Source organism: Stigmatopora argus, chromosome 15 (assembly GCF_051989625.1).
Source record: "Stigmatopora argus isolate UIUO_Sarg chromosome 15, RoL_Sarg_1.0, whole genome shotgun sequence".
Lineage (NCBI taxonomy): Eukaryota > Metazoa > Chordata > Actinopteri > Syngnathiformes > Syngnathidae > Stigmatopora > Stigmatopora argus.
Window position 1 is genome coordinate 17,023,315 of NC_135401.1, and position 144,179 is coordinate 17,167,493.

Consider the following 144,179-nt stretch of genomic DNA (forward strand, 5'->3'; position numbering starts at 1 on the left):
GAATAATTTACTTGAATTGGACCATTTTACACTATGTCCATTGTAGATTTGTGTCTCTGACAGTTCGTTTGGTTTCAGGGGACATTTTCAGTTTTTATGGCCAAAATGTGCTTTTCAGAGGCTGAAAAGCATGTTTTGGCCGAGTATGATAATTTACATTAAAACTTAATTTCTATCACTTCGAATGATGCCAAATGAATAACTTACTTGAATTGGACCATTTTACACTATGTCCATTGTAGATTTGTGTCTCTGACAGTTCGTTTGGTTTCAGGGGACATATTCAGTTTTATGGCCAAAATGTGCTTTTCAGGGGCTGAAAATGTTTTGGCCGAGTATGATAATTTTCATTAAAACTTGATTTCTATCACTTCGAATGATGCCAAATGAATAACTTACTTGAATTGGACCATTTTACACTATGTCCATTGTAGATTTGTGTCTCTGACAGTTCGTTTGGTTGCAGGGGACATATTCAGTTTTTATGGCCAAAATGTGCTTTTCAGGGGCTGAAAAGCATGTTTTGGCCGAGTTTGATAATTTTCATTAAAACTTGATTTCTATCACTTCGATTGATGCCAAATGAATAACTTACTTGAATTGGACCATTTTACACTATGTCCATTGTAGATTTGTGTCTCCGACAGTTCGTTTGGTTGCAGGGGACATTTTCAGTTTTTATGGCCAAAATGTGCTTTTCAGAGGCTGAAAAGCTTGTTTTGGCCGAGTATGATAATTTTCATTAAAACTTGATTTCTATCACTTCGAATGATGCCAAATGAATAACTTACTTGAATTGGACCATTTTACACTATGTCCATTGTAGATTTGTGTCTCCGACAGTTCGTTTGGTTGCAGGGGACATTTTCAGTTTTTATGGCCAAAATGTGCTTTTCAGAGGCTGAAAAGCATGTTTTGGCCGAGTTTGATAATTATCATTAAAACTTGATTTCTATCACTTCGATTGATTCTAAATGAATAACTTACTTGAATTGGACCATTTTACACTATGTCCATTGTAGATTTGTGTCTCCGACAGTTCGTTTGGTTGCAGGGGACATATTCAGTTTTTATGGCCAAAATGTGCTTTTCAGAGGCTGAAAAGCATGTTTTGGCCGAGTATGATAATTTTCATTAAAACTTGATTTCTATCCATTCGAATGATGCCAAATGAATAACTTACTTGAATTGGACCATTTTACACTATGTCCATTGTAGATTTGTGTCTCTGACAGTTCGTTTGGTTGCAGGGGACATATTCAGTTTTTATGGCCAAAATGTGCGTTTCAGGGGCTGAAAAGCATGTTTTGGCCGAGTATGATAATTTTCATTAAAACTTGATTTCTATCACTTCGAATGATGCCAAATGAATAACTTACTTGAATTGGACCATTTTACACTATGTCCATTGTAGATTTGTGTCTCTGACAGTTCGTTTGGTTGCAGGGGACATATTCAGTTTTTATGGCCAAAATGTGCTTTTCAGAGGCTGAAAAGCATGTTTTGGCCGAGTATGATAATTTTCATTAAAACTTGATTTCTATCACTTCGAATGATGCCAAATGAATAACTTACTTGAATTGGACCATTTTACACTATGTCCATTGTAGATTTGTGTATCCGACAGTTCGTTTGGTTGCAGGGGACATTTTCAGTTTTTATGGCCAAAATGTGCTTTTCAGAGGCTGAAAAGCATGTTTTGGCCGAGTATGATAATTTTCATTAAAACTTGATTTCTATCACTTCGGATGATGCCAAATGAATAATTTACTTGAATTGGACCATTTTACACTATGTCCATTGTAGATTTGTGTCTCTGACAGTTCGTTTGGTTGCAGGGGACATATTCAGTTTTCATGGCCAAAATGTGCTTTTCAGGGCCTGAAAAGCATGTTTTGGCCGAGTATGATAATTTTCATTAAAACTTGATTTCCATCACTTCGAATGATGCCAAATGAATAACTTACTTGAATTGGACCATTTTACACTATGTCCATTGTAGATTTGTGTCTCCGACAGTTTGTTTGGTTGCAGGGGACATTTTCAGTTTTTATGGCCAAAATGTGCTTTTCAGAGGCTGAAAAGCATGTTTTTGCCGAGTATGATAATTTACATTAAAACTTAATTTCTATCACTTCGAATGATGCCAAATGAATAACTTACTTGAATTGGACCATTTTACACTATGTCCATTGTAGATTTGTGTCTCTGACAGTTCGTTTGGTTTCAGGGGACATATTCAGTTTTTATGGCCAAAATGTGCTTTTCAGGGGCTGAAAATGTTTTGGCCGAGTATGATAATTTTCATTAAAACTTGATTTCTATCACTTCGAATGATGCCAAATGAATAACTTACTTGAATTGGACCATTTTACACTATGTCCATTGTAGATTTGTGTCTCCGACAGTTCGTTTGGTTGCAGGGGACATTTTCAGTTTTTATGGCCAAAATGTGCTTTTCAGAGGCTGAAAAGCATGTTTTGGCCGAGTTTGATAATTATCATTAAAACTTGATTTCTATCACTTCGATTGATTCCAAATGAATAACTTACTTGAATTGGACCATTTTACACTATGTCCATTGTAGATTTGTGTCTCCGACAGTTCGTTTGGTTGCAGGGGACATATTCAGTTTTTATGGCCAAAATGTGCTTTTCAGAGGCTGAAAAGCATGTTTTGGCCGAGTATGATAATTTTCATTAAAACTTGATTTCTATCCATTCGAATGATGCCAAATGAATAACTTACTTGAATTGGACCATTTTACACTATGTCCATTGTAGATTTGTGTCTCTGACAGTTCGTTTGGTTGCAGGGGACATATTCAGTTTTCATGGCCAAAATGTGCTTTTCAGGGGCTGAAAAGCACGTTTTGGCAGAGTATGATAATTTTCATTAAAACTTGATTTCTATCCATTCGAATGATGCCAAATGAATAACTTACTTGAATTGGACCATTTTACACTATGTCCATTGTAGATTTGTGTCTCCCACAGTTCGTTTGGTTGCAGGGGACATTTTCAGTTTTTATGGCCAAAATGTGCTTTTCAGAGGCTGAAAAGCATGTTTTGGCCGAGTATGATAATTTTCATTAAAACTTGATTTCTATCCCTTCGAATGATGCCAAATGAATAATTTACTTGAATTGGACCATTTTACACTATTTCCATTGTAGATTTCTGTCTCTGACAGTTCGTTTGGTTGCAGGGGACATATTCAGTTTTTATGGCCAAAATGTGCTTTTCAGGGGCTGAAAAGCACGTTTTGGCCGAGTTTGATAATTTTCATAAAAACTTGATTTCTATCACTTCGATTGATGCCAAATGAATAACTTACTTGAATTGGACCATTTTACACTATGTCCATTGTAGATTTGTGTCTCCCACAGTTCGTTTGGTTGCAGGGGACATTTTCAGTTTTTATGGCCAAAATGTGCTTTTCAGAGGCTGAAAAGCATGTTTTGGCCGAGTATGATAATTTTCATTAAAACTTGATTTCTATCACTTCGAATGATGCCAAATGAATAATTTACTTGAATTGGACCATTTTACACTATGTCCATTGTAGATTTGTGTCTCTGACAGTTCATTTGGTTGCAGGGGACATATTCAGTTTTTATGGCCAAAATGTGCTTTTCAGGGGCTGAAAAGCACGTTTTGGCAGAATATGATAATTTTCATTAAAACTTGATTTCTATCCATTCGAATGATGCCAAATGAATAACTTACTTGAATTGGACCATTTTACACTATGTCAATTGTAGATTTGTGTCTCCGACAGTTCGTTTGGTTGCAGGGGACATTTTCAGTTTTTATGGCCAAAATGTGCTTTTCAGGGCTGAAAAGCATGTTTTGGCCGAGTATGATGATTTTCATTAAAACTTAATTTCTATCACTTCAAATGATGCCAAATGAATAACTTACTTGAATTGGACAATTTTACACTATGTCCATTGTAGATATGTGTCTCCGACAGTTCGTTTGGTTGCAGGGGACATTTTCAGTTTTTATGGCCAAAATGTGCTTTTCAGAGGCTGAAAAGCATGTTTTGGCAGAGTATGATAATTTTCATTAAAACTTAATTTCTATCACTTCGAATGATGCCAAATGAATAACTTACTTGAATTGGACCATTTTACACTATGTCCATTGTAGATTTGTGTCTCTGACAGTTCGTTTGGTTGCAGGGGACATATTCAGTTTTTATGGCCAAAATGTGCTTTTCAGGGGCTGAAAAGCATGTTTTGGCCGAGTTTGATAATTTTCATTAAAACTTGATTTCTATCACTTCGATTGATGCCAAATGAATAACTTAATTGAATTGGACCATTTTACACTATGTCCATTGTAGATTTGTGTCTCCGACAGTTCGTTTGGTTGCAGGGGACATTTTCAGTTTTTATGGCCAAAATGTGCTTTTCAGAGGCTGAAAAGCATGTTTTGGCCGAGTATGATAATTTTCATTAAAACTTGATTTCTATCACTTCGAATGATGCCAAATGAATAATTTACTTGAATTGGACCATTTTACACTATGTCCATTGTAGATTTGTGTCTCCGACAGTTCGTTTGGTTGCAGGGGACATATTCAGTTTTTATGGCCAAAATGTGCTTTTCAGAGGCTGAAAAGCATGTTTTGGCCGAGTATGATAATTTTCATTAAAACTTGATTTCTATCCATTCGAATGATGCCAAATGAATAACTTACTTGAATTGGACCATTTTACACTATGTCCATTGTAGATTTGTGTCTCTGACAGTTCGTTTGGTTGCAGGGGACATATTCAGTTTTTATGGCCAAAATGTGCTTTTCAGAGGCTGAAAAGCATGTTTTGGCCGAGTATGATAATTTTCATTAAAACTTGATTTCTATCACTTCGGATGATGCCAAATGAATAATTTACTTGAATTGGACCATTTTACACTATGTCCATTGTAGATTTGTGTCTCTGACAGTTCGTTTGGTTGCAGGGGACATATTCAGTTTTCATGGCCAAAATGTGCTTTTCAGGGGCTGAAAAGCACGTTTTGGCAGAGTATGATAATTTTCATTAAAACTTGATTTCTATCCATTCGAATGATGCCAAATGAATAACTTACTTGAATTGGACCATTTTACACTATGTCCATTGTAGATTTGTGTCTCCCACAGTTCCTTTGGTTGCAGGGGACATTTTCAGTTTTTATGGCCAAAATGTGCTTTTCAGAGGCTGAAAAGCATGTTTTGGCCGAGTATGATAATTTTCATTAAAACTTGATTTCTAACCCTTCGAATGATGCCAAATGAATAATTTACTTGAATTGGACCATTTTACACTATGTCCATTGTAGATTTCTGTCTCTGACAGTTCGTTTGGTTGCAGGGGACATATTCAGTTTTTATGGCCAAAATGTGCTTTTCAGGGGCTGAAAAGCACGTTTTGGCCGAGTTTGATAATTTTCATTAAAACTTGATTTCTATCACTTCGATTGATGCCAAATGAATAACTTACTTGAATTGGACCATTTTACACTATGTCCATTGTAGATTTGTGTCTCCCACAGTTCGTTTGGTTGCAGGGGACATTTTCAGTTTTTATGGCCAAAATGTGCTTTTCAGAGGCTGAAAAGCATGTTTTGGCCGAGTATGATAATTTTCATTAAAACTTGATTTCTATCACTTCGAATGATGCCAAATGAATAATTTACTTGAATTTGACCATTTTACACTATGTCCATTGTAGATTTGTGTCTCTGACAGTTCATTTGGTTGCAGGGGACATATTCAGTTTTTATGGCCAAAATGTGCTTTTCAGGGGCTGAAAAGCACGTTTTGGCAGAATATGATAATTTTCATTAAAACTTGATTTCTATCCATTCAAATGATGCCAAATGAATAACTTACTTGAATTGGACCATTTTACACTATGTCAATTGTAGATTTGTGTCTCCGACAGTTTGTTTGGTTGCAGGGGACATTTTCAGTTTTTATGGCCAAAATGTGCTTTTCAGGGGCTGAAAAGCATTTTCATTAAAACTTAATTTCTATCACTTCGAATGATGCCAAATGAATAACTTACTTGAATTGGACAATTTTACACTATGTCCATTGTAGATTTGTGTCTCCGAAAGTTCGTTTGGTTGCAGGGGACATTTTCAGTTTTTATGGCCAAAATGTGCTTTTCAGAGGCTGAAAAGCATGTTTTGGCCGAGTATGATAATTTTCATTAAAACTTGATTTCTATCCATTCGAATGATGCCAAATGAATAACTTACTTGAATTGGACCATTTTACACTATGTCCATTGTAGATTTGTGTCTCTGACAGTTCGTTTGGTTGCAGGGGACATATTCAGTTTTTATGGCCAAAATGTGCTTTTCAGAGGCTGAAAAGCATGTTTTGGCCGAGTATGATAATTTTCATTAAAACTTTTATTTCTATCACTTCGAATGATGCCAAATGAATAACTTACTTGAATTGGACCATTTTACACTATGTCCATTGTAGATTTGTGTCTCCGACAGTTCGTTTGGTTGCAGGGGACATTTTCAGTTTTTATGGCCAAAATGTGCTTTTCAGAGGCTGAAAAGCATGTTTTGGCCGAGTATGATAATTTTCATTAAAACTTGATTTCTATCACTTCGGATGATGCCAAATGAATAATTTACTTGAATTGGACCATTTTACACTATGTCCATTGTAGATTTCTGTCTCTGACAGTTCGTTTGGTTGCAGGGGACATATTCAGTTTTTATGGCCAAAATGTGCTTTTCAGGGGCTGAAAAGCACGTTTTGGCCGAGTTTGATAATTTTCATTAAAACTTGATTTCTATCACTTCGATTGATGCCAAATGAATAACTTACTTGAATTGGACCATTTTACACTATGTCCATTGTAGATTTGTGTCTCCCACAGTTCGTTTGGTTGCAGGGGACATTTTCAGTTTTTATGGCCAAAATGTGCTTTTCAGAGGCTGAAAAGCATGTTTTGGCCGAGTATGATAATTTTCATTAAAACTTGATTTCTATCACTTCGAATGATGCTAAATGAATAATTTACTTGAATTTGACCATTTTACACTATGTCCATTGTAGATTTGTGTCTCTGACAGTTCATTTGGTTGCAGGGGACATATTCAGTTTTTATGGCCAAAATGTGCTTTTCAGGGGCTGAAAAGCACGTTTTGGCAGAATATGATAATTTTCATTAAAACTTGATTTCTATCCATTCGAATGATGCCAAATGAATAACTTACTTGAATTGGACCATTTTACACTATGTCAATTGTAGATTTGTGTCTCCGACAGTTCGTTTGGTTGCAGGGGACATTTTCAGTTTTTATGGCCAAAATGTGCTTTTCAGGGGCTGAAAAGCATTTTCATTAAAACTTAATTTCTATCACTTCGAATGATGCCAAATGAATAACTTACTTGAATTGGACAATTTTACACTATGTCCATTGTAGATTTGTGTCTCCGACAGTTCGTTTGGTTGCAGGGGACATTTTCAGTTTTTATGGCCAAAATGTGCTTTTCAGGGGCTGAAAAGCATGTTTTGGCCGAGTTTGATAATTTTCATTAAAACTTGATTTCTATCACTTCGATTGATGCCAAATGAATAACTTAATTGAATTGGACCATTTTACACTATGTCCATTGTAGATTTGTGTCTCCGACAGTTCGTTTGGTTGCAGGGGACATTTTCAGTTTTTATGGCCAAAATGTGCTTTTCAGAGGCTGAAAAGCATGTTTTGGCCGAGTATGATAATTTTCATTAAAACTTGATTTCTATCACTTCGAATGATAGCAAATGAATAACTTACTTGAATTGGACCATTTTACACTATGTCCATTGTAGATTTGTGTCTCCGACAGTTTGTTTGGTTGCAGGGGACATTTTCAGTTTTTATGGCCAAAATGTGCTTTTCAGAGGCTGAAAAGCATGTTTTGGCCGAGTATGATAATTTACATTAAAACTTAATTTATATCACTTCGAATGATGCCAAATGAATAACTTACTTGAATTGGACCATTTTACACTATGTCCATTGTAGATTTGTGTCTCTGACAGTTCGTTTGGTTTCAGGGGACATTTTCAGTTTTTATGGCCAAAATGTGCTTTTCAGAGGCTGAAAAGCATGTTTTGGCCGAGTATGATAATTTACATTAAAACTTAATTTCTATCACTTCGAATGATGCCAAATGAATAACTTACTTGAATTGGACCATTTTACACTATGTCCATTGTAGATTTGTGTCTCTGACAGTTCGTTTGGTTTCAGGGGACATATTCAGTTTTTATGGCCAAAATGTGCTTTTCAGGGGCTGAAAATGTTTTGGCCGAGTATGATAATTTTCATTAAAACTTGATTTCTATCACTTCGAATGATGCCAAATGAATAACTTACTTGAATTGGACCATTTTACACTATGTCCATTGTAGATTTGTGTCTCTGACAGTTCGTTTGGTTGCAGGGGACATATTCAGTTTTTATGGCCAAAATGTGCTTTTCAGGGGCTGAAAAGCATGTTTTGGCCGAGTTTGATAATTTTCATTAAAACTTGATTTCTATCACTTCGATTGATGCCAAATGAATAACTTACTTGAATTGGACCATTTTACACTATGTCCATTGTAGATTTGTGTCTCCGACAGTTCGTTTGGTTGCAGGGGACATTTTCAGTTTTTATGGCCAAAATGTGCTTTTCAGAGGCTGAAAAGCATGTTTTGGCCGAGTATGATAATTTTCATTAAAACTTGATTTCTATCACTTCGAATGATGCCAAATGAATAACTTACTTGAATTGGACCATTTTACACTATGTCCATTGTAGATTTGTGTCTCTGACAGTTCGTTTGGTTGCAGGGGACATATTCAGTTTTTATGGCCAAAATGTGCTTTTCAGGGGCTGAAAAGCATGTTTTGGCCGAGTTTGATAATTTTCATTAAAACTTGATTTCTATCACTTCGATTGATGCCAAATGAATAACTTACTTGAATTGGACCATTTTACACTATGTCCATTGTAGATTTGTGTCTCCGACAGTTCGTTTGGTTGCAGGGGACATTTTCAGTTTTTATGGCCAAAATGTGCTTTTCAGAGGCTGAAAAGCATGTTTTGGCCGAGTATGATAATTTTCATTAAAACTTGATTTCTATCACTTCGAATGATGCCAAATGAATAACTTACTTGAATTGGACCATTTTACACTATGTCCATTGTAGATTTGTGTCTCCGACAGTTCGTTTGGTTGCAGGGGACATTTTCAGTTTTTATGGCCAAAATGTGCTTTTCAGAGGCTGAAAAGCATGTTTTGGCGGAGTTTGATAATTATCATTAAAACTTGATTTCTATCACTTCGATTGATTCCAAATGAATAACTTACTTGAATTGGACCATTTTACACTATGTCCATTGTAGATTTGTGTCTCCGACAGTTCGTTTGGTTGCAGGGGACATATTCAGTTTTTATGGCCAAAATGTGCTTTTCAGAGGCTGAAAAGCATGTTTTGGCCGAGTATGATAATTTTCATTAAAACTTGATTTCTATCCATTCGAATGATGCCAAATGAATAACTTACTTGAATTGGACCATTTTACACTATGTCCATTGTAGATTTGTGTCTCTGACAGTTCGTTTGGTTGCAGGGGACATATTCAGTTTTTATGGCCAAAATGTGCTTTTCAGAGGCTGAAAAGCATGTTTTGGCCGAGTATGATAATTTTCATTAAAACTTGATTTCTATCACTTCGGATGATGCCAAATGAATAATTTACTTGAATTGGACCATTTTACACTATGTCCATTGTAGATTTGTGTCTCTGACAGTTCGTTTGGTTGCAGGGGACATATTCAGTTTTCATGGCCAAAATGTGCTTTTCAGGGGCTGAAAAGCACGTTTTGGCAGAGTATGATAATTTTCATTAAAACTTGATTTCTATCCATTCGAATGATGCCAAATGAATAACTTACTTGAATTGGACCATTTTACACTATGTCCATTGTAGATTTGTGTCTCCCACAGTTCCTTTGGTTGCAGGGGACATTTTCAGTTTTTATGGCCAAAATGTGCTTTTCAGAGGCTGAAAAGCATGTTTTGGCCGAGTATGATAATTTTCATTAAAACTTGATTTCTTACCCTTCGAATGATGCCAAATGAATAATTTACTTGAATTGGACCATTTTACACTATGTCCATTGTAGATTTCTGTCTCTGACAGTTCGTTTGGTTGCAGGGGACATATTCAGTTTTTATGGCCAAAATGTGCTTTTCAGGGGCTGAAAAGCACGTTTTGGCCGAGTTTGATAATTTTCATTAAAACTTGATTTCTATCACTTCGATTGATGCCAAATGAATAACTTACTTGAATTGGACCATTTTACACTATGTCCATTGTAGATTTGTGTCTCCCACAGTTCGTTTGGTTGCAGGGGACATTTTCAGTTTTTATGGCCAAAATGTGCTTTTCAGAGGCTGAAAAGCATGTTTTGGCCGAGTATGATAATTTTCATTAAAACTTGATTTCTATCACTTCGAATGATGCCAAATGAATAATTTACTTGAATTTGACCATTTTACACTATGTCCATTGTAGATTTGTTTCTCTGACAGTTCATTTGGTTGCAGGGGACATATTCAGTTTTTATGGCCAAAATGTGCTTTTCAGGGGCTGAAAAGCACGTTTTGGCAGAATATGATAATTTTCATTAAAACTTGATTTCTATCCATTCGAATGATGCCAAATGAATAACTTACTTGAATTGGACCATTTTACACTATGTCAATTGTAGATTTGTGTCTCCAACAGTTTGTTTGGTTGCAGGGGACATTTTCAGTTTTTATGGCCAAAATGTGCTTTTCAGGGGCTGAAAAGCATTTTCATTAAAACTTAATTTCTATCACTTCGAATGATGCCAAATGAATAACTTACTTGAATTGGACAATTTTACACTATGTCCATTGTAGATTTGTGTCTCCGAAAGTTCGTTTGGTTGCAGGGGACATTTTCAGTTTTTATGGCCAAAATGTGCTTTTCAGAGGCTGAAAAGCATGTTTTGGCCGAGTATGATAATTTTCATTAAAACTTGATTTCTATCCATTCGAATGATGCCAAATGAATAACTTACTTGAATTGGACCATTTTACACTATGTCCATTGTAGATTTGTGTCTCTGACAGTTCGTTTGGTTGCAGGGGACATATTCAGTTTTTATGGCCAAAATGTGCTTTTCAGAGGCTGAAAAGCATGTTTTGGCCGAGTATGATAATTTTCATTAAAACTTGATTTCTATCACTTCGAATGATGCCAAATGAATAACTTACTTGAATTGGACCATTTTACACTATGTCCATTGTAGATTTGTGTCTCCGACAGTTCGTTTGGTTGCAGGGGACATTTTCAGTTTTTATGGCCAAAATGTGCTTTTCAGAGGCTGAAAAGCATGTTTTGGCCGAGTATGATAATTTTCATTAAAACTTGATTTCTTACCCTTCGAATGATGCCAAATGAATAATTTACTTGAATTGGACCATTTTACACTATGTCCATTGTAGATTTCTGTCTCTGACAGTTCGTTTGGTTGCAGGGGACATATTCAGTTTTTATGGCCAAAATGTGCTTTTCAGGGGCTGAAAAGCACGTTTTGGCCGAGTTTGATAATTTTCATTAAAACTTGATTTCTATCACTTCGATTGATGCCAAATGAATAACTTACTTGAATTGGACCATTTTACACTATGTCCATTGTAGATTTGTGTCTCCCACAGTTCGTTTGGTTGCAGGGGACATTTTCAGTTTTTATGGCCAAAATGTGCTTTTCAGAGGCTGAAAAGCATGTTTTGGCCGAGTATGATAATTTTCATTAAAACTTGATTTCTATCACTTCGAATGATGCCAAATGAATAATTTACTTGAATTTGACCATTTTACACTATGTCCATTGTAGATTTGTGTCTCTGACAGTTCATTTGGTTGCAGGGGACATATTCAGTTTTTATGGCCAAAATGTGCTTTTCAGGGGCTGAAAAGCACGTTTTGGCAGAATATGATAATTTTCATTAAAACTTGATTTCTATCCATTCGAATGATGCCAAATGAATAACTTACTTGAATTGGACCATTTTACACTATGTCAATTGTAGATTTGTGTCTCCAACAGTTTGTTTGGTTGCAGGGGACATTTTCAGTTTTTATGGCCAAAATGTGCTTTTCAGGGGCTGAAAAGCATTTTCATTAAAACTTAATTTCTATCACTTCGAATGATGCCAAATGAATAACTTACTTGAATTGGACAATTTTACACTATGTCCATTGTAGATTTGTGTCTCCGAAAGTTCGTTTGGTTGCAGGGGACATTTTCAGTTTTTATGGCCAAAATGTGCTTTTCAGAGGCTGAAAAGCATGTTTTGGCCGAGTATGATAATTTTCATTAAAACTTGATTTCTATCCATTCGAATGATGCCAAATGAATAACTTACTTGAATTGGACCATTTTACACTATGTCCATTGTAGATTTGTGTCTCTGACAGTTCGTTTGGTTGCAGGGGACATATTCAGTTTTTATGGCCAAAATGTGCTTTTCAGAGGCTGAAAAGCATGTTTTGGCCGAGTATGATAATTTTCATTAAAACTTGATTTCTATCACTTCGAATGATGCCAAATGAATAACTTACTTGAATTGGACCATTTTACACTATGTCCATTGTAGATTTGTGTCTCCGACAGTTCGTTTGGTTGCAGGGGACATTTTCAGTTTTTATGGCCAAAATGTGCTTTTCAGAGGCTGAAAAGCATGTTTTGGCCGAGTATGATAATTTTCATTAAAACTTGATTTCTATCCATTCGAATGATGCCAAATGAATAACTTACTTGAATTGGACCATTTTACACTATGTCCATTGTAGATTTGTGTCTCCCACAGTTCGTTTGGTTGCAGGGGACATTTTCAGTTTTTATGGCCAAAATGTGCTTTTCAGAGGCTGAAAGGCATGTTTTGGCCGAGTATGATAATTTTCATTAAAACTTGATTTCTATCCCTTCGAATGATGCCAAATGAATAATTTACTTGAATTGGACCATTTTACACTATGTCCATTGTAGATTTCTGTCTCTGACAGTTCGTTTGGTTGCAGGGGACATATTCAGTTTTTATGGCCAAAATCTGCTTTTCAGGGGCTGAAAAGCACGTTTTGGCCGAGTTTGATAATTTTCATTAAAACTTGATTTCTATCACTTAGATTGATGCCAAATGAATAACTTACTTGAATTGGACCATTTTACACTATGTCCATTGTAGATTTGTGTCTCCCACAGTTCGTTTGGTTGCAGGGGACATTTTCAGTTTTTATGGCCAAAATGTGCTTTTCAGAGGCTGAAAAGCATGTTTTGGCCGAGTATGATAATTTTCATTAAAACTTGATTTCTATCACTTCGAATGATGCTAAATGAATAATTTACTTGAATTTGACCATTTTACACTATGTCCATTGTAGATTTGTGTCTCTGACAGTTCATTTGGTTGCAGGGGACATATTCAGTTTTTATGGCCAAAATGTGCTTTTCAGGGGCTGAAAAGCACGTTTTGGCAGAATATGATAATTTTCATTAAAACTTGATTTCTATCCATTCGAATGATGCCAAATGAATAACTTACTTGAATTGGACCATTTTACACTATGTCAATTGTAGATTTGTGTCTCCGACAGTTCGTTTGGTTGCAGGGGACATTTTCAGTTTTTATGGCCAAAATGTGCTTTTCAGGGGCTGAAAAGCATTTTCATTAAAACTTAATTTCTATCACTTCGAATGATGCCAAATGAATAACTTACTTGAATTGGACAATTTTACACTATGTCCATTGTAGATTTGTGTCTCCGACAGTTCGTTTGGTTGCAGGGGACATTTTCAGTTTTTATGGCCAAAATGTGCTTTTCAGAGGCTGAAAAGCATGTTTTGGCAGAGTATGATAATTTTCATTAAAACTTAATTTCTATCACTTCGAATGATGCCAAATGAATAAATTACTTGAATTGGACCATTTTACACTATGTCCATTGTAGATTTGTGTCTCTGACAGTTCGTTTGGTTGCAGGGGACATATTCAGTTTTTATGGCCAAAATGTGCTTTTCAGGGGCTGAAAAGCATGTTTTGGCCGAGTTTGATAATTTTCATTAAAACTTGATTTCTATCACTTCGATTGATGCCAAATGAATAACTTACTTGAATTGGACCATTTTACACTATGTCCATTGTAGATTTGTGTCTCCGACAGTTCGTTTGGTTGCAGGGGACATTTTCAGTTTTTATGGCCAAAATGTGCTTTTCAGAGGCTGAAAAGCATGTTTTGGCCGAGTATGATAATTTTCATTAAAACTTGATTTCTATCACTTCGAATGATGCCAAATGAATAACTTACTTGAATTGGACCATTTTACACTATGTCCATTGTAGATTTGTGTCTCTGACAGTTCGTTTGGTTGCAGGGGACATATTCAGTTTTTATGGCCAAAATGTGCTTTTCAGGGGCTGAAAAGCATGTTTTGGCCGAGTTTGATAATTTTCATTAAAACTTGATTTCTATCACTTCGATTGATTCCAAATGAATAACTTACTTGAATTGGACCATTTTACACTATGTCCATTGTAGATTTGTGTCTCCGACAGTTCGTTTGGTTGCAGGGGACATTTTCAGTTTTTATGGCCAAAATGTGCTTTTCAGAGGCTGAAAAGCATGTTTTGGCCGAGTATGATAATTTTCATTAAAACTTGATTTCTATCACTTCGAATGATGCCAAATGAATAACTTACTTGAATTGGACCATTTTACACTATGTCCATTGTAGATTTGTGTCTCCGACAGTTCGTTTGGTTGCAGGGGACATATTCAGTTTTTATGGCCAAAATGTGCTTTTCAGAGGCTGAAAAGCATGTTTTGGCCGAGTATGATAATTTTCATTAAAACTTGATTTCTATCCATTCGAATGATGCCAAATGAATAACTTACTTGAATTGGACCATTTTACACTATGTCCATTGTAGATTTGTGTCTCTGACAGTTCGTTTGGTTGCAGGGGACATATTCAGTTTTTATGGCCAAAATGTGCTTTTCAGAGGCTGAAAAGCATGTTTTGGCCGAGTATGATAATTTTCATTAAAACTTGATTTCTATCACTTCGGATGATGCCAAATGAATAATTTACTTGAATTGGACCATTTTACACTATGTCCATTGTAGATTTGTGTCTCTGACAGTTCGTTTGGTTGCAGGGGACATATTCAGTTTTCATGGCCAAAATGTGCTTTTCAGGGGCTGAAAAGCACGTTTTGGCAGAGTATGATAATTTTCATTAAAACTTGATTTCTATCCATTCGAATGATGCCAAATGAATAACTTACTTGAATTGGACCATTTTACACTATGTCCATTGTAGATTTGTGTCTCCCACAGTTCCTTTGGTTGCAGGGGACATTTTCAGTTTTTATGGCCAAAATGTGCTTTTCAGAGGCTGAAAAGCATGTTTTGGCCGAGTATGATAATTTTCATTAAAACTTGATTTCTAACCCTTCGAATGATGCCAAATGAATAATTTACTTGAATTGGACCATTTTACACTATGTCCATTGTAGATTTCTGTCTCTGACAGTTCGTTTGGTTGCAGGGGACATATTCAGTTTTTATGGCCAAAATGTGCTTTTCAGGGGCTGAAAAGCACGTTTTGGCCGAGTTTGATAATTTTCATTAAAACTTGATTTCTATCACTTCGATTGATGCCAAATGAATAACTTACTTGAATTGGACCATTTTACACTATGTCCATTGTAGATTTGTGTCTCCCACAGTTCGTTTGGTTGCAGGGGACATTTTCAGTTTTTATGGCCAAAATGTGCTTTTCAGAGGCTGAAAAGCATGTTTTGGCCGAGTATGATAATTTTCATTAAAACTTGATTTCTATCACTTCGAATGATGCCAAATGAATAATTTACTTGAATTTGACCATTTTACACTATGTCCATTGTAGATTTGTGTCTCTGACAGTTCATTTGGTTGCAGGGGACATATTCAGTTTTTATGGCCAAAATGTGCTTTTCAGGGGCTGAAAAGCACGTTTTGGCAGAATATGATAATTTTCATTAAAACTTGATTTCTATCCATTCGAATGATGCCAAATGAATAACTTACTTGAATTGGACCATTTTACACTATGTCAATTGTAGATTTGTGTCTCCAACAGTTTGTTTGGTTGCAGGGGACATTTTCAGTTTTTATGGCCAAAATGTGCTTTTCAGGGGCTGAAAAGCATTTTCATTAAAACTTAATTTCTATCACTTCGAATGATGCCAAATGAATAACTTACTTGAATTGGACAATTTTACACTATGTCCATTGTAGATTTGTGTCTCCGAAAGTTCGTTTGGTTGCAGGGGACATTTTCAGTTTTTATGGCCAAAATGTGCTTTTCAGAGGCTGAAAAGCATGTTTTGGCCGAGTATGATAATTTTCATTAAAACTTGATTTCTATCCATTCGAATGATGCCAAATGAATAACTTACTTGAATTGGACCATTTTACACTATGTCCATTGTAGATTTGTGTCTCTGACAGTTCGTTTGGTTGCAGGGGACATATTCAGTTTTTATGGCCAAAATGTGCTTTTCAGAGGCTGAAAAGCATGTTTTGGCCGAGTATGATAATTTTCATTAAAACTTGATTTCTATCACTTCGAATGATGCCAAATGAATAACTTACTTGAATTGGACCATTTTACACTATGTCCATTGTAGATTTGTGTCTCCGACAGTTCGTTTGGTTGCAGGGGACATTTTCAGTTTTTATGGCCAAAATGTGCTTTTCAGAGGCTGAAAAGCATGTTTTGGCCGAGTATGATAATTTTCATTAAAACTTGATTTCTATCACTTCGGATGATGCCAAATGAATAATTTACTTGAATTGGACCATTTTACACTATGTCCATTGTAGATTTGTGTCTCTGACAGTTCGTTTGGTTGCAGGGGACATATTCAGTTTTCATGGCCAAAATGTGCTTTTCAGGGGCTGAAAAGCACGTTTTGGCAGAGTATGATAATTTTCATTAAAACTTGATTTCTATCCATTCGAATGATGCCAAATGAATAACTTACTTGAATTGGACCATTTTACACTATGTCCATTGTAGATTTGTGTCTCCCACAGTTCGTTTGGTTGCAGGGGACATTTTCAGTTTTTATGGCCAAAATGTGCTTTTCAGAGGCTGAAAAGCATGTTTTGGCCGAGTATGATAATTTTCATTAAAACTTGATTTCTATCCCTTCGAATGATGCCAAATGAATAATTTACTTGAATTGGACCATTTTACACTATGTCCATTGTAGATTTCTGTCTCTGACAGTTCGTTTGGTTGCAGGGGACATATTCAGTTTTTATGGCCAAAATCTGCTTTTCAGGGGCTGAAAAGCACGTTTTGGCAGAGTATGATAATTTTCATTAAAACTTGATTTCTATCCATTCGAATGATGCCAAATGAATAACTTACTTGAATTGGACCATTTTACACTATGTCCATTGTAGATTTGTGTCTCCGACAGTTCGTTTGGTTGCAGGGGACATTTTCAGTTTTTATGGCCAAAATGTGCTTTTCAAAGGCTGAAAAGCATGTTTTGGCCGAGTATGATAATTTTCATTAAAACTTGATTTCTATCACTTCGAATGATGCCAAATGAATAACTTACTTGAAATGGACCATTTTACACTATGTCCATTGTATATTTGTGTCTCCGACAGTTTGTTTGGTTGCAGGGGACATTTTCAGTTTTTATGGCCAAAATGTGCTTTTCAGAGGCTGAAAAGCATGTTTTGGCCGAGTATGATAATTTACATTAAAACTTAATTTCTATCACTTCGAATGATGCCAAATGAATAACTTACTTGAATTGGACCATTTTACACTATGTCCATTGTAGATTTGTGTCTCTGACAGTTCGTTTGGTTTCAGGGGACATATTCAGTTTTTATGGCCAAAATGTGCTTTTCAGGGGCTGAAAAGCATGTTTTGGCCGAGTATGATAATTTTCATTAAAACTTGATTTCTATCACTTCGAATGATGCCAAATGAATAACTTACTTGAATTGGACCATTTTACACTATGTCCATTGTAGATTTGTGTCTCCGACAGTTCGTTTGGTTGCAGGGGACATTTTCAGTTTTTATGGCCAAAATGTGCTTTTCAGAGGCTGAAAAGCATGTTTTGGCCGAGTATGATAATTTTCATTAAAACTTGATTTCTATCACTTCGAATGATGCCAAATGAATAACTTACTTGAATTGGACCATTTTACACTATGTCCATTGTAGATTTGTGTCTCCGACAGTTCGTTTGGTTGCAGGGGACATTTTCAGTTTTTATGGCCAAAATGTGCTTTTCAGAGGCTGAAAAGCATGTTTTGGCCGCGTTTGATAATTATCATTAAAACTTGATTTCTATCACTTCGATTGATTCCAAATGAATAACTTACTTGAATTGGACCATTTTACACTATGTCCATTGTAGATTTGTGTCTCCGACAGTTCGTTTGGTTGCAGGGGACATTTTCAGTTTTTATGGCCAAAATGTGCTTTTCAGAGGCTGAAAAGCATGTTTTGGCCGAGTTTGATAATTTTCATTAAAACTTGATTTCTATCACTTCGATTGATTCCAAATGAATAACTTACTTGAATTGGACCATTTTACACTATGTTCATTGTAGATTTGTGTCTCCGACAGTTCGTTTGGTTGCAGGGGACATATTCAGTTTTTAAGGCCAAAATGTGCTTTTCAGGGGCTGAAAAGCATGTTTTGGCCGAGTATGATATTTTTCATTAAAACTTGATTTCTATCCATTCGAATGATGCCAAATGAATAACTTACTTGAATTGGACCATTTTACACTATGTCCATTGTAGATTTGTGTCTCCGACAGTTTGTTTGGTTGCAGGGGACATTTTCAGTTTTTATGGCCAAAATGTGCTTTTCAGAAGCTGAAAAGCATGTTTTGGCAGAGTATGATAATTTTCATTAAAACTTAATTTCTATCACTTCGAATGATGCCAAATGAATAACTTACTTGAATTGGACCATTTTACACTATGTCCATTGAAGATTTGTGTCTCTGACAGTTCGTTTGGTTGCAGGGGACATATTCAGTTTTTATGGCCAAAATGTGCTTTTCAGGGGCTGAAAAGCATGTTTTGGCCGAGTTTGATAATTTTCATTAAAACTTGATTTCTATCACTTCGATTGATGCCAAATGAATAACTTACTTGAATTGGACCATTTTACACTATGTCCATTATAGATTTGTGTCTCCGACAGTTCGTTTGGTTGCAGGGGACATCTACAGTTTTTATGGCCAAAATGTGCTTTTCAGGGGCTGAAAAGCATGTTTTGGCCGAGTATGATAATTTTCATTAAAACTTGATTTCTATCCATTCGAATGATGCCAAATGAATAACTTACTTGAATTGGACCATTTTACACTATGTCCATTGTAGATTTGTGTCTCTGACAGTTCGTTTGGTTGCAGGGGACATATTCAGTTTTTATGGCCAAAATGTGCTTTTCAGGGGCTGAAAAGCATGTTTTGGCCGAGTATGATAATTTTCATTAAAACTTGATTTCTATCACTTCGAATGATGCCAAATGAATAACTTACTTGAATTGGACCATTTTACACTATGCCCATTGTAGATTTGTGTCTCCGACAGTTCGTTTGGTTGCAGGGGACATTTTCAGTTTTTATGGCCAAAATGTGCTTTTCAGGGGCTGAAAAGCATGTTTTGGCCGAGTTTGATCATTTTCATTAAAACTTGATTTCTATCACTTCGATTGATGCCAAATGAATAACTTACTTGAATTGGACCATTTTACACTATGTCCATTATAGATTTGTGTCTCCGACAGTTCGTTTGGTTGCAGGGGACATCTACAGTTTTTATGGCCAAAATGTGCTTTTCAGGGGCTGAAAAGCATGTTTTGGCCGAGTATGATGATTTTCATTAAAACTTAATTTCTATCACTTCGAATGATGCCAAATGAAAAACTTACTTGAATTGGACCATTTTACACTATGTCCATTGTAGATTTGTGTCTCCGACAGTTCGTTTGGTTGCAGGGGACATTTTCAGTTTTTATGGCCAAAATGTGCTTTTCAGAGGCTGAAAAGCATGTTTTGGCCGAGTATGATAATTTTCATTAAAACTTGATTTCTATCACTTCGAATGATGCCAAATGAATAACTTACTTGAAATGGACCATTTTACACTATGTCCATTGTAGATTTGTGTCTCCGACAGTTTGTTTGGTTGCAGGGGACATTTTCAGTTTTTATGGCCAAAATGTGCTTTTCAGGGGCTGAAAAGCATGTTTTGGCCGAGTATGATAATTTTCATGAAAACTTGATTTCTATCACTTCGAATGATGCCAAATGAATAACTTACTTGAATTGGACCATTTTACATTATGTCCATTGTAGATTTGTTTCTCCGACAGTTCGTTTGGTTGCAGGGGACATTTTCAGTTTTTATGGCCAAAATGTGCTTTTCAGAGGCTGAAAAGCATGTTTTGGCCGAGTATGATAATTTTCATTAAAACTTGATTTCTATCACTTCGAATGATGCCAAATGAATAACTTACTTGAATTGGACCATTTTACACTATGTCCATTGTAGATTTGTGTCTCCGACAGTTCGTTTGGTTGCAGGGGACATTTTCAGTTTTTATGGCCAAAATGTGCTTTTCAGAGGCTGAAAAGCATGTTTTGGCCGCGTTTGATAATTATCATTAAAACTTGATTTCTATCACTTCGATTGATTCCAAATGAATAACTTACTTGAATTGGACCATTTTACACTATGTCCATTGTAGATTTGTGTCTCCGACAGTTTGTTTGGTTGCAGGGGACATTTTCAGTTTTTATGGCCAAAATGTGCTTTTCAGAAGCTGAAAAGCATGTTTTGGCAGAGTATGATAATTTTCATTAAAACTTAATTTCTATCACTTCGAATGATGCCAAATGAATAACTTACTTGAATTGGACCATTTTACACTATGTCCATTGAAGATTTGTGTCTCTGACAGTTCGTTTGGTTGCAGGGGACATATTCAGTTTTTATGGCCAAAATGTGCTTTTCAGGGGCTGAAAAGCATGTTTTGGCCGAGTTTGATAATTTTCATTAAAACTTGATTTCTATCACTTCGATTGATGCCAAATGAATAACTTACTTGAATTGGACCATTTTACACTATGTCCATTATAGATTTGTGTCTCCGACAGTTCGTTTGGTTGCAGGGGACATCTACAGTTTTTATGGCCAAAATGTGCTTTTCAGGGGCTGAAAAGCATGTTTTGGCCGAGTATGATAATTTTCATTAAAACTTGATTTCTATCCATTCGAATGATGCCAAATGAATAACTTACTTGAATTGGACCATTTTACACTATGTCCATTGTAGATTTGTGTCTCTGACAGTTCGTTTGGTTGCAGGGGACATATTCAGTTTTTATGGCCAAAATGTGCTTTTCAGGGGCTGAAAAGCATGTTTTGGCCGAGTATGATGATTTTCATTAAAACTTAATTTCTATCACTTCGAATGATGCCAAATGAAAAACTTACTTGAATTGGACCATTTTACACTATGTCCATTGTAGATTTGTGTCTCCGACAGTTTGTTTGGTTGCAGGGGACATTTTCAGTTTTTATGGCCAAAATGTGCTTTTCAGAGGCTGAAAAGCATGTTTTGGCCGAGTTTGATGATTTTCATTAAAACTTAATTTCTATCACTTCGAATGATGCCAAATGAATAACTTACTTGAATTGGACCATTTTACACTATGTCCATTGTAGATTTGTGTCTCTGACAGTTCGTTTGGTTGCAGGGGACATTTTCAGTTTTTATGGCCAAAATGTGCTTTTCAGAGGCTGAAAAGCATGTTTTGGCCGAGTATGATGATTTTCATTAAAACTTAATTTCTATCACTTCGAATGATGCCAAATGAATAACTTACTTGAATTGGACCATTTTACACTATGTCCATTGTAGATTTGTGTCTCTGACAGTTCGTTTGGTTGCAGGGGACATATTCAGTTTTCATGGCCAAAATGTGCTTTTCAGGGGCTGAAAAGCACGTTTTGGCAGAGTATGATAATTTTCATTAAAACTTGATTTCTATCCATTCGAATGATGCCAAATGAATAACTTACTTGAATTGGACCATTTTACACTATGTCCATTGTAGATTTGTGTCTCCGACAGTTCGTTTGGTTGCAGGGGACATTTTCAGTTTTTATGGCCAAAATGTGCTTTTCAGAGGCTGAAAAGCATGTTTTGGCCGAGTATGATAATTTTCATTAAAACTTGATTTCTATCACTTCGAATGATGCCAAATGAATAACTTACTTGAAATGGACCATTTTACACTATGTCCATTGTAGATTTGTGTCTCCGACAGTTCGTTTGGTTGCAGGGGACATTTTCAGTTTTTATGGCCAAAATGTGCTTTTCAGAGGCTGAAAAGCATGTTTTGGCCGAGTATGATAATTTTCATTAAAACTTGATTTCTATCACTTCGAATGATGCCAAATGAATAACTTACTTGAATTGGACCATTTTACACTATGTCCATTGTAGATTTGTGTCTCCGACAGTTCGTTTGGTTGCAGGGGACATTTTCAGTTTTTATGGCCAAAATGTGCTTTTCAGAGGCTGAAAAGCATGTTTTGGCCGCGTTTGATAATTATCATTAAAACTTGATTTCTATCACTTCGATTGATTCCAAATGAATAACTTACTTGAATTGGACCATTTTACACTATGTCCATTGTAGATTTGTGTCTCCGACAGTTCGTTTGGTTGCAGGGGACATTTTCAGTTTTTATGGCCAAAATGTGCTTTTCAGAGGCTGAAAAGCATGTTTTGGCCGAGTTTGATAATTTTCATTAAAACTTGATTTCTATCACTTCGATTGATTCCAAATGAATAACTTACTTGAATTGGACCATTTTACACTATGTTCATTGTAGATTTGTGTCTCCGACAGTTCGTTTGGTTGCAGGGGACATATTCAGTTTTTAAGGCCAAAATGTGCTTTTCAGGGGCTGAAAAGCATGTTTTGGCCGAGTATGATATTTTTCATTAAAACTTGATTTCTATCCATTCGAATGATGCCAAATGAATAACTTACTTGAATTGGACCATTTTACACTATGTCCATTGTAGATTTGTGTCTCCAACAGTTCGTTTGGTTGCAGGGGACATTTTCAGTTTTTATGGCCAAAATGTGCTTTTCAGAAGCTGAAAAGCATGTTTTGGCAGAGTATGATAATTTTCATTAAAACTTAATTTCTATCACTTCGAATGATGCCAAATGAATAACTTACTTGAATTGGACCATTTTACACTATGTCCATTGAAGATTTGTGTCTCTGACAGTTCGTTTGGTTGCAGGGGACATATTCAGTTTTTATGGCCAAAATGTGCTTTTCAGGGGCTGAAAAGCATGTTTTGGCCGAGTTTGATAATTTTCATTAAAACTTGATTTCTATCACTTCGATTGATGCCAAATGAATAACTTACTTGAATTGGACCATTTTACACTATGTCCATTATAGATTTGTGTCTCCGACAGATCGTTTGGTTGCAGGGGACATCTACAGTTTTTATGGCCAAAATGTGCTTTTCAGGGGCTGAAAAGCATGTTTTGGCCGAGTATGATAATTTTCATTAAAACTTGATTTCTATCCATTCGAATGATGCCAAATGAATAACTTACTTGAATTGGACCATTTTACACTATGTCCATTGTAGATTTGTGTCTCTGACAGTTCGTTTGGTTGCAGGGGACATATTCAGTTTTTATGGCCAAAATGTGCTTTTCAGGGGCTGAAAAGCATGTTTTGGCCGAGTATGATAATTTTCATTAAAACTTGATTTCTATCACTTCGAATGATGCCAAATGAATAACTTACTTGAATTGGACCATTTTACACTATGCCCATTGTAGATTTGTGTCTCCGACAGTTCGTTTGGTTGCAGGGGACATTTTCAGTTTTTATGGCCAAAATGTGCTTTTCAGGGGCTGAAAAGCATGTTTTGGCCGAGTATGATGATTTTCATTAAAACTTAATTTCTATCACTTCGAATGATGCCAAATGAAAAACTTACTTGAATTGGACCATTTTACACTATGTCCATTGTAGATTTGTGTCTCCGACAGTTTGTTTGGTTGCAGGGGACATTTTCAGTTTTTATGGCCAAAATGTGCTTTTCAGAGGCTGAAAAGCATGTTTTGGCCGAGTATGATGATTTTCATTAAAACTTAATTTCTATCACTTCGAATGATGCCAAATGAATAACTTACTTGAATTGGACCATTTTACACTATGTCCATTGTAGATTTGTGTCTCTGACAGTTCGTTTGGTTGCAGGGGACATATTCAGTTTTTATGGCCAAAATGTGCTTTTCAGGGGCTGAAAAGCATGTTTTGGCCGAGTTTGATAATTTTCATTAAAACTTGATTTCTATCACTTCGATTGATGCCAAATGAATAACTTACTTGAATTGGACCATTTTACACTATGTCCATTGTAGATTTGTGTCTCCGACAGTTCGTTTGGTTGCAGGGGACATTTTCAGTTTTTATGGCCAAAATGTGCTTTTCAGAGGCTGAAAAGCATGTTTTGGCCGAGTATGATAATTTTCATTAAAACTTGATTTCTATCACTTCGAATGATGCCAAATGAATAACTTACTTGAATTGGACCATTTTACACTATGTCCATTGTAGATTTGTGTCTCTGACAGTTCGTTTGGTTGCAGGGGACATATTCAGTTTTCATGGCCAAAATGTGCTTTTCAGGGGCTGAAAAGCACGTTTTGGCAGAGTATGATAATTTTCATTAAAACTTGATTTCTATCCATTCGAATGATGCCAAATGAATAACTTACTTGAATTGGACCATTTTACACTATGTCCATTGTAGATTTGTGTCTCCGACAGTTCGTTTGGTTGCAGGGGACATTTTCAGTTTTTATGGCCAAAATGTGCTTTTCAGAGGCTGAAAAGCATGTTTTGGCCGAGTATGATAATTTTCATTAAAACTTGATTTCTATCACTTCGAATGATGCCAAATGAATAACTTACTTGAAATGGACCATTTTACACTATGTCCATTGTAGATTTGTGTCTCCGACAGTTTGTTTGGTTGCAGGGGACATTTTCAGTTTTTATGGCCAAAATGTGCTTTTCAGAGGCTGAAAAGCATGTTTTGGCCGAGTATGATAATTTACATTAAAACTTAATTTCTATTACTTCGAATGATGCCAAATGAATAACTTACTTGAATTGGACCATTTTACACTATGTCCATTGTAGATTTGTGTCTCTGACAGTTCGTTTGGTTTCAGGGGACATATTCAGTTTTTATGGCCAAAATGTGCTTTTCAGGGGCTGAAAAGCATGTTTTGGCCGAGTATGATAATTTTCATTAAAACTTGATTTCTATCACTTCGAATGATGCCAAATGAATAACTTACTTGAATTGGACCATTTTACACTATGTCCATTGTAGATTTGTGTCTCCGACAGTTCGTTTGGTTGCAGGGGACATTTTCAGTTTTTATGGCCAAAATGTGCTTTTCAGAGGCTGAAAAGCATGTTTTGGCCGAGTATGATAATTTTCATTAAAACTTGATTTCTATCACTTCGAATGATGCCAAATGAATAACTTACTTGAATTGGACCATTTTACACTATGTCCATTGTAGATTTGTGTCTCCGACAGTTCGTTTGGTTGCAGGGGACATTTTCAGTTTTTATGGCCAAAATGTGCTTTTCAGAGGCTGAAAAGCATGTTTTGGCCGCGTTTGATAATTATCATTAAAACTTGATTTCTATCACTTCGATTGATTCCAAATGAATAACTTACTTGAATTGGACCATTTTACACTATGTCCATTGTAGATTTGTGTCTCCGACAGTTCGTTTGGTTGCAGGGGACATTTTCAGTTTTTATGGCCAAAATGTGCTTTTCAGAGGCTGAAAAGCATGTTTTGGCCGAGTTTGATAATTTTCATTAAAACTTGATTTCTATCACTTCGATTGATTCCAAATGAATAACTTACTTGAATTGGACCATTTTACACTATGTTCATTGTAGATTTGTGTCTCCGACAGTTCGTTTGGTTGCAGGGGACATATTCAGTTTTTAAGGCCAAAATGTGCTTTTCAGGGGCTGAAAAGCATGTTTTGGCCGAGTATGATATTTTTCATTAAAACTTGATTTCTATCCATTCGAATGATGCCAAATGAATAACTTACTTGAATTGGACCATTTTACACTATGTCCATTGTAGATTTGTGTCTCCGACAGTTCGTTTGGTTGCAGGGGACATTTTCAGTTTTTATGGCCAAAATGTGCTTTTCAGAAGCTGAAAAGCATGTTTTGGCAGAGTATGATAATTTTCATTAAAACTTAATTTCTATCACTTCGAATGATGCCAAATGAATAACTTACTTGAATTGGACCATTTTACACTATGTCCATTGAAGATTTGTGTCTCTGACAGTTCGTTTGGTTGCAGGGGACATATTCAGTTTTTATGGCCAAAATGTGCTTTTCAGGGGCTGAAAAGCATGTTTTGGCCGAGTTTGATAATTTTCATTAAAACTTGATTTCTATCACTTCGATTGATGCCAAATGAATAACTTACTTGAATTGGACCATTTTACACTATGTCCATTATAGATTTGTGTCTCCGACAGATCGTTTGGTTGCAGGGGACATCTACAGTTTTTATGGCCAAAATGTGCTTTTCAGGGGCTGAAAAGCATGTTTTGGCCGAGTATGATAATTTTCATTAAAACTTGATTTCTATCCATTCGAATGATGCCAAATGAATAACTTACTTGAATTGGACCATTTTACACTATGTCCATTGTAGATTTGTGTCTCTGACAGTTCGTTTGGTTGCAGGGGACATATTCAGTTTTTATGGCCAAAATGTGCTTTTCAGGGGCTGAAAAGCATGTTTTGGCCGAGTATGATAATTTTCATTAAAACTTGATTTCTATCACTTCGAATGATGCCAAATGAATAACTTACTTGAATTGGACCATTTTACACTATGCCCATTGTAGATTTGTGTCTCCGACAGTTCGTTTGGTTGCAGGGGACATTTTCAGTTTTTATGGCCAAAATGTGCTTTTCAGGGGCTGAAAAGCATGTTTTGGCCGAGTATGATGATTTTCATTAAAACTTAATTTCTATCACTTCGAATGATGCCAAATGAAAAACTTACTTGAATTGGACCATTTTACACTATGTCCATTGTAGATTTGTGTCTCCGACAGTTTGTTTGGTTGCAGGGGACATTTTCAGTTTTTATGGCCAAAATGTGCTTTTCAGAGGCTGAAAAGCATGTTTTGGCCGAGTATGATGATTTTCATTAACACTTAATTTCTATCACTTCGAATGATGCCAAATGAATAACTTACTTGAATTGGACCATTTTACACTATGTCCATTGTAGATTTGTGTCTCTGACAGTTCGTTTGGTTGCAGGGGACATATTCAGTTTTTATGGCCAAAATGTGCTTTTCAGGGGCTGAAAAGCATGTTTTGGCCGAGTTTGATAATTTTCATTAAAACTTGATTTCTATCACTTCGATTGATGCCAAATGAATAACTTACTTGAATTGGACCATTTTACACTATGTCCATTGTAGATTTGTGTCTCCGACAGTTCTTTTGGTTGCAGGGGACATTTTCAGTTTTTATGGCCAAAATGTGCTTTTCAGAGGCTGAAAAGCATGTTTTGGCCGAGTATGATAATTTACATTAAAACTTAATTTCTATCACTTCGAATGATGCCAAATGAATAACTTACTTGAATTGGACCATTTTACACTATGTCCATTGTAGATTTGTGTCTCTGACAGTTCGTTTGGTTTCAGGGGACATATTCAGTTTTTATGGCCAAAATGTGCTTTTCAGGGGCTGAAAAGCATGTTTTGGCCGAGTATGATAATTTTCATTAAAACTTGATTTCTATCACTTCGAATGATGCCAAATGAATAACTTACTTGAATTGGACCATTTTACACTATGTCCATTGTAGATTTGTGTCTCCGACAGTTCGTTTGGTTGCAGGGGACATTTTCAGTTTTTATGGCCAAAATGTGCTTTTCAGAGGCTGAAAAGCATGTTTTGGCCGAGTATGATAATTTTCATTAAAACTTGATTTCTATCACTTCGAATGATGCCAAATGAATAACTTACTTGAATTGGACCATTTTACACTATGTCCATTGTAGATTTGTGTCTCCGACAGTTCGTTTGGTTGCAGGGGACATTTTCAGTTTTTATGGCCAAAATGTGCTTTTCAGAGGCTGAAAAGCATGTTTTGGCCGAGTTTGATAATTTTCATTAAAACTTGATTTCTATCACTTCGAATGATGCCAAATGAATAACTTACTTGAATTGGACCATTTTACACTATGCCCATTGTAGATTTGTGTCTCCGACAGTTCGTTTGGTTGCAGGGGACATTTTCAGTTTTTATGGCCAAAATGTGCTTTTCAGGGGCTGAAAAGCATGTTTTGGCCGAGTATGATGATTTTCATTAAAACTTAATTTCTATCACTTCGAATGATGCCAAATGAAAAACTTACTTGAATTGGACCATTTTACACTATGTCCATTGTAGATTTGTGTCTCCGACAGTTTGTTTGGTTGCAGGGGACATTTTCAGTTTTTATGGCCAAAATGTGCTTTTCAGAGGCTGAAAAGCATGTTTTGGCCGAGTATGATGATTTTCATTAACACTTAATTTCTATCACTTCGAATGATGCCAAATGAATAACTTACTTGAATTGGACCATTTTACACTATGTCCATTGTAGATTTGTGTCTCTGACAGTTCGTTTGGTTGCAGGGGACATATTCAGTTTTTATGGCCAAAATGTGCTTTTCAGGGGCTGAAAAGCATGTTTTGGCCGAGTTTGATAATTTTCATTAAAACTTGATTTCTATCACTTCGATTGATGCCAAATGAATAACTTACTTGAATTGGACCATTTTACACTATGTCCATTGTAGATTTGTGTCTCCGACAGTTCTTTTGGTTGCAGGGGACATTTTCAGTTTTTATGGCCAAAATGTGCTTTTCAGAGGCTGAAAAGCATGTTTTGGCCGAGTATGATAATTTTCATTAAAACTTGATTTCTATCACTTCGGATGATGCCAAATGAATAATTTACTTGAATTGGACCATTTTACACTATGTACATTGTAGATTTGTGTCTCTGACAGTTCATTTGGTTGCAGGGGACATATTCAGTTTTTATGGCCAAAATGTGCTTTTCAGGGGCTGAAAAGCACGTTTTGGCAGAATATGATAATTTTCATTAAAACTTGATTTCTATCCATTCGAATGATGCCAAATGAATAACTTACTTGAATTGGACCATTTTACACTATGTCAATTGTAGATTTGTGTCTCCGACAGTTTGTTTGGTTGCAGGGGACATATTCAGTTTTTATGGCCAAAATGTGCTTTTCAGAGGCTGAAAAGCATGTTTTGGCCGAGTATGATAATTTTCATTAAAACTTGATTTCTATCACTTCGGATGATGCCAAATGAATAATTTACTTGAATTGGACCATTTTACACTATGTCCATTGTAGATTTGTGTCTCTGACAGTTCGTTTGGTTGCAGGGGACATATTCAGTTTTCATGGCCAAAATGTGCTTTTCAGGGGCTGAAAAGCACGTTTTGGCAGAGTATGATAATTTTCATTAAAACTTGATTTCTATCCATTCGAATGATGCCAAATGAATAACTTACTTGAATTGGACCATTTTACACTATGTCCATTGTAGATTTGTGTCTCCGACAGTTTGTTTGGTTGCAGGGGACATTTTCAGTTTTTATGGCCAAAATGTGCTTTTCAGAGGCTGAAAAGCATGTTTTGGCCGAGTATGATAATTTACATTAAAACTTAATTTCTATCACTTCGAATGATGCCAAATGAATAACTTACTTGAATTGGACCATTTTACACTATGTCCATTGTAGATTTGTGTCTCTGACAGTTCGTTTGGTTTCAGGGGACATATTCAGTTTTTATGGCCAAAATGTGCTTTTCAGGGGCTGAAAAGCATGTTTTGGCCGAGTATGATAATTTTCATTAAAACTTGATTTCTATCACTTCGAATGATGCCAAATGAATAACTTACTTGAATTGGACCATTTTACACTATGTCCATTGTAGATTTGTGTCTCCGACAGTTCGTTTGGTTGCAGGGGACATTTTCAGTTTTTATGGCCAAAATGTGCTTTTCAGAGGCTGAAAAGCATGTTTTGGCCGAGTATGATAATTTTCATTAAAACTTGATTTCTATCACTTCGAATGATGCCAAATGAATAACTTACTTGAATTGGACCATTTTACACTATGTCCATTGTAGATTTGTGTCTCCGACAGTTCGTTTGGTTGCAGGGGACATTTTCAGTTTTTATGGCCAAAATGTGCTTTTCAGAGGCTGAAAAGCATGTTTTGGCCGAGTTTGATAATTTTCATTAAAACTTGATTTCTATCACTTCGATTGATTCCAAATGAATAACTTACTTGAATTGGACCATTTTACACTATGTTCATTGTAGATTTGTGTCTCCGACAGTTCGTTTGGTTGCAGGGGACATATTCAGTTTTTAAGGCCAAAATGTGCTTTTCAGGGGCTGAAAAGCATGTTTTGGCCGAGTATGATATTTTTCATTAAAACTTGATTTCTATCCATTCGAATGATGCCAAATGAATAACTTACTTGAATTGGACCATTTTACACTATGTCCATTGTAGATTTGTGTCTCCGACAGTTCGTTTGGTTGCAGGGGACATTTTCAGTTTTTATGGCCAAAATGTGCTTTTCAGAAGCTGAAAAGCATGTTTTGGCAGAGTATGATAATTTTCATTAAAACTTAATTTCTATCACTTCGATTGATGCCAAATGAATAACTTACTTGAATTGGACCATTTTACACTATGTCCATTGTAGATTTGTGTCTCCGACAGTTCGTTTGGTTGCAGGGGACATATTCAGTTTTTATGGCCAAAATGTGCTTTTCAGGGGCTGAAAAGCATGTTTTGGCCGAGTATGATAATTTTCATTAAAACTTGATTTCTATCACTTCGAATGATGCCAAATGAATAACTTACTTGAATTGGACCATTTTACACTATGCCCATTGTAGATTTGTGTCTCCGACAGTTCGTTTGGTTGCAGGGGACATTTTCAGTTTTTATGGCCAAAATGTGCTTTTCAGGGGCTGAAAAGCATGTTTTGGCCGAGTATGATGATTTTCATTAAAACTTAATTTCTATCACTTCGAATGATGCCAAATGAAAAACTTACTTGAATTGGACCATTTTACACTATGTCCATTGTAGATTTGTGTCTCCGACAGTTTGTTTGGTTGCAGGGGACATTTTCAGTTTTTATGGCCAAAATGTGCTTTTCAGAGGCTGAAAAGCATGTTTTGGCCGAGTATGATGATTTTCATTAAAACTTAATTTCTATCACTTCGAATGATGCCAAATGAATAACTTACTTGAATTGGACCATTTTACACTATGTCCATTGTAGATTTGTGTCTCTGACAGTTCGTTTGGTTGCAGGGGACATTTTCAGTTTTTATGGCCAAAATGTGCTTTTCAGAGGCTGAAAAGCATGTTTTGGCCGAGTATGATGATTTTCATTAAAACTTAATTTCTATCACTTCGAATGATGCCAAATGAATAACGTACTTGAATTGGACCATTTTACACTATGTCCATTGTAGATTTGTGTCTCTGACAGTTCGTTTGGTTGCAGGGGACATATTCAGTTTTTATGGCCAAAATGTGCTTTTCAGGGGCTGAAAAGCATGTTTTGGCCGAGTATGATAATTTTCATTAAAACTTGATTTCTATCACTTCGAATGATGCCAAATGAATAACTTACTTGAATTGGACCATTTTACACTATGCCCATTGTAGATTTGTGTCTCCGACAGTTCGTTTGGTTGCAGGGGACATTTTCAGTTTTTATGGCCAAAATGTGCTTTTCAGGGGCTGAAAAGCATGTTTTGGCCGAGTATGATGATTTTCATTAAAACTTAATTTCTATCACTTCGAATGATGCCAAATGAAAAACTTACTTGAATTGGACCATTTTACACTATGTCCATTGTAGATTTGTGTCTCCGACAGTTTGTTTGGTTGCAGGGGACATTTTCAGTTTTTATGGCCAAAATGTGCTTTTCAGAGGCTGAAAAGCATGTTTTGGCCGAGTATGATGATTTTCATTAAAACTTAATTTCTATCACTTCGAATGATGCCAAATGAATAACTTACTTGAATTGGACCATTTTACACTATGTCCATTGTAGATTTGTGTCTCTGACAGTTCGTTTGGTTGCAGGGGACATTTTGAGTTTTTATGGCCAAAATGTGCTTTTCAGAGGCTGAAAAGCATGTTTTGGCCGAGTATGATGATTTTCATTAAAACTTAATTTCTATCACTTCGAATGATGCCAAATGAATAACTTACTTGAATTGGACCATTTTACACTATGTCCATTGTAGATTTGTGTCTCTGACAGTTCGTTTGGTTGCAGGGGACATATTCAGTTTTTATGGCCAAAATGTGCTTTTCAGGGGCTGAAAAGCATGTTTTGGCCGAGTTTGATAATTTTCATTAAAACTTGATTTCTATCACTTCGATTGATGCCAAATGAATAACTTACTTGAATTGGACCATTTTACACTATGTCCATTGTAGATTTGTGTCTCCGACAGTTCGTTTGGTTGCAGGGGACATTTTCAGTTTTTATGGCCAAAATGTGCTTTTCAGAGGCTGAAAAGCATGTTTTGGCCGAGTATGATAATTTTCATTAAAACTTGATTTCTATCACTTCGGATGATGCCAAATGAATAATTTACTTGAATTGGACCATTTTACACTATGTCCATTGTAGATTTGTGTCTCTGACAGTTCGCTTGGTTGCAGGGGACATATTCAGTTTTCATGGCCAAAATGTGCTTTTCAGGGGCTGAAAAGCACGTTTTGGCAGAGTATGATAATTTTCATTAAAACTTGATTTCTATCCATTCGAATGATGCCAAATGAATAACTTACTTGAATTGGACCATTTTACACTATGTCCATTGTAGATTTGTGTCTCCGACAGTTCGTTTGGTTGCAGGGGACATTTTCAGTTTTTATGGCCAAAATGTGCTTTTCAGAGGCTGAAAAGCATGTTTTGGCCGAGTATGATAATTTTCATTAAAACTTGATTTCTATCACTTCGAATGATGCCAAATGAATAACTTACTTGAAATGGACCATTTTACACTATGTCCATTGTAGATTTGTGTCTCCGACAGTTTGTTTGGTTGCAGGGGACATTTTCAGTTTTTATGGCCAAAATGTGCTTTTCAGAGGCTGAAAAGCATGTTTTGGCCGAGTATGATAATTTACATTAAAACTTAATTTCTATTACTTCGAATGATGCCAAATGAATAACTTACTTGAATTGGACCATTTTACACTATGTCCATTGTAGATTTGTGTCTCTGACAGTTCGTTTGGTTTCAGGGGACATATTCAGTTTTTATGGCCAAAATGTGCTTTTCAGGGGCTGAAAAGCATGTTTTGGCCGAGTATGATAATTTTCATTAAAACTTGATTTCTATCACTTCGAATGATGCCAAATGAATAACTTACTTGAATTGGACCATTTTACACTATGTCCATTGTAGATTTGTGTCTCCGACAGTTCGTTTGGTTGCAGGGGACATTTTCAGTTTTTATGGCCAAAATGTGCTTTTCAGAGGCTGAAAAGCATGTTTTGGCCGAGTATGATAATTTTCATTAAAACTTGATTTCTATCACTTCGAATGATGCCAAATGAATAACTTACTTGAATTGGACCATTTTACACTATGTCCATTGTAGATTTGTGTCTCCGACAGTTCGTTTGGTTGCAGGGGACATTTTCAGTTTTTATGGCCAAAATGTGCTTTTCAGAGGCTGAAAAGCATGTTTTGGCCGCGTTTGATAATTATCATTAAAACTTGATTTCTATCACTTCGATTGATTCCAAATGAATAACTTACTTGAATTGGACCATTTTACACTATGTCCATTGTAGATTTGTGTCTCCGACAGTTCGTTTGGTTGCAGGGGACATTTTCAGTTTTTATGGCCAAAATGTGCTTTTCAGAGGCTGAAAAGCATGTTTTGGCCGAGTTTGATAATTTTCATTAAAACTTGATTTCTATCACTTCGATTGATTCCAAATGAATAACTTACTTGAATTGGACCATTTTACACTATGTTCATTGTAGATTTGTGTCTCCGACAGTTCGTTTGGTTGCAGTGGACATATTCAGTTTTTAAGGCCAAAATGTGCTTTTCAGGGGCTGAAAAGCATGTTTTGGCCGAGTATGATATTTTTCATTAAAACTTGATTTCTATCCATTCGAATGATGCCAAATGAATAACTTACTTGAATTGGACCATTTTACACTATGTCCATTGTAGATTTGTGTCTCCGACAGTTCGTTTGGTTGCAGGGGACATTTTCAGTTTTTATGGCCAAAATGTGCTTTTCAGAAGCTGAAAAGCATGTTTTGGCAGAGTATGATAATTTTCATTAAAACTTAATTTCTATCACTTCGAATGATGCCAAATGAATAACTTACTTGAATTGGACCATTTTACACTATGTCCATTGAAGATTTGTGTCTCTGACAGTTCGTTTGGTTGCAGGGGACATATTCAGTTTTTATGGCCAAAATGTGCTTTTCAGGGGCTGAAAAGCATGTTTTGGCCGAGTTTGATAATTTTCATTAAAACTTGATTTCTATCACTTCGATTGATGCCAAATGAATAACTTACTTGAATTGGACCATTTTACACTATGTCCATTATAGATTTGTGTCTCCGACAGTTCGTTTGGTTGCAGGGGACATCTACAGTTTTTATGGCCAAAATGTGCTTTTCAGGGGCTGAAAAGCATGTTTTGGCCGAGTATGATAATTTTCATTAAAACTTGATTTCTATCCATTCGAATGATGCCAAATGAATAACTTACTTGAATTGGACCATTTTACACTATGTCCATTGTAGATTTGTGTCTCTGACAGTTCGTTTGGTTGCAGGGGACATATTCAGTTTTTATGGCCAAAATGTGCTTTTCAGGGGCTGAAAAGCATGTTTTGGCCGAGTATGAAAATTTTCATTAAAACTTGATTTCTATCACTTCGAATGATGCCAAATGAATAACTTACTTGAATTGGACCATTTTACACTATGCCCATTGTAGATTTGTGTCTCCGACAGTTCGTTTGGTTGCAGGGGACATTTTCAGTTTTTATGGCCAAAATGTGCTTTTCAGGGGCTGAAAAGCATGTTTTGGCCGAGTATGATGATTTTCATTAAAACTTAATTTCTATCACTTCGAATGATGCCAAATGAAAAACTTACTTGAATTGGACCATTTTACACTATGTCCATTGTAGATTTGTGTCTCCGACAGTTTGTTTGGTTGCAGGGGACATTTTCAGTTTTTATGGCCAAAATGTGCTTTTCAGAGGCTGAAAAGCATGTTTTGGCCGAGTATGATGATTTTCATTAAAACTTAATTTCTATCACTTCGAATGATGCCAAATGAATAACTTACTTGAATTGGACCATTTTACACTATGTCCATTGTAGATTTGTGTCTCTGACAGTTCGTTTGGTTGCAGGGGACATATTCAGTTTTTATGGCCAAAATGTGCTTTTCAGGGGCTGAAAAGCATGTTTTGGCCGAGTTTGATAATTTTCATTAAAACTTGATTTCTATCACTTCGATTGATGCCAAATGAATAACTTACTTGAATTGGACCATTTTACACTATGTCCATTGTAGATTTGTGTCTCCGACAGTTCGTTTGGTTGCAGGGGACATTTTCAGTTTTTATGGCCAAAATGTGCTTTTCAGAGGCTGAAAAGCATGTTTTGGCCGAGTATGATAATTTTCATTAAAACTTGATTTCTATCACTTCGGATGATGCCAAATGAATAATTTACTTGAATTGGACCATTTTACACTATGTCCATTGTAGATTTGTGTCTCTGACAGTTCATTTGGTTGCAGGGGACATATTCAGTTTTTATGTCCAAAATGTGCTTTTCAGGGGCTGAAAAGCACGTTTTGGCAGAATATGATAATTTTCATTAAATCTTGATTTCTATCCATTCGAATGATGCCAAATGAATAACTTACTTGAATTGGACCATTTTACACTATGTCCATTGTAGATTTGTGTCTCCGACAGTTCGTTTGGTTGCAGGGGACATATTCAGTTTTTATGGCCAAAATGTGCTTTTCAGAGGCTGAAAAGCATGTTTTGGCCGAGTATGATAATTTTCATTAAAACTTGATTTCTATCACTTCGGATGATGCCAAATGAATAATTTACTTGAATTGGACCATTTTACACTATGTCCATTGTAGATTTGTGTCTCTGACAGTTCGTTTGGTTGCAGGGGACATATTCAGTTTTCATGGCCAAAATGTGCTTTTCAGGGGCTGAAAAGCACGTTTTGGCAGAGTATGATAATTTTCATTAAAACTTGATTTCTATCCATTCGAATGATGCCAAATGAATAACTTACTTGAATTGGACCATTTTACACTATGTCCATTGTAGATTTGTGTCTCCGACAGTTCGTTTGGTTGCAGGGGACATTTTCAGTTTTTATGGCCAAAATGTGCTTTTCAGAGGCTGAAAAGCATGTTTTGGCCGAGTATGATAATTTTCATTAAAACTTGATTTCTATCACTTCGAATGATGCCAAATGAATAACTTACTTGAAATGGACCATTTTACACTATGTCCATTGTAGATTTGTGTCTCCGACAGTTTGTTTGGTTGCAGGGGACATTTTCAGTTTTTATGGCCAAAATGTGCTTTTCAGAGGCTGAAAAGCATGTTTTGGCCGAGTATGATAATTTACATTAAAACTTAATTTCTATCACTTCGAATGATGCCAAATGAATAACTTACTTGAATTGGACCATTTTACACTATGTCCATTGTAGATTTGTGTCTCTGACAGTTCGTTTGGTTTCAGGGGACATATTCAGTTTTTATGGCCAAAATGTGCTTTTCAGGGGCTGAAAAGCATGTTTTGGCCGAGTATGATAATTTTCATTAAAACTTGATTTCTATCACTTCGAATGATGCCAAATGAATAACTTACTTGAATTGGACCATTTTACACTATGTCCATTGTAGATTTGTGTCTCCGACAGTTCGTTTGGTTGCAGGGGACATTTTCAGTTTTTATGGCCAAAATGTGCTTTTCAGAGGCTGAAAAGCATGTTTTGGCCGAGTATGATAATTTTCATTAAAACTTGATTTCTATCACTTCGAATGATGCCAAATGAATAACTTACTTGAATTGGACCATTTTACACTATGTCCATTGTAGATTTGTGTCTCCGACAGTTCGTTTGGTTGCAGGGGACATTTTCAGTTTTTATGGCCAAAATGTGCTTTTCAGAGGCTGAAAAGCATGTTTTGGCCGAGTTTGATAATTTTCATTAAAACTTGATTTCTATCACTTCGATTGATTCCAAATGAATAACTTACTTGAATTGGACCATTTTACACTATGTTCATTGTAGATTTGTGTCTCCGACAGTTCGTTTGGTTGCAGGGGACATATTCAGTTTTTAAGGCCAAAATGTGCTTTTCAGGGGCTGAAAAGCATGTTTTGGCCGAGTATGATATTTTTCATTAAAACTTGATTTCTATCCATTCGAATGATGCCAAATGAATAACTTACTTGAATTGGACCATTTTACACTATGTCCATTGTAGATTTGTGTCTCTGACAGTTCGTTTGGTTTCAGGGGACATATTCAGTTTTTATGGCCAAAATGTGCTTTTCAGGGGCTGAAAAGCATGTTTTGGCCGAGTATGATAATTTTCATTAAAACTTGATTTCTATCACTTCGAATGATGCCAAATGAATAACTTACTTGAATTGGACCATTTTACACTATGTCCATTGTAGATTTGTGTCTCCGACAGTTCGTTTGGTTGCAGGGGACATTTTCAGTTTTTATGGCCAAAATGTGCTTTTCAGAGGCTGAAAAGCATGTTTTGGCCGAGTATGATAATTTTCATTAAAACTTGATTTCTATCACTTCGAATGATGCCAAATGAATAACTTACTTGAATTGGACCATTTTACACTATGTCCATTGTAGATTTGTGTCTCCGACAGTTCGTTGGGTTGCAGGGGACATTTTCAGTTTTTATGGCCAAAATGTGCTTTTCAGAGGCTGAAAAGCATGTTTTGGCCGCGTTTGATAATTATCATTAAAACTTGATTTCTATCACTTCGATTGATTCCAAATGAATAACTTACTTGAATTGGACCATTTTACACTATGTCCATTGTAGATTTGTGTCTCCGACAGTTCGTTTGGTTGCAGGGGACATTTTCAGTTTTTATGGCCAAAATGTGCTTTTCAGAGGCTGAAAAGCATGTTTTGGCCGAGTTTGATAATTTTCATTAAAACTTGATTTCTATCACTTCGATTGATTCCAAATGAATAACTTACTTGAATTGGACCATTTTACACTATGTTCATTGTAGATTTGTGTCTCCGACAGTTCGTTTGGTTGCAGGGGACATATTCAGTTTTTAAGGCCAAAATGTGCTTTTCAGGGGCTCAAAAGCATGTTTTGGCCGAGTATGATATTTTTCATTAAAACTTGATTTCTATCCATTCGAATGATGCCAAATGAATAACTTACTTGAATTGGACCATTTTACACTATGTCCATTGTAGATTTGTGTCTCCGACAGTTCGTTTGGTTGCAGGGGACATTTTCAGTTTTTATGGCCAAAATGTGCTTTTCAGAAGCTGAAAAGCATGTTTTGGCAGAGTATGATAATTTTCATTAAAACTTAATTTCTATCACTTCGAATGATGCCAAATGAATAACTTACTTGAATTGGACCATTTTACACTATGTCCATTGAAGATTTGTGTCTCTGACAGTTCGTTTGGTTGCAGGGGACATATTCAGTTTTTATGGCCAAAATGTGCTTTTCAGGGGCTGAAAAGCATGTTTTGGCCGAGTTTGATAATTTTCATTAAAACTTGATTTCTATCACTTCGATTGATGCCAAATGAATAACTTACTTGAATTGGACCATTTTACACTATGTCCATTATAGATTTGTGTCTCCGACAGTTCGTTTGGTTGCAGGGGACATCTACAGTTTTTATGGCCAAAATGTGCTTTTCAGGGGCTGAAAAGCATGTTTTGGCCGAGTATGATAATTTTCATTAAAACTTGATTTCTATCACTTCGATTGATGCCAAATGAATAACTTACTTGAATTGGACCATTTTACACTATGTCCATTATAGATTTGTGTCTCCGACAGTTCGTTTGGTTGCAGGGGACATTTTCAGTTTTTATGGCCAAAATGTGCTTTTCAGAGGCTGAAAAGCATGTTTTGGCCGAGTATGATAATTTTCATTAAAACTTGATTTCTATCACTTCGGATGATGCCAAATGAATAATTTACTTGAATTGGACCATTTTACACTATGTCCATTGTAGATTTGTGTCTCTGACAGTTCGCTTGGTTGCAGGGGACATATTCAGTTTTCATGGCCAAAATGTGCTTTTCAGGGGCTGAAAAGCACGTTTTGGCAGAGTATGATAATTTTCATTAAAACTTGATTTCTATCCATTCGAATGATGCCAAATGAATAACTTACTTGAATTGGACCATTTTACACTATGTCCATTGTAGATTTGTGTCTCCGACAGTTCGTTTGGTTGCAGGGGACATTTTCAGTTTTTATGGCCAAAATGTGCTTTTCAGAGGCTGAAAAGCATGTTTTGGCCGAGTATGATAATTTTCATTAAAACTTGATTTCTATCACTTCGAATGATGCCAAATGAATAACTTACTTGAAATGGACCATTTTACACTATGTCCATTGTAGATTTGTGTCTCCGACAGTTTGTTTGGTTGCAGGGGATATTTTCAGTTTTTATGGCCAAAATGTGCTTTTCAGAGGCTGAAAAGCATGTTTTGGCCGAGTATGATAATTTTCATTAAAACTTGATTTCTATCACTTCGAATGATGCCAAATGAATAACTTACTTGAATTGGACCATTTTACACTATGTCCATTGTAGATTTGTGTCTCCGACAGTTCGTTTGGTTGCAGGGGACATTTTCAGTTTTTATGGCCAAAATGTGCTTTTCAGAGGCTGAAAAGCATGTTTTGGCCGAGTATGATAATTTTCATTAAAACTTGATTTCTATCACTTCGAATGATGCCAAATGAATAACTTACTTGAATTGGACCATTTTACACTATGTCCATTGTAGATTTGTGTCTCCGACAGTTCGTTTGGTTGCAGGGGACATTTTCAGTTTTTATGGCCAAAATGTGCTTTTCAGAGGCTGAAAAGCATGTTTTGGCCGCGTTTGATAATTATCATTAAAACTTGATTTCTATCACTTCGATTGATTCCAAATGAATAACTTACTTGAATTGGACCATTTTACACTATGTCCATTGTAGATTTGTGTCTCCGACAGTTCGTTTGGTTGCAGGGGACATTTTCAGTTTTTATGGCCAAAATGTGCTTTTCAGAGGCTGAAAAGCATGTTTTGGCCGAGTTTGATAATTTTCATTAAAACTTGATTTCTATCACTTCGATTGATTCCAAATGAATAACTTACTTGAATTGGACCATTTTACACTATGTTCATTGTAGATTTGTGTCTCCGACAGTTCGTTTGGTTGCAGGGGACATATTCAGTTTTTAAGGCCAAAATGTGCTTTTCAGGGGCTGAAAAGCATGTTTTGGCCGAGTATGATATTTTTCATTAAAACTTGATTTCTATCCATTCGAATGATGCCAAATGAATAACTTACTTGAATTGGACCATTTTACACTATGTCCATTGTAGATTTGTGTCTCCGACAGTTCGTTTGGTTGCAGGGGACATTTTCAGTTTTTATGGCCAAAATGTGCTTTTCAGAAGCTGAAAAGCATGTTTTGGCAGAGTATGATAATTTTCATTAAAACTTAATTTCTATCACTTCGAATGATGCCAAATGAATAACTTACTTGAATTGGACCATTTTACACTATGTCCATTGAAGATTTGTGTCTCTGACAGTTCGTTTGGTTGCAGGGGACATATTCAGTTTTTATGGCCAAAATGTGCTTTTCAGGGGCTGAAAAGCATGTTTTGGCCGAGTTTGATAATTTTCATTAAAACTTGATTTCTATCACTTCGATTGATGCCAAATGAATAACTTACTTGAATTGGACCATTTTACACTATGTCCATTATAGATTTGTGTCTCCGACAGTTCGTTTGGTTGCAGGGGACATCTACAGTTTTTATGGCCAAAATGTGCTTTTCAGGGGCTGAAAAGCATGTTTTGGCCGAGTATGATAATTTTCATTAAAACTTGATTTCTATCCATTCGAATGATGCCAAATGAATAACTTACTTGAATTGGACCATTTTACACTATGTCCATTGTAGATTTGTGTCTCTGACAGTTCGTTTGGTTGCAGGGGACATATTCAGTTTTTATGGCCAAAATGTGCTTTTCAGGGGCTGAAAAGCATGTTTTGGCCGAGTATGATAATTTTCCTTAAAACTTGATTTCTATCACTTCGAATGATGCCAAATGAATAACTTACTTGAATTGGACCATTTTACACTATGCCCATTGTAGATTTGTGTCTCCGACAGTTCGTTTGGTTGCAGGGGACATTTTCAGTTTTTATGGCCAAAATTTGCTTTTCAGGGGCTGAAAAGCATGTTTTGGCCGAGTATGATGATTTTCATTAAAACTTAATTTCTATCACTTCGAATGATGCCAAATGAAAAACTTACTTGAATTGGACCATTTTACACTATGTCCATTGTAGATTTGTGTCTCCGACAGTTTGTTTGGTTGCAGGGGACATTTTCAGTTTTTATGGCCAAAATGTGCTTTTCAGAGGCTGAAAAGCATGTTTTGGCCGAGTATGATGATTTTCATTAAAACTTAATTTCTATCACTTCGAATGATGCCAAATGAATAACTTACTTGAATTGGACCATTTTACACTATGTCCATTGTAGATTTGTGTCTCTGACAGTTCGTTTGGTTGCAGGGGACATATTCAGTTTTTATGGCCAAAATGTGCTTTTCAGGGGCTGAAAAGCATGTTTTGGCCGAGTTTGATAATTTTCATTAAAACTTGATTTCTATCACTTCGATTGATGCCAAATGAATAACTTACTTGAATTGGACCATTTTACACTATGTCCATTGTAGATTTGTGTCTCCGACAGTTCGTTTGGTTGCAGGGGACATTTTCAGTTTTTATGGCCAAAATGTGCTTTTCAGAGGCTGAAAAGCATGTTTTGGCCGAGTATGATAATTTTCATTAAAACTTGATTTCTATCACTTCGGATGATGCCAAATGAATAATTTACTTGAATTGGACCATTTTACACTATGTCCATTGTAGATTTGTGTCTCTGACAGTTCATTTGGTTGCAGGGGACATATTCAGTTTTTATGTCCAAAATGTGCTTTTCAGGGGCTGAAAAGCACGTTTTGGCAGAATATGATAATTTTCATTAAATCTTGATTTCTATCCATTCGAATGATGCCAAATGAATAACTTACTTGAATTGGACCATTTTACACTATGTCCATTGTAGATTTGTGTCTCCGACAGTTCGTTTGGTTGCAGGGGACATATTCAGTTTTTATGGCCAAAATGTGCTTTTCAGAGGCTGAAAAGCATGTTTTGGCCGAGTATGATAATTTTCATTAAAACTTGATTTCTATCACTTCGGATGATGCCAAATGAATAATTTACTTGAATTGGACCATTTTACACTATGTCCATTGTAGATTTGTGTCTCTGACAGTTCGTTTGGTTGCAGGGGACATATTCAGTTTTCATGGCCAAAATGTGCTTTTCAGGGGCTGAAAAGCACGTTTTGGCAGAGTATGATAATTTTCATTAAAACTTGATTTCTATCCATTCGAATGATGCCAAATGAATAACTTACTTGAATTGGACCATTTTACACTATGTCCATTGTAGATTTGTGTCTCCGACAGTTCGTTTGGTTGCAGGGGACATTTTCAGTTTTTATGGCCAAAATGTGCTTTTCAGAGGCTGAAAAGCATGTTTTGGCCGAGTATGATAATTTTCATTAAAACTTGATTTCTATCACTTCGAATGATGCCAAATGAATAACTTACTTGAAATGGACCATTTTACACTATGTCCATTGTAGATTTGTGTCTCCGACAGTTTGTTTGGTTGCAGGGGACATTTTCAGTTTTTATGGCCAAAATGTGCTTTTCAGAGGCTGAAAAGCATGTTTTGGCCGAGTATGATAATTTACATTAAAACTTAATTTCTATCACTTCGAATGATGCCAAATGAATAACTTACTTGAATTGGACCATTTTACACTATGTCCATTGTAGATTTGTGTCTCTGACAGTTCGTTTGGTTTCAGGGGACATATTCAGTTTTTATGGCCAAAATGTGCTTTTCAGGGGCTGAAAAGCATGTTTTGGCCGAGTATGATAATTTTCATTAAAACTTGATTTCTATCACTTCGAATGATGCCAAATGAATAACTTACTTGAATTGGACCATTTTACACTATGTCCATTGTAGATTTGTGTCTCCGACAGTTCGTTTGGTTGCAGGGGACATTTTCAGTTTTTATGGCCAAAATGTGCTTTTCAGAGGCTGAAAAGCATGTTTTGGCCGAGTATGATAATTTTCATTAAAACTTGATTTCTATCACTTCGAATGATGCCAAATGAATAACTTACTTGAATTGGACCATTTTACACTATGTCCATTGTAGATTTGTGTCTCCGACAGTTCGTTTGGTTGCAGGGGACATTTTCAGTTTTTATGGCCAAAATGTGCTTTTCAGAGGCTGAAAAGCATGTTTTGGCCGAGTTTGATAATTTTCATTAAAACTTGATTTCTATCACTTCGATTGATTCCAAATGAATAACTTACTTGAATTGGACCATTTTACACTATGTTCATTGTAGATTTGTGTCTCCGACAGTTCGTTTGGTTGCAGGGGACATATTCAGTTTTTAAGGCCAAAATGTGCTTTTCAGGGGCTGAAAAGCATGTTTTGGCCGAGTATGATATTTTTCATTAAAACTTGATTTCTATCCATTCGAATGATGCCAAATGAATAACTTACTTGAATTGGACCATTTTACACTATGTCCATTGTAGATTTGTGTCTCTGACAGTTCGTTTGGTTTCAGGGGACATATTCAGTTTTTATGGCCAAAATGTGCTTTTCAGGGGCTGAAAAGCATGTTTTGGCCGAGTATGATAATTTTCATTAAAACTTGATTTCTATCACTTCGAATGATGCCAAATGAATAACTTACTTGAATTGGACCATTTTACACTATGTCCATTGTAGATTTGTGTCTCCGACAGTTCATTTGGTTGCAGGGGACATTTTTAGTTTTTATGGCCAAAATGTGCTTTTCAGAGGCTGAAAAGCATGTTTTGGCCGAGTATGATAATTTTCATTAAAACTTGATTTCTATCACTTCGAATGATGCCAAATGAATAACTTACTTGAATTGGACCATTTTACACTATGTCCATTGTAGATTTGTGTCTCCGACAGTTCGTTTGGTTGCAGGGGACATTTTCAGTTTTTATGGCCAAAATGTGCTTTTCAGAGGCTGAAAAGCATGTTTTGGCCGCGTTTGATAATTATCATTAAAACTTGATTTCTATCACTTCGATTGATTCCAAATGAATAACTTACTTGAATTGGACCATTTTACACTATGTCCATTGTAGATTTGTGTCTCTGACAGTTCGTTTGGTTGCAGGGGACATATTCAGTTTTTATGGCCAAAATGTGCTTTTCAGGGGCTGAAAAGCATGTTTTGGCCGAGTTTGATAATTTTCATTAAAACTTGATTTCTATCACTTCGATTGATGCCAAATGAATAACTTACTTGAATTGGACCATTTTACACTATGTCCATTGTAGATTTGTGTCTCCGACAGTTCGTTTGGTTGCAGGGGACATTTTCAGTTTTTATGGCCAAAATGTGCTTTTCAGAGGCTGAAAAGCATGTTTTGGCCGAGTATGATAATTTTCATTAAAACTTGATTTCTATCACTTCGGATGATGCCAAATGAATAATTTACTTGAATTGGACCATTTTACACTATGTCCATTGTAGATTTGTGTCTCTGACAGTTCATTTGGTTGCAGGGGACATATTCAGTTTTTATGTCCAAAATGTGCTTTTCAGGGGCTGAAAAGCACGTTTTGGCAGAATATGATAATTTTCATTAAATCTTGATTTCTATCCATTCGAATGATGCCAAATGAATAACTTACTTGAATTGGACCATTTTACACTATGTCCATTGTAGATTTGTGTCTCCGACAGTTCGTTTGGTTGCAGGGGACATATTCAGTTTTTATGGCCAAAATGTGCTTTTCAGAGGCTGAAAAGCATGTTTTGGCCGAGTATGATAATTTTCATTAAAACTTGATTTCTATCACTTCGGATGATGCCAAATGAATAATTTACTTGAATTGGACCATTTTACACTATGTCCATTGTAGATTTGTGTCTCTGACAGTTCGTTTGGTTGCAGGGGACATATTCAGTTTTCATGGCCAAAATGTGCTTTTCAGGGGCTGAAAAGCACGTTTTGGCAGAGTATGATAATTTTCATTAAAACTTGATTTCTATCCATTCGAATGATGCCAAATGAATAACTTACTTGAATTGGACCATTTTACACTATGTCCATTGTAGATTTGTGTCTCCGACAGTTCGTTTGGTTGCAGGGGACATTTTCAGTTTTTATGGCCAAAATGTGCTTTTCAGAGGCTGAAAAGCATGTTTTGGCCGAGTATGATAATTTTCATTAAAACTTGATTTCTATCACTTCGAATGATGCCAAATGAATAACTTACTTGAAATGGACCATTTTACACTATGTCCATTGTAGATTTGTGTCTCCGACAGTTTGTTTGGTTGCAGGGGACATTTTCAGTTTTTATGGCCAAAATGTGCTTTTCAGAGGCTGAAAAGCATGTTTTGGCCGAGTATGATAATTTACATTAAAACTTAATTTCTATCACTTCGAATGATGCCAAATGAATAACTTACTTGAATTGGACCATTTTACACTATGTCCATTGTAGATTTGTGTCTCTGACAGTTCGTTTGGTTTCAGGGGACATATTCAGTTTTTATGGCCAAAATGTGCTTTTCAGGGGCTGAAAAGCATGTTTTGGCCGAGTATGATAATTTTCATTAAAACTTGATTTCTATCACTTCGAATGATGCCAAATGAATAACTTACTTGAATTGGACCATTTTACACTATGTCCATTGTAGATTTGTGTCTCCGACAGTTCGTTTGGTTGCAGGGGACATTTTCAGTTTTTATGGCCAAAATGTGCTTTTCAGAGGCTGAAAAGCATGTTTTGGCCGAGTATGATAATTTTCATTAAAACTTGATTTCTATCACTTCGAATGATGCCAAATGAATAACTTACTTGAAATGGACCATTTTACACTATGTCCATTGTAGATTTGTGTCTCCGACAGTTTGTTTGGTTGCAGGGGACATTTTCAGTTTTTATGGCCAAAATGTGCTTTTCAGAGGCTGAAAAGCATGTTTTGGCCGAGTATGATAATTTACATTAAAACTTAATTTCTATCACTTCGAATGATGCCAAATGAATAACTTACTTGAATTGGACCATTTTACACTATGTCCATTGTAGATTTGTGTCTCTGACAGTTCGTTTGGTTTCAGGGGACATATTCAGTTTTTATGGCCAAAATGTGCTTTTCAGGGGCTGAAAAGCATGTTTTGGCCGAGTATGATAATTTTCATTAAAACTTGATTTCTATCACTTCGAATGATGCCAAATGAATAACTTACTTGAATTGGACCATTTTACACTATGTCCATTGTAGATTTGTGTCTCCGACAGTTCGTTTGGTTGCAGGGGACATTTTCAGTTTTTATGGCCAAAATGTGCTTTTCAGAGGCTGAAAAGCATGTTTTGGCCGAGTATGATAATTTTCATTAAAACTTGATTTCTATCACTTCGAATGATGCCAAATGAATAACTTACTTGAATTGGACCATTTTACACTATGTCCATTGTAGATTTGTGTCTCCGACAGTTCGTTTGGTTGCAGGGGACATTTTCAGTTTTTATGGCCAAAATGTGCTTTTCAGAGGCTGAAAAGCATGTTTTGGCCGAGTTTGATAATTTTCATTAAAACTTGATTTCTATCACTTCGATTGATTCCAAATGAATAACTTACTTGAATTGGACCATTTTACACTATGTTCATTGTAGATTTGTGTCTCCGACAGTTCGTTTGGTTGCAGGGGACATATTCAGTTTTTAAGGCCAAAATGTGCTTTTCAGGGGCTGAAAAGCATGTTTTGGCCGAGTATGATATTTTTCATTAAAACTTGATTTCTATCCATTCGAATGATGCCAAATGAATAACTTACTTGAATTGGACCATTTTACACTATGTCCATTGTAGATTTGTGTCTCTGACAGTTCGTTTGGTTTCAGGGGACATATTCAGTTTTTATGGCCAAAATGTGCTTTTCAGGGGCTGAAAAGCATGTTTTGGCCGAGTATGATAATTTTCATTAAAACTTGATTTCTATCACTTCGAATGATGCCAAATGAATAACTTACTTGAATTGGACCATTTTACACTATGTCCATTGTAGATTTGTGTCTCCGACAGTTCATTTGGTTGCAGGGGACATTTTTAGTTTTTATGGCCAAAATGTGCTTTTCAGAGGCTGAAAAGCATGTTTTGGCCGAGTATGATAATTTTCATTAAAACTTGATTTCTATCACTTCGAATGATGCCAAATGAATAACTTACTTGAATTGGACCATTTTACACTATGTCCATTGTAGATTTGTGTCTCCGACAGTTCGTTTGGTTGCAGGGGACATTTTCAGTTTTTATGGCCAAAATGTGCTTTTCAGAGGCTGAAAAGCATGTTTTGGCCGCGTTTGATAATTATCATTAAAACTTGATTTCTATCACTTCGATTGATTCCAAATGAATAACTTACTTGAATTGGACCATTTTACACTATGTCCATTGTAGATTTGTGTCTCTGACAGTTCGTTTGGTTGCAGGGGACATATTCAGTTTTTATGGCCAAAATGTGCTTTTCAGGGGCTGAAAAGCATGTTTTGGCCGAGTTTGATAATTTTCATTAAAACTTGATTTCTATCACTTCGATTGATGCCAAATGAATAACTTACTTGAATTGGACCATTTTACACTATGTCCATTGTAGATTTGTGTCTCCGACAGTTCGTTTGGTTGCAGGGGACATTTTCAGTTTTTATGGCCAAAATGTGCTTTTCAGAGGCTGAAAAGCATGTTTTGGCCGAGTATGATAATTTTCATTAAAACTTGATTTCTATCACTTCGGATGATGCCAAATGAATAATTTACTTGAATTGGACCATTTTACACTATGTCCATTGTAGATTTGTGTCTCTGACAGTTCATTTGGTTGCAGGGGACATATTCAGTTTTTATGTCCAAAATGTGCTTTTCAGGGGCTGAAAAGCACGTTTTGGCAGAATATGATAATTTTCATTAAATCTTGATTTCTATCCATTCGAATGATGCCAAATGAATAACTTACTTGAATTGGACCATTTTACACTATGTCCATTGTAGATTTGTGTCTCCGACAGTTCGTTTGGTTGCAGGGGACATATTCAGTTTTTATGGCCAAAATGTGCTTTTCAGAGGCTGAAAAGCATGTTTTGGCCGAGTATGATAATTTTCATTAAAACTTGATTTCTATCACTTCGGATGATGCCAAATGAATAATTTACTTGAATTGGACCATTTTACACTATGTCCATTGTAGATTTGTGTCTCTGACAGTTCGTTTGGTTGCAGGGGACATATTCAGTTTTCATGGCCAAAATGTGCTTTTCAGGGGCTGAAAAGCACGTTTTGGCAGAGTATGATAATTTTCATTAAAACTTGATTTCTATCCATTCGAATGATGCCAAATGAATAACTTACTTGAATTGGACCATTTTACACTATGTCCATTGTAGATTTGTGTCTCCGACAGTTCGTTTGGTTGCAGGGGACATTTTCAGTTTTTATGGCCAAAATGTGCTTTTCAGAGGCTGAAAAGCATGTTTTGGCCGAGTATGATAATTTTCATTAAAACTTGATTTCTATCACTTCGAATGATGCCAAATGAATAACTTACTTGAAATGGACCATTTTACACTATGTCCATTGTAGATTTGTGTCTCCGACAGTTTGTTTGGTTGCAGGGGACATTTTCAGTTTTTATGGCCAAAATGTGCTTTTCAGAGGCTGAAAAGCATGTTTTGGCCGAGTATGATAATTTACATTAAAACTTAATTTCTATCACTTCGAATGATGCCAAATGAATAACTTACTTGAATTGGACCATTTTACACTATGTCCATTGTAGATTTGTGTCTCTGACAGTTCGTTTGGTTTCAGGGGACATATTCAGTTTTTATGGCCAAAATGTGCTTTTCAGGGGCTGAAAAGCATGTTTTGGCCGAGTATGATAATTTTCATTAAAACTTGATTTCTATCACTTCGAATGATGCCAAATGAATAACTTACTTGAATTGGACCATTTTACACTATGTCCATTGTAGATTTGTGTCTCCGACAGTTCGTTTGGTTGCAGGGGACATTTTCAGTTTTTATGGCCAAAATGTGCTTTTCAGAGGCTGAAAAGCATGTTTTGGCCGAGTATGATAATTTTCATTAAAACTTGATTTCTATCACTTCGAATGATGCCAAATGAATAACTTACTTGAATTGGACCATTTTACACTATGTCCATTGTAGATTTGTGTCTCCGACAGTTCGTTTGGTTGCAGGGGACATTTTCAGTTTTTATGGCCAAAATGTGCTTTTCAGAGGCTGAAAAGCATGTTTTGGCCGAGTTTGATAATTTTCATTAAAACTTGATTTCTATCACTTCGATTGATTCCAAATGAATAACTTACTTGAATTGGACCATTTTACACTATGTTCATTGTAGATTTGTGTCTCCGACAGTTCGTTTGGTTGCAGGGGACATATTCAGTTTTTAAGGCCAAAATGTGCTTTTCAGGGGCTGAAAAGCATGTTTTGGCCGAGTATGATATTTTTCATTAAAACTTGATTTCTATCCATTCGAATGATGCCAAATGAATAACTTACTTGAATTGGACCATTTTACACTATGTCCATTGTAGATTTGTGTCTCTGACAGTTCGTTTGGTTTCAGGGGACATATTCAGTTTTTATGGCCAAAATGTGCTTTTCAGGGGCTGAAAAGCATGTTTTGGCCGAGTATGATAATTTTCATTAAAACTTGATTTCTATCACTTCGAATGATGCCAAATGAATAACTTACTTGAATTGGACCATTTTACACTATGTCCATTGTAGATTTGTGTCTCCGACAGTTCATTTGGTTGCAGGGGACATTTTTAGTTTTTATGGCCAAAATGTGCTTTTCAGAGGCTGAAAAGCATGTTTTGGCCGAGTATGATAATTTTCATTAAAACTTGATTTCTATCACTTCGAATGATGCCAAATGAATAACTTACTTGAATTGGACCATTTTACACTATGTCCATTGTAGATTTGTGTCTCCGACAGTTCGTTTGGTTGCAGGGGACATTTTCAGTTTTTATGGCCAAAATGTGCTTTTCAGAGGCTGAAAAGCATGTTTTGGCCGCGTTTGATAATTATCATTAAAACTTGATTTCTATCACTTCGATTGATTCCAAATGAATAACTTACTTGAATTGGACCATTTTACACTATGTCCATTGTAGATTTGTGTCTCCGACAGTTCGTTTGGTTGCAGGGGACATTTTCAGTTTTTATGGCCAAAATGTGCTTTTCAGAGGCTGAAAAGCATGTTTTGGCCGAGTTTGATAATTTTCATTAAAACTTGATTTCTATCACTTCGATTGATTCCAAATGAATAACTTACTTGAATTGGACCATTTTACACTATGTTCATTGTAGATTTGTGTCTCCGACAGTTCGTTTGGTTGCAGGGGACATATTCAGTTTTTAAGGCCAAAATGTGCTTTTCAGGGGCTGAAAAGCATGTTTTGGCCGAGTATGATATTTTTCATTAAAACTTGATTTCTATCCATTCGAATGATGCCAAATGAATAACTTACTTGAATTGGACCATTTTACACTATGTCCATTGTAGATTTGTGTCTCCGACAGTTCGTTTGGTTGCAGGGGACATTTTCAGTTTTTATGGCCAAAATGTGCTTTTCAGAAGCTGAAAAGCATGTTTTGGCAGAGTATGATAATTTTCATTAAAACTTAATTTCTATCACTTCGAATGATGCCAAATGAATAACTTACTTGAATTGGACCATTTTACACTATGTCCATTGAAGATTTGTGTCTTTGACAGTTCGTTTGGTTGCAGGGGACATATTCAGTTTTTATGGCCAAAATGTGCTTTTCAGGGGCTGAAAAGCATGTTTTGGCCGAGTTTGATAATTTTCATTAAAACTTGATTTCTATCACTTCGATTGATGCCAAATGAATAACTTACTTGAATTGGACCATTTTACACTATGTCCATTATAGATTTGTGTCTCCGACAGTTCGTTTGGTTGCAGGGGACATTTTCAGTTTTTATGGCCAAAATGTGCTTTTCAGGGGCTGAAAAGCATGTTTTGGCCGAGTATGATGATTTTCATTAAAACTTAATTTCTATCACTTCGAATGATGCCAAATGAAAAACTTACTTGAATTGGACCATTTTACACTATGTCCATTGTAGATTTGTGTCTCCGACAGTTTGTTTGGTTGCAGGGGACATTTTCAGTTTTTATGGCCAAAATGTGCTTTTCAGAGGCTGAAAAGCATGTTTTGGCCGAGTATGATGATTTTCATTAAAACTTAATTTTTATCACTTCGAATGATGCCAAATGAATAACTTACTTGAATTGGACCATTTTACACTATGTCCATTGTAGATTTGTGTCTCTGACAGTTCGTTTGGTTGCAGGGGACATATTCAGTTTTTATGGCCAAAATGTGCTTTTCAGGGGCTGAAAAGCATGTTTTGGCCGAGTTTGATAATTTTCATTAAAACTTGATTTCTATCACTTCGATTGATGCCAAATGAATAACTTACTTGAATTGGACCATTTTACACTATGTCCATTGTAGATTTGTGTCTCCGACAGTTCGTTTGGTTGCAGGGGACATTTTCAGTTTTTATGGCCAAAATGTGCTTTTCAGAGGCTGAAAAGCATGTTTTGGCCGAGTATGATAATTTTCATTAAAACTTGATTTCTATCACTTCGGATGATGCCAAATGAATAATTTACTTGAATTGGACCATTTTACACTATGTCCATTGTAGATTTGTGTCTCTGACAGTTCATTTGGTTGCAGGGGACATATTCAGTTTTTATGGCCAAAATGTGCTTTTCAGGGGCTGAAAAGCACGTTTTGGCAGAATATGATAATTTTCATTAAATCTTGATTTCTATCCATTCGAATGATGCCAAATGAATAACTTACTTGAATTGGACCATTTTACACTATGTCCATTGTAGATTTGTGTCTCCGACAGTTCGTTTGGTTGCAGGGGACATATTCAGTTTTTATGGCCAAAATGTGCTTTTCAGAGGCTGAAAAGCATGTTTTGGCCGAGTATGATAATTTTCATTAAAACTTGATTTCTATCACTTCGGATGATGCCAAATGAATAATTTACTTGAATTGGACCATTTTACACTATGTCCATTGTAGATTTGTGTCTCTGACAGTTCGTTTGGTTGCAGGGGACATATTCAGTTTTCATGGCCAAAATGTGCTTTTCAGGGGCTGAAAAGCACGTTTTGGCCGAGTATGATAATTTTCATTAAAACTTGATTTCTATCACTTCGAATGATGCCAAATGAATAACTTACTTGAATTGGACCATTTTACACTATGTCCATTGTAGATTTGTGTCTCCGACAGTTCGTTTGGTTGCAGGGGACATTTTCAGTTTTTATGGCCAAAATGTGCTTTTCAGAGGCTGAAAAGCATGTTTTGGCCGAGTATGATAATTTTCATTAAAACTTGATTTCTATCACTTCGAATGATGCCAAATGAATAACTTACTTGAATTGGACCATTTTACACTATGTCCATTGTAGATTTGTGTCTCCGACAGTTCGTTTGGTTGCAGGGGACATTTTCAGTTTTTATGGCCAAAATGTGCTTTTCAGAGGCTGAAAAGCATGTTTTGGCCGAGTTTGATAATTTTCATTAAAACTTGATTTCTATCACTTCGATTGATTCCAAATGAATAACTTACTTGAATTGGACCATTTTACACTATGTTCATTGTAGATTTGTGTCTCCGACAGTTCGTTTGGTTGCAGGGGACATATTCAGTTTTTAAGGCCAAAATGTGCTTTTCAGGGGCTGAAAAGCATGTTTTGGCCGAGTATGATATTTTTCATTAAAACTTGATTTCTATCCATTCGAATGATGCCAAATGAATAACTTACTTGAATTGGACCATTTTACACTATGTCCATTGTAGATTTGTGTCTCCGACAGTTCGTTTGGTTGCAGGGGACATTTTCAGTTTTTATGGCCAAAATGTGCTTTTCAGAAGCTGAAAAGCATGTTTTGGCAGAGTATGATAATTTTCATTAAAACTTAATTTCTATCACTTCGAATGATGCCAAATGAATAACTTACTTGAATTGGACCATTTTACACTATGTCCATTGAAGATTTGTGTCTCTGACAGTTCGTTTGGTTGCAGGGGACATATTCAGTTTTTATGGCCAAAATGTGCTTTTCAGGGGCTGAAAAGCATGTTTTGGCCGAGTTTGATAATTTTCATTAAAACTTGATTTCTATCACTTCGATTGATGCCAAATGAATAACTTACTTGAATTGGACCATTTTACACTATGTCCATTATAGATTTGTGTCTCCGACAGTTCGTTTGGTTGCAGGGGACATCTACAGTTTTTATGGCCAAAATGTGCTTTTCAGGGGCTGAAAAGCATGTTTTGGCCGAGTATGATAATTTTCATTAAAACTTGATTTCTATCCATTCGAATGATGCCAAATGAATAACTTACTTGAATTGGACCATTTTACACTATGTCCATTGTAGATTTGTGTCTCTGACAGTTCGTTTGGTTGCAGGGGACATATTCAGTTTTTATGGCCAAAATGTGCTTTTCAGGGGCTGAAAAGCATGTTTTGGCCGAGTATGATAATTTTCATTAAAACTTGATTTCTATCACTTCGAATGATGCCAAATGAATAACTTACTTGAATTGGACCATTTTACACTATGCCCATTGTAGATTTGTGTCTCCGACAGTTCGTTTGGTTGCAGGGGACATTTTCAGTTTTTATGGCCAAAATGTGCTTTTCAGGGGCTGAAAAGCATGTTTTGGCCGAGTATGATGATTTTCATTAAAACTTAATTTCTATCACTTCGAATGATGCCAAATGAAAAACTTACTTGAATTGGACCATTTTACACTATGTCCATTGTAGATTTGTGTCTCCGACAGTTTGTTTGGTTGCAGGGGACATTTTCAGTTTTTATGGCCAAAATGTGCTTTTCAGAGGCTGAAAAGCATGTTTTGGCCGAGTATGATGATTTTCATTAAAACTTAATTTCTATCACTTCGAATGATGCCAAATGAATAACTTACTTGAATTGGACCATTTTACACTATGTCCATTGTAGATTTGTGTCTCTGACAGTTCGTTTGGTTGCAGGGGACATTTTCAGTTTTTATGGCCAAAATGTGCTTTTCAGAGGCTGAAAAGCATGTTTTGGCCGAGTATGATGATTTTCATTAAAACTTAATTTCTATCACTTCGAATGATGCCAAATGAATAACTTACTTGAATTGGACCATTTTACACTATGTCCATTGTAGATTTGTGTCTCTGACAGTTCGTTTGGTTGCAGGGGACATATTCAGTTTTTATGGCCAAAATGTGCTTTTCAGGGGCTGAAAAGCATGTTTTGGCCGAGTTTGATAATTTTCATTAAAACTTGATTTCTATCACTTCGATTGATGCCAAATGAATAACTTACTTGAATTGGACCATTTTACACTATGTCCATTGTAGATTTGTGTCTCCGACAGTTCGTTTGGTTGCAGGGGACATTTTCAGTTTTTATGGCCAAAATGTGCTTTTCAGAGGCTGAAAAGCATGTTTTGGCCGAGTATGATAATTTTCATTAAAACTTGATTTCTATCACTTCGGATGATGCCAAATGAATAATTTACTTGAATTGGACCATTTTACACTATGTCCATTGTAGATTTGTGTCTCTGACAGTTCGTTTGGTTGCAGGGGACATATTCAGTTTTCATGGCCAAAATGTGCTTTTCAGGGGCTGAAAAGCACGTTTTGGCAGAGTATGATAATTTTCATTAAAACTTGATTTCTATCCATTCGAATGATGCCAAATGAATAACTTACTTGAATTGGACCATTTTACACTATGTCCATTGTAGATTTGTGTCTCCGACAGTTCGTTTGGTTGCAGGGGACATTTTCAGTTTTTATGGCCAAAATGTGCTTTTCAGAGGCTGAAAAGCATGTTTTGGCCGAGTATGATAATTTTCATTAAAACTTGATTTCTATCACTTCGAATGATGCCAAATGAATAACTTACTTGAAATGGACCATTTTACACTATGTCCATTGTAGATTTGTGTCTCCGACAGTTTGTTTGGTTGCAGGGGACATTTTCAGTTTTTATGGCCAAAATGTGCTTTTCAGAGGCTGAAAAGCATGTTTTGGCCGAGTATGATAATTTACATTAAAACTTAATTTCTATTACTTCGAATGATGCCAAATGAATAACTTACTTGAATTGGACCATTTTACACTATGTCCATTGTAGATTTGTGTCTCTGACAGTTCGTTTGGTTTCAGGGGACATATTCAGTTTTTATGGCCAAAATGTGCTTTTCAGGGGCTGAAAAGCATGTTTTGGCCGAGTATGATAATTTTCATTAAAACTTGATTTCTATCACTTCGAATGATGCCAAATGAATAACTTACTTGAATTGGACCATTTTACACTATGTCCATTGTAGATTTGTGTCTCCGACAGTTCGTTTGGTTGCAGGGGACATTTTCAGTTTTTATGGCCAAAATGTGCTTTTCAGAGGCTGAAAAGCATGTTTTGGCCGAGTATAATAATTTTCATTAAAACTTGATTTCTATCACTTCGAATGATGCCAAATGAATAACTTACTTGAATTGGACCATTTTACACTATGTCCATTGTAGATTTGTGTCTCCGACAGTTCGTTTGGTTGCAGGGGACATTTTCAGTTTTTATGGCCAAAATGTGCTTTTCAGAGGCTGAAAAGCATGTTTTGGCCGCGTTTGATAATTATCATTAAAACTTTATTTCTATCACTTCGATTGATTCCAAATGAACAACTTACTTGAATTGGACCATTTTACACTATGTCCATTGTAGATTTGTGTCTCCGACAGTTCGTTTGGTTGCAGGGGACATTTTCAGTTTTTATGGCCAAAATGTGCTTTTCAGAGGCTGAAAAGCATGTTTTGGCCGAGTTTGATAATTTTCATTAAAACTTGATTTCTATCACTTCGATTGATTCCAAATGAATAACTTACTTGAATTGGACCATTTTACACTATGTTCATTGTAGATTTGTGTCTCCGACAGTTCGTTTGGTTGCAGGGGACATATTCAGTTTTTAAGGCCAAAATGTGCTTTTCAGGGGCTGAAAAGCATGTTTTGGCCGAGTATGATATTTTTCATTAAAACTTAATTTCTATCACTTCGAATGATGCCAAATGAATAACTTACTTGAATTGGACCATTTTACACTATGTCCATTGAAGATTTGTGTCTCTGACAGTTCGTTTGGTTGCAGGGGACATATTCAGTTTTTATGGCCAAAATGTGCTTTTCAGGGGCTGAAAAGCATGTTTTGGCCGAGTTTGATAATTTTCATTAAAACTTGATTTCTATCACTTCGATTGATGCCAAATGAATAACTTACTTGAATTGGACCATTTTACACTATGTCCATTATAGATTTGTGTCTCCGACAGTTCGTTTGGTTGCAGGGGACATCTACAGTTTTTATGGCCAAAATGTGCTTTTCAGGGGCTGAAAAGCATGTTTTGGCCGAGTATGATAATTTTCATTAAAACTTGATTTCTATCCATTCGAATGATGCCAAATGAATAACTTACTTGAATTGGACCATTTTACACTATGTCCATTGTAGATTTGTGTCTCTGACAGTTCGTTTGGTTGCAGGGGACATATTCAGTTTTTATGGCCAAAATGTGCTTTTCAGGGGCTGAAAAGCATGTTTTGGCCGAGTATGATAATTTTCATTAAAACTTGATTTCTATCACTTCGAATGATGCCAAATGAATAACTTACTTGAATTGGACCATTTTACACTATGCCCATTGTAGATTTGTGTCTCCGACAGTTCGTTTGGTTGCAGGGGACATTTTCAGTTTTTATGGCCAAAATGTGCTTTTCAGGGGCTGAAAAGCATGTTTTGGCCGAGTATGATGATTTTCATTAAAACTTAATTTCTATCACTTCGAATGATGCCAAATGAAAAACTTACTTGAATTGGACCATTTTACACTATGTCCATTGTAGATTTGTGTCTCCGACAGTTTGTTTGGTTGCAGGGGACATTTTCAGTTTTTATGGCCAAAATGTGCTTTTCAGAGGCTGAAAAGCATGTTTTGGCCGAGTATGATGATTTTCATTAAAACTTAATTTCTATCACTTCGAATGATGCCAAATGAATAACTTACTTGAATTGGACCATTTTACACTATGTCCATTGTAGATTTGTGTCTCTGACAGTTCGTTTGGTTGCAGGGGACATATTCAGTTTTTATGGCCAAAATGTGCTTTTCAGGGGCTGAAAAGCATGTTTTGGCCGAGTTTGATAATTTTCATTAAAACTTGATTTCTATCACTTCGATTGATGCCAAATGAATAACTTACTTGAATTGGACCATTTTACACTATGTCCATTGTAGATTTGTGTCTCCGACAGTTCGTTTGGTTGCAGGGGACATTTTCAGTTTTTATGGCCAAAATGTGCTTTTCAGAGGCTGAAAAGCATGTTTTGGCCGAGTATGATAATTTTCATTAAAACTTGATTTCTATCACTTCGGATGATGCCAAATGAATAATTTACTTGAATTGGACCATTTTACACTATGTCCATTGTAGATTTGTGTCTCTGACAGTTCATTTGGTTGCAGGGGACATATTCAGTTTTTATGGCCAAAATGTGCTTTTCAGGGGCTGAAAAGCACGTTTTGGCAGAATATGATAATTTTCATTAAATCTTGATTTCTATCCATTCGAATGATGCCAAATGAATAACTTACTTGAATTGGACCATTTTACACTATGTCCATTGTAGATTTGTGTCTCCGACAGTTCGTTTGGTTGCAGGGGACATATTCAGTTTTTATGGCCAAAATGTGCTTTTCAGAGGCTGAAAAGCATGTTTTGGCCGAGTATGATAATTTTCATTAAAACTTGATTTCTATCACTTCGGATGATGCCAAATGAATAATTTACTTGAATTGGACCATTTTACACTATGTCCATTGTAGATTTGTGTCTCTGACAGTTCGTTTGGTTGCAGGGGACATATTCAGTTTTCATGGCCAAAATGTGCTTTTCAGGGGCTGAAAAGCACGTTTTGGCAGAGTATGATAATTTTCATTAAAACTTGATTTCTATCCATTCGAATGATGCCAAATGAATAACTTACTTGAATTGGACCATTTTACACTATGTCCATTGTAGATTTGTGTCTCCGACAGTTCGTTTGGTTGCAGGGGACATTTTCAGTTTTTATGGCCAAAATGTGCTTTTTAGAGGCTGAAAAGCATGTTTTGGCCGAGTATGATAATTTTCATTAAAACTTGATTTCTATCACTTCGAATGATGCCAAATGAATAACTTACTTGAAATGGACCATTTTACACTATGTCCATTGTAGATTTGTGTCTCCGACAGTTTGTTTGGTTGCAGGGGACATTTTCAGTTTTTATGGCCAAAATGTGCTTTTCAGAGGCTGAAAAGCATGTTTTGGCCGAGTATGATAATTTACATTAAAACTTAATTTCTATCACTTCGAATGATGCCAAATGAATAACTTACTTGAATTGGACCATTTTACACTATGTCCATTGTAGATTTGTGTCTCTGACAGTTCGTTTGGTTTCAGGGGACATATTCAGTTTTTATGGCCAAAATGTGCTTTTCAGGGGCTGAAAAGCATGTTTTGGCCGAGTATGATAATTTTCATTAAAACTTGATTTCTATCACTTCGAATGATGCCAAATGAATAACTTACTTGAATTGGACCATTTTACACTATGTCCATTGTAGATTTGTGTCTCCGACAGTTCGTTTGGTTGCAGGGGACATTTTCAGTTTTTATGGCCAAAATGTGCTTTTCAGAGGCTGAAAAGCATGTTTTGGCCGAGTATGATAATTTTCATTAAAACTTGATTTCTATCACTTCGAATGATGCCAAATGAATAACTTACTTGAATTGGACCATTTTACACTATGTCCATTGTAGATTTGTGTCTCCGACAGTTCGTTTGGTTGCAGGGGACATTTTCAGTTTTTATGGCCAAAATGTGCTTTTCAGAGGCTGAAAAGCATGTTTTGGCCGAGTTTGATAATTTTCATTAAAACTTGATTTCTATCACTTCGATTGATTCCAAATGAATAACTTACTTGAATTGGACCATTTTACACTATGTTCATTGTAGATTTGTGTCTCCGACAGTTCGTTTGGTTGCAGGGGACATATTCAGTTTTTAAGGCCAAAATGTGCTTTTCAGGGGCTGAAAAGCATGTTTTGGCCGAGTATGATATTTTTCATTAAAACTTGATTTCTATCCATTCGAATGATGCCAAATGAATAACTTACTTGAATTGGACCATTTTACACTATGTCCATTGTAGATTTGTGTCTCCGACAGTTCGTTTGGTTGCAGGGGACATTTTCAGTTTTTATGGCCAAAATGTGCTTTTCAGAAGCTGAAAAGCATGTTTTGGCAGAGTATGATAATTTTCATTAAAACTTAATTTCTATCACTTCGAATGATGCCAAATGAATAACTTACTTGAATTGGACCATTTTACACTATGTCCATTGAAGATTTGTGTCTCTGACAGTTCGTTTGGTTGCAGGGGACATATTCAGTTTTTATGGCCAAAATGTGCTTTTCAGGGGCTGAAAAGCATGTTTTGGCCGAGTTTGATAATTTTCATTAAAACTTGATTTCTATCACTTCGATTGATGCCAAATGAATAACTTACTTGAATTGGACCATTTTACACTATGTCCATTATAGATTTGTGTCTCCGACAGTTCGTTTGGTTGCAGGGGACATCTACAGTTTTTATGGCCAAAATGTGCTTTTCAGGGGCTGAAAAGCATGTTTTGGCCGAGTATGATAATTTTCATTAAAACTTGATTTCTATCCATTCGAATGATGCCAAATGAATAACTTACTTGAATTGGACCATTTTACACTATGTCCATTGTAGATTTGTGTCTCTGACAGTTCGTTTGGTTGCAGGGGACATATTCAGTTTTTATGGCCAAAATGTGCTTTTCAGGGGCTGAAAAGCATGTTTTGGCCGAGTATGATAATTTTCATTAAAACTTGATTTCTATCACTTCGAATGATGCCAAATGAATAACTTACTTGAATTGGACCATTTTACACTATGCCCATTGTAGATTTGTGTCTCCGACAGTTCGTTTGGTTGCAGGGGACATTTTCAGTTTTTATGGCCAAAATGTGCTTTTCAGGGGCTGAAAAGCATGTTTTGGCCGAGTATGATGATTTTCATTAAAACTTAATTTCTATCACTTCGAATGATGCCAAATGAAAAACTTACTTGAATTGGACCATTTTACACTATGTCCATTGTAGATTTGTGTCTCCGACAGTTTGTTTGGTTGCAGGGGACATTTTCAGTTTTTATGGCCAAAATGTGCTTTTCAGAGGCTGAAAAGCATGTTTTGGCCGAGTATGATGATTTTCATTAAAACTTAATTTCTATCACTTCGAATGATGCCAAATGAATAACTTACTTGAATTGGACCATTTTACACTATGTCCATTGTAGATTTGTGTCTCTGACAGTTCGTTTGGTTGCAGGGGACATATTCAGTTTTTATGGCCAAAATGTGCTTTTCAGGGGCTGAAAAGCATGTTTTGGCCGAGTTTGATAATTTTCATTAAAACTTGATTTCTATCACTTCGATTGATGCCAAATGAATAACTTACTTGAATTGGACCATTTTACACTATGTCCATTGTAGATTTGTGTCTCCGACAGTTGGTTTGGTTGCAGGGGACATTTTCAGTTTTTATGGCCAAAATGTGCTTTTCAGAGGCTGAAAAGCATGTTTTGGCCGAGTATGATAATTTTCATTAAAACTTGATTTCTATCACTTCGGATGATGCCAAATGAATAATTTACTTGAATTGGACCATTTTACACTATGTCCATTGTAGATTTGTGTCTCTGACAGTTCATTTGGTTGCAGGGGACATATTCAGTTTTTATGGCCAAAATGTGCTTTTCAGGGGCTGAAAAGCACGTTTTGGCAGAATATGATAATTTTCATTAAATCTTGATTTCTATCCATTCGAATGATGCCAAATGAATAACTTACTTGAATTGGACCATTTTACACTATGTCCATTGTAGATTTGTGTCTCCGACAGTTCGTTTGGTTGCAGGGGACATATTCAGTTTTTATGGCCAAAATGTGCTTTTCAGAGGCTGAAAAGCATGTTTTGGCCGAGTATGATAATTTTCATTAAAACTTGATTTCTATCACTTCGGATGATGCCAAATGAATAATTTACTTGAATTGGACCATTTTACACTATGTCCATTGTAGATTTGTGTCTCTGACAGTTCGTTTGGTTGCAGGGGACATATTCAGTTTTCATGGCCAAAATGTGCTTTTCAGGGGCTGAAAAGCACGTTTTGGCAGAGTATGATAATTTTCATTAAAACTTGATTTCTATCCATTCGAATGATGCCAAATGAATAACTTACTTGAATTGGACCATTTTACACTATGTCCATTGTAGATTTGTGTCTCCGACAGTTCGTTTGGTTGCAGGGGACATTTTCAGTTTTTATGGCCAAAATGTGCTTTTCAGAGGCTGAAAAGCATGTTTTGGCCGAGTATGATAATTTTCATTAAAACTTGATTTCTATCACTTCGAATGATGCCAAATGAATAACTTACTTGAAATGGACCATTTTACACTATGTCCATTGTAGATTTGTGTCTCCGACAGTTTGTTTGGTTGCAGGGGACATTTTCAGTTTTTATGGCCAAAATGTGCTTTTCAGAGGCTGAAAAGCATGTTTTGGCCGAGTATGATAATTTACATTAAAACTTAATTTCTATCACTTCGAATGATGCCAAATGAATAACTTACTTGAATTGGACCATTTTACACTATGTCCATTGTAGATTTGTGTCTCTGACAGTTCGTTTGGTTTCAGGGGACATATTCAGTTTTTATGGCCAAAATGTGCTTTTCAGGGGCTGAAAAGCATGTTTTGGCCGAGTATGATAATTTTCATTAAAACTTGATTTCTATCACTTCGAATGATGCCAAATGAATAACTTACTTGAATTGGACCATTTTACACTATGTCCATTGTAGATTTGTGTCTCCGACAGTTCGTTTGGTTGCAGGGGACATTTTCAGTTTTTATGGCCAAAATGTGCTTTTCAGAGGCTGAAAAGCATGTTTTGGCCGAGTATGATAATTTTCATTAAAACTTGATTTCTATCACTTCGAATGATGCCAAATGAATAACTTACTTGAATTGGACCATTTTACACTATGTCCATTGTAGATTTGTGTCTCCGACAGTTCGTTTGGTTGCAGGGGACATTTTCAGTTTTTATGGCCAAAATGTGCTTTTCAGAGGCTGAAAAGCATGTTTTGGCCGAGTTTGATAATTTTCATTAAAACTTGATTTCTATCACTTCGATTGATTCCAAATGAATAACTTACTTGAATTGGACCATTTTACACTATGTTCATTGTAGATTTGTGTCTCCGACAGTTCGTTTGGTTGCAGGGGACATATTCAGTTTTTAAGGCCAAAATGTGCTTTTCAGGGGCTGAAAAGCATGTTTTGGCCGAGTATGATATTTTTCATTAAAACTTGATTTCTATCCATTCGAATGATGCCAAATGAATAACTTACTTGAATTGGACCATTTTACACTATGTCCATTGTAGATTTGTGTCTCCGACAGTTCGTTTGGTTGCAGGGGACATTTTCAGTTTTTATGGCCAAAATGTGCTTTTCAGAAGCTGAAAAGCATGTTTTGGCAGAGTATGATAATTTTCATTAAAACTTAATTTCTATCACTTCGAATGATGCCAAATGAATAACTTACTTGAATTGGACCATTTTACACTATGTCCATTGTAGATTTGTGTCTCCGACAGTTCGTTTGGTTGCAGGGGACATTTTCAGTTTTTATGGCCAAAATGTGCTTTTCAGAGGCTGAAAAGCATGTTTTGGCCGAGTATGATAATTTTCATTAAAACTTGATTTCTATCACTTCGGATGATGCCAAATGAATAATTTACTTGAATTGGACCATTTTACACTATGTCCATTGTAGATTTGTGTCTCTGACAGTTCATTTGGTTGCAGGGGACATATTCAGTTTTTATGGCCAAAATGTGCTTTTCAGGGGCTGAAAAGCACGTTTTGGCAGAATATGATAATTTTCATTAAATATTGATTTCTATCCATTCGAATGATGCCAAATGAATAACTTACTTGAATTGGACCATTTTACACTATGTCCATTGTAGATTTGTGTCTCCGACAGTTCGTTTGGTTGCAGGGGACATATTCAGTTTTTATGGCCAAAATGTGCTTTTCAGAGGCTGAAAAGCATGTTTTGGCCGAGTATGATAATTTTCATTAAAACTTGATTTCTATCACTTCGGATGATGCCAAATGAATAATTTACTTGAATTGGACCATTTTACACTATGTCCATTGTAGATTTGTGTCTCTGACAGTTCGTTTGGTTGCAGGGGACATATTCAGTTTTCATGGCCAAAATGTGCTTTTCAGGGGCTGAAAAGCACGTTTTGGCAGAGTATGATAATTTTCATTAAAACTTGATTTCTATCCATTCGAATGATGCCAAATGAATAACTTACTTGAATTGGACCATTTTACACTATGTCCATTGTAGATTTGTGTCTCCGACAGTTCGTTTGGTTGCAGGGGACATTTTCAGTTTTTATGGCCAAAATGTGCTTTTCAGAGGCTGAAAAGCATGTTTTGGCCGAGTATGATAATTTTCATTAAAACTTGATTTCTATCACTTCGAATGATGCCAAATGAATAACTTACTTGAAATGGACCATTTTACACTATGTCCATTGTAGATTTGTGTCTCCGACAGTTTGTTTGGTTGCAGGGGACATTTTCAGTTTTTATGGCCAAAATGTGCTTTTCAGAGGCTGAAAAGCATGTTTTGGCCGAGTATGATAATTTACATTAAAACTTAATTTCTATCACTTCGAATGATGCCAAATGAATAACTTACTTGAATTGGACCATTTTACACTATGTCCATTGTAGATTTGTGTCTCTGACAGTTCGTTTGGTTTCAGGGGACATATTCAGTTTTTATGGCCAAAATGTGCTTTTCAGGGGCTGAAAAGCATGTTTTGGCCGAGTATGATAATTTTCATTAAAACTTGATTTCTATCACTTCGAATGATGCCAAATGAATAACTTACTTGAATTGGACCATTTTACACTATGTCCATTGTAGATTTGTGTCTCCGACAGTTCGTTTGGTTGCAGGGGACATTTTCAGTTTTTATGGCCAAAATGTGCTTTTCAGAGGCTGAAAAGCATGTTTTGGCCGAGTATGATAATTTTCATTAAAACTTGATTTCTATCACTTCGAATGATGCCAAATGAATAACTTACTTGAATTGGACCATTTTACACTATGTCCATTGTAGATTTGTGTCTCCGACAGTTCGTTTGGTTGCAGGGGACATTTTCAGTTTTTATGGCCAAAATGTGCTTTTCAGAAGCTGAAAAGCATGTTTTGGCAGAGTATGATAATTTTCATTAAAACTTAATTTCTATCACTTCGAATGATGCCAAATGAATAACTTACTTGAATTGGACCATTTTACACTATGTCCATTGAAGATTTGTGTCTCTGACAGTTCGTTTGGTTGCAGGGGACATATTCAGTTTTTATGGCCAAAATGTGCTTTTCAGGGGCTGAAAAGCATGTTTTGGCCGAGTTTGATAATTTTCATTAAAACTTGATTTCTATCACTTCGATTGATGCCAAATGAATAACTTACTTGAATTGGACCATTTTACACTATGTCCATTATAGATTTGTGTCTCCGACAGTTCGTTTGGTTGCAGGGGACATCTACAGTTTTTATGGCCAAAATGTGCTTTTCAGGGGCTGAAAAGCATGTTTTGGCCGAGTATGATAATTTTCATTAAAACTTGATTTCTATCACTTCGAATGATGCCAAATGAATAACTTACTTGAATTGGACCATTTTACACTATGCCCATTGTAGATTTGTGTCTCCGACAGTTCGTTTGGTTGCAGGGGACATTTTCAGTTTTTATGGCCAAAATGTGCTTTTCAGGGGCTGAAAAGCATGTTTTGGCCGAGTATGATGATTTTCATTAAAACTTAATTTCTATCACTTCGAATGATGCCAAATGAAAAACTTACTTGAATTGGACCATTTTACACTATGTCCATTGTAGATTTGTGTCTCCGACAGTTTGTTTGGTTGCAGGGGACATTTTCAGTTTTTATGGCCAAAATGTGCTTTTCAGAGGCTGAAAAGCATGTTTTGGCCGAGTATGATGATTTTCATTAAAACTTAATTTCTATCACTTCGAATGATGCCAAATGAAAAACTTACTTGAATTGGACCATTTTACACTATGTCCATTGTAGATTTGTGTCTCCGACAGTTTGTTTGGTTGCAGGGGACATTTTCAGTTTTTATGGCCAAAATGTGCTTTTCAGAGGCTGAAAAGCATGTTTTGGCCGAGTATGATGATTTTCATTAAAACTTAATTTCTATCACTTCGAATGATGCCAAATGAATAACTTACTTGAATTGGACCATTTTACACTATGTCCATTGTAGATTTGTGTCTCTGACAGTTCGTTTGGTTGCAGGGGACATATTCAGTTTTTATGGCCAAAATGTGCTTTTCAGGGGCTGAAAAGCATGTTTTGGCCGAGTTTGATAATTTTCATTAAAACTTGATTTCTATCACTTCGATTGATGCCAAATGAATAACTTACTTGAATTGGACCATTTTACACTATGTCCATTGTAGATTTGTGTCTCCGACAGTTCGTTTGGTTGCAGGGGACATTTTCAGTTTTTATGGCCAAAATGTGCTTTTCAGAGGCTGAAAAGCATGTTTTGGCCGAGTATGATAATTTTCATTAAAACTTGATTTCTATCACTTCGGATGATGCCAAATGAATAATTTACTTGAATTGGACCATTTTACACTATGTCCATTGTAGATTTGTGTCTCTGACAGTTCATTTGGTTGCAGGGGACATATTCAGTTTTTATGGCCAAAATGTGCTTTTCAGGGGCTGAAAAGCACGTTTTGGCAGAATATGATAATTTTCATTAAAACTTGATTTCTATCCATTCGAATGATGCCAAATGAATAACTTACTTGAATTGGACCATTTTACACTATGTCCATTGTAGATTTGTGTCTCCGACAGTTCGTTTGGTTGCAGGGGACATATTCAGTTTTTATGGCCAAAATGTGCTTTTCAGAGGCTGAAAAGCATGTTTTGGCAGAGTATGATAATTTTCATTAAAACTTGATTTCTATCACTTCGGATGATGCCAAATGAATAATTTACTTGAATTGGACCATTTTACACTATGTCCATTGTAGATTTGTGTCTCTGACAGTTCGTTTGGTTGCAGGGGACATATTCAGTTTTCATGGCCAAAATGTGCTTTTCAGGGGCTGAAAAGCACGTTTTGGCAGAGTATGATAATTTTCATTAAAACTTGATTTCTATCCATTCGAATGATGCCAAATGAATAACTTACTTGAATTGGACCATTTTACACTATGTCCATTGTAGATTTGTGTCTCCGACAGTTCGTTTGGTTGCAGGGGACATTTTCAGTTTTTATGGCCAAAATGTGCTTTTCAGAGGCTGAAAAGCATGTTTTGGCCGAGTATGATAATTTTCATTAAAACTTGATTTCTATCACTTCGAATGATGCCAAATGAATAACTTACTTGAAATGGACCATTTTACACTATGTCCATTGTAGATTTGTGTCTCCGACAGTTCGTTTGGTTGCAGGGGACATTTTCAGTTTTTATGGCCAAAATGTGCTTTTCAGAGGCTGAAAAGCATGTTTTGGCCGAGTATGATAATTTTCATTAAAACTTGATTTCTATCACTTCGAATGATGCCAAATGAATAACTTACTTGAATTGGACCATTTTACACTATGTCCATTGTAGATTTGTGTCTCCGACAGTTCGTTTGGTTGCAGGGGACATATTCAGTTTTTATGGCCAAAATGTGCTTTTCAGAGGCTGAAAAGCATGTTTTGGCCGAGTATGATAATTTTCATTAAAACTTGATTTCTATCACTTCGGATGATGCCAAATGAATAATTTACTTGAATTGGACCATTTTACACTATGTCCATTGTAGATTTGTGTCTCTGACAGTTCGTTTGGTTGCAGGGGACATATTCAGTTTTCATGGCCAAAATGTGCTTTTCAGGGGCTGAAAAGCACGTTTTGGCAGAGTATGATAATTTTCATTAAAACTTGATTTCTATCCATTCGAATGATGCCAAATGAATAACTTACTTGAATTGGACCATTTTACACTATGTCCATTGTAGATTTGTGTCTCCGACAGTTCGTTTGGTTGCAGGGGACATTTTCAGTTTTTATGGCCAAAATGTGCTTTTCAGAGGCTGAAAAGCATGTTTTGGCCGAGTATGATAATTTTCATTAAAACTTGATTTCTATCACTTCGAATGATGCCAAATGAATAACTTACTTGAAATGGACCATTTTACACTATGTCCATTGTAGATTTGTGTCTCCGACAGTTTGTTTGGTTGCAGGGGACATTTTCAGTTTTTATGGCCAAAATGTGCTTTTCAGAGGCTGAAAAGCATGTTTTGGCCGAGTATGATAATTTACATTAAAACTTAATTTCTATCACTTCGAATGATGCCAAATGAATAACTTACTTGAATTGGACCATTTTACACTATGTCCATTGTAGATTTGTGTCTCTGACAGTTCGTTTGGTTTCAGGGGACATATTCAGTTTTTATGGCCAAAATGTGCTTTTCAGGGGCTGAAAAGCATGTTTTGGCCGAGTATGATAATTTTCATTAAAACTTGATTTCTATCACTTCGAATGATGCCAAATGAATAACTTACTTGAATTGGACCATTTTACACTATGTCCATTGTAGATTTGTGTCTCCGACAGTTCGTTTGGTTGCAGGGGACATTTTCAGTTTTTATGGCCAAAATGTGCTTTTCAGAGGCTGAAAAGCATGTTTTGGCCGAGTATGATAATTTTCATTAAAACTTGATTTCTATCACTTCGAATGATGCCAAATGAATAACTTACTTGAATTGGACCATTTTACACTATGTCCATTGTAGATTTGTGTCTCCGACAGTTCGTTTGGTTGCAGGGGACATTTTCAGTTTTTATGGCCAAAATGTGCTTTTCAGAGGCTGAAAAGCATGTTTTGGCCGCGTTTGATAATTATCATTAAAACTTGATTTCTTTCACTTCGATTGATTTCAAATGAATAACTTACTTGAATTGGACCATTTTACACTATGTCCATTGTAGATTTGTGTCTCCGACAGTTCGTTTGGTTGCAGGGGACATTTTCAGTTTTTATGGCCAAAATGTGCTTTTCAGAGGCTGAAAAGCATGTTTTGGCCGAGTTTGATAATTTTCATTAAAACTTGATTTCTATCACTTCGATTGATTCCAAATGAATAACTTACTTGAATTGGACCATTTTACACTATGATCATTGTAGATTTGTGTCTCCGACAGTTCGTTTGGTTGCAGGGGACATATTCAGTTTTTAAGGCCAAAATGTGCTTTTCAGGGGCTGAAAAGCATGTTTTGGCCGAGTATGATATTTTTCATTAAAACTTGATTTCTATCCATTCGAATGATGCCAAATGAATAACTTACTTGAATTGGACCATTTTACACTATGTCCATTGTAGATTTGTGTCTCCGACAGTTCGTTTGGTTGCAGGGGACATTTTCAGTTTTTATGGCCAAAATGTGCTTTTCAGAGGCTGAAAAGCATGTTTTGGCCGAGTATGATAATTTTCATTAAAACTTGATTTCTGTCACTTCGAATGATGCCAAATGAATAAATTACTTGAATTGGACCATTTTACACTATGTCAATTGTAGATTTGTGTCTCCGACAGTTCGTTTGGTTGCAGGGGACATTTTCAGTTTTTATGGCCAAAATGTGCTTTTCAGGGGCTGAAAAGCATGTTTTGGCCGAGTATGATGATTTTCATTCAAACTTAATTTCTATCACTTCGAATGATGCCAAATGAATAACTTACTTGAATTGGACCATTTTACACTATGTCCATTGTAGATTTGTGTCTCCGACAGTTCGTTTGGTTGCAGGGGACATTTTCAGTTTTTATGGCCAAAATGTGCTTTTCAGAGGCTGAAAAGCATGTTTTGGCCGAGTATGATAATTTTCATTAAAACTTGATTTCTATCACTTCGAATGATGCCAAATGAATAACTTACTTGAATTGGACCATTTTACACTATGTCCATTGTAGATTTGTGTCTCCGACAGTTCGTTTGGTTGCAGGGGACATTTTCAGTTTTTATGGCCAAAATGTGCTTTTCAGAGGCTGAAAAGCATGTTTTGGCCGAGTATGATAATTTTCATTAAAACTTGATTTCTATCACTTCGAATGATGCCAAATGAATAACTTACTTGAATTGGACCATTTTACACTATGTCCATTGTAGATTTGTGTCTCCGACAGTTCGTTTGGTTGCAGGGGACATTTTCAGTTTTTATGGCCAAAATGTGCTTTTCAGAGGCTGAAAAGCATGTTTTGGCCGCGTTTGATAATTATCATTAAAACTTGATTTCTATCACTTCGATTGATTCCAAATGAATAACTTACTTGAATTGGACCATTTTACACTATGTCCATTGTAGATTTGTGTCTCCGACAGTTCGTTTGGTTGCAGGGGACATTTTCAGTTTTTATGGCCAAAATGTGCTTTTCAGAGGCTGAAAAGCATGTTTTGGCTGAGTTTGATAATTTTCATTAAAACTTGATTTCTATCACTTCGATTGATTCCAAATGAATAACTTACTTGAATTGGACCATTTTACACTATGATCATTGTAGATTTGTGTCTCCGACAGTTCGTTTGGTTGCAGGGGACATATTCTGTTTTTAAGGCCAAAATGTGCTTTTCAGGGGCTGAAAAGCATGTTTTGGCCGAGTATGATATTTTTCATTAAAACTTGATTTCTATCCATTCGAATGATGCCAAATGAATAACTTACTTGAATTGGACCATTTTACACTATGTCCATTGTAGATTTGTGTCTCCGACAGTTCGTTTGGTTGCAGGGGACATTTTCAGTTTTTATGGCCAAAATGTGCTTTTCAGAAGCTGAAAAGCATGTTTTGGCAGAGTATGATAATTTTCATTAAAACTTAATTTCTATCACTTCGAATGATGCCAAATGAATAACTTACTTGAATTGGACCATTTTACACTATGTCCATTGAAGATTTGTGTCTCTGACAGTTCGTTTGGTTGCAGGGGACATTTTCAGTTTTTATGGCCAAAATGTGCTTTTCAGAGGCTGAAAAGCATGTTTTGGCCGAGTATGATAATTTTCATTAAAACTTGATTTCTGTCACTTCGAATGATGCCAAATGAATAACTTACTTGAATTGGACCATTTTACACTATGTCAATTGTAGATTTGTGTCTCCGACAGTTCGTTTGGTTGCAGGGGACATTTTCAGTTTTTATGGCCAAAATGTGCTTTTCAGGGGCTGAAAAGCATGTTTTGGCCGAGTATGATGATTTTCATTCAAACTTAATTTCTATCACTTCGAATGATGCCAAATGAATAACTTACTTGAATTGGACCATTTTACACTATGTCCATTGTAGATTTGTGTCTCCGACAGTTCGTTTGGTTGCAGGGGACATTTTCAGTTTTTATGGCCAAAATGTGCTTTTCAGAGGCTGAAAAGCATGTTTTGGCAGAGTATGATAATTTTCATTAAAACTTAATTTCTATCACTTCGAATGATGCCAAATGAATAACTTACTTGAATTGGACCATTTTACACTATGTCCATTGTAGATTTGTGTCTCTGACAGTTCGTTTGGTTGCAGGGGACATATTAAGTTTTTATGGCCAAAATGTGCTTTTCAGGGGCTGAAAAGCATGTTTTGGCCGAGTTTGATAATTTTCATTAAAACTTGATTTCTATCACTTCGATTGATGCCAAATGAATAACTTACTTGAATTGGACCATTTTACACTATGTCCATTGTAGATATGTGTCTCCGACAGTTCGTTTGGTTGCAGGGGACATTTTCAGTTTTTATGGCCAAAATGTGCTTTTCAGAGGCTGAAAAGCATGTTTTGGCCGAGTATGATAATTTTCATTAAAACTTGATTTCTGTCACTTCGAATGATGCCAAATGAATAACTTACTTGAATTGGACCATTTTACACTATGTCAATTGTAGATTTGTGTCTCCGACAGTTCGTTTGGTTGCAGGGGACATTTTCAGTTTTTATGGCCAAAATGTGCTTTTCAGGGGCTGAAAAGCATGTTTTGGCCGAGTATGATGATTTTCATTCAAACTTAATTTCTATCACTTCGAATGATGCCAAATGAATAACTTACTTGAATTGGACCATTTTACACTATGTCCATTGTAGATTTGTGTCTCCGACAGTTCGTTTGGTTGCAGGGGACATTTTCATTTTTTATGGCCAAAATGTGCTTTTCAGAGGCTGAAAAGCATGTTTTGGCCGAGTATGATAATTTTCATTAAAACTTGATTTCTATCACTTCGAATGATGCCAAATGAATAATTTACTTGAATTGGACCATTTTACACTATGTCCATTGTAGATTTGTGTCTCCGACAGTTCGTTTGGTTGCAGGGGACATTTTCAGTTTTTATGGCCAAAATGTGCTTTTCAGAGGCTGAAAAGCATGTTTTGGCCGAGTATGATAATTTTCATTAAAACTTGATTTCTATCACTTCGAATGATGCCAAATGAATAATTTGCTTGAATTGGACCATTTTACACTATATCCATTGTAGATTTGTGTCTCTGACAGTTCGTTTGGTTGCAGGGGACATTTTCAGTTTTTATGGCCAAAATGTGCTTTTCAGAGGCTGAAAAGCATGTTTTGGCCGAGTATGATAATTTTCATTAAAACTTGATTTCTATCACTTCGAATGATGCCAAATGAATAATTTGCTTGAATTGGACCATTTTACACTATATCCATTGTAGATTTGTGTCTCTGACAGTTCGTTTGGTTGCAGGGGACATATTCAGTTTTTAAGGCCAAAATGTGCTTTTCAGGGGCTGAAAAGCATGTTTTGGCCGAGTATGATAATTTTCATTAAAACTTGATTTCTATCCATTCGAATGATGCCAAATGAATAACTTACTTGAATTGGACCATTTTACACTATGTCCATTGTAGATTTGTGTCTCTGACAGTTCGTTTGGTTGCAGGGGACATTTTCAGTTTTTATGGCCAAAATGTGCTTTTCAGAGGCTGAAAAGCATGTTTTGGCCGAGTATGATAATTTTCATTAAAACTTGATTTCTATCACTTCGAATGATGCCAAATGAATAACTTACTTGAATTGGACCATTTTACACTATGTCCATTGTAGATTTGTGTCTCTGACAGTTCGTTTGGTTGCAGGGGACATATTCAGTTTTTATGGCCAAAATGTGCTTTTCAGGGGCTGAAAAGCATGTTTTGGCCGAGTTTGATAATTTTCATTAAAACTTGATTTCTATCACTTCGATTGATGCCAAATGAATAACTTACTTGAATTGGACCATTTTACACTATGTCCATTGTAGATTTGTGTCTCCGACAGTTCGTTTGGTTGCAGGGGACATTTTCAGTTTTTATGGCCAAAATGTGCTTTTCAGAGGCTGAAAAGCATGTTTTGGCCGAGTATGATAATTTTCATTAAAACTTGATTTCTATCACTTCGAATGATGCCAAATGAATAATTTACTTGAATTGGACCATTTTACACTATGTCCATTGTAGATTTGTGTCTCCGACAGTTCGTTTGGTTGCAGGGGACATATTCAGTTTTTATGGCCAAAATGTGCTTTTCAGAGGCTGAAAAGCATGTTTTGGCCGAGTATGATAATTTTCATTAGAACTTGATTTCTATCCATTCGAATGATGCCAAATGAATAACTTACTTGAATTGGACCATTTTACACTATGTCCATTGTAGATTTGTGTCTCTGACAGTTCGTTTGGTTGCAGGGGACATTTTCAGTTTTTATGGCCAAAATGTGCTTTTCAGAGGCTGAAAAGCATGTTTTGGCCGAGTATGATAATTTTCATTAAAACTTGATTTCTATCACTTCGAATGATGCCAAATGAATAACTTACTTGAATTGGACCATTTTACACTATGTCCATTGTAGATTTGTGTCTCTGACAGTTCGTTTGGTTGCAGGGGACATATTCAGTTTTTATGGCCAAAATGTGCTTTTCAGGGGCTGAAAAGCATGTTTTGGCCGAGTTTGATAATTTTCATTAAAACTTGATTTCTATCACTTCGATTGATGCCAAATGAATAACTTACTTGAATTGGACCATTTTACACTATGTCCATTGTAGATTTGTGTCTCCGACAGTTAGTTTGGTTGCAGGGGACATTTTCAGTTTTTATGGCCAAAATGTGCTTTTCAGAGGCTGAAAAGCATGTTTTGGCCGAGTATGATAATTTTCATTAAAACTTGATTTCTATCACTTCGAATGATGCCAAATGAATAATTTACTTGAATTGGACCATTTTACACTATGTCCATTGTAGATTTGTGTCTCCGACAGTTCGTTTGGTTGCAGGGGACATTTTCAGTTTTTATGGCCAAAATGTGCTTTTCAGAGGCTGAAAAGCATGTTTTGGCCGAGTATGATAATTTTCATTAGAACTTGATTTCTATCCATTCGAATGATGCCAAATGAATAACTTACTTGAATTGGACCATTTTACACTATGTCCATTGTAGATTTGTGTCTCTGACAGTTCGTTTGGTTGCAGGGGACATATTCAGTTTTTATGGCCAAAATGTGCTTTTCAGGGGCTGAAAAGCATGTTTTGGCCGAGTATGATAATTTTCATTAAAACTTGATTTCTATCACTTCGAATGATGCCAAATGAATAACTTACTTGAATTGGACCATTTTACACTATGTCCATTGTAGATTTGTGTCTCCGACAGTTCGTTTGGTTGCAGGGGACATTTTCAGTTTTTATGGCCAAAATGTGCTTTTCAGGGGCTGAAAAGCATGTTTTGGCCGAGTTTGATAATTTTCATTAAAACTTGATTTCTATCACTTCGAATGATGCCAAATGAATAACTTACTTGAATTGGACCATTTTACACTATGTCAATTGTAGATTTGTGTCTCCGACAGTTCGTTTGGTTGCAGGGGACATTTTCAGTTTTTATGGCCAAAATGTGCTTTTCAGGGGCTGAAAAGCATGTTTTGGCCGAGTATGATGATTTTCATTCAAACTTAATTTCTATCACTTCGAATGATGCCAAATGAATAACTTACTTGAATTGGACCATTTTACACTATGTCCATTGTAGATTTGTGTCTCCGACAGTTCGTTTGGTTGCAGGGGACATTTTCAGTTTTTATGGCCAAAATGTGCTTTTCAGAGGCTGAAAAGCATGTATTGGCAGAGTATGATAATTTTCATTAAAACTTAATTTCTATCACTTCGAATGATGCCAAATGAATAACTTACTTGAATTGGACCATTTTACACTATGTCCATTGTAGATTTGTGTCTCTGACAGTTCGTTTGGTTGCAGGGGACATATTAAGTTTTTATGGCCAAAATGTGCTTTTCAGGGGCTGAAAAGCATGTTTTGGCCGAGTTTGATAATTTTCATTAAAACTTGATTTCTATCACTTCGATTGATGCCAAATGAATAACTTACTTGAATTGGACCATTTTACACTATGTCCATTGTAGATATGTGTCTCCGACAGTTCGTTTGGTTGCAGGGGACATTTTCAGTTTTTATGGCCAAAATGTGCTTTTCAGAGGCTGAAAAGCATGTTTTGGCCGAGTATGATAATTTTCATTAAAACTTGATTTCTGTCACTTCGAATGATGCCAAATGAATAACTTACTTGAATTGGACCATTTTACACTATGTCAATTGTAGATTTGTGTCTCCGACAGTTCGTTTGGTTGCAGGGGACATTTTCAGTTTTTATGGCCAAAATGTGCTTTTCAGGGGCTGAAAAGCATGTTTTGGCCGAGTATGATGATTTTCATTCAAACTTAATTTCTATCACTTCGAATGATGCCAAATGAATAACTTACTTGAATTGGACCATTTTACACTATGTCCATTGTAGATTTGTGTCTCCGACAGTTCGTTTGGTTGCAGGGGACATTTTCAGTTTTTATGGCCAAAATGTGCTTTTCAGAGGCTGAAAAGCATGTTTTGGCCGAGTATGATAATTTTCATTAAAACTTGATTTCTATCACTTCGAATGATGCCAAATGAATAATTTACTTGAATTGGACCATTTTACACTATGTCCATTGTAGATTTGTGTCTCCGACAGTTCGTTTGGTTGCAGGGGACATTTTCAGTTTTTATGGCCAAAATGTGCTTTTCAGAGGCTGAAAAGCATGTTTTGGCCGAGTATGATAATTTTCATTAAAACTTGATTTCTATCACTTCGAATGATGCCAAATGAATAATTTGCTTGAATTGGACCATTTTACACTATATCCATTGTAGATTTGTGTCTCTGACAGTTCGTTTGGTTGCAGGGGACATTTTCAGTTTTTACGGCCAAAATGTGCTTTTCAGAGGCTGAAAAGCATGTTTTGGCCGAGTATGATAATTTTCATTAAAACTTGATTTCTATCACTTCGAATGATGCCAAATGAATAATTTGCTTGAATTGGACCATTTTACACTATATCCATTGTAGATTTGTGTCTCTGACAGTTCGTTTGGTTGCAGGGGACATATTCAGTTTTTAAGGCCAAAATGTGCTTTTCAGGGGCTGAAAAGCATGTTTTGGCCGAGTATGATAATTTTCATTAAAACTTGATTTCTATCCATTCGAATGATGCCAAATGAATAACTTACTTGAATTGGACCATTTTACACTATGTCCATTGTAGATTTGTGTCTCTGACAGTTCGTTTGGTTGCAGGGGACATTTTCAGTTTTTATGGCCAAAATGTGCTTTTCAGAGGCTGAAAAGCATGTTTTGGCCGAGTATGATAATTTTCATTAAAACTTGATTTCTATCACTTCGAATGATGCCAAATGAATAACTTACTTGAATTGGACCATTTTACACTATGTCCATTGTAGATTTGTGTCTCTGACAGTTCGTTTGGTTGCAGGGGACATATTCAGTTTTTATGGCCAAAATGTGCTTTTCAGGGGCTGAAAAGCATGTTTTGGCCGAGTTTGATAATTTTCATTAAAACTTGATTTCTATCACTTCGATTGATGCCAAATGAATAACTTACTTGAATTGGACCATTTTACACTATGTCCATTGTAGATTTGTGTCTCCGACAGTTCGTTTGGTTGCAGGGGACATTTTCAGTTTTTATGGCCAAAATGTGCTTTTCAGAGGCTGAAAAGCATGTTTTGGCCGAGTATGATAATTTTCATTAAAACTTGATTTCTATCACTTCGAATGATGCCAAATGAATAATTTACTTGAATTGGACCATTTTACACTATGTCCATTGTAGATTTGTGTCTCCGACAGTTCGTTTGGTTGCAGGGGACATTTTCAGTTTTTATGGCCAAAATGTGCTTTTCAGAGGCTGAAAAGCATGTTTTGGCCGAGTATGATAATTTTCATTAGAACTTGATTTCTATCACTTCGAATGATGCCAAATGAATAACTTACTTGAATTGGACCATTTTACACTATGTCCATTGTAGATTTGTGTCTCTGACAGTTCGTTTGGTTGCAGGGGACATATTCAGTTTTTATGGCCAAAATGTGCTTTTCAGGGGCTGAAAAGCATGTTTTGGCCGAGTTTGATAATTTTCATTAAAACTTGATTTCTATCACTTCGATTGATGCCAAATGAATAACTTACTTGAATTGGACCATTTTACACTATGTCCATTGTAGATTTGTGTCTCTGACAGTTCGTTTGGTTGCAGGGGACATATTCAGTTTTTATGGCCAAAATGTGCTTTTCAGGGGCTGAAAAGCATGTTTTGGCCGAGTATGATAATTTTCATTAAAACTTGATTTCTATCACTTCGAATGATGCCAAATGAATAACTTACTTGAATTGGACCATTTTACACTATGTCCATTGTAGATTTGTGTCTCCGACAGTTCGTTTGGTTGCAGGGGACATTTTCAGTTTTTATGGCCAAAATGTGCTTTTCAGGGGCTGAAAAGCATGTTTTGGCCGAGTTTGATAATTTTCATTAAAACTTGATTTCTATCACTTCGAATGATGCCAAATGAATAACTTACTTGAATTGGACCATTTTACACTATGTCAGTTGTAGATTTGTGTGTCCGACAGTTCGTTTGGTTGCAGGGGACATTTTCAGTTTTTATGGCCAAAATGTGCTTTTCAGGGGCTGAAAAGCATGTTTTGGCCGAGTATGATGATTTTCATTCAAACTTAATTTCTATCACTTCGAATGATGCCAAATGAATAACTTACTTGAATTGGACCATTTTACACTATGTCCATTGTAGATTTGTGTCTCCGACAGTTCGTTTGGTTGCAGGGGACATTTTCAGTTTTTATGGCCAAAATGTGCTTTTCAGAGGCTGAAAAGCATGTTTTGGCAGAGTATGATAATTTTCATTAAAACTTAATTTCTATCACTTCGAATGATGCCAAATGAATAACTTACTTGAATTGGACCATTTTACACTATGTCCATTGTAGATTTGTGTCTCTGACAGTTCGTTTGGTTGCAGGGGACATATTAAGTTTTTATGGCCAAAATGTGCTTTTCAGGGGCTGAAAAGCATGTTTTGGCCGAGTTTGATAATTTTCATTAAAACTTGATTTCTATCACTTCGATTGATGCCAAATGAATAACTTACTTGAATTGGACCATTTTACACTATGTCCATTGTAGATTTGTGTCTCCGACAGTTCGTTTGGTTGCAGGGGACATTTTCAGTTTTTATGGCCAAAATGTGCTTTTCAGAGGCTGAAAAGCATGTTTTGGCCGAGTATGATAATTTTCATTAAAACTTGATTTCTATCACTTCGAATGATGCCAAATGAATAATTTACTTGAATTGGACCATTTTACACTATGTCCATTGTAGATTTGTGTCTCCGACAGTTCGTTTGGTTGCAGGGGACATTTTCAGTTTTTATGGCCAAAATGTGCTTTTCAGAGGCTGAAAAGCATGTTTTGGCCGAGTATGATAATTTTCATTAAAACTTGATTTCTATCACTTCGAATGATGCCAAATGAATAATTTGCTTGAATTGGACCATTTTACACTATATCCATTGTAGATTTGTGTCTCTGACAGTTCGTTTGGTTGCAGGGGACATTTTCAGTTTTTATGGCCAAAATGTGCTTTTCAGAGGCTGAAAAGCATGTTTTGGCCGAGTATGATAATTTTCATTAAAACTTGATTTCTATCACTTCGAATGATGCCAAATGAATAATTTGCTTGAATTGGACCATTTTACACTATATCCATTGTAGATTTGTGTCTCTGACAGTTCGTTTGGTTGCAGGGGACATATTCAGTTTTTAAGGCCAAAATGTGCTTTTCAGGGGCTGAAAAGCATGTTTTGGCCGAGTATGATAATTTTCATTAAAACTTGATTTCTATCCATTCGAATGATGCCAAATGAATAACTTACTTGAATTGGACCATTTTACACTATGTCCATTGTAGATTTGTGTCTCTGACAGTTCGTTTGGTTGCAGGGGACATTTTCAGTTTTTATGGCCAAAAGGTGCTTTTCAGAGGCTGAAAAGCATGTTTTGGCCGAGTATGATAATTTTCATTAAAACTTGATTTCTATCACTTCGAATGATGCCAAATGAATAACTTACTTGAATTGGACCATTTTACACTATGTCCATTGTAGATTTGTGTCTCTGACAGTTCGTTTGGTTGCAGGGGACATATTCAGTTTTTATGGCCAAAATGTGCTTTTCAGGGGCTGAAAAGCATGTTTTGGCCGAGTTTGATAATTTTCATTAAAACTTGATTTATATCACTTCGATTGATGCCAAATGAATAACTTACTTGAATTGGACCATTTTACACTATGTCCATTGTAGATTTGTGTCTCCGACAGTTCGTTTGGTTGCAGGGGACATTTTCAGTTTTTATGGCCAAAATGTGCTTTTCAGAGGCTGAAAAGCATGTTTTGGCCGAGTATGATAATTTTCATTAAAACTTGATTTCTATCACTTCGAATGATGCCAAATGAATAATTTACTTGAATTGGACCATTTTACACTATGTCCATTGTAGATTTGTGTCTCCGACAGTTCGTTTGGTTGCAGGGGACATTTTCAGTTTTTATGGCCAAAATGTGCTTTTCAGAGGCTGAAAAGCATGTTTTGGCCGAGTATGATAATTTTCATTAGAACTTGATTTCTATCCATTCGAATGATGCCAAATGAATAACTTACTTGAATTGGACCATTTTACACTATGTCCATTGTAGATTTGTGTCTCTGACAGTTCGTTTGGTTGCAGGGGACATATTCAGTTTTTATGGCCAAAATGTGCTTTTCAGGGGCTGAAAAGCATGTTTTGGCCGAGTATGATGATTTTCATTAAAACTTAATTTCTATCACTTCGAATGATGCCAAATGAATAACTTACTTGAATTGGACCATTTTACACTATGTCCATTGTAGATTTGTGTCTCCGACAGTTCGTTTGGTTGCAGGGGACATTTTCAGTTTTTATGGCCAAAATGTGCTTTTCAGAGGCTGAAAAGCATGTTTTGGCCGAGTTTGATAATTATCATTAAAACTTGATTTCTATCACTTCGATTGATTCCAAATGAATAACTTACTTGAATTGGACCATTTTACACTATGTCCATTGTAGATTTGTGTCTCCGACAGTTCGTTTGGTTGCAGGGGACATTTTCAGTTTTTATGGCCAAAATGTGCTTTTCAGAGGCTAAAAAGCATGTTTTGGCCGAGTTTGATAATGTTCATTAAAACTTGATTTCTATCACTTCGATTGATTCCAAATGAATAACTTACTTGAATTGGACCATTTTACACTATGATCATTGTAGATTTGTGTCTCCGACAGTTCGTTTGGTTGCAGGGGACATATTCAGTTTTTAAGGCCAAAATGTGCTTTTCAGGGGCTGAAAAGCATGTTTTGGCCGAGTATGATAATTTTCATTAAAACTTGATTTCTATCCATTCGAATGATGCCAAATGAATAACTTACTTGAATTGGACCATTTTACACTATGTCCATTGTAGATTTGTGTCTCTGACAGTTCGTTTGGTTGCAGGGGACATATTCAGTTTTTATGGCCAAAATGTGCTTTTCAGGGGCTGAAAAGCATGTTTTGGCCGAGTATGATAATTTTCATTAAAACTTGATTTCTATCACTTCGAATGATGCCAAATGAATAACTTACTTGAATTGGACCATTTTACACTATGTCCATTGTAGATTTGTGTCTCCGACAGTTCGTTTGGTTGCAGGGGACATTTTCAGTTTTTATGGCCAAAATGTGCTTTTCTGAGGCTGAAAAGCATGTTTTGGCAGAGTATGATAATTTTCATTAAAACTTAATTTCTATCACTTCGAATGATGCCAAATGAATAACTTACTTGAATTGGACCATTTTACACTATGTCCATTGTAGATTTGTGTCTCCGACAGTTCGTTTGGTTGCAGGGGACATTTTCAGTTTTTATGGCCAAAATGTGCTTTTCAGAGGCTGAAAAGCATGTTTTGGCCGAGTATGATAATTTTCATTAAAACTTGATTTCTGTCACTTCGAATGATGCCAAATGAATAACTTACTTGAATTGGACCATTTTACACTATGTCAATTGTAGATTTGTGTCTCCGACAGTTCGTTTGGTTGCAGGGGACATTTTCAGTTTTTATGGCCAAAATGTGCTTTTCAGGGGCTGAAAAGCATGTTTTGGCCGAGTATGATGATTTTCATTAAAACTTAATTTCTATCACTTCGAATGATGCCAAATGAATAACTTACTTGAATTGGACCATTTTACACTATGTCAATTGTAGATTTGTGTCTCCGACAGTTCGTTTGGTTGCAGGGGACATTTTCAGTTTTTATGGCCAAAATGTGCTTTTCTGAGGCTGAAAAGCATGTTTTGGCAGAGTATGATAATTTTCATTAAAACTTAATTTCTATCACTTCGAATGATGCCAAATGAATAACTTACTTGAATTGGACCATTTTACACTATGTCCATTGTAGATTTGTGTCTCCGACAGTTCGTTTGGTTGCAGGGGACATTTTCAGTTTTTATGGCCGAAATGTGCTTTTCAGAGGCTGAAAAGCATGTTTTGGCCGAGTATGATAATTTTCATTAAAACTTGATTTCTGTCACTTCGAATGATGCCAAATGAATAACTTACTTGAATTGGACCATTTTACACTATGTCAATTGTAGATTTGTGTCTCCGACAGTTCGTTTGGTTGCAGGGGACATTTTCAGTTTTTATGGCCAAAATGTGCTTTTCAGGGGCTGAAAAGCATGTTTTGGCCGAGTATGATGATTTTCATTAAAACTTAATTTCTATCACTTCGAATGATGCCAAATGAATAACTTACTTGAATTGGACCATTTTACACTATGTCCATTGAAGATTTGTGTCTCTGACAGTTCGTTTGGTTGCAGGGGACATATTCAGTTTTTATGGCCAAAATGTGCTTTTCAGGGGCTGAAAAGCATGTTTTGGCCGAGTTTGATAATTTTCATTAAAACTTGATTTCTATCACTTCGAATTATGCCAAATGAATAATTTGCTTGAATTGGACCATTTTACACTATATTCATTGTAGATTTGTGTCTCTGACAGTTCGTTTGGTTGCAGGGGACATATTCAGTTTTTAAGGCCAAAATGTGCTTTTCAGGGGCTGAAAAGCATGTTTTGGCCGAGTATGATAATTTTCATTAAAACTTGATTTCTATCACTTCGAATGATGCCAAATGAATAACTTACTTGAATTGGACCATTTTACACTATGTCCATTGTAGATTTGTGTCTCCGACAGTTCGTTTGGTTGCAGGGGACATTTTCAGTTTTTATGGCCAAAATGTGCTTTTCAGAGGCTGAAAAGAATGTTTTGGCAGAGTATGATAATTTTCATTAAAACTTAATTTCTATCACTTCGAATGATGCCAAATGAATAACTTACTTGAATTGGACCATTTTACTCTATGTCCATTGTAGATTTGTGTCTCCGACAGTTCGTTTGGTTGCAGGGGACATTTTCAGTTTTTATGGCCAAAATGTGCTTTTCAGAGGCTGAAAAGCATGTTTTGGCCGAGTATGATAATTTTCATTAAAACTTGATTTCTATCACTTCGAATGATGCCAAATGAATAATTTACTTGAATTGGACCATTTTACACTATGTCAATTGTAGATTTGTGTCTCCGACAGTTCGTTTGGTTGCAGGGGACATTTTCAGTTTTTATGGCCAAAATGTGCTTTTCAGGGGCTGAAAAGCATGTTTTGGCCGAGTATGATGATTTTCATTAAAACTTAATTTCTATCACTTCGAATGATGCCAAATGAATAACTTACTTGAATTGGACCATTTTACACTATGTCCATTGAAGATTTGTGTCTCTGACAGTTCGTTTGGTTGCAGGGGACATATTCAGTTTTTATGGCCAAAATGTGCTTTTCAGGGGCTGAAAAGCATGTTTTGGCCGAGTTTGATAATTTTCATTAAAACTTGATTTCTATCACTTCGAATTATGCCAAATGAATAATTTGCTTGAATTGGACCATTTTACACTATATTCATTGTAGATTTGTGTCTCTGACAGTTCGTTTGGTTGCATGGGACATATTCAGTTTTTAAGGCCAAAATGTGCTTTTCAGGGGCTGAAAAGCATGTTTTGGCCGAGTATGATAATTTTCATTAAAACTTGATTTCTATCACTTCGAATGATGCCAAATGAATAACTTACTTGAATTGGACCATTTTACACTATGTCCATTGTAGATTTGTGTCTCCGACAGTTCGTTTGGTTGCAGGGGACATTTTCAGTTTTTATGGCCAAAATGTGCTTTTCAGAGGCTGAAAAGAATGTTTTGGCAGAGTATGATAATTTTCATTAAAACTTAATTTCTATCACTTCGAATGATGCCAAATGAATAACTTACTTGAATTGGACCATTTTACTCTATGTCCATTGTAGATTTGTGTCTCCGACAGTTCGTTTGGTTGCAGCGGACATTTTCAGTTTTTATGGCCAAAATGTGCTTTTCAGAGGCTGAAAAGCATGTTTTGGCCGAGTATGATAATTTTCATTAAAACTTGATTTCTATCACTTCGAATGATGCCAAATGAATAATTTACTTGAATTGGACCATTTTACACTATGTCCATTGTAGATTTGTGTCTCCGACAGTTCGTTTGGTTGCAGGGGACATTTTCAGTTTTTATGGCCAAAATGTGCTTTTCAGAGGCTGAAAAGCATGTTTTGGCCGAGTATGATAATTTTCATTAAAACTTGATTTCTATCACTTCGAATTATGCCAAATGAATAATTTGCTTGAATTGGACCATTTTACACTATATCCATTGTAGATTTGTGTCTCTGACAGTTCGTTTGGTTGCAGGGGACATATTCAGTTTTTAAGGCCAAAATGTGCTTTTCAGGGGCTGAAAAGCATGTTTTGGCCGAGTATGATAATTTTCATTAAAACTTGATTTCTATCACTTCGAATGATGCCAAATGAATAACTTACTTGAATTGGACCATTTTACACTATGTCCATTGTAGATTTGTGTCTCCGACAGTTCGTTTGGTTGCAGGGGACATTGTCAGTTTTTATGGCCAAAATGTGCTTTTCAGAGGCTGAAAAGAATGTTTTGGCAGAGTATGATAATTTTCATTAAAACTTAATTTCTATCACTTCGAATGATGCCAAATGAATAACTTACTTGAATTGGACCATTTTACACTATGTCCATTGAAGATTTGTGTCTCTGACAGTTCGTTTGGTTGCAGGGGACATATTCAGTTTTTATGGCCAAAATGTGCTTTTCAGGGGCTGAAAAGCATGTTTTGGCCGAGTTTGATAATTTTCATTAAAACTTGATTTCTATCACTTCGATTGATGCCAAATGAATAACTTACTTGAATTGGACCATTTTACACTATGTCCATTGTAGATTTGTGTCTCCGACAGTTCGTTTGGTTGCAGGGGACATATTCAGTTTTTATGGCCAAAATGTGCTTTTCAGGGGCTGAAAAGCATGTTTTGGCCGAGTATGATAATTTTCATTAAAACTTGATTTCTATCACTTCGAATGATGCCAAATGAATAACTTACTTGAATTGGACCATTTTACACTATGTCCATTGTAGATTTGGGTCTCTGACAGTTCGTTTGGTTGCAGGGGACATATTCAGTTTTTATGGCCAAAATGTGCATTTCAGGGGCTGAAAAGCATGTTTTGGCCGAGTTTGATAATTTTCATTAAAACTTGATTTCTATCACTTCGATTGATGCCAAATGAATAACTTACTTGAATTGGACCATTTTACACTATGTCCATTGTAGATTTGTGTCTCTGACAGTTCGTTTGGTTGCAGGGGACATTTTCAGTTTTTATGGCCAAAATGTGCTTTTCAGAGGCTGAAAAGCATGTTTTGGCCGAGTATGATAATTTTCATTAAAACTTGATTTCTATCACTTCGAATGATGCCAAATGAATAATTTACTTGAATTGGACCATTTTACACTATGTCCATTGTAGATTTGTGTCTCCGACAGTTCGTTTGGTTGCAGGGGACATTTTCAGTTTTTATGGCCAAAATGTGCTTTTCAGAGGCTGAAAAGCATGTTTTGGCCGAGTATGATAATTTTCATTAAAACTTGATTTCTATCACTTCGAATGATGCCAAATGAATAATTTGCTTGAATTGGACCATTTTACACTATATCCATTGTAGATTTGTGTCTCTGGCAGTTCGTTTGGTTGCAGGGGACATATTCAGTTTTTAAGGCCAAAATGTGCTTTTCAGGGGCTGAAAAGCATGTTTTGGCAGAGTATGATAATTTTCATTAAAACTTAATTTCTATCACTTCGAATGATGCCAAATGAATAACTTACTTGAATTGGACCATTTTACACTATGTCCATTGTAGATTTGTGTCTCTGACAGTTCGTTTGGTTGCAGGGGACATATTCAGTTTTTATGGCCAAAATGTGCTTTTCAGGGGCTGAAAAGCATGTTTTGGCCGAGTTTGATAATTTTCATTAAAACTTGATTTCTATCACTTCGATTGATGCCAAATGAATAACTTACTTGAATTGGACCATTTTACTCTATGTCCATTGTAGATTTGTGTCTCCGACAGTTCGTTTGGTTGCAGGGGACATTTTCAGTTTTTATGGCCAAAATGTGCTTTTCAGAGGCTGAAAAGCATGTTTTGGCCGAGTATGATAATTTTCATTAAAACTTGATTTCTATCACTTCGAATGATGCCAAATGAATAATTTACTTGAATTGGACCATTTTACACTATGTCCATTGTAGATTTTGTGTCTCCGACAGTTCGTTTGGTTGCAGGGGACATTTTCAGTTTTTATGGCCAAAATGTGCTTTTCAGAGGCTGAAAAGCATGTTTTGGCCGAGTATGATAATTTTCATTAAAACTTGATTTCTATCACTTCGAATTATGCCAAATGAATAATTTGCTTGAATTGGACCATTTTACACTATATCCATTGTAGATTTGTGTCTCTGACAGTTCGTTTGGTTGCAGGGGACATATTAAGTTTTTAAGGCCAAAATGTGCTTTTCAGGGGCTGAAAAGCATGTTTTGGCCAAGTATGATAATTTTCATTAAAACTTGATTTCTATCACTTCGAATGATGCCAAATGAATAACTTACTTGAATTGGACCATTTTACACTATGTCCATTGTAGATTTGTGTCTCCGACAGTTCGTTTGGTTGCAGGGGACATTTTCAGTTTTTATGGCCAAAATGTGCTTTTCAGAGGCTGAAAAGAATGTTTTGGCAGAGTATGATAATTTTCATTAAAACTTAATTTCTATCATTTCGAATGATGCCAAATGAATAACTTACTTGAATTGGACCATTTTACACTATGTCCATTGAAGATTTGTGTCTCTGACAGTTCGTTTGGTTGCAGCGGACATATTCAGTTTTTATGGCCAAAATGTGCTTTTCAGGGGCTGAAAAGCATGTTTTGGCCGAGTTTGATAATTTTCATTAAAACTTGATTTCTATCACTTCGATTGATGCCAAATGAATAACTTACTTGAATTGGACCATTTTACACTATGTCCATTGTAGATTTGTGTCTCCGACAGTTCGTTTGGTTGCAGGGGACATATTCAGTTTTTATGGCCAAAATGTGCTTTTCAGGGGCTGAAAAGCATGTTTTGGCCGAGTATGATAATTTTCATTAAAACTTGATTTCTATCACTTCGAATGATGCCAAATGAATAACTTACTTGAATTGGACCATTTTACACTATGTCCATTGTAGATTTGTGTCTCCGACAGTTCGTTTGGTTGCAGGGGACATTTTCAGTTTTTATGGCCAAAATGTGCTTTTCAGAGAATGAAAAGCATGTTTTGGCCGAGTTTGATAATTATCATTAAAACTTGATTTCTATCACTTCGATTGATTCCAAATGAATAACTTACTTGAATTGGACCATTTTACACTATGTCCATTGTAGATTTGTGTCTCCGACAGTTCGTTTGGTTGCAGGGGACATTTTCAGTTTTTATGGCCAAAATGTGCTTTTCAGAGGCTAAAAAGCATGTTTTGGCCGAGTTTGATAATTTTCATTAAAACTTGATTTCTATTACTTCGATTGATTCCAAATGAATAACTTACTTGAATTGGACCATTTTACACTATGATCATTGTAGATTTGTGTCTCCGACAGTTCGTTTGGTTGCAGCGGACATATTCAGTTTTTAAGGCCAAAATGTGCTTTTCAGGGGCTGAAAAGCATGTTTTGGCCGAGTATGATAATTTTCATTAAAACTTGATTTCTATCCATTCGAATGATGCCAAATGAATAACTTACTTGAATTGGACCATTTTACACTATGTCCATTGTAGATTTGTGTCTCTGACAGTTCGTTTGGTTGCAGGGGACATATTCAGTTTTTATGGCCAAAATGTGCTTTTCAGGGGCTGAAAAGCATGTTTTGGCCGAGTATGATAATTTTCATTAAAACTTGATTTCTATCACTTCGAATGATGCCAAATGAATAACTTACTTGAATTGGACCATTTTACACTATGTCCATTGTAGATTTGTGTCTCCGACAGTTCGTTTGGTTGCAGGGGACATTTTCAGTTTTTATGGCCAAAATGTGCTTTTCAGAGGCTGAAAAGCATGTTTTGGCCGAGTATGATAATTTTCATTAAAACTTGATTTCTATCACTTCGAATGATGCCAAATGAATAATTTGCTTGAATTGGACCATTTTACACTATGTCAATTGTAGATTTGTGTCTCCGACAGTTCGTTTGGTTGCAGGGGACATTTTCAGTTTTTATGGCCAAAATGTGCTTTTCAGGGGCTGAAAAGCATGTTTTGGCCGAGTATGATGATTTTCATTAAAACTTAATTTCTATCACTTCGAATGATGCCAAATGAAAAACTTACTTGAATTGGACCATTTTACACTATGTCCATTGTAGATTTGTGTCTCCGACAGTTTGTTTGGTTGCAGGGGACATTTTCAGTTTTTATGGCCAAAATGTGCTTTTCTGAGGCTGAAAAGCATGTTTTGGCAGAGTATGATAATTTTCATTAAAACTTAATTTCTATCACTTCGAATGATGCCAAATGAATAACTTACTTGAATTGGACCATTTTACACTATGTCCATTGTAGATTTGTGTCTCCGACAGTTCGTTTGGTTGCAGGGGACATTTTCAGTTTTTATGGCCGAAATGTGCTTTTCAGAGGCTGAAAAGCATGTTTTGGCCGAGTATGATAATTTTCATTAAAACTTGATTTCTGTCACTTCGAATGATGCCAAATGAATAACTTACTTGAATTGGACCATTTTACACTATGTCAATTGTAGATTTGTGTCTCCGACAGTTCGTTTGGTTGCAGGGGACATTTTCAGTTTTTATGGCCAAAATGTGCTTTTCAGGGGCTGAAAAGCATGTTTTGGCCGAGTATGATGATTTTCATTAAAACTTAATTTCTATCACTTCGAATGATGCCAAATGAATAACTTACTTGAATTGGACCATTTTACACTATGTCCATTGAAGATTTGTGTCTCTGACAGTTCGTTTGGTTGCAGGGGACATATTCAGTTTTTATGGCCAAAATGTGCTTTTCAGGGGCTGAAAAGCATGTTTTGGCCGAGTTTGATAATTTTCATTAAAACTTGATTTCTATCACTTCGAATTATGCCAAATGAATAATTTGCTTGAATTGGACCATTTTACACTATATCCATTGTAGATTTGTGTCTCTGACAGTTCGTTTGGTTGCAGGGGACATATTCAGTTTTTAAGGCCAAAATGTGCTTTTCAGGGGCTGAAAAGCATGTTTTGGCCGAGTATGATAATTTTCATTAAAACTTGATTTCTATCACTTCGAATGATGCCAAATGAATAACTTACTTGAATTGGACCATTTTACACTATGTCCATTGTAGATTTGTGTCTCCGACAGTTCGTTTGGTTGCAGGGGACATTTTCAGTTATTATGGCCAAAATGTGCTTTTCAGAGGCTGAAAAGAATGTTTTGGCAGAGTATGATAATTTTCATTAAAACTTAATTTCTATCACTTCGAATGATGCCAAATGAATAACTTACTTGAATTGGACCATTTTACTCTATGTCCATTGTAGATTTGTGTCTCCGACAGTTCGTTTGGTTGCAGGGGACATTTTCAGTTTTTATGGCCAAAATGTGCTTTTCAGAGGCTGAAAAGCATGTTTTGGCCGAGTATGATAATTTTCATTAAAACTTGATTTCTATCACTTCGAATGATGCCAAATGAATAATTTACTTGAATTGGACCATTTTACACTATGTCCATTGTAGATTTGTGTCTCCGACAGTTCGTTTGGTTGCAGGGGACATTTTCAGTTTTTATGGCCAAAATGTGCTTTTCAGAGGCTGAAAAGCATGTTTTGGCCGAGTATGATAATTTTCATTAAAACTTGATTTCTATCACTTCGAATTATGCCAAATGAATAATTTGCTTGAATTGGACCATTTTACACTATATCCATTGTAGATTTGTGTCTCTGACAGTTCGTTTGGTTGCAGGGGACATATTCAGTTTTTAAGGCCAAAATGTGCTTTTCAGGGGCTGAAAAGCATGTTTTGGCCGAGTATGATAATTTTCATTAAAACTTGATTTCTATCACTTCGAATGATGCCAAATGAATAACTTACTTGAATTGGACCATTTTACACTATGTCCATTGTAGATTTGTGTCTCCGACAGTTCGTTTGGTTGCAGGGGACATTTTCAGTTTTTATGGCCAAAATGTGCTTTTCAGAGGCTGAAAAGAATGTTTTGGCAGAGTATGATAATTTTCATTAAAACTTAATTTCTATCACTTCGAATGATGCCAAATGAATAACTTACTTGAATTGGACCATTTTACACTATGTCCATTGAAGATTTGTGTCTCTGACAGTTCGTTTGGTTGCAGGGGACATATTCAGTTTTTATGGCCAAAATGTGCTTTTCAGGGGCTGAAAAGCATGTTTTGGCCGAGTTTGATAATTTTCATTAAAACTTGATTTCTATCACTTCGATTGATGCCAAATGAATAACTTACTTGAATTGGACCATTTTACACTATGTCCATTGTAGATTTGTGTCTCCGACAGTTCGTTTGGTTGCAGGGGACATATTCAGTTTTTATGGCCAAAATGTGCTTTTCAGGGGCTGAAAAGCATGTTTTGGCCGAGTATGATAATTTTTATTAAAACTTGATTTCTATCACTTCGAATGATGCCAAATGAATAACTTACTTGAATTGGACCATTTTACACTATGTCCATTGTAGATTTGTGTCTCTGACAGTTCGTTTGGTTGCAGGGGACATATTCAGTTTTTATGGCCAAAATGTGCATTTCAGGGGCTGAAAAGCATGTTTTGGCCGAGTTTGATAATTTTCATTAAAACTTGATTTCTATCACTTCGATTGATGCCAAATGAATAACTTACTTGAATTGGACCATTTTACACTATGTCCATTGTAGATTTGTGTCTCCGACAGTTCGTTTGGTTGCAGGGGACATTTTCAGTTTTTATGGCCAAAATGTGCTTTTCAGAGGCTGAAAAGCATGTTTTGGCCGAGTATGATAATTTTCATTAAAACTTGATTTCTATCACTTCGAATGATGCCAAATGAATAATTTACTTGAATTGGACCATTTTACACTATGTCCATTGTAGATTTGTGTCTCCGACAGTTCGTTTGGTTGCAGGGGACATTTTCAGTTTTTATGGCCAAAATGTGCTTTTCAGAGGCTGAAAAGCATGTTTTGGCCGAGTATGATAATTTTCATTAAAACTTGATTTCTATCACTTCGAATGATGCCAAATGAATAATTTGCTTGAATTGGACCATTTTACACTATATCCATTGTAGATTTGTGTCTCCGACAGTTTGTTTGGTTGCAGGGGACATTTTCAGTTTTTATGGCCAAAATGTGCTTTTCTGAGGCTGAAAAGCATGTTTTGGCAGAGTATGATAATTTTCATTAAAACTTAATTTCTATCACTTCGAATGATGCCAAATGAATAACTTACTTGAATTGGACCATTTTACACTATGTCCATTGTAGATTTGTGTCTCCGACAGTTCGTTTGGTTGCAGGGGACATTTTCAGTTTTTATGGCCGAAATGTGCTTTTCAGAGGCTGAAAAGCATGTTTTGGCCGAGTATGATAATTTTCATTAAAACTTGATTTCTGTCACTTCGAATGATGCCAAATGAATAACTTACTTGAATTGGACCATTTTACACTATGTCAATTGTAGATTTGTGTCTCCGACAGTTCGTTTGGTTGCAGGGGACATTTTCAGTTTTTATGGCCAAAATGTGCTTTTCAGGGGCTGAAAAGCATGTTTTGGCCGAGTATGATGATTTTCATTAAAACTTAATTTCTATCACTTCGAATGATGCCAAATGAATAACTTACTTGAATTGGACCATTTTACACTATGTCCATTGAAGATTTGTGTCTCTGACAGTTCGTTTGGTTGCAGGGGACATATTCAGTTTTTATGGCCAAAATGTGCTTTTCAGGGGCTGAAAAGCATGTTTTGGCCGAGTTTGATAATTTTCATTAAAACTTGATTTCTATCACTTCGAATTATGCCAAATGAATAATTTGCTTGAATTGGACCATTTTACACTATATCCATTGTAGATTTGTGTCTCTGACAGTTCGTTTGGTTGCAGGGGACATATTCAGTTTTTAAGGCCAAAATGTGCTTTTCAGGGGCTGAAAAGCATGTTTTGGCCGAGTATGATAATTTTCATTAAAACTTGATTTCTATCACTTCGAATGATGCCAAATGAATAACTTACTTGAATTGGACCATTTTACACTATGTCCATTGTAGATTTGTGTCTCCGACAGTTCGTTTGGTTGCAGGGGACATTTTCAGTTTTTATGGCCAAAATGTGCTTTTCAGAGGCTGAAAAGAATGTTTTGGCAGAGTATGATAATTTTCATTAAAACTTAATTTCTATCACTTCGAATGATGCCAAATGAATAACTTACTTGAATTGGACCATTTTACTCTATGTCCATTGTAGATTTGTGTCTCCGACAGTTCGTTTGGTTGCAGGGGACATTTTCAGTTTTTATGGCCAAAATGTGCTTTTCAGAGCCTGAAAAGCATGTTTTGGCCGAGTATGATAATTTTCATTAAAACTTGATTTCTATCACTTCGAATGATGCCAAATGAATAATTTACTTGAATTGGACCATTTTACACTATGTCCATTGTAGATTTGTGTCTCCGACAGTTCGTTTGGTTGCAGGGGACATTTTCAGTTTTTATGGCCAAAATGTGCTTTTCAGAGGCTGAAAAGCATGTTTTGGCCGAGTATGATAATTTTCATTAAAACTTGATTTCTATCACTTCGAATTATGCCAAATGAATAATTTGCTTGAATTGGACCATTTTACACTATATCCATTGTAGATTTGTGTCTCTGACAGTTCGTTTGGTTGCAGGGGACATATTCAGTTTTTAAGGCCAAAATGTGCTTTTCAGGGGCTGAAAAGCATGTTTTGGCCGAGTATGATAATTTTCATTAAAACTTGATTTCTATCACTTCGAATGATGCCAAATGAATAACTTACTTGAATTGGACCATTTTACACTATGTCCATTGTAGATTTGTGTCTCCGACAGTTCGTTTGGTTGCAGGGGACATTTTCAGTTTTTATGGCCAAAATGTGCTTTTCAGAGGCTGAAAAGAATGTTTTGGCAGAGTATGATAATTTTCATTAAAACTTAATTTCTATCACTTCGAATGATGCCAAATGAATAACTTACTTGAATTGGACCATTTTACACTATGTCCATTGAAGATTTGTGTCTCTGACAGTTCGTTTGGTTGCAGGGGACATATTCAGTTTTTATGGCCAAAATGTGCTTTTCAGGGGCTGAAAAGCATGTTTTGGCCGAGTTTGATAATTTTCATTAAAACTTGATTTCTATCACTTCGATTGATGCCAAATGAATAACTTACTTGAATTGGACCATTTTACACTATGTCCATTGTAGATTTGTGTCTCCGACAGTTCGTTTGGTTGCAGGGGACATATTCAGTTTTTATGGCCAAAATGTGCTTTTCAGGGGCTGAAAAGCATGTTTTGGCCGAGTATGATAATTTTCATTAAAACTTGATTTCTATCACTTCGAATGATGCCAAATGAATAACTTACTTGAATTGGACCATTTTACACTATGTCCATTGTAGATTTGTGTCTCTGACAGTTCGTTTGGTTGCAGGGGACATATTCAGTTTTTATGGCCAAAATGTGCATTTCAGGGGCTGAAAAGCATGTTTTGGCCGAGTTTGATAATTTTCATTAAAACTTGATTTCTATCACTTCGATTGATGCCAAATGAATAACTTACTTGAATTGGACCATTTTACACTATGTCCATTGTAGATTTGTGTCTCCGACAGTTCGTTTGGTTGCAGGGGACATTTTCAGTTTTTATGGCCAAAATGTGCTTTTCAGAGGCTGAAAAGCATGTTTTGGCCGAGTATGATAATTTTCATTAAAACTTGATTTCTATCACTTCGAATGATGCCAAATGAATAATTTACTTGAATTGGACCATTTTACACTATGTCCATTGTAGATTTGTGTCTCCGACAGTTCGTTTGGTTGCAGGGGACATTTTCAGTTTTTATGGCCAAAATGTGCTTTTCAGAGGCTGAAAAGCATGTTTTGGCCGAGTATGATAATTTTCATTAAAACTTGATTTCTATCACTTCGAATGATGCCAAATGAATAATTTGCTTGAATTGGACCATTTTACACTATATCCATTGTAGATTTGTGTCTCTGACAGTTCGTTTGGTTGCAGGGGACATATTCAGTTTTTAAGGCCAAAATGTGCTTTTCAGGGGCTGAAAAGCATGTTTTGGCAGAGTATGATAATTTTCATTAAAACTTAATTTCTATCACTTCGAATGATGCCAAATGAATAACTTACTTGAATTGGACCATTTTACACTATGTCCATTGAAGATTTGTGTCTCTGACAGTTCGTTTGGTTGCAGGGGACATATTCAGTTTTTATGGCCAAAATGTGCTTTTCAGGGGCTGAAAAGCATGTTTTGGCCGAGTTTGATAATTTTCATTAAAACTTGATTTCTATCACTTCGATTGATGCCAAATGAATAACTTACTTGAATTGGACCATTTTACACTATGTCCATTGTAGATTTGTGTCTCCGACAGTTCGTTTGGTTGCAGGGGACATATTCAGTTTTTATGGCCAAAATGTGCTTTTCAGGGGCTGAAAAGCATGTTTTGGCCGAGTATGATAATTTTCATTAAAACTTGATTTCTATCACTTCGAATGATGCCAAATGAATAACTTACTTGAATTGGACCATTTTACACTATGTCCATTGTAGATTTGTGTCTCTGACAGTTCGTTTGGTTGCAGGGGACATATTCAGTTTTTATGGCCAAAATGTGCATTTCAGGGGCTGAAAAGCATGTTTTGGCCGAGTTTGATAATTTTCATTAAAACTTGATTTCTATCACTTCGATTGATGCCAAATGAATAACTTACTTGAATTGGACCATTTTACACTATGTCCATTGTAGATTTGTGTCTCCGACAGTTCGTTTGGTTGCAGGGGACATATTCAGTTTTTATGGCCAAAATGTGCTTTTCAGGGGCTGAAAAGCATGTTTTGGCCGAGTATGATAATTTTCATTAAAACTTGATTTCTATCACTTCGAATGATGCCAAATGAATAACTTACTTGAATTGGACCATTTTACACTATGTCCATTGTAGATTTGTGTCTCCGACAGTTCGTTTGGTTGCAGGGGACATTTTCAGTTTTTATGGCCAAAATGTGCTTTTCAGAGAATGAAAAGCATGTTTTGGCCGAGTTTGATAATTATCATTAAAACTTGATTTCTATCACTTCGATTGATTCCAAATGAATAACTTACTTGAATTGGACCATTTTACACTATGTCCATTGTAGATTTGTGTCTCCGACAGTTCGTTTGGTTGCAGGGGACATTTTCAGTTTTTATGGCCAAAATGTGCTTTTCAGAGGCTAAAAAGCATGTTTTGGCCGAGTTTGATAATTTTCATTAAAACTTGATTTCTATTACTTCGATTGATTCCAAATGAATAACTTACTTGAATTGGACCATTTTACACTATGATCATTGTAGATTTGTGTCTCCGACAGTTCGTTTGGTTGCAGCGGACATATTCAGTTTTTAAGGCCAAAATGTGCTTTTCAGGGGCTGAAAAGCATGTTTTGGCCGAGTATGATAATTTTCATTAAAACTTGATTTCTATCCATTCGAATGATGCCAAATGAATAACTTACTTGAATTGGACCATTTTACACTATGTCCATTGTAGATTTGTGTCTCTGACAGTTCGTTTGGTTGCAGGGGACATATTCAGTTTTTATGGCCAAAATGTGCTTTTCAGGGGCTGAAAAGCATGTTTTGGCCGAGTATGATAATTTTCATTAAAACTTGATTTCTATCACTTCGAATGATGCCAAATGAATAACTTACTTGAATTGGACCATTTTACACTATGTCCATTGTAGATTTGTGTCTCCGACAGTTCGTTTGGTTGCAGGGGACATTTTCAGTTTTTATGGCCAAAATGTGCTTTTCAGAGGCTGAAAAGCATGTTTTGGCCGAGTATGATAATTTTCATTAAAACTTGATTTCTATCACTTCGAATGATGCCAAATGAATAATTTGCTTGAATTGGACCATTTTACACTATGTCAATTGTAGATTTGTGTCTCCGACAGTTCGTTTGGTTGCAGGGGACATTTTCAGTTTTTATGGCCAAAATGTGCTTTTCAGGGGCTGAAAAGCATGTTTTTGCCGAGTATGATGATTTTCATTAAAACTTAATTTCTATCACTTCGAATGATGCCAAATGAAAAACTTACTTGAATTGGACCATTTTACACTATGTCCATTGTAGATTTGTGTCTCCGACAGTTTGTTTGGTTGCAGGGGACATTTTCAGTTTTTATGGCCAAAATGTGCTTTTCTGAGGCTGAAAAGCATGTTTTGGCAGAGTATGATAATTTTCATTAAAACTTAATTTCTATCACTTCGAATGATGCCAAATGAATAACTTACTTGAATTGGACCATTTTACACTTTGTCCATTGTAGATTTGTGTCTCCGACAGTTCGTTTGGTTGCAGGGGACATTTTCAGTTTTTATGGCCGAAATGTGCTTTTCAGAGGCTGAAAAGCATGTTTTGGCCGAGTATGATAATTTTCATTAAAACTTGATTTCTGTCACTTCGAATGATGCCAAATGAATAACTTACTTGAATTGGACCATTTTACACTATGTCAATTGTAGATTTGTGTCTCCGACAGTTCGTTTGGTTGCAGGGGACATTTTCAGTTTTTATGGCCAAAATGTGCTTTTCAGGGGCTGAAAAGCATGTTTTGGCCGAGTATGATGATTTTCATTAAAACTTAATTTCTATCACTTCGAATGATGCCAAATGAATAACTTACTTGAATTGGACCATTTTACACTATGTCCATTGAAGATTTGTGTCTCTGACAGTTCGTTTGGTTGCAGGGGACATATTCAGTTTTTATGGCCAAAATGTGCTTTTCAGGGGCTGAAAAGCATGTTTTGGCCGAGTTTGATAATTTTCATTAAAACTTGATTTCTATCACTTCGAATTATGCCAAATGAATAATTTGCTTGAATTGGACCATTTTACACTATATCCATTGTAGATTTGTGTCTCTGACAGTTCGTTTGGTTGCAGGGGACATATTCAGTTTTTAAGGCCAAAATGTGCTTTTCAGGGGCTGAAAAGCATGTTTTGGCCGAGTATGATAATTTTCATTAAAACTTGATTTCTATCACTTCGAATGATGCCAAATGAATAACTTACTTGAATTGGACCATTTTACACTATGTCCATTGTAGATTTGTGTCTCCGACAGTTCGTTTGGTTGCAGGGGACATTTTCAGTTTTTATGGCCAAAATGTGCTTTTCAGAGGCTGAAAAGAATGTTTTGGCAGAGTATGATAATTTTCATTAAAACTTAATTTCTATCACTTCGAATGATGCCAAATGAATAACTTACTTGAATTGGACCATTTTACTCTATGTCCATTGTAGATTTGTGTCTCCGACAGTTCGTTTGGTTGCAGGGGACATTTTCAGTTTTTATGGCCAAAATGTGCTTTTCAGAGGCTGAAAAGCATGTTTTGGCCGAGTATGATAATTTTCATTAAAACTTGATTTCTATCACTTCGAATGATGCCAAATGAATAATTTACTTGAATTGGACCATTTTACACTATGTCCATTGTAGATTTGTGTCTCCGACAGTTCGTTTGGTTGCAGGGGACATTTTCAGTTTTTATGGCCAAAATGTGCTTTTCAGAGGCTGAAAAGCATGTTTTGGCCGAGTATGATAATTTTCATTAAAACTTGATTTCTATCACTTCGAATTATGCCAAATGAATAATTTGCTTGAATTGGACCATTTTACACTATATCCATTGTAGATTTGTGTCTCTGACAGTTCGTTTGGTTGCAGGGGACATATTCAGTTTTTAAGGCCAAAATGTGCTTTTCAGGGGCTGAAAAGCATGTTTTGGCCGAGTATGATAATTTTCATTAAAACTTGATTTCTATCACTTCGAATGATGCCAAATGAATAACTTACTTGAATTGGACCATTTTACACTATGTCCATTGTAGATTTGTGTCTCCGACAGTTCGTTTGGTTGCAGGGGACATTTTCAGTTTTTATGGCCAAAATGTGCTTTTCAGAGGCTGAAAAGAATGTTTTGGCAGAGTATGATAATTTTCATTAAAACTTAATTTCTATCACTTCGAATGATGCCAAATGAATAACTTACTTGAATTGGACCATTTTACACTATGTCCATTGAAGATTTGTGTCTCTGACAGTTCGTTTGGTTGCAGGGGACATATTCAGTTTTTATGGCCAAAATGTGCTTTTCAGGGGCTGAAAAGCATGTTTTGGCCGAGTTTGATAATTTTCATTAAAACTTGATTTCTATCACTTCGATTGATGCCAAATGAATAACTTACTTGAATTGGACCATTTTACACTATGTCCATTGTAGATTTGTGTCTCCGACAGTTCGTTTGGTTGCAGGGGACATATTCAGTTTTTATGGCCAAAATGTGCTTTTCAGGGGCTGAAAAGCATGTTTTGGCCGAGTATGATAATTTTTATTAAAACTTGATTTCTATCACTTCGAATGATGCCAAATGAATAACTTACTTGAATTGGACCATTTTACACTATGTCCATTGTAGATTTGTGTCTCTGACAGTTCGTTTGGTTGCAGGGGACATATTCAGTTTTTATGGCCAAAATGTGCATTTCAGGGGCTGAAAAGCATGTTTTGGCCGAGTTTGATAATTTTCATTAAAACTTGATTTCTATCACTTCGATTGATGCCAAATGAATAACTTACTTGAATTGGACCATTTTACACTATGTCCATTGTAGATTTGTGTCTCCGACAGTTCGTTTGGTTGCAGGGGACATTTTCAGTTTTTATGGCCAAAATGTGCTTTTCAGAGGCTGAAAAGCATGTTTTGGCCGAGTATGATAATTTTCATTAAAACTTGATTTCTATCACTTCGAATGATGCCAAATGAATAATTTACTTGAATTGGACCATTTTACACTATGTCCATTGAAGATTTGTGTCTCTGACAGTTCGTTTGGTTGCAGGGGACATATTCAGTTTTTATGGCCAAATTGTGCTTTTCAGGGGCTGAAAAGCATGTTTTGGCCGAGTTTGATAATTTTCATTAAAACTTGATTTCTATCACTTCGATTGATGCCAAATGAATAACTTACTTGAATTGGACCATTTTACACTATGTCCATTGTAGATTTGTGTCTCCGACAGTTCGTTTGGTTGCAGGGGACATATTCAGTTTTTATGGCCAAAATGTGCTTTTCAGGGGCTGAAAAGCATGTTTTGGCCGAGTATGATAATTTTTATTAAAACTTGATTTCTATCACTTCGAATGATGCCAAATGAATAACTTACTTGAATTGGACCATTTTACACTATGTCCATTGTAGATTTGTGTCTCTGACAGTTCGTTTGGTTGCAGGGGACATATTCAGTTTTTATGGCCAAAATGTGCATTTCAGGGGCTGAAAAGCATGTTTTGGCCGAGTTTGATAATTTTCATTAAAACTTGATTTCTATCACTTCGATTGATGCCAAATGAATAACTTACTTGAATTGGACCATTTTACACTATGTCCATTGTAGATTTGTGTCTCCGACAGTTCGTTTGGTTGCAGGGGACATTTTCAGTTTTTATGGCCAAAATGTGCTTTTCAGAGGCTGAAAAGCATGTTTTGGCCGAGTATGATAATTTTCATTAAAACTTGATTTCTATCACTTCGAATGATGCCAAATGAATAATTTACTTGAATTGGACCATTTTACACTATGTCCATTGTAGATTTGTGTCTCCGACAGTTCGTTTGGTTGCAGGGGACATTTTCAGTTTTTATGGCCAAAATGTGCTTTTCAGGGGCTGAAAAGCATGTTTTGGCCGAGTTTGATAATTTTCATTAAAACTTGATTTCTATCACTTCGAATTATGCCAAATGAATAATTTGCTTGAATTGGACCATTTTACACTATATCCATTGTAGATTTGTGTCTCTGACAGTTCGTTTGGTTGCAGGGGACATATTCAGTTTTTAAGGCCAAAATGTGCTTTTCAGGGGCTGAAAAGCATGTTTTGGCCGAGTATGATAATTTTCATTAAAACTTGATTTCTATCACTTCGAATGATGCCAAATGAATAACTTACTTGAATTGGACCATTTTACACTATGTCCATTGTAGATTTGTGTCTCCGACAGTTCGTTTGGTTGCTGGGGACATTTTCAGTTTTTATGGCCAAAATGTGCTTTTCAGAGGCTGAAAAGAATGTTTTGGCAGAGTATGATAATTTTCATTAAAACTTAATTTCTATCACTTCGAATGATGCCAAATGAATAACTTACTTGAATTGGACCATTTTACTCTATGTCCATTGTAGATTTGTGTCTCCGACAGTTCGTTTGGTTGCAGGGGACATTTTCAGTTTTTATGGCCAAAATGTGCTTTTCAGAGGCTGAAAAGCATGTTTTGGCCGAGTATGATAATTTTCATTAAAACTTGATTTCTATCACTTCGAATGATGCCAAATGAATAATTTACTTGAATTGGACCATTTTACACTATGTCCATTGTAGATTTGTGTCTCCGACAGTTCGTTTGGTTGCAGGGGACATTTTCAGTTTTTATGGCCAAAATGTGCTTTTCAGAGGCTGAAAAGCATGTTTTGGCCGAGTATGATAATTTTCATTAAAACTTGATTTCTATCACTTCGAATTATGCCAAATGAATAATTTGCTTGAATTGGACCATTTTACACTATATCCATTGTAGATTTGTGTCTCTGACAGTTCGTTTGGTTGCAGGGGACATATTCAGTTTTTAAGGCCAAAATGTGCTTTTCAGGGGCTGAAAAGCATGTTTTGGCCGAGTATGATAATTTTCATTAAAACTTGATTTCTATCACTTCGAATGATGCCAAATGAATAACTTACTTGAATTGGACCATTTTACACTATGTCCATTGTAGATTTGTGTCTCCGACAGTTCGTTTGGTTGCAGGGGACATTTTCAGTTTTTATGGCCAAAATGTGCTTTTCAGAGGCTGAAAAGAATGTTTTGGCAGAGTATGATATTTTTCATTAAAACTTAATTTCTATCACTTCGAATGATGCCAAATGAATAACTTACTTGAATTGGACCATTTTACACTATGTCCATTGAAGATTTGTGTCTCTGACAGTTCGTTTGGTTGCAGGGGACATATTCAGTTTTTATGGCCAAAATGTGCTTTTCAGGGGCTGAAAAGCATGTTTTGGCCGAGTTTGATAATTTTCATTAAAACTTGATTTCTATCACTTCGATTGATGCCAAATGAATAACTTACTTGAATTGGACCATTTTACACTATGTCCATTGTAGATTTGTGTCTCCGACAGTTCGTTTGGTTGCAGGGGACATATTCAGTTTTTATGGCCAAAATGTGCTTTTCAGGGGCTGAAAAGCATGTTTTGGCCGAGTATGATAATTTTCATTAAAACTTGATTTCTATCACTTCGAATGATGCCAAATGAATAACTTACTTGAATTGGACCATTTTACACTATGTCCATTGTAGATTTGTGTCTCTGACAGTTCGTTTGGTTGCAGGGGACATATTCAGTTTTTATGGCCAAAATGTGCATTTCAGGGGCTGAAAAGCATGTTTTGGCCGAGTTTGATAATTTTCATTAAAACTTGATTTCTATCACTTCGATTGATGCCAAATGAATAACTTACTTGAATTGGACCATTTTACACTATGTCCATTGTAGATTTGTGTCTCCGACAGTTCGTTTGGTTGCAGGGGACATTTTCAGTTTTTATGGCCAAAATGTGCTTTTCAGAGGCTGAAAAGCATGTTTTGGCCGAGTATGATAATTTTCATTAAAACTTGATTTCTATCACTTCGAATGATGCCAAATGAATAATTTACTTGAATTGGACCATTTTACACTATGTCCATTGTAGATTTGTGTCTCCGACAGTTCGTTTGGTTGCAGGGGACATTTTCAGTTTTTATGGCCAAAATGTGCTTTTCAGAGGCTGAAAAGCATGTTTTGGCCGAGTATGATAATTTTCATTAAAACTTGATTTCTATCACTTCGAATGATGCCAAATGAATAATTTGCTTGAATTGGACCATTTTACACTATATCCATTGTAGATTTGTGTCTCTGACAGTTCGTTTGGTTGCAGGGGACATATTCAGTTTTTAAGGCCAAAATGTGCTTTTCAGGGGCTGAAAAGCATGTTTTGGCAGAGTATGATAATTTTCATTAAAACTTAATTTCTATCACTTCGAATGATGCCAAATGAATAACTTACTTGAATTGGACCATTTTACACTATGTCCATTGAAGATTTGTGTCTCTGACAGTTCGTTTGGTTGCAGGGGACATATTCAGTTTTTATGGCCAAAATGTGCTTTTCAGGGGCTGAAAAGCATGTTTTGGCCGAGTTTGATAATTTTCATTAAAACTTGATTTCTATCACTTCGATTGATGCCAAATGAATAACTTACTTGAATTGGACCATTTTACACTATGTCCATTGTAGATTTGTGTCTCCGACAGTTCGTTTGGTTGCAGGGGACATATTCAGTTTTTATGGCCAAAATGTGCTTTTCAGGGGCTGAAAAGCATGTTTTGGCCGAGTATGATAATTTTCATTAAAACTTGATTTCTATCACTTCGAATGATGCCAAATGAATAACTTACTTGAATTGGACCATTTTACACTATGTCCATTGTAGATTTGTGTCTCTGACAGTTCGTTTGGTTGCAGGGGACATATTCAGTTTTTATGGCCAAAATGTGCATTTCAGGGGCTGAAAAGCATGTTTTGGCCGAGTTTGATAATTTTCATTAAAACTTGATTTCTATCACTTCGATTGATGCCAAATGAATAACTTACTTGAATTGGACCATTTTACACTATGTCCATTGTAGATTTGTGTCTCCGACAGTTCGTTTGGTTGCAGGGGACATTTTCAGTTTTTATGGCCAAAATGTGCTTTTCAGAGGCTGAAAAGCATGTTTTGGCCGAGTATGATAATTTTCATTAAAACTTGATTTCTATCACTTCGAATGATGCCAAATGAATAATTTACTTGAATTGGACCATTTTACACTATGTCCATTGTAGATTTGTGTCTCCGACAGTTCGTTTGGTTGCAGGGGACATTTTCAGTTTTTATGGCCAAAATGTGCTTTTCAGAGGCTGAAAAGCATGTTTTGGCCGAGTATGATAATTTTCATTAAAACTTGATTTCTATCACTTCGAATGATGCCAAATGAATAATTTGCTTGAATTGGACCATTTTACACTATATCCATTGTAGATTTGTGTCTCTGACAGTTCGTTTGGTTGCAGGGGACATATTCAGTTTTTAAGGCCAAAATGTGCTTTTCAGGGGCTGAAAAGCATGTTTTGGCAGAGTATGATAATTTTCATTAAAACTTAATTTCTATCACTTCGAATGATGCCAAATGAATAACTTACTTGAATTGGACCATTTTACACTATGTCCATTGAAGATTTGTGTCTCTGACAGTTCGTTTGGTTGCAGGGGACATATTCAGTTTTTATGGCCAAAATGTGCTTTTCAGGGGCTGAAAAGCATGTTTTGGCCGAGTTTGATAATTTTCATTAAAACTTGATTTCTATCACTTCGATTGATGCCAAATGAATAACTTACTTGAATTGGACCATTTTACACTATGTCCATTGTAGATTTGTGTCTCCGACAGTTCGTTTGGTTGCAGGGGACATATTCAGTTTTTATGGCCAAAATGTGCTTTTCAGGGGCTGAAAAGCATGTTTTGGCCGAGTATGATAATTTTCATTAAAACTTGATTTCTATCACTTCGAATGATGCCAAATGAATAACTTACTTGAATTGGACCATTTTACACTATGTCCATTGTAGATTTGTGTCTCTGACAGTTCGTTTGGTTGCAGGGGACATATTCAGTTTTTATGGCCAAAATGTGCATTTCAGGGGCTGAAAAGCATGTTTTGGCCGAGTTTGATAATTTTCATTAAAACTTGATTTCTATCACTTCGATTGATGCCAAATGAATAACTTACTTGAATTGGACCATTTTACACTATGTCCATTGTAGATTTGTGTCTCCGACAGTTCGTTTGGTTGCAGGGGACATTTTCAGTTTTTATGGCCAAAATGTGCTTTTCAGAGGCTGAAAAGCATGTTTTGGCCGAGTATGATAATTTTCATTAAAACTTGATTTCTATCACTTCGAATGATGCCAAATGAATAATTTACTTGAATTGGACCATTTTACACTATGTCCATTGTAGATTTGTGTCTCCGACAGTTCGTTTGGTTGCAGGGGACATTTTCAGTTTTTATGGCCAAAATGTGCTTTTCAGAGGCTGAAAAGCATGTTTTGGCCGAGTATGATAATTTTCATTAAAACTTGATTTCTATCACTTCGAATGATGCCAAATGAATAATTTGCTTGAATTGGACCATTTTACACTATATCCATTGTAGATTTGTGTCTCTGACAGTTCGTTTGGTTGCAGGGGACATATTCAGTTTTTAAGGCCAAAATGTGCTTTTCAGGGGCTGAAAAGCATGTTTTGGCAGAGTATGATAATTTTCATTAAAACTTAATTTCTATCACTTCGAATGATGCCAAATGAATAACTTACTTGAATTGGACCATTTTACACTATGTCCATTGTAGATTTGTGTCTCTGACAGTTCGTTTGGTTGCAGGGGACATATTCAGTTTTTATGGCCAAAATGTGCTTTTCAGGGGCTGAAAAGCATGTTTTGGCCGAGTTTGATAATTTTCATTAAAACTTGATTTCTATCACTTCGATTGATGCCAAATGAATAACTTACTTGAATTGGACCATTTTACTCTATGTCCATTGTAGATTTGTGTCTCCGACAGTTTGTTTGGTTGCAGGGGACATTTTCAGTTTTTATGGCCAAAATGTGCTTTTCAGAGGCTGAAAAGCATGTTTTGGCCGAGTATGATAATTTTCATTAAAACTTGATTTCTATCACTTCGAATGATGCCAAATGAATAATTTACTTGAATTGGACCATTTTACACTATGTCCATTGTAGATTTGTGTCTCCGACAGTTCGTTTGGTTGCAGGGGACATTTTCAGTTTTTATGGCCAAAATGTGCTTTTCAGAGGCTGAAAAGCATGTTTTGGCCGAGTATGATAATTTTCATTAAAACTTGATTTCTATCACTTCGAATTATGCCAAATGAATAATTTGCTTGAATTGGACCATTTTACACTATATCCATTGTAGATTTGTGTCTCTGACAGTTCGTTTGGTTGCAGGGGACATATTCAGTTTTTAAGGCCAAAATGTGCTTTTCAGGGGCTGAAAAGCATGTTTTGGCCGAGTATGATAATTTTCATTAAAACTTGATTTCTATCACTTCGAATGATGCCAAATGAATAACTTACTTGAATTGGACCATTTTACACTATGTCCATTGTAGATTTGTGTCTCCGACAGTTCGTTTGGTTGCAGGGGACATTTTCAGTTTTTATGGCCAAAATGTGCTTTTCAGAGGCTGAAAAGAATGTTTTGGCAGAGTATGATAATTTTCATTAAAACTTAATTTCTATCACTTCGAATGATGCCAAATGAATAACTTACTTGAATTGGACCATTTTACACTATGTCCATTGAAGATTTGTGTCTCTGACAGTTCGTTTGGTTGCAGGGGACATATTCAGTTTTTATGGCCAAAATGTGCTTTTCAGGGGCTGAAAAGCATGTTTTGGCCGAGTTTGATAATTTTCATTAAAACTTGATTTCTATCACTTCGATTGATGCCAAATGAATAACTTACTTGAATTGGACCATTTTACACTATGTCCATTGTAGATTTGTGTCTCCGACAGTTCGTTTGGTTGCAGGGGACATATTCAGTTTTTATGGCCAAAATGTGCTTTTCAGGGGCTGAAAAGCATGTTTTGGCCGAGTATGATAATTTTCATTAAAACTTGATTTCTATCACTTCGAATGATGCCAAATGAATAACTTACTTGAATTGGACCATTTTACACTATGTCCATTGTAGATTTGTGTCTCCGACAGTTCGTTTGGTTGCAGGGGACATCTACAGTTTTTATGGCCAAAATGTGCTTTTCAGGGGCTGAAAAGCATGTTTTGGCCGAGTATGATGATTTTCATTAAAACTTAATTTCTATCACTTCGAATGATGCCAAAAGAATAACTTACTTGAATTGGACCATTTTACACTATGTCCATTGTAGATTTGTGTCTCCGACAGTTCGTTTGGTTGCAGGGGACATTTTCAGTTTTTATGGCCAAAATGTGCTTTTCAGAGAATGAAAAGCATGTTTTGGCCGAGTTTGATAATTATCATTAAAACTTGATTTCTATCACTTCGATTGATTCCAAATGAATAACTTACTTGAATTGGACCATTTTACACTATGTCCATTGTAGATTTGTGTCTCCGACAGTTCGTTTGGTTGCAGGGGACATTTTCAGTTTTTATGGCCAAAATGTGCTTTTCAGAGGCTAAAAAGCATGTTTTGGCCGAGTTTGATAATTTTCATTAAAACTTGATTTCTATTACTTCGATTGATTCCAAATGAATAACTTACTTGAATTGGACCATTTTACACTATGATCATTGTAGATTTGTGTCTCCGACAGTTCGTTTGGTTGCAGCGGACATATTCAGTTTTTAAGGCCAAAATGTGCTTTTCAGGGGCTGAAAAGCATGTTTTGGCCGAGTATGATAATTTTCATTAAAACTTGATTTCTATCCATTCGAATGATGCCAAATGAATAACTTACTTGAATTGGACCATTTTACACTATGTCCATTGTAGATTTGTGTCTCTGACAGTTCGTTTGGTTGCAGGGGACATATTCAGTTTTTATGGCCAAAATGTGCTTTTCAGGGGCTGAAAAGCATGTTTTGGCCGAGTATGATAATTTTCATTAAAACTTGATTTCTATCACTTCGAATGATGCCAAATGAATAACTTACTTGAATTGGACCATTTTACACTATGTCCATTGTAGATTTGTGTCTCCGACAGTTCGTTTGGTTGCAGGGGACATTTTCAGTTTTTATGGCCAAAATGTGCTTTTCAGAGGCTGAAAAGCATGTTTTGGCCGAGTATGATAATTTTCATTAAAACTTGATTTCTATCACTTCGAATGATGCCAAATGAATAAATTGCTTGAATTGGACCATTTTACACTATATCCATTGTAGATTTGTGTCTCTGACAGTTCGTTTGGTTGCAGGGGACATATTCAGTTTTTAAGGCCAAAATGTGCTTTTCAGGGGCTGAAAAGCATGTTTTGGCAGAGTATGATAATTTTCATTAAAACTTAATTTCTATCACTTCGAATGATGCCAAATGAATAACTTACTTGAATTGGACCTTTTTACACTATGTCCATTGTAGATTTGTGTCTCTGACAGTTCGTTTGGTTGCAGGGGACATATTCAGTTTTTATGGCCAAAATGTGCTTTACAGGGGCTGAAAAGCATGTTTTGGCCGAGTATGATAATTTTCATTAAAACTTGATTTCTATCACTTCGAATGATGCCAAATGAATAAACTTACTTGAATTGGACCATTTTACACTATGTCCATTGTAGATTTGTGTCTCCGACAGTTCATTTGGTTGCAGGGGACATTTTCAGTTTTTATGGCCAAAATGTGCTTTTCAGAGGCTGAAAAGAATGTTTTGGCAGAGTATGATAATTTTCATTAAAACTTAATTTCTATCACTTCGAATGATGCCAAAAGAATAACTTACTTGAATTGGACCATTTTACACTATGTCCATTGTAGATTTGTGTCTCCGACAGTTCGTTTGGTTGCAGGGGACATTTTCAGTTTTTATGGCCAAAATGTGCTTTTCAGAGAATGAAAAGCATGTTTTGGCCGAGTTTGATAATTATCATTAAAACTTGATTTCTATCACTTCGATTGATTCCAAATGAATAACTTACTTGAATTGGACCATTTTACACTATGTCCATTGTAGATTTGTGTCTCCGACAGTTCGTTTGGTTGCAGGGGACATTTTCAGTTTTTATGGCCAAAATGTGCTTTTCAGAGGCTAAAAAGCATGTTTTGGCCGAGTTTGATAATTTTCATTAAAACTTGATTTCTATTACTTCGATTGATTCCAAATGAATAACTTACTTGAATTGGACCATTTTACACTATGATCATTGTAGATTTGTGTCTCCGACAGTTCGTTTGGTTGCAGCGGACATATTCAGTTTTTAAGGCCAAAATGTGCTTTTCAGGGGCTGAAAAGCATGTTTTGGCCGAGTATGATAATTTTCATTAAAACTTGATTTCTATCCATTCGAATGATGCCAAATGAATAACTTACTTGAATTGGACCATTTTACACTATGTCCATTGTAGATTTGTGTCTCTGACAGTTCGTTTGGTTGCAGGGGACATATTCAGTTTTTATGGCCAAAATGTGCTTTTCAGGGGCTGAAAAGCATGTTTTGGCCGAGTATGATAATTTTCATTAAAACTTGATTTCTATCACTTCGAATGATGCCAAATGAATAACTTACTTGAATTGGACCATTTTACACTATGTCCATTGTAGATTTGTGTCTCCGACAGTTCGTTTGGTTGCAGGGGACATTTTCAGTTTTTATGGCCAAAATGTGCTTTTCAGGGGCTGAAAAGCATGTTTTGGCAGAGTATGATAATTTTCATTAAAACTTAATTTCTATCACTTCGAATGATGCCAAATGAATAACTTACTTGAATTGGACCATTTTACACTATGTCCATTGTAGATTTGTGTCTCTGACAGTTCGTTTGGTTGCAGGGGACATATTCAGTTTTTATGGCCAAAATGTGCTTTACAGGGGCTGAAAAGCATGTTTTGGCCGAGTTTGATAATTTTCATTAAAACTTGATTTCTATCACTTCGATTGATGCCAAATGAATAACTTACTTGAATTGGACCATTTTACTCTATGTCCATTGTAGATTTGTGTCTCCGACAGTTCGTTTGGTTGCAGGGGACATTTTCAGTTTTTATGGCCAAAATGTGCTTTTCAGAGGCTGAAAAGCATGTTTTGGCCGAGTATGATAATTTTCATTAAAACTTGATTTCTATCACTTCGAATGATGCCAAATGAATAATTTACTTGAATTGGACCATTTTACACTATGTCCATTGTAGATTTGTGTCTCCGACAGTTCGTTTGGTTGCAGGGGACATTTTCAGTTTTTATGGCCAAAATGTGCTTTTCAGAGGCTGAAAAGCATGTTTTGGCCGAGTATGATAATTTTCATTAAAACTTGATTTCTATCACTTCGAATGATGCCAAATGAATAATTTGCTTGAATTGGACCATTTTACACTATATCCATTGTAGATTTGTGTCTCTGACAGTTCGTTTGGTTGCAGGGGACATATTCAGTTTTTAAGGCCAAAATGTGCTTTTCAGGGGCTGAAAAGCATGTTTTGGCCGAGTATGATAATTTTCATTAAAACTTGATTTCTATCACTTCGAATGATGCCAAATGAATAAACTTACTTGAATTGGACCATTTTACACTATGTCCATTGTAGATTTGTGTCTCCGACAGTTCATTTGGTTGCAGGGGACATTTTCAGTTTTTATGGCCAAAATGTGCTTTTCAGAGGCTGAAAAGAATGTTTTGGCAGAGTATGATAATTTTCATTAAAACTTAATTTCTATCACTTCGAATGATGCCAAATGAATAACTTACTTGAATTGGACCATTTTACACTATGTCCATTGAAGATTTGTGTCTCTGACAGTTCGTTTGGTTGCAGGGGACATATTCAGGTTTTATGGCCAAAATGTGCTTTTCAGGGGCTGAAAAGCATGTTTTGGCCGAGTTTGATAATTTTCATTAAAACTTGATTTCTATCACTTCGATTGATGCCAAATGAATAATTTACTTGAATTGGACCATTTTACACTATGTCCATTGTAGATTTGTGTCTCCGACAGTTCGTTTGGTTGCAGGGGACATATTCAGTTTTTATGGCCAAAATGTGCTTTTCAGGGGCTGAAAAGCATGTTTTGGCCGAGTATGATAATTTTCATTAAAACTTGATTTCTATCACTTCGAATGATGCCAAATGAATAACTTACTTGAATTGGACCATTTTACACTATGTCCATTGTAGATTTGTGTCTCCGACAGTTCGTTTGGTTGCAGGGGACATCTACAGTTTTTATGGCCAAAATGTGCTTTTCAGGGGCTGAAAAGCATGTTTTGGCCGAGTATGATGATTTTCATTAAAACTTAATTTCTATCACTTCGAATGATGCCAAAAGAATAACTTACTTGAATTGGACCATTTTACACTATGTCCATTGTAGATTTGTGTCTCCGACAGTTCGTTTGGTTGCAGGGGACATTTTCAGTTTTTATGGCCAAAATGTGCTTTTCAGAGAATGAAAAGCATGTTTTGGCCGAGTTTGATAATTATCATTAAAACTTGATTTCTATCACTTCGATTGATTCCAAATGAATAACTTACTTGAATTGGACCATTTTACACTATGTCCATTGTAGATTTGTGTCTCCGACAGTTCGTTTGGTTGCAGGGGACATTTTCAGTTTTTATGGCCAAAATGTGCTTTTCAGAGGCTAAAAAGCATGTTTTGGCCGAGTTTGATAATTTTCATTAAAACTTGATTTCTATCACTTCGATTGATTCCAAATGAATAACTTACTTAAATTGGACCATTTTACACTATGATCATTGTAGATTTGTGTCTCCGACAGTTCGTTTGGTTGCAGCGGACATATTCAGTTTTTAAGGCCAAAATGTGCTTTTCAGGGGCTGAAAAGCATGTTTTGGCCGAGTATGATAATTTTCATTAAAACTTGATTTCTATCCATTCGAATGATGCCAAATGAATAACTTACTTGAATTGGACCATTTTACACTATGTCCATTGTAGATTTGTGTCTCTGACAGTTCGTTTGGTTGCAGGGGACATATTCAGTTTTTATGGCCAAAATGTGCTTTTCAGGGGCTGAAAAGCATGTTTTGGCCGAGTATGATAATTTTCATTAAAACTTGATTTCTATCACTTCGAATGATGCCAAATGAATAACTTACTTGAATTGGACCATTTTACACTATGTCCATTGTAGATTTGTGTCTCCGACAGTTCGTTTGGTTGCAGGGGACATTTTCAGTTTTTATGGCCAAAATGTGCTTTTCAGATGCTGAAAAGCATGTTTTGGCAGAGTATGATAACTTTCATTAAAACTTAATTTCTATCACTTCGAATGATGCCAAATGAATAACTTACTTGAATTGGACCATTTTACACTATGTCCATTGTAGATTTGTGTCTCTGACAGTTCATTTGGTTTCAGGGGACATATTCAGTTTTTATGGCCAAAATGTGCTTTTCAGGGGCTGAAAAGCATGTTTTGGCCGAGTATGATAATTTTCATTAAAACTTGATTTCTATCACTTCGAATGATGCCAAATGAATAACTTACTTGAATTGGACCATTTTACACTATGTCCATTGTAGATTTGTGTCTCCGACAGTTTGTTTGGTTGCAGGGGACATTTTCAGTTTTTATGGCCAAAATGTGCTTTTCAGAGGCTGAAAAGCATGGTTTGGCCGAGTTTGATAATTTACATTAAAACTTAATTTCTATCACTTCGAATGATGCCAAATGAATAACTTACTTGAATTGGACCATTTTACACTATGTCCATTGTAGATTTGTGTCTCTGACAGTTTGTTTAGTTTCAAGGGACATATTCAGTTTTTATGGCCAAAATGTGCTTTTCAGGGGCTGAAAATGTTTTGGCCGAGTATGATAATTTTCATTAAAACTTGATTTCTATCACTTCGAATGATGCCAAATGAATAACTTACTTGAATTGGACCATTTTACACTATGTCCATTGTAGATTTGTGTCTCTGACAGTTCGTTTGGTTGCAGGGGACATTTTCAGTTTTTATGGCCAAAATGTGCTTTTCAGAGGCTGAAAAGCATGTTTTGGCCGAGTTTGATAATTTTCATTAAAACTTGATTTCTATCACTTCGATTGATTCCAAATGTATAACTTACTTGAATTGGACCATTTTACACTATGATCATTGTAGATTTGTGTCTCCGACAGTTCGTTTGGTTGCAGGGGACATATTCAGTTTTTAAGGCCAAAATGTGCTTTTCAGGGGCTGAAAAGCATGTTTTGGCCGAGTATGATATTTTTCATTAAAACTTGATTTCTATCCATTCGAATGATGCCAAATGAATAACTTACTTGAATTGGACCATTTTACACTATGTCCATTGTAGATTTGTGTCTCTGACAGTTCGTTTGGTTGCAGGGGACATATTCAGTTTTTATGGCCAAAATGTGCGTTTCAGGGGCTGAAAAGCATGTTTTGGCCGAGTATGATGATTTTCATTAAAACTTGATTTCTATCACTTCGAATGATGCCAAATGAATAACTTACTTGAATTGGACCATTTTACACTATGTCCATTGTAGATTTGTGTCTCTGACAGTTCGTTTGGTTGCAGGGGACATATTCAGTTTTTATGGCCAAAATGTGCTTTTCAGAGGCTGAAAAGCATGTTTTGGCCGAGTATGATAATTTTCATTAAAACTTGATTTCTATCACTTCGAATGATGCCAAATGAATAACTTACTTGAATTGGACCATTTTACACTATGTCCATTGTAGATTTGTGTCTCCGACAGTTCGTTTGGTTGCAGGGGACATTTTCAGTTTTTATGGCCAAAATGTGCTTTTCAGAGGGTGAAAAGCATGTTTTGGCCGAGTATGATAATTTTCATTAAAACTTGATTTCTATCACTTCGGATGATGCCAAATGAATAATTTAATTGAATTGGACCATTTTACACTATGTCCATTGTAGATTTGTGTCTCTGACAGTTCGTTTGGTTGCAGGGGACATATTCAGTTTTCATGGCCAAAATGTGCTTTTCAGGGGCTGAAAAGCACGTTTTGGCAGAGTATGATAATTTTCATTAAAACTTGATTTCTATCCCTTCGAATGATGCCAAATGAATAATTTACTTGAATTGGACCATTTTACACTATGTCCATTGTAGATTTCTGTCTCTGACAGTTCGTTTGGTTGCAGGGGACATATTCAGTTTTTATGGCCAAAATGCGCTTTTCAGGGGTTGAAAAGCACGTTTTGGCCGAGTTTGATAATTTTCATTAAAACTTGATTTCTATCACTTTGATTGATGCCAAATGAATAACTTACTTGAATTGGACCATTTTACACTATGTCCATTGTAGATTTGTGTCTCCGACAGTTCGTTTGGTTGCAGGGGACATTTTCAGTTTTTATGGCCAAAATGTGCTTTTCAGAGGCTGAAAAGCATGTTTTGGCAGAGTATGATAATTTTCATTAAAACTTAATTTCTATCACTTCGAATGATGCCAAATGAATAACTTACTTGAATTGGACCATTTTACACTATGTCCATTGTAGATTTGTGTCTCTGACAATTCGTTTGGTTGCAGGGGACATATTCAGTTTTTATGGCCAAAATGTGCTTTTCAGGGCCTGAAAAGCATGTTTTGGCCGAGTTTGATAATTATCATTAAAACTTGATTTATATCACTTCGATTGATTCCAAATGAATAACTTACTTGAATTGGACCATTTTACACTATGTCCATTGTAGATTTGTGTCTCCGACAGTTCGTTTGGTTGCAGGGGACATTTTCAGTTTTTATGGCCAAAATGTGCTTTTCAGGGGCTGAAAAGCACGTTTTGGCAGAGTATGATAATTTTCATTAAAACTTGATTTCTATCCATTCGAATGATGCCAAATGAATAACTTACTTGAATTGGACCATTTTACACTATGTCCATTGTAGATTTGTGTCTCCCACAGTTCGTTTGGTTGCAGGGGACATTTTCAGTTTTTATGGCCAAAATGTGCTTTTCAGAGGCTGAAAAGCATGTTTTGGCCGAGTATGATAATTTTCATTAAAACTTGATTTCTATCCCTTCGAATGATGCCAAATGAATAATTTACTTGAATTGGACCATTTTACACTATGTCCATTGTAGATTTCTGTCTCTGACAGTTCGTTTGGTTGCAGGGGACATATTCAGTTTTTATGGCCAAAATGCGCTTTTCAGGGGTTGAAAAGCACGTTTTGGCCGAGTTTGATAATTTTCATTAAAACTTGATTTCTATCACTTTGATTGATGCCAAATGAATAACTTACTTGAATTGGACCATTTTACACTATGTCCATTGTAGATTTGTGTCTCCGACAGTTCGTTTGGTTGCAGGGGACATTTTCAGTTTTTATGGCCAAAATGTGCTTTTCAGAGGCTGAAAAGCATGTTTTGGCAGAGTATGATAATTTTCATTAAAACTTAATTTCTATCACTTCGAATGATGCCAAATGAATAACTTACTTGAATTGGACCATTTTACACTATGTCCATTGTAGATTTGTGTCTCTGACAGTTCGTTTGGTTGCAGGGGACATATTCAGTTTTTATGGCCAAAATGTGCTTTTCAGAGGCTGAAAAGCATCTTTTGGCCGAGTTTGATAATTATCATTAAAACTTGATTTATATCACTTCGATTGATTCCAAATGAATAACTTACTTGAATTGGACCATTTTACACTATGTCCATTGTAGATTTGTGTCTCCGACAGTTCGTTTGGTTGCAGGGGACATTTTCAGTTTTTATGGCCAAAATGTGCTTTTCAGAGGCTAAAAAGCATGTTTTGGCCGAGTTTGATAATTTTCATTAAAACTTGATTTCTATCACTTCGATTGATTCCAAATGAATAACTTACTTGAATTGGACCATTTTACACTATGATCATTGTAGATTTGTGTCTCCGACAGTTCGTTTGGTTGCAGGGGACATATTCAGTTTTTAAGGCCAAAATGTGCTTTTCAGGGGCTGAAAAGCATGTTTTGGCCGAGTATGATAATTTTCATTAAAACTTGATTTCTATCCATTCGAATGATGCCAAATGAATAACTTACTTGAATTGGACCATTTTACACTATGTCCATTGTAGATTTGTGTCTCTGACAGTTCGTTTGGTTGCAGGGGACATATTCAGTTTTTATGGCCAACATGTGCTTTTCAGGGGCTGAAAAGCATGTTTTGGCCGAGTATGATAATTTTCATTAAAACTTGATTTCTATCACTTCGAATGATGCCAAATGAATAACTTACTTGAATTGGACCATTTTACACAATGTCCATTGTAGATTTGTGTCTCCGACAGTTCGTTTGGTTGCAGGGGACATTTTCAGTTTTTATGGCCAAAATGTGCTTTTCAGAGGCTGAAAAGCATGTTTTGGCCGAGTTTGATAATTTTCATTAAAACTTGATTTCTATCACTTCGATTGATGCCAAATGAATAACTTACTTGAATTGGACCATTTTACTCTATGTCCATTGTAGATTTGTGTCTCCGACAGTTCGTTTGGTTGCAGGGGACATTTTCAGTTTTTATGGCCAAAATGTGCTTTTCAGAGGCTGAAAAGCATGTTTTGGCCGAGTATGATAATTTTCATTAAAACTTGATTTCTATCACTTCGAATGATGCCAAATGAATAATTTACTTGAATTGGACCATTTTACACTATGTCCATTGTAGATTTGTGTCTCCGACAGTTCGTTTGGTTGCAGGGGACATTTTCAGTTTTTATGGCCAAAATGTGCTTTTCAGAGGCTGAAAAGCATGTTTTGGCCGAGTATGATAATTTTCATTAAAACTTGATTTCTATCACTTCGAATGATGCCAAATGAATAATTTGCTTGAATTGGACCATTTTACACTATATCCATTGTAGATTTGTGTCTCTGACAGTTCGTTTGGTTGCAGGGGACATATTCAGTTTTTAAGGCCAAAATGTGCTTTTCAGGGGCTGAAAAGCATGTTTTGGCCGAGTATGATAATTTTCATTAAAACTTGATTTCTATCACTTCGAATGATGCCAAATGAATAAACTTACTTGAATTGGACCATTTTACACTATGTCCATTGTAGATTTGTGTCTCCGACAGTTCATTTGGTTGCAGGGGACATTTTCAGTTTTTATGGCCAAAATGTGCTTTTCAGAGGCTGAAAAGAATGTTTTGGCAGAGTATGATAATTTTCATTAAAACTTAATTTCTATCACTTCGAATGATGCCAAATGAATAACTTACTTGAATTGGACCATTTTACACTATGTCCATTGAAGATTTGTGTCTCTGACAGTTCGTTTGGTTGCAGGGGACATATTCAGTTTTTATGGCCAAAATGTGCTTTTCAGGGGCTGAAAAGCATGTTTTGGCCGAGTTTGATAATTTTCATTAAAACTTGATTTCTATCACTTCGATTGATGCCAAATGAATAACTTACTTGAATTGGACCATTTTACACTATGTCCATTGTAGATTTGTGTCTCCGACAGTTCGTTTGGTTGCAGGGGACATATTCAGTTTTTATGGCCAACATGTGCTTTTCAGGGGCTGAAAAGCATGTTTTGGCCGAGTATGATAATTTTCATTAAAACTTGATTTCAATCACTTCGAATGATGCCAAATGAATAATTTACTTGAATTGGACCATTTTACACTATGTCCATTGTAGATTTGTGTCTCCGACAGTTCGTTTGGTTGCAGGGGACATTTTCAGTTTTTATGGCCAAAATGTGCTTTTCAGAGGCTGAAAAGCATGTTTTGGCCGAGTATGATAATTTTCATTAAAACTTGATTTCTATCACTTCGAATGATGCCAAATGAATAATTTGCTTGAATTGGACCATTTTACACTATATCCATTGTAGATTTGTGTCTCTGACAGTTCGTTTGGTTGCAGGGGACATATTCAGTTTTTAAGGCCAAAATGTGCTTTTCAGGGGCTGAAAAGCATGTTTTGGCCGAGTATGATAATTTTCATTAAAACTTGATTTCTATCACTTCGAATGATGCCAAATGAATAAACTTACTTGAATTGGACCATTTTACACTATGTCCATTGTAGATTTGTGTCTCCGACAGTTCATTTGGTTGCAGGGGACATTTTCAGTTTTTATGGCCAAAATGTGCTTTTCAGAGGCTGAAAAGAATGTTTTGGCAGAGTATGATAATTTTCATTAAAACTTAATTTCTATCACTTCGAATGATGCCAAATGAATAACTTACTTGAATTGGACCATTTTACACTATGTCCATTGAAGATTTGTGTCTCTGACAGTTCGTTTGGTTGCAGGGGACATATTCAGTTTTTATGGCCAAAATGTGCTTTTCAGGGGCTGAAAAGCATGTTTTGGCCGAGTTTGATAATTTTCATTAAAACTTGATTTCTATCACTTCGATTGATGCCAAATGAATAACTTACTTGAATTGGACCATTTTACACTATGTCCATTGTAGATTTGTGTCTCCGACAGTTCGTTTGGTTGCAGGGGACATATTCAGTTTTTATGGCCAAAATGTGCTTTTCAGGGGCTGAAAAGCATGTTTTGGCCGAGTATGATAATTTTCATTAAAACTTGATTTCTATCACTTCGAATGATGCCAAATGAATAACTTACTTGAATTGGACCATTTTACACTATGTCCATTGTAGATTTGTGTCTCCGACAGTTCGTTTGGTTGCAGGGGACATCTACAGTTTTTATGGCCAAAATGTGCTTTTCAGGGGCTGAAAAGCATGTTTTGGCCGAGTATGATGATTTTCATTAAAACTTAATTTCTATCACTTCGAATGATGCCAAAAGAATAACTTACTTGAATTGGACCATTTTACACTATGTCCATTGTAGATTTGTGTCTCCGACAGTTCGTTTGGTTGCAGGGGACATTTTCAGTTTTTATGGCCAAAATGTGCTTTTCAGAGAATGAAAAGCATGTTTTGGCCGAGTTTGATAATTATCATTAAAACTTGATTTCTATCACTTCGATTGATTCCAAATGAATAACTTACTTGAATTGGACCATTTTACACTATGTCCATTGTAGATTTGTGTCTCCGACAGTTCGTTTGGTTGCAGGGGACATTTTCAGTTTTTATGGCCAAAATGTGCTTTTCAGAGGCTAAAAAGCATGTTTTGGCCGAGTTTGATAATTTTCATTAAAACTTGATTTCTATCACTTCGATTGATTCCAAATGAATAACTTACTTAAATTGGACCATTTTACACTATGATCATTGTAGATTTGTGTCTCCGATAGTTCGTTTGGTTGCAGCGGACATATTCAGTTTTTAAGGCCAAAATGTGCTTTTCAGGGGCTGAAAAGCATGTTTTGGCCGAGTATGATAATTTTCATTAAAACTTGATTTCTATCCATTCGAATGATGCCAAATGAATAACTTACTTGAATTGGACCATTTTACACTATGTCCATTGTAGATTTGTGTCTCTGACAGTTCGTTTGGTTGCAGGGGACATATTCAGTTTTTATGGCCAAAATGTGCTTTTCAGGGGCTGAAAAGCATGTTTTGGCCGAGTATGATAATTTTCATTAAAACTTGATTTCTATCACTTCGAATGATGCCAAATGAATAACTTACTTGAATTGGACCATTTTACACTATGTCCATTGTAGATTTGTGTCTTTGACAGTTCGTTTGGTTGCAGGGGACATTTTCAGTTTTTATGGCCAAAATGTGCTTTTCAGAGGCTGAAAAGCATGTTTTGGCAGAGTATGATAACTTTCATTAAAACTTAATTTCTATCACTTCGAATGATGCCAAATGAATAACTTACTTGAATTGGACCATTTTACACTATGTCCATTGTAGATTTGTGTCTCTGACAGTTCATTTGGTTTCAGGGGACATATTCAGTTTTTATGGCCAAAATGTGCTTTTCAGGGGCTGAAAAGCATGTTTTGGCCGAGTATGATAATTTTCATTAAAACTTGATTTCTATCACTTCGAATGATGCCAAATGAATAACTTACTTGAATTGGACCATTTTACACTATGTCCATTGTAGATTTGTGTCTCCGACAGTTTGTTTGGTTGCAGGGGACATTTTCAGTTTTTATGGCCAAAATGTGCTTTTCAGAGGCTGAAAAGCATGGTTTGGCCGAGTTTGATAATTTACATTAAAACTTAATTTCTATCACTTCGAATGATGCCAAATGAATAACTTACTTGAATTGGACCATTTTACACTATGTCCATTGTAGATTTGTGTCTCTGACAGTTTGTTTGGTTTCAAGGGACATATTCAGTTTTTATGGCCAAAATGTGCTTTTCAGGGGCTGAAAATGTTTTGGCCGAGTATGATAATTTTCATTAAAACTTGATTTCTATCACTTCGATTGATTCCAAATGTATAACTTACTTGAATTGGACCATTTTACACTATGATCATTGTAGATTTGTGTCTCCGACAGTTCGTTTGGTTGCAGGGGACATATTCAGTTTTTAAGGCCAAAATGTGCTTTTCAGGGGCTGAAAAGCATGTTTTGGCCGAGTATGATATTTTTCATTAAAACTTGATTTCTATCCATTCGAATGATGCCAAATGAATAACTTACTTGAATTGGACCATTTTACACTATGTCCATTGTAGATTTGTGTCTCTGACAGTTCGTTTGGTTGCAGGGGACATATTCAGTTTTTATGGCCAAAATGTGCGTTTCAGGGGCTGAAAAGCATGTTTTGGCCGAGTATGATGATTTTCATTAAAACTTGATTTCTATCACTTCGAATGATGCCAAATGAATAACTTACTTGAATTGGACCATTTTACACTATGTCCATTGTAGATTTGTGTCTCTGACAGTTCGTTTGGTTGCAGGGGACATATTCAGTTTTTATGGCCAAAATGTGCTTTTCAGAGGCTGAAAAGCATGTTTTGGCCGAGTATGATAATTTTCATTAAAACTTGATTTCTATCACTTCGAATGATGCCAAATGAATAACTTACTTGAATTGGACCATTTTACACTATGTCCATTGTAGATTTGTGTCTCCGACAGTTCGTTTGGTTGCAGGGGACATTTTCAGTTTTTATGGCCAAAATGTGCTTTTCAGAGGGTGAAAAGCATGTTTTGGCCGAGTATGATAATTTTCATTAAAACTTGATTTCTATCACTTCGGATGATGCCAAATGAATTATTTAATTGAATTGGACCATTTTACACTATGTCCATTGTAGATTTGTGTCTCTGACAGTTCGTTTGGTTGCAGGGGACATATTCAGTTTTCATGGCCAAAATGTGCTTTTCAGGGGCTGAAAAGCACGTTTTGGCAGAGTATGATAATTTTCATTAAAACTTGATTTCTATCCATTCGAATGATGCCAAATGAATAACTTACTTGAATTGGACCATTTTACACTATGTCCATTGTAGATTTGTGTCTCCCACAGTTCGTTTGGTTGCAGGGGACATTTTCAGTTTTTATGGCCAAAATGTGCTTTTCAGAGGCTGAAAAGCATGTTTTGGCCGAGTATGATAATTTTCATTAAAACTTGATTTCTATCCCTTCGAATGATGCCAAATGAATAATTTACTTGAATTGGACCATTTTACACTATGTCCATTGTAGATTTCTGTCTCTGACAGTTCGTTTGGTTGCAGGGGACATATTCAGTTTTTATGGCCAAAATGCGCTTTTCAGGGGTTGAAAAGCACGTTTTGGCCGAGTTTGATAATTTTCATTAAAACTTGATTTCTATCACTTTGATTGATGCCAAATGAATAACTTACTTGAATTGGACCATTTTACACTATGTCCATTGTAGATTTGTGTCTCCGACAGTTCGTTTGGTTGCAGGGGACATTTTCAGTTTTTATGGCCAAAATGTGCTTTTCAGAGGCTGAAAAGCATGTTTTGGCAGAGTATGATAATTTTCATTAAAACTTAATTTCTATCACTTCGAATGATGCCAAATGAATAACTTACTTGAATTGGACCATTTTACACTATGTCCATTGTAGATTTGTGTCTCTGACAGTTCGTTTGGTTGCAGGGGACATATTCAGTTTTTATGGCCAAAATGTGCTTTTCAGGGCCTGAAAAGCATGTTTTGGCCGAGTTTGATAATTTTCATTAAAACTTGATTTCTATCACTTCGATTGATTACAAATGAATAACTTACTTGAATTGGACCATTTTACACTATGATCATTGTAGATTTGTGTCTCCGACAGTTCGTTTGGTTGCAGGGGACATATTCAGTTTTTAAGGCCAAAATGTGCTTTTCAGGGGCTGAAAAGCATGTTTTGGCCGAGTATGATATTTTTCATTAAAACTTGATTTCTATCCATTCGAATGATGCCAAATGAATAACTTACTTGAATTGGACCATTTTACACTATGTCCATTGTAGATTTGTGTCTCCGACAGTTCGTTTGGTTGCAGGGGACATTTTCAGTTTTTTTGGCCAAAATGTGCTTTTCAGAGGCTGAAAAGCATCTTTTGGCCGAGTTTGATAATTATCATTAAAACTTGATTTATATCACTTCGATTGATTCCAAATGAATAACTTACTTGAATTGGACCATTTTACACTATGTCCATTGTAGATTTGTGTCTCCGACAGTTCGTTTGGTTGCAGGGGACATTTTCAGTTTTTATGGCCAAAATGTGCTTTTCAGAGGCTAAAAAGCATGTTTTGGCCGAGTTTGATAATTTTCATTAAAACTTGATTTCTATCACTTCGATTGATTCCAAATGAATAACTTACTTGAATTGGACCATTTTACACTATGATCATTGTAGATTTGTGTCTCCGACAGTTCGTTTGGTTGCAGGGGACATATTCAGTTTTTAAGGCCAAAATGTGCTTTTCAGGGGCTGAAAAGCATGTTTTGGCCGAGTATGATAATTTTCATTAAAACTTGATTTCTATCCATTCGAATGATGCCAAATGAATAACTTACTTGAATTGGACCATTTTACACTATGTCCATTGTAGATTTGTGTCTCTGACAGTTCGTTTGGTTGCAGGGGACATATTCAGTTTTTATGGCCAACATGTGCTTTTCAGGGGCTGAAAAGCATGTTTTGGCCGAGTATGATAATTTTCATTAAAACTTGATTTCTATCACTTCGAATGATGCCAAATGAATAACTTACTTGAATTGGACCATTTTACACAATGTCCATTGTAGATTTGTGTCTCCGACAGTTCGTTTGGTTGCAGGGGACATTTTCAGTTTTTATGGCCAAAATGTGCTTTTCAGAGGCTGAAAAGCATGTTTTGGCAGAGTATGATAATTTTCATTAAAACTTAATTTCTATCACTTCGAATGATGCCAAATGAATAACTTACTTGAATTGGACCATTTTACACTATGTCCATTGTAGATTTGTGTCTCTGACAGTTCGTTTGGTTGCAGGGGACATATTCAGTTTTTATGGCCAAAATGTGCTTTTCAGGGGCTGAAAAGCATGTTTTGGCCGAGTTTGATAATTTTCATTAAAACTTGATTTCTATCACTTCGATTGATGCCAAATGAATAATTTACTTGAATTGGACCATTTTACACTATGTCCATTGTAGATTTGTGTCTCTGACAGTTCGTTTGGTTGCATGGGACATATTCAGTTTTCATGGCCAAAATGTGCTTTTCAGGGGCTGAAAAGCACGTTTTGGCAGAGTATGATAATTTTCATTAAAACTTGATTTCTATCCATTCGAATGATGCCAAATGAATAACTTACTTGAATTGGACCATTTTACACTATGTCCATTGTAGATTTGTGTCTCCCACAGTTCGTTTGGTTGCAGGGGACATTTTCAGTTTTTATGGCCAAAATGTGCTTTTCAGAGGCTGAAAAGCACGTTTTGGCAGAATATGATAATTTTCATTAAAACTTGATTTCTATCCATTCGAATGATGCCAAATGAATAACTTACTTGAATTGGACCATTTTACACTATGTCAATTGTAGATTTGTGTCTCCGACAGTTCGTTTGGTTGCAGGGGACATTTTCAGTTTTTATGGCCAAAATGTGCTTTTCAGGGGCTGAAAAGCATGTTTTGGCCGAGTATGATGATTTTCATTAAAACTTAATTTGTATCACTTCGAATGATGCCAAATGAATAACTTACTTGAATTGGACAATTTTACACTATGTCCATTGTAGATTTGTGTCTCCGACAGTTCGTTTGGTTGCAGGGGACATTTTCAGTTTTTATGGCCAAAATGTGCTTTTCAGGGGCTGAAAAGCATGTTTTGGCCGAGTATGATATTTTTCATTAAAACTTGATTTCTATCCATTCGAATGATGCCAAATGAATAACTTACTTGAATTGGACCATTTTACACTATGTCCATTGTAGATTTGTGTCTCCGACAGTTCGTTTGGTTGCAGGGGACATTTTCAGTTTTTTTGGCCAAAATGTGCTTTTCATAGGCTGAAAAGCATCTTTTGGCCGAGTTTGATAATTATCATTAAAACTTGATTTATATCACTTCGATTGATTCCAAATGAATAACTTACTTGAATTGGACCATTTTACACTATGTCCATTGTAGATTTGTGTCTCCGACAGTTCGTTTGGTTGCAGGGGACATTTTCAGTTTTTATGGCCAAAATGTGCTTTTCAGAGGCTAAAAAGCATGTTTTGGCCGAGTTTGATAATTTTCATTAAAACTTGATTTCTATCACTTCGATTGATTCCAAATGAATAACTTACTTGAATTGGACCATTTTACACTATGATCATTGTAGATTTGTGTCTCCGACAGTTCGTTTGGTTGCAGGGGACATATTCAGTTTTTAAGGCCAAAATGTGCTTTTCAGGGGCTGAAAAGCATGTTTTGGCCGAGTATGATAATTTTCATTAAAACTTGATTTCTATCACTTCGAATGATGCCAAATGAATAATTTACTTGAATTGGACCATTTTACACTATGTCCATTGTAGATTTGTGTCTCCGACAGTTCGTTTGGTTGCAGGGGACATTTTCAGTGTTTATGGCCAAAATGTGCTTTTCAGAGGCTGAAAAGCATGTTTTGGCCGAGTATGATAATTTTCATTAAAACTTGATTTCTATCCCTTCGAATGATGCCAAATGAATAATTTACTTGAATTGGACCATTTTACACTATGTCCATTGTAGATTTGTGTCTCTGACAGTTCGTTTGGTTGCAGGGGACATTTTCAGTTTTTATGGCCAAAATGTGCTTTTCAGTGGCTGAAAAGCATGTTTTGGCCGAGTATGATAATTTTCATTAAAACTTGATTTCTATCACTTCGAATGATGCCAAATGAATAACTTACTTGAATTGGACCATTTTACACTATGTCCATTGTAGATTTGTGTCTCTGACAGTTTGTTTTGTTGCAGGGGACATATTCAGTTTTTAAGGCCAAAATGTGCTTTTCAGGGGCTGAAAAGCATGTTTTGGCCGAGTATGATAATTTTCATTAAAACTTGATTTCTATCACTTCGAATGATGCCAAATGAATAACTTACTTGAATTGGACCATTTTACACTATGTTCATTGTAGATTTGTGTCTCCGACAGTTCGTTTGGTTGCAGGGGACATTTTCAGTTTTTATGGCCAAAATGTGCTTTTTAGGGGCTGAAAAGCACGTTTTGGCCGAGTATGATAATTTTCATTAAAACTTGATTTCTATAACTTGGAATGATGCCAAATGAATAACTTACTTGAATTGGACCATTTTACACTATGTCCATTGTAGATTTGTGTCTCTGACAGTTTGTTTGGTTGCAGGGGACATATTCAGTTTTTATGGCCAAAATGTGCTTTTCAGGGGCTGAAAAGCATGTTTTGGCAGAGTCTGATAATTTTCATCAAAACTTAATTTCTATAACTTGGAATGATGCCAAATGAATAACTTACTTGAATTGGACCATTTTACACTATGTCCATTGTAGATTTGTGACTCTGACAGTTCGTTTGGTTGCAGGGGACATATTCAGTTTTTATGGCCAAAATGTGCTTTTCAGGGGCTGAAAAGCATGTTTTGGCCGAATATGATAATTTTCATTAAAACTTGATTTCTATCACTTCGAATGATGCCAAATGAATAACTTACTTGAATTGGACCATTTTACACTATGTCCATTGTAGATTTGTGTCTCCGACAGTTCGTTTGGTTGCAGGGGACATTTTCAGTGTTTATGGCCAAAATGTGCTTTTCAGAGGCTGAAAAGCATGTTTTGGCCGAGTATGATAATTTTCATTAAAACTTGATTTCTATCACTTCGAATGATGCCAAATGAATAATTTACTTGAATTGGACCATTTTACACTATGTCCATTGTAGATTTGTGTCTCTGACAGTTCGTTTGGTTGCAGGGGACATATTCAGTTTTTAAGGCCAAAATGTGCTTTTCAGGGGCTGAAAAGCATGTTTTGGCCGAGTATGATAATTTTCATTAAAACTTGATTTCTATCCATTCGAATGATGCCAAATGAATAACTTACTTGAATTGGACCATTTTACACTATGTCCATTGTAGATTTGTGTCTCTGACAGTTCGTTTGGTTGCAGGGGACATATTGAGTTTTTATGGCCAAAATGTGCTTTTCAGGGGCTGAAAAGCATGTTTTGGCCGAGTATGATAATTTTCATTAAAACTTGATTTCTATCACTTCGAATGATGCCAAATGAATAACTAACTTGAATTGGACCATTTTACACTATGTCCATTGTAGATTTGTGTCTCCGACAGTTCGTTTGGTTGCAGGGGACATTTTCAGTTTTTATGGCCAAAATGTGCTTTTCAGAGGCTGAAAAGCATGTTTTGGCCGAGTATGATAATTTTCATTAAAACTTGATTTCTATCACTTCGAATGATGCCAAATGAATAATTTACTTGAATTGGACCATTTTACACTATGTCCATTGTAGATTTGTGTCTCTGACAGTTCGTTTGGTTGCAGGGGACATTTTCAGTTTTTATGGCCAAAATGTGCTTTTCAGTGGCTGAAAAGCATGTTTTGGCCGAGTATGATAATTTTCATTCAAACTTGATTTCTATCACTTCGAATGATGCCAAATGAATAACTTACTTGAATTGGACCATTTTACACTATGTCCATTGTAGATTTGTGTCTCTGACAGTTCGTTTGGTTGCAGGGGACATATTCAGTTTTTATGGCCAAAATGTGCTTTTCAGGGGCTGAAAAGCACGTTTTGGCAGAATATGATAATTTTCATTAAAACTTGATTTCTATAACTTGGAATGATGCCAAATGAATAACTTACTTGAATTGGACCATTTTACACTATGTCCATTGTAGATTTGTGTCTCTGACAGTTTGTTTGGTTGCAGGGGACATATTCAGTTTTTATGGCCAAAATGTGCTTTTCAGGGGCTGAAAAGCATGTTTTGGCAGAGTCTGATAATTTTCATCAAAACTTAATTTCTATAACTTGGAATGATGCCAAATGAATAACTTACTTGAATTGGACCATTTTACACTATGTCCATTGTAGATTTGTGACTCTGACAGTTCGTTTGGTTGCAGGGGACATATTCAGTTTTTATGGCCAAAATGTGCTTTTCAGGGGCTGAAAAGCATGTTTTGGCCGAATATGATAATTTTCATTAAAACTTGATTTCTATCACTTCGAATGATGCCAAATGAATAACTTACTTGAATTGGACCATTTTACACTATGTCCATTGTAGATTTGTGTCTCCGACAGTTCGTTTGGTTGCAGGGGACATTTTCAGTGTTTATGGCCAAAATGTGCTTTTCAGAGGCTGAAAAGCATGTTTTGGCCGAGTATGATAATTTTCATTAAAACTTGATTTCTATCACTTCGAATGATGCCAAATGAATAATTTACTTGAATTGGACCATTTTACACTATGTCCATTGTAGATTTGTGTCTCTGACAGTTCGTTTGGTTGCAGGGGACATATTCAGTTTTTAAGGCCAAAATGTGCTTTTCAGGGGCTGAAAAGCATGTTTTGGCCGAGTATGATAATTTTCATTAAAACTTGATTTCTATCCATTCGAATGATGCCAAATGAATAACTTACTTGAATTGGACCATTTTACACTATGTCCATTGTAGATTTGTGTCTCTGACAGTTCGTTTGGTTGCAGGGGACATATTGAGTTTTTATGGCCAAAATGTGCTTTTCAGGGGCTGAAAAGCATGTTTTGGCCGAGTATGATAATTTTCATTAAAACTTGATTTCTATCACTTCGAATGATGCCAAATGAATAACTAACTTGAATTGGACCATTTTACACTATGTCCATTGTAGATTTGTGTCTCCGACAGTTCGTTTGGTTGCAGGGGACATTTTCAGTTTTTATGGCCAAAATGTGCTTTTCAGAGGCTGAAAAGCATGTTTTGGCCGAGTATGATAATTTTCATTAAAACTTGATTTCTATCACTTCGAATGATGCCAAATGAATAATTTACTTGAATTGGACCATTTTACACTATGTCCATTGTAGATTTGTGTCTCTGACAGTTCGTTTGGTTGCAGGGGACATTTTCAGTTTTTATGGCCAAAATGTGCTTTTCAGTGGCTGAAAAGCATGTTTTGGCCGAGTATGATAATTTTCATTCAAATCTGATTTCTATCACTTCGAATGATGCCAAATGAATAACTTACTTGAATTGGACCATTTTACACTATGTCCATTGTAGATTTGTGTCTCTGACAGTTCGTTTGGTTGCAGGGGACATATTCAGTTTTTATGGCCAAAATGTGCTTTTCAGGGGCTGAAAAGCACGTTTTGGCAGAATATGATAATTTTCATTAAAACTTGATTTCTATCCATTCGAATGATGCCAAATGAATAACTTACTTGAATTGGACCATATTACACTATGTCCATTGTAGATTTGTGTCTCTGACAGTTTGTTTGGTTGCAGGGGACATATTCAGTTTTTATGGCCAAAATGTGCTTTTCAGGGGCTGAAAAGCATGTTTTGGCCGAGTATGATAATTTTCATTAAAACTTGATTTCTATCACTTCGAATGATGCCAAATGAATAACTTACTTGAATTGGACCATTTTACACTATGTCCATTGTAGATTTGTGTCTCTGACAGTTCGTTTGGTTGCAGGGGACATATTGAGTTTTTATGGCCAAAATGTGCTTTTCAGAGGCTGAAAAGCATGTTTTGGCCGAGTATGATAATTTTCATCAAAACTTAATTTCTATAACTTGGAATGATGCCAAATGAATAACTTACTTGAATTGGACCATTTTACACTATGTCCATTGTAGATTTGTGTCTCTGACAGTTTGTTTGGTTGCAGGGGACATATTCAGTTTTTATGGCCAAAATGTGCTTTTCAGGGGCTGAAAAGCATGTTTTGGCAGAGTCTGATAATTTTCATCAAAACTTAATTTCTATAACTTGGAATGATGCCAAATGAATAACTTACTTGAATTGGACCATTTTACACTATGTCCATTGTAGATTTGTGACTCTGACAGTTCGTTTGGTTGCAGGGGACATATTCAGTTTTTATGGCCAAAATGTGCTTTTCAGGGGCTGAAAAGCATGTTTTGGCCGAATATGATAATTTTCATTAAAACTTGATTTCTATCACTTCGAATGATGCCAAATGAATAACTTACTTGAATTGGACCATTTTACACTATGTCCATTGTAGATTTGTGTCTCCGACAGTTCGTTTGGTTGCAGGGGACATTTTCAGTGTTTATGGCCAAAATGTGCTTTTCAGAGGCTGAAAAGCATGTTTTGGCCGAGTATGATAATTTTCATTAAAACTTGATTTCTATCACTTCGAATGATGCCAAATGAATAATTTACTTGAATTGGACCATTTTACACTATGTCCATTGTAGATTTGTGTCTCTGACAGTTCGTTTGGTTGCAGGGGACATATTCAGTTTTTAAGGCCAAAATGTGCTTTTCAGGGGCTGAAAAGCATGTTTTGGCCGAGTATGATAATTTTCATTAAAACTTGATTTCTATCCATTCGAATGATGCCAAATGAATAACTTACTTGAATTGGACCATTTTACACTATGTCCATTGTAGATTTGTGTCTCTGACAGTTCGTTTGGTTGCAGGGGACATATTGAGTTTTTATGGCCAAAATGTGCTTTTCAGGGGCTGAAAAGCATGTTTTGGCCGAGTATGATAATTTTCATTAAAACTTGATTTCTATCACTTCGAATGATGCCAAATGAATAACTAACTTGAATTGGACCATTTTACACTATGTCCATTGTAGATTTGTGTCTCCGACAGTTCGTTTGGTTGCAGGGGACATTTTCAGTTTTTATGGCCAAAATGTGCTTTTCAGAGGCTGAAAAGCATGTTTTGGCCGAGTATGATAATTTTCATTAAAACTTGATTTCTATCACTTCGAATGATGCCAAATGAATAATTTACTTGAATTGGACCATTTTACACTATGTCCATTGTAGATTTGTGTCTCTGACAGTTCGTTTGGTTGCAGGGGACATTTTCAGTTTTTATGGCCAAAATGTGCTTTTCAGTGGCTGAAAAGCATGTTTTGGCCGAGTATGATAATTTTCATTCAAACTTGATTTCTATCACTTCGAATGATGCCAAATGAATAACTTACTTGAATTGGACCATTTTACACTATGTCCATTGTAGATTTGTGTCTCTGACAGTTTGTTTTGTTGCAGGGGACATATTCAGTTTTTAAGGCCAAAATGTGCTTTTCAGGGGCTGAAAAGCACGTTTTGGCCGAGTATGATAATTTTCATTAAAACTTGATTTCTATCACTTCGAATGATGCCAAATGAATAACTTACTTGAATTGGACCATTTTACACTATGTCCATTGTAGATTTGTGTCTCCGACAGTTCGTTTGGTTGCAGGGGACATTTTCAGTTTTTATGGCCAAAATGTGCTTTTCAGCGGCTGAAAAGCATGTTTTGGCCGAGTATGATAATTTTCAATAAAACTTAATTTCTATCACTTCGAATGATGCCAAATGAATAACTTACTTGAATTGGACCATTTTACTCTATGTCCATTGTAGATTTGTGTCTCTGACAGTTCGTTTGGTTGCAGGGGACATATTCAGTTTTTATGGCCAAAATGTGCTTTTCAGGGGCTGAAAAGCATGTTTTGGCCGAGTATGATAATTTTCATTAAAACTTGATTTCTATTCATTCGAATGATGCCAAATGAATAACTTACTTGAATTGGACCATTTTACTCTATGTCCATTGTAGATTTGTGTCTCTGACAGTTCGTTTGGTTGCAGGGGACATATTCATTTTTTATGGCCAAAATGTGCTTTTCAGGGGATGAAAAGCATGTTTTGGCCGAGTATGATAATTTTCAATAAAACTTAATTTCTATCACTTCGAATGATGCCAAATGAATAACTTACTTGAATTGGACCATTTTACTCTATGTCCATTGTAGATTTGTGTCTCTGACAGTTCGTTTGGTTGCAGGGGACATATTCAGTTTTTATGGCCAAAATGTGCTTTTCAGGGGCAGAAAAGCATGTTTTGGCCGAATATGATAATTTTCATTAAAACTAAATTTCTATCACTTCGAATGATGCCAAATGAATAACTTACTTGAATTGGACCATTTTACACTATGTCCATTGTAGATTTGTGTCTCTGACAGTTCGTTTGGTTGCAGGGGACATATTCAGTTTTTAAGGCCAAAATGTGCTTTTCAGGGGCTGAAAAGCATGTTTTGGCCGAGTATGATAATTTTCATCAAAACTTAATTTCTATAACTTCGAATGATGCCAAATGAATAACTTACTTGAATTGGACCATTTTACACTATGTCCATTGTAGATTTGTGTCTCTGACAGTTTGTTTGGTTGCAGGGGACATATTCAGTTTTTATGGCCAAAATGTGCTTTTCAGGGGCTGAAAAGCATGTTTTGGCCGAATATGATAATTTTCATTAAAACTTGATTTCTATCCCTTCGAATGATGCCAAATGAATAATTTACTTGAATTGGACCATTTTACACTATGTCCATTGTAGATTTGTGTCTCTGACAGTTCGTTTGGTTGCAGGGGACATTTTCAGTTTTTATGGCCAAAATGTGCTTTTCAGTGGCTGAAAAGCATGTTTTGGCCGAGTATGATAATTTTCATTAAAACTTGATTTCTATCACTTCGAATGATGCCAAATGAATAACTTACTTGAATTGGACCATTTTACACTATGTCCATTGTAGATTTGTGTCTCTGACAGTTTGTTTTGTTGCAGGGGACATATTCAGTTTTTAAGGCCAAAATGTGCTTTTCAGGGGCTGAAAAGCATGTTTTGGCCGAGTATGATAATTTTCATTAAAACTTGATTTCTATCACTTCGAATGATGCCAAATGAATAACTTACTTGAATTGGACCATTTTACACTATGTTCATTGTAGATTTGTGTCTCCGACAGTTCGTTTGGTTGCAGGGGACATTTTCAGTTTTTATGGCCAAAATGTGCTTTTTAGGGGCTGAAAAGCACGTTTTGGCCGAGTATGATAATTTTCATTAAAACTTGATTTCTATAACTTGGAATGATGCCAAATGAATAACTTACTTGAATTGGACCATTTTACACTATGTCCATTGTAGATTTGTGTCTCTGACAGTTTGTTTGGTTGCAGGGGACATATTCAGTTTTTATGGCCAAAATGTGCTTTTCAGGGGCTGAAAAGCATGTTTTGGCAGAGTCTGATAATTTTCATCAAAACTTAATTTCTATAACTTGGAATGATGCCAAATGAATAACTTACTTGAATTGGACCATTTTACACTATGTCCATTGTAGATTTGTGACTCTGACAGTTCGTTTGGTTGCAGGGGACATATTCAGTTTTTATGGCCAAAATGTGCTTTTCAGGGGCTGAAAAGCATGTTTTGGCCGAATATGATAATTTTCATTAAAACTTGATTTCTATCACTTCGAATGATGCCAAATGAATAACTTACTTGAATTGGACCATTTTACACTATGCCCATTGTAGATTTGTGTCTCCGACAGTTCGTTTGGTTGCAGGGGACATTTTCAGTGTTTATGGCCAAAATGTGCTTTTCAGAGGCTGAAAAGCATGTTTTGGCCGAGTATGATAATTTTCATTAAAACTTGATTTCTATCCCTTCGAATGATGCCAAATGAATAATTTACTTGAATTGGACCATTTTACACTATGTCCATTGTAGATTTGTGTCTCTGACAGTTCGTTTGGTTGCAGGGGACATTTTCAGTTTTTATGGCCAAAATGTGCTTTTCAGTGGCTGAAAAGCATGTTTTGGCCGAGTATGATAATTTTCATTAAAACTTGATTTCTATCACTTCGAATGATGCCAAATGAATAACTTACTTGAATTGGACCATTTTACACTATGTCCATTGTAGATTTGTGTCTCTGACAGTTTGTTTTGTTGCAGGGGACATATTCAGTTTTTAAGGCCAAAATGTGCTTTTCAGGGGCTGAAAAGCATGTTTTGGCCGAGTATGATAATTTTCATTAAAACTTGATTTCTATCACTTCGAATGATGCCAAATGAATAACTTACTTGAATTGGACCATTTTACACTATGTTCATTGTAGATTTGTGTCTCCGACAGTTCGTTTGGTTGCAGGGGACATTTTCAGTTTTTATGGCCAAAATGTGCTTTTTAGGGGCTGAAAAGCACGTTTTGGCCGAGTATGATAATTTTCATTAAAACTTGATTTCTATAACTTGGAATGATGCCAAATGAATAACTTACTTGAATTGGACCATTTTACACTATGTCCATTGTAGATTTGTGTCTCTGACAGTTTGTTTGGTTGCAGGGGACATATTCAGTTTTTATGGCCAAAATGTGCTTTTCAGGGGCTGAAAAGCATGTTTTGGCAGAGTCTGATAATTTTCATCAAAACTTAATTTCTATAACTTGGAATGATGCCAAATGAATAACTTACTTGAATTGGACCATTTTACACTATGTCCATTGTAGATTTGTGACTCTGACAGTTCGTTTGGTTGCAGGGGACATATTCAGTTTTTATGGCCAAAATGTGCTTTTCAGGGGCTGAAAAGCATGTTTTGGCCGAATATGATAATTTTCATTAAAACTTGATTTCTATCACTTCGAATGATGCCAAATGAATAACTTACTTGAATTGGACCATTTTACACTATGTCCATTGTAGATTTGTGTCTCCGACAGTTCGTTTGGTTGCAGGGGACATTTTCAGTGTTTATGGCCAAAATGTGCTTTTCAGAGGCTGAAAAGCATGTTTTGGCCGAGTATGATAATTTTCATTAAAACTTGATTTCTATCACTTCGAATGATGCCAAATGAATAATTTACTTGAATTGGACCATTTTACACTATGTCCATTGTAGATTTGTGTCTCTGACAGTTCGTTTGGTTGCAGGGGACATATTCAGTTTTTAAGGCCAAAATGTGCTTTTCAGGGGATGAAAAGCATGTTTTGGCCGAGTATGATAATTTTCATTAAAACTTGATTTCTATCCATTCGAATGATGCCAAATGAATAACTTACTTGAATTGGACCATTTTACACTATGTCCATTGTAGATTTGTGTCTCTGACAGTTCGTTTGGTTGCAGGGGACATATTGAGTTTTTATGGCCAAAATGTGCTTTTCAGGGGCTGAAAAGCATGTTTTGGCCGAGTATGATAATTTTCATTAAAACTTGATTTCTATCACTTCGAATGATGCCAAATGAATAACTAACTTGAATTGGACCATTTTACACTATGTCCATTGTAGATTTGTGTCTCCGACAGTTCGTTTGGTTGCAGGGGACATTTTCAGTTTTTATGGCCAAAATGTGCTTTTCAGAGGCTGAAAAGCATGTTTTGGCCGAGTATGATAATTTTCATTAAAACTTGATTTCTATCACTTCGAATGATGCCAAATGAATAATTTACTTGAATTGGACCATTTTACACTATGTCCATTGTAGATTTGTGTCTCTGACAGTTCGTTTGGTTGCAGGGGACATTTTCAGTTTTTATGGCCAAAATGTGCTTTTCAGTGGCTGAAAAGCATGTTTTGGCCGAGTATGATAATTTTCATTCAAACTTGATTTCTATCACTTCGAATGATGCCAAATGAATAACTTACTTGAATTGGACCATTTTACACTATGTCCATTGTAGATTTGTGTCTCTGACAGTTCGTTTGGTTGCAGGGGACATATTCAGTTTTTATGGCCAAAATGTGCTTTTCAGGGGCTGAAAAGCACGTTTTGGCAGAATATGATAATTTTCATTAAAACTTGATTTCTATCCATTCGAATGATGCCAAATGAATAACTTACTTGAATTGGACCATATTACACTATGTCCATTGTAGATTTGTGTCTCTGACAGTTTGTTTGGTTGCAGGGGACATATTCAGTTTTTATGGCCAAAATGTGCTTTTCAGGGGCTGAAAAGCATGTTTTGGCCGAGTATGATAATTTTCATTAAAACTTGATTTCTATCACTTCGAATGATGCCAAATGAATAACTTACTTGAATTGGACCATTTTACACTATGTCCATTGTAGATTTGTGTCTCTGACAGTTCGTTTGGTTGCAGGGGACATATTGAGTTTTTATGGCCAAAATGTGCTTTTCAGAGGCTGAAAAGCATGTTTTGGCCGAGTATGATAATTTTCATCAAAACTTAATTTCTATAACTTGGAATGATGCCAAATGAATAACTTACTTGAATTGGACCATTTAACACTATGTCCATTGTAGATTTGTGTCTCTGACAGTTTGTTTGGTTGCAGGGGACATATTCAGTTTTTATGGCCAAAATGTGCTTTTCAGGGGCTGAAAAGCATGTTTTGGCAGAGTCTGATAATTTTCATCAAAACTTAATTTCTATAACTTGGAATGATGCCAAATGAATAACTTACTTGAATTGGACCATTTTACACTATGTCCATTGTAGATTTGTGTCTCTGACAGTTCGTTTGGTTGCAGGGGACATATTCAGTTTTTATGGCCAAAATGTGCTTTTCAGGGGCTGAAAAGCATGTTTTGGCCGAATATGATAATTTTCATTAAAACTTGATTTCTATCACTTCGAATGATGCCAAATGAATAACTTACTTGAATTGGACCATTTTACACTATGTCCATTGTAGATTTGTGTCTCCGACAGTTCGTTTGGTTGCAGGGGACATTTTCAGTGTTTATGGCCAAAATGTGCTTTTCAGAGGCTGAAAAGCATGTTTTGGCCGAGTATGATAATTTTCATTAAAACTTGATTTCTATCACTTCGAATGATGCCAAATGAATAATTTACTTGAATTGGACCATTTTACACTATGTCCATTGTAGATTTGTGTCTCTGACAGTTCGTTTGGTTGCAGGGGACATATTCAGTTTTTAAGGCCAAAATGTGCTTTTCAGGGGCTGAAAAGCATGTTTTGGCCGAGTATGATAATTTTCATTAAAACTTGATTTCTATCCATTCGAATGATGCCAAATGAATAACTTACTTGAATTGGACCATTTTACACTATGTCCATTGTAGATTTGTGTCTCTGACAGTTCGTTTGGTTGCAGGGGACATATTGAGTTTTTATGGCCAAAATGTGCTTTTCAGGGGCTGAAAAGCATGTTTTGGCCGAGTATGATAATTTTCATTAAAACTTGATTTCTATCACTTCGAATGATGCCAAATGAATAACTAACTTGAATTGGACCATTTTACACTATGTCCATTGTAGATTTGTGTCTCCGACAGTTCGTTTGGTTGCAGGGGACATTTTCAGTTTTTATGGCCAAAATGTGCTTTTCAGAGGCTGAAAAGCATGTTTTGGCCGAGTATGATAATTTTCATTAAAACTTGATTTCTATCACTTCGAATGATGCCAAATGAATAATTTACTTGAATTGGACCATTTTACACTATGTCCATTGTAGATTTGTGTCTCTGACAGTTCGTTTGGTTGCAGGGGACATTTTCAGTTTTTATGGCCAAAATGTGCTTTTCAGTGGCTGAAAAGCATTTTTTGGCCGAGTATGATAATTTTCATTCAAACTTGATTTCTATCACTTCGAATGATGCCAAATGAATAACTTACTTGAATTGGACCATTTTACACTATGTCCATTGTAGATTTGTGTCTCTGACAGTTCGTTTGGTTGCAGGGGACATATTCAGTTTTTATGGCCAAAATGTGCTTTTCAGGGGCTGAAAAGCACGTTTTGGCAGAATATGATAATTTTCATTAAAACTTGATTTCTATCCATTCGAATGATGCCAAATGAATAACTTACTTGAATTGGACCATATTACACTATGTCCATTGTAGATTTGTGTCTCTGACAGTTTGTTTGGTTGCAGGGGACATATTCAGTTTTTATGGCCAAAATGTGCTTTTCAGGGGCTGAAAAGCATGTTTTGGCCGAGTATGATAATTTTCATTAAAACTTGATTTCTATCACTTCGAATGATGCCAAATGAATAACTTACTTGAATTGGACCATTTTACACTTTGTCCATTGTAGATTTGTGTCTCTGACAGTTCGTTTGGTTGCAGGGGACATATTGAGTTTTTATGGCCAAAATGTGCTTTTCAGAGGCTGAAAAGCATGTTTTGGCCGAGTATGATAATTTTCATCAAAACTTAATTTCTATAACTTGGAATGATGCCAAATGAATAACTTACTTGAATTGGACCATTTTACACTATGTCCATTGTAGATTTGTGTCTATGACAGTTTGTTTGGTTGCAGGGGACATATTCAGTTTTTATGGCCAAAATGTGCTTTTCAGGGGCTGAAAAGCATGTTTTGGCAGAGTCTGATAATTTTCATCAAAACTTAATTTCTATAACTTGGAATGATGCCAAATGAATAACTTACTTGAATTGGACCATTTTACACTATGTCCATTGTATATTTGTGACTCTGACAGTTCGTTTGGTTGCAGGGGACATATTCAGTTTTTATGGCCAAAATGTGCTTTTCAGGGGCTGAAAAGCATGTTTTGGCCGAATATGATAATTTTCATTAAAACTTGATTTCTATCACTTCGAATGATGCCAAATGAATAACTTACTTGAATTGGACCATTTTACACTATGTCCATTGTAGATTTGTGTCTCTGACAGTTCGTTTGGTTGCAGGGGACATATTGAGTTTTTATGGCCAAAATGTGCTTTTCAGGGGCTGAAAAGCATGTTTTGGCCGAGTATGATAATTTTCATTAAAACTTGATTTCTATCACTTCGAATGATGCCAAATGAATAACTAACTTGAATTGGACCATTTTACACTATGTCCATTGTAGATTTGTGTCTCCGACAGTTCGTTTGGTTGCAGGGGACATTTTCAGTTTTTATGGCCAAAATGTGCTTTTCAGAGGCTGAAAAGCATGTTTTGGCCGAGTATGATAATTTTCATTAAAACTTGATTTCTATCACTTCGAATGATGCCAAATGAATAATTTACTTGAATTGGACCATTTTACACTATGTCCATTGTAGATTTGTGTCTCTGACAGTTCGTTTGGTTGCAGGGGACATTTTCAGTTTTTATGGCCAAAATGTGCTTTTCAGTGGCTGAAAAGCATGTTTTGGCCGAGTATGATAATTTTCATTCAAACTTGATTTCTATCACTTCGAATGATGCCAAATGAATAACTTACTTGAATTGGACCATTTTACACTATGTCCATTGTAGATTTGTGTCTCTGACAGTTCGTTTGGTTGCAGGGGACATATTCAGTTTTTATGGCCAAAATGTGCTTTTCAGGGGCTGAAAAGCACGTTTTGGCAGAATATGATAATTTTCATTAAAACTTGATTTCTATCCATTCGAATGATGCCAAATGAATAACTTACTTGAATTGGACCATATTACACTATGTCCATTGTAGATTTGTGTCTCTGACAGTTTGTTTGGTTGCAGGGGACATATTCAGTTTTTATGGCCAAAATGTGCTTTTCAGGGGCTGAAAAGCATGTTTTGGCCGAGTATGATAATTTTCATTAAAACTTGATTTCTATCACTTCGAATGATGCCAAATGAATAACTTACTTGAATTGGACCATTTTACACTATGTCCATTGTAGATTTGTGTCTCTGACAGTTCGTTTGGTTGCAGGGGACATATTGAGTTTTTATGGCCAAAATGTGCTTTTCAGAGGCTGAAAAGCATGTTTTGGCCGAGTATGATAATTTTCATCAAAACTTAATTTCTATAACTTGGAATGATGCCAAATGAATAACTTACTTGAATTGGACCATTTAACACTATGTCCATTGTAGATTTGTGTCTCTGACAGTTTGTTTGGTTGCAGGGGACATATTCAGTTTTTATGGCCAAAATGTGCTTTTCAGGGGCTGAAAAGCATGTTTTGGCAGAGTCTGATAATTTTCATCAAAACTTAATTTCTATAACTTGGAATGATGCCAAATGAATAACTTACTTGAATTGGACCATTTTACACTATGTCCATTGTAGATTTGTGACTCTGACAGTTCGTTTGGTTGCAGGGGACATATTCAGTTTTTATGGCCAAAATGTGCTTTTCAGGGGCTGAAAAGCATGTTTTGGCCGAATATGATAATTTTCATTAAAACTTGATTTCTATCACTTCGAATGATGCCAAATGAATAACTTACTTGAATTGGACCATTTTACACTATGTCCATTGTAGATTTGTGTCTCCGACAGTTCGTTTGGTTGCAGGGGACATTTTCAGTGTTTATGGCCAAAATGTGCTTTTCAGAGGCTGAAAAGCATGTTTTGGCCGAGTATGATAATTTTCATTAAAACTTGATTTCTATCACTTCGAATGATGCCAAATGAATAATTTACTTGAATTGGACCATTTTACACTATGTCCATTGTAGATTTGTGTCTCTGACAGTTCGTTTGGTTGCAGGGGACATATTCAGTTTTTAAGGCCAAAATGTGCTTTTCAGGGGCTGAAAAGCATGTTTTGGCCGAGTATGATAATTTTCATTAAAACTTGATTTCTATCCATTCGAATGATGCCAAATGAATAACTTACTTGAATTGGACCATTTTACACTATGTCCATTGTAGATTTGTGTCTCTGACAGTTCGTTTGGTTGCAGGGGACATATTGAGTTTTTATGGCCAAAATGTGCTTTTCAGGGGCTGAAAAGCATGTTTTGGCCGAGTATGATAATTTTCATTAAAACTTGATTTCTATCACTTCGAATGATGCCAAATGAATAACTAACTTGAATTGGACCATTTTACACTATGTCCATTGTAGATTTGTGTCTCCGACAGTTCGTTTGGTTGCAGGGGACATTTTCAGTTTTTATGGCCAAAATGTGCTTTTCAGAGGCTGAAAAGCATGTTTTGGCCGAGTATGATAATTTTCATTAAAACTTGATTTCTATCACTTCGAATGATGCCAAATGAATAATTTACTTGAATTGGACCATTTTACACTATGTCCATTGTAGATTTGTGTCTCTGACAGTTCGTTTGGTTGCAGGGGACATTTTCAGTTTTTATGGCCAAAATGTGCTTTTCAGTGGCTGAAAAGCATTTTTTGGCCGAGTATGATAATTTTCATTCAAACTTGATTTCTATCACTTCGAATGATGCCAAATGAATAACTTACTTGAATTGGACCATTTTACACTATGTCCATTGTAGATTTGTGTCTCTGACAGTTCGTTTGGTTGCAGGGGACATATTCAGTTTTTATGGCCAAAATGTGCTTTTCAGGGGCTGAAAAGCACGTTTTGGCAGAATATGATAATTTTCATTAAAACTTGATTTCTATCCATTCGAATGATGCCAAATGAATAACTTACTTGAATTGGACCATATTACACTATGTCCATTGTAGATTTGTGTCTCTGACAGTTTGTTTGGTTGCAGGGGACATATTCAGTTTTTATGGCCAAAATGTGCTTTTCAGGGGCTGAAAAGCATGTTTTGGCCGAGTATGATAATTTTCATTAAAACTTGATTTCTATCACTTCGAATGATGCCAAATGAATAACTTACTTGAATTGGACCATTTTACACTTTGTCCATTGTAGATTTGTGTCTCTGACAGTTCGTTTGGTTGCAGGGGACATATTGAGTTTTTATGGCCAAAATGTGCTTTTCAGAGGCTGAAAAGCATGTTTTGGCCGAGTATGATAATTTTCATCAAAACTTAATTTCTATAACTTGGAATGATGCCAAATGAATAACTTACTTGAATTGGACCATTTTACACTATGTCCATTGTAGATTTGTGTCTATGACAGTTTGTTTGGTTGCAGGGGACATATTCAGTTTTTATGGCCAAAATGTGCTTTTCAGGGGCTGAAAAGCATGTTTTGGCAGAGTCTGATAATTTTCATCAAAACTTAATTTCTATAACTTGGAATGATGCCAAATGAATAACTTACTTGAATTGGACCATTTTACACTATGTCCATTGTATATTTGTGACTCTGACAGTTCGTTTGGTTGCAGGGGACATATTCAGTTTTTATGGCCAAAATGTGCTTTTCAGGGGCTGAAAAGCATGTTTTGGCCGAATATGATAATTTTCATTAAAACTTGATTTCTATCACTTCGAATGATGCCAAATGAATAACTTACTTGAATTGGACCATTTTACACTATGTCCATTGTAGATTTGTGTCTCCGACAGTTCGTTTGGTTGCAGGGGACATTTTCAGTGTTTATGGCCAAAATGTGCTTTTCAGAGGCTGAAAAGCATGTTTTGGCCGAGTATGATAATTTTCATTAAAACTTGATTTCTATCACTTCGAATGATGCCAAATGAATAATTTACTTGAATTGGACCATTTTACACTATGTCCATTGTAGATTTGTGTCTCTGACAGTTCGTTTGGTTGCAGGGGACATATTCAGTTTTTAAGGCCAAAATGTGCTTTTCAGGGGCTGAAAAGCATGTTTTGGCCGAGTATGATAATTTTCATTAAAACTTGATTTCTATCCATTCGAATGATGCCAAATGAATAACTTACTTGAATTGGACCATTTTACACTATGTCCATTGTAGATTTGTGTCTCTGACAGTTCGTTTGGTTGCAGGGGACATATTGAGTTTTTATGGCCAAAATGTGCTTTTCAGGGGCTGAAAAGCATGTTTTGGCCGAGTATGATAATTTTCATTAAAACTTGATTTCTATCACTTCGAATGATGCCAAATGAATAACTAACTTGAATTGGACCATTTTACACTATGTCCATTGTAGATTTGTGTCTCCGACAGTTCGTTTGGTTGCAGGGGACATTTTCAGTTTTTATGGCCAAAATGTGCTTTTCAGAGGCTGAAAAGCATGTTTTGGCCGAGTATGATAATTTTCATTAAAACTTGATTTCTATCACTTCGAATGATGCCAAATGAATAATTTACTTGAATTGGACCATTTTACACTATGTCCATTGTAGATTTGTGTCTCTGACAGTTCGTTTGGTTGCAGGGGACATTTTCAGTTTTTATGGCCAAAATGTGCTTTTCAGTGGCTGAAAAGCATGTTTTGGCCGAGTATGATAATTTTCATTCAAACTTGATTTCTATCACTTCGAATGATGCCAAATGAATAACTTACTTGAATTGGACCATTTTACACTATGTCCATTGTAGATTTGTGTCTCTGACAGTTTGTTTTGTTGCAGGGGACATATTCAGTTTTTAAGGCCAAAATGTGCTTTTCAGGGGCTGAAAAGCACGTTTTGGCCGAGTATGATAATTTTCATTAAAACTTGATTTCTATCACTTCGAATGATGCCAAATGAATAACTTACTTGAATTGGACCATTTTACACTATGTCCATTGTAGATTTGTGTCTCCGACAGTTCGTTTGGTTGCAGGGGACATTTTCAGTTTTTATGGCCAAAATGTGCTTTTCAGCGGCTGAAAAGCATGTTTTGGCCGAGTATGATAATTTTCAATAAAACTTAATTTCTATCACTTCGAATGATGCCAAATGAATAACTTACTTGAATTGGACCATTTTACACTATGTCCATTGTAGATTTGTGTCTCCGACAGTTCGTTTGGTTGCAGGGGACATTTTCAGTTTTTATGGCCAAAATGTGCTTTTCAGGGGCTGAAAAGCATGTTTTGGCCGAGTATGATAATTTTCATTAAAACTTGATTTCTATTCATTCGAATGATGCCAAATGAATAACTTACTTGAATTGGACCATTTTACTCTATGTCCATTGTAGATTTGTGTCTCTGACAGTTCGTTTGGTTGCAGGGGACATATTCATTTTTTATGGCCAAAATGTGCTTTTCAGGGGATGAAAAGCATGTTTTGGCCGAGTATGATAATTTTCAATAAAACTTAATTTCTATCACTTCGAATGATGCCAAATGAATAACTTACTTGAATTGGACCATTTTACTCTATGTCCATTGTAGATTTGTGTCTCTGACAGTTCGTTTGGTTGCAGGGGACATATTCAGTTTTTATGGCCAAAATGTGCTTTTCAGGGGCTGAAAAGCATGTTTTGGCCGAATATGATAATTTTCATTAAAACTAAATTTCTATCACTTCGAATGATGCCAAATGAATAACTTACTTGAATTGGACCATTTTACACTATGTCCATTGTAGATTTGTGTCTCTGACAGTTCGTTTGGTTGCAGGGGACATATTCAGTTTTTAAGGCCAAAATGTGCTTTTCAGGGGCTGAAAAGCATGTTTTGGCCGAGTATGATAATTTTCATCAAAACTTAATTTCTATAACTTCGAATGATGCCAAATGAATAACTTACTTGAATTGGACCATTTTACACTATGTCCATTGTAGATTTGTGTCTCTGACAGTTTGTTTGGTTGCAGGGGACATATTCAGTTTTTATGGCCAAAATGTGCTTTTCAGGGGCTGAAAAGCATGTTTTGGCCGAATATGATAATTTTCATTAAAACTTGATTTCTATCACTTCGAATGATGCCAAATGAATAACTTACTTGAATTGGACCATTTTACACTATGTCCATTGTAGATTTGTGTCTCCGACAGTTCGTTTGGTTGCAGGGGACATTTTCAGTGTTTATGGCCAAAATGTGCTTTTCAGAGGCTGAAAAGCATGTTTTGGCCGAGTATGATAATTTTCATTAAAACTTGATTTCTATCACTTCGAATGATGCCAAATGAATAATTTACTTGAATTGGACCATTTTACACTATGTCCATTGTAGATTTGTGTCTCTGACAGTTCGTTTGGTTGCAGGGGACATATTCAGTTTTTAAGGCCAAAATGTGCTTTTCAGGGGCTGAAAAGCATGTTTTGGCCGAGTATGATAATTTTCATTAAAACTTGATTTCTATCCATTCGAATGATGCCAAATGAATAACTTACTTGAATTGGACCATTTTACACTATGTCCATTGTAGATTTGTGTCTCTGACAGTTCGTTTGGTTGCAGGGGACATATTGAGTTTTTATGGCCAAAATGTGCTTTTCAGGGGCTGAAAAGCATGTTTTGGCCGAGTATGATAATTTTCATTAAAACTTGATTTCTATCACTTCGAATGAAGCCAAATGAATAACTAACTTGAATTGGACCATTTTACACTATGTCCATTGTAGATTTGTGTCTCCGACAGTTCGTTTGGTTGCAGGGGACATTTTCAGTTTTTATGGCCAAAATGTGCTTTTCAGAGGCTGAAAAGCATGTTTTGGCCGAGTATGATAATTTTCATTAAAACTTGATTTCTATCACTTCGAATGATGCCAAATGAATAATTTACTTGAATTGGACCATTTTACACTATGTCCATTGTAGATTTGTGTCTCTGA